At 45.0% G+C, this 142752-nt stretch overlaps 4 protein-coding genes and 1 long non-coding RNA gene across 6 annotated transcripts; 1 reads left to right on the top strand and 4 right to left on the bottom strand.

The window, feature by feature from the left end:
* Window positions 1–781: 781 nt before the first annotated feature.
* On the bottom strand, window positions 782–6431 carry LOC142031398 (myosin-M heavy chain-like). The gene is made up of 4 exons (XM_075028778.1): window positions 6065–6431; window positions 5002–5624; window positions 3181–3326; window positions 782–2344 (listed from the first exon to the last, which is right to left on the bottom strand). The coding sequence occupies exons 1-4, from the start codon at window positions 6159–6161 to the stop codon at window positions 1549–1551; spliced, it is 1662 nt and encodes a 553-aa protein (XP_074884879.1). The 5' UTR covers window positions 6162–6431; the 3' UTR covers window positions 782–1548.
* A 360-nt stretch (window positions 6432–6791) lies between these two features.
* Window positions 6792–14413, bottom strand: LOC142030751 (uncharacterized). The gene is made up of 3 exons (XM_075027023.1): window positions 13062–14413; window positions 7050–7224; window positions 6792–6806 (listed from the first exon to the last, which is right to left on the bottom strand). The coding sequence occupies exons 1-3, from the start codon at window positions 14411–14413 to the stop codon at window positions 6792–6794; spliced, it is 1542 nt and encodes a 513-aa protein (XP_074883124.1).
* A 58-nt stretch (window positions 14414–14471) lies between these two features.
* On the bottom strand, window positions 14472–48226 carry LOC142031668 (uncharacterized). Its single transcript, XR_012650588.1, has 3 exons — window positions 48097–48226; window positions 16461–16579; window positions 14472–14801 (listed from the first exon to the last, which is right to left on the bottom strand). It is a non-coding gene; the product is annotated as an uncharacterized LOC142031668 (long non-coding RNA).
* Window positions 48227–53255: 5029 nt separating this feature from the next.
* IQCB1 (IQ motif containing B1) lies at window positions 53256–73167 on the bottom strand. Of its 2 annotated transcripts, XM_075028781.1 has the most exons (14): window positions 73021–73167; window positions 72326–72613; window positions 71340–71502; window positions 69545–69674; window positions 67226–67319; window positions 66074–66173; window positions 65531–65703; window positions 62738–62850; window positions 61536–61645; window positions 56553–56695; window positions 55977–56125; window positions 55381–55509; window positions 54848–55004; window positions 53256–53757 (listed from the first exon to the last, which is right to left on the bottom strand). In XM_075028781.1, the coding sequence occupies exons 2-14, from the start codon at window positions 72441–72443 to the stop codon at window positions 53528–53530; spliced, it is 1809 nt and encodes a 602-aa protein (XP_074884882.1). In that variant the 5' UTR covers window positions 72444–72613; window positions 73021–73167; the 3' UTR covers window positions 53256–53527. The 2 variants fall into 2 exon arrangements, with proteins under 2 accessions (XP_074884882.1, XP_074884883.1); XM_075028782.1 differs by lacking the exon at window positions 73021–73167 and having other exon boundaries at window positions 72326–72973.
* A 237-nt stretch (window positions 73168–73404) lies between these two features.
* On the top strand, window positions 73405–87398 carry EAF2 (ELL associated factor 2). The gene is made up of 6 exons (XM_075028784.1): window positions 73405–73593; window positions 76356–76450; window positions 77129–77265; window positions 78015–78160; window positions 81788–82054; window positions 86544–87398. Exons 1-6 carry the CDS (start codon window positions 73491–73493, stop codon window positions 86588–86590), a joined length of 795 nt encoding a protein of 264 aa, XP_074884885.1. The 5' UTR covers window positions 73405–73490; the 3' UTR covers window positions 86591–87398.
* The last annotated feature ends 55354 nt before the right edge of the window (window positions 87399–142752 follow it).

The raw sequence follows: 142752 nt of genomic DNA on the forward strand, positions 1-142752 counted from the left end.
GTAAAATAAATACCTGTAACAGAAATATTTTGTTGGTAGTGAATAATACTGATTGGCTTTGTCTTTACCCTGGGGGGCTGAAAGAACATTTACAGGCTGTCCTCCAAGATCCACCGACCAAAATTCAGGCTTCTTTAATTTAGCCTCTAGGGCTGTAATCTGGCCTTTGCTGTGTAAGTCACAGTGTGACATTTTGCTGATCTTGTAATCGCAAGGCCGCAGTCAGTGGTAATGTCAAGCTGAAAAGGTTAAAGCCTGTGTGCCTTTTTACCATTGTTCAGCTTCAAGTCATTTCCCTGCTGAGGAACTGAGAGAGGCTGGACCTTATGGGGGAGCGCTTTGTGGCCTCAGTTTTGGCTCTCACGTCTGGTCTGCTGGGGCCTGACCTGCCCAGGCAGGACTGCGGCCAGAGCTTAAGATTTTGTGCCAGTCTGTTGTTGTCTAGTGAGAATTAGGGTAGCAGGCTTGTACTGTTCTTCCAGTCTCATTAGGAGTAGCCCCTGAATTCTGTTCAGGAGATCCAAAGAACAGATGTAAGCACATTGTTCACCTGAATGCCACCCAGGCTAAATGAAATATCTACTCCAGAATACAAATATTTAAAAAAATACCCACCTAAAGTCATTGAAACATAATTATTAAAACCTTTTATGTTACTCTACAGTACAATGTAAATTGTTCCTTTCAATTAAATTCTGAAATACACTAGATTACATCATTTAAATAAACGCAAACTTTTAAGTTCACTATTAGTGGTAGCAGAGCTATATTTACATATACTTCTGAGATATTTCAGATGCGGCATTATGTTCTAGTCCCTAAGTCAGTTAAATAACAGACTTTCAGTGGGGGTATACTGCTCTTCCACAGGTTCTACGCATATTTGGGGTGTATGTGTCAGACAGCAAGAACTCCTTTTATTCTTGTTTGCTTTTTTTCTTTTGCTGTGTGCATGCAGCTGAATCTGAGCAAATTGATACCTACTTGATTTGGATTAAAGATGAAAGACCTTTCTTTTTAAACAAGTATTTTGACTGAATATACAGAGGTGAATAATGAAATACAGTCCTTAGGAGTAGCGGTGGAAAACGTAATTGTCTCCAACTTTCATCCTCTGTTGCATAATACTGCACCTAATTTTGACCCTGACTTTACCTAATGCTGATGAAATACCGTCAGTGGTGGAAACCTCTCCCATGTTGTCAAGACTGGCTTTCAACACGATCCATGCAATGGCAAGCATCATACATCATTCTCCTGCAGTGCAATATTAACAAGTTAAACTCAGTATTTTCCTCCAGAGATCTGCTCCTCGAGGGAAGCCCATCTCTGTATGTACATCAGCCACAAACAGGTTGTGAGTCCTGAGCCTGGAGACCAGAATTAGGCTGTGATGCTTGCTTCCAGTGCTGCTAAGAGTCTTTGTGGGCCAGGCTCCTCCCTGTGTTGTCCATGGAGCAGAGCAAGTTCAAGCCACCAAGGCTCTAGATGGTCCTTGCACATGGCACTGGTCAAGCCAAGTCTCCCTGTGTGTTGCCCATGCAGGACTTAGGGCCTGGTGTGAGGGGTGCTGATCATGATGTTGGGCAGCGCGTTGCGCCGCTTCTTCCAGGAGCCCAGCTCCCTCGAGTACCGCCTGATCTGCCTGAACCAGTGGTGAGTCCGTGCCCGGTCACTGTCCCGGAACACAAATGCCTCCCGCCTGATCTCAATGAGTTCAAAAGTGTCGTCACAGTCGGGATCAGTGGAGACAATGCAATTACTCAGCCTCAAGGGCTCCCTGAGCAAATGGAACTTCCCGTTATTTTTGTCCCTGATGAGTACCAGCACGGCGTCCTTCACAGGCCCTGGCTCGGCTGATTCCAGGCTGGACTCGGACACACGCTTCATGTTCACCAGGAGGAGGACCTGCATGTTCTGGAACTTCAGGGTCTTGCTGCCTTTTTTCACCCACTGGCCATCGGGGGGCTGGGCCAGCTGCAGAGACCCCTCCATCACAAATCGTGTTTCCTCCCGCAGCCAGCCTACAGTTTTGAGGGCGGTTTCTCTCATCTCGATGTTGATGACTTCCCTCTTCTTCTTGCTGTCCTGGCGAAAGGATCGGAGGGTCCACGTGTTCCCCTCCTGCTTGGTTTTCATGTTGATGTGCTCCAGGTGGGACTCGATGCGGCTCTTGGCCTCCCGCAGGCTGCCATGATCTGGGTGGTACTCAGTGGTGGCCTTGATGATTCTGCTGAGCAGCAGTGGGTACTTAGTGACTCTTTGCAAAGGGGCCATCAGGAAGGATCTCAAGTTCATCCGCCGCAGTGCTGTGTTGTCATTCTGGGAGACATTGAGGAATATTCTGCAGGGATTTAAGAAGAGAGAATGAAGTGGTGGCTGTTCTGCCAGCAGATGCTGTAATCCTAAATGCAAATGGACAATGTGGTGCTGACAGCTGCTGATAGCACCGGAGCCCCCCCTTTGGTTTTAACAGCCTTGTGAATTCTGTCTTCTCAAAAACTAACAACAATTTCTGCAGCTGTGTTCAGCTGCAGAACAGCAATGAGGTGCCTGGGACACTAGCATGTAACATCCTAGCAGTTTTCTATTAAATCGTTGTAAAACAACAAGGGTGTGATCTTTCTCTGGTACACACTGACATAGGCCTGAGGCAGATACATCAGCTTATATCAGATTACATTCATTCATAGCTCCTTTCATCATTAGATTACAAAGCACTCCAAACAAGAATTTGGTACTATCATTTTAAGCTGTTGCAGTGGAAAGAGAAGTGACTCGCCTGATGCCCAATAGGCCTACAAATGGGAAATAAATTCAAATCATGCATGCTTCACACAGTGGCTTTCCCCAGTGGAAATCCAAATCATGCTCTGGTGCAGCAACGGAGAGCTGTTCTCAGCTGGGTTACTTGGTGATAGTTCAGCACAGTGGTCAGTGGGCAAACACTGCTATCACAAAATACAGTACACCACTGGGGACCAACTGGCTGCCTCAGTGGAGATAACAAGTATTGAATATCTTTTGGAGAAACTCTCCTCACTCCAGGAGAGAGCAGCTCATCACTGAAGAACATTATCATCAAAACTTTGATCTAGTTGAGCTGCCAAAGGCTTCAGCCTCAGCCCGGTGCCTTCCTGTCCCCAAAACCTGGAAGAATACGGTCAGCCCTTTTCTCACCTGAGCAACTCTTTCTCCTTCTCCAGTGCGTTGAGCATATTCACGGAGGAGGACTGCTGAAGACAGTAGGTCTGAAAGGCTGGCAACATGTTGACGAACTCTAGAAACACTTCGCCAATGCACACGGTCATCAGGTCGTCATCACCCTACAAGCATGCAATACAGCCCCTGCTGGGTTAGTTCAGGAGAGGCACAAACACAGAGCCTGCATTCAGTCCTATCAGCATGCACCTACTGCAGGATCTGGTGAACACCAGACCAAAGGTGGAACTGGGCTCAGCCCTCCTGGTGGAAAGGCAGTCCCTGCAGGTCTGGAGGGAAGCAGTGCATGGGGAGGGGAAGGAAAGCTGGTCTAACTGCATCTACACATACAGAGATATCTTTTCTGCTTCTGTGGGCTCAGCCAGCTCACTGGAGCAGGGGCTTAAAAGCCAGAGGCCAGAGTGAGCCCGCTAGTCAGGAGGGTGTAGTGGGGCCCTTCTGTAGAGCTGGCAGCTCTGCCGTATAAATTAACAGCAAGTGTTTAAGAGCAAATGGGCAGAAGAGGCAGGTAACTCAAGTAACAGACATAGCACATAACTTCTGCAGCTGATCCCAGCAACTGGCCTGGCCAGGAAACAGTCTCCTTCAGTTATGCTCTTACTGGCTACTTTGATGCCTAAATTTCATGGTAAATTGTTTTCTGATTTCTGGATGTGTAATAAAATAAGGGCAAAGTAAGAATCTGGTGCCACATGATGCTCTTAGCTTTGTCTAGGTGTATGCTGACATGCTCTGCAATCCCTAATCATTTGAGCAGTGAGAGAAGGAGCAGTTCTCTGGCTGCTGCAGCTTTTTGGTGCAGTACTGAGCTCTGACTCCAAAGGGCAACATGGAGGAGGAGATACAGAAACCCATGGCTGTTTGTAGAAGACATTTTCTCAATAAATTAAGCACAGGGGACATCACACCCACAGTGCGCATCTGTCTTCACCGTGTCAGGTGCATGAGAGTGGTTGTCAAAGTTGCCAGTTTTTGAGACGTGTCGCTCAGTCTGACGTGCAGGGTTTCAGAGAGGGAAAGGAGGGATGTGTTTCCTAGAGAGCAAAACATCCTGGTGAAACTGATAAAGCAACAAGTGGGTTTTAGGTTTCTTGAAAAAAGGAGGCTGTGGAGCTGTTTATATGTCCTTTGGAGTGATTGTCTGCTGCTCTAGAGTCTTATTTCCATGTCTCTGCCATCTGACCACCATGCTGGTGGGGCAGGGAAGTTCCTTGTGCAAGGCAGGGTGCATCAGTAGAAACAACTGGTACACAGAGCTGTAAAGGCCAATTGTCACCAGGGCAGGGGGCAGCACGTGCTGCCTGGCACCGCAGCCAGCCTAGGGGCAAGCTGTGATAAACTGCAACCCAAGGCAAATACACCCAAGCCAGCCTGAAGCAAGCCAGCTCAGAGTTGCCAGAGCGTGGCCTGTGAGCCAGATCAAGCTGAGCTCTGTGCCCCCATGGTCACACTCTTATCAGTGTCCAAGCTAACTGGCTTAAAGCTAACTTTGGTAATGGGACAGCTAGGTCCTGTTAATGGGATAAATGAACTAGACTGCTGATGGCCTGCTAATGTCAGTGGCATTACCACAGCAGAGAGTGAGGCCAGCAGCTGTGACCTGGCACAGGCCTACTGAGATCACTGGTTTACAGTAGCTGAGGAAGCAAGGGACTAGGTAGATGACCAGAACGCAGGAGTCCTACCCCCTGATCCTCTGCTCCACCTATGCTGCCTCACTAATATAAAACCTATTCCTGTCTGCCCAGTCTGGCCCCTTTAGAGCATACAGTGTCATACCTGGTCAAAGGCCTGATCGATCTCTTCCTGGAGTATCTCCAGGAAGTTCTCGTTGAGATCAATGAGCTCCTGGATGTTGCTGAAGATGCCCAGGAGCTGCTCCTGGCTCAGCAGCCCAGCCGCCTGCATGGGGAGATAGAACTCCTCTTTGATGATGCGCAGGTCCTCTCCATAGCTGGCCTCTGTGTTGACAAACTCCAGCACAGACTCCTTGCGCTCCGTCCTGCGCTTGCGGCACTTCTCACAGAGGTCAGCCCGCCTCTGATTGCAGTTCTGGACATCCGTCTCCCCCGGGAGGTCCCTTTCTCCACAGTCAGTGCAGGGACGGTGGGCTTCCCAGGCCTGCAGTGAGCTCAGCGTTTCAGATGCCCTGTTCCTCCACTTTCTGGCTGGCATCTGGCCAATGCCACTATCTGCCCTTGCCACATCCGTTGACTTGGTCCGTGTGGCCTCGCTGGGATCCAGGTCATCCCGGACATCGTTCACACCAACAATCCCACTGTCCGTGCTCAGGCTGCTGACATTGCTCCAATGATGTCTGGAGCGGAGGGAGCCACGTGGGGCACGGTGGGTCTCATCGAAGCTGCCACCATGGCCAAGGTTGGCTTTTGCTACCACTGGACCTGAGAACAGATACAAATCATTACAGGCATTGCCAGCTGTACAGAGCTTACCCGGGAAACTCAAGCTGGCACAGCCACGAGTGGTAGGAACTCTGTAGGAGGGGGAGATCTGGTGAAAGCAGGGCTGTTAGCCCTTCCTCCCCGCCTGTTCTGCTGCTGGGAAGGGCAGGGGTCAGAAGTAAATGGCTCCAGGGTAAAGCCTGGGGCCTGTCATCCCTGCACTGCCCATACCTGTGAACTCATTTGGGCTCTCTCTTCCCCTGCCATCTGCCAGTCAGGGACAGACACAGCAGAGTAGATCCTGATTTCTTGCACGCCTGGGTTAAACCCAGAATGCTTCCCTCCCCCAGGTCAGTAGAGCTACTCCATATTTATGCCAGCATAGCAGGGCTCAGCATCTGGCCCATCAACCCCCTCTGAGTGTGCAGAAATGCGGATACCGTAGTCTCGCTCCTGCCGGCGCTTCTGTGCGTGCTGCCGTGCTGCAGCTGCAATCTTCAGCTCCAGCTGCTTCCTCTTCACCGAGTCAGTCGGCATAGGGTCACTGAAGTGTGGCCGCAGCCGGCACTCCCGCTGAGCCTTGGCACCATCCGTGCTCTCATGAACGATGTCAGAGCTGGATCGACGGCAGCCAGGACTGGGGGTCTGCAAGAAAAGCAAGTGAGTTTGGAGCAAGGAGGTGCTCAAAGCAGTGCCTGGTTTGCAGCCACTGGACTTCAGTTGCCAAAGGAGTGAAAAGGCAACTCATCAGCTGTGGAATTGTAAATGCAGCTCTGCTACATGAGCATTAGGAAATCTGTCACCCCAGGTCCCTCTGTCTTGCTTAGTCCTAACAGCAAGGACCCCTCTCCCTCTGCTGTTGTGTAGCTCCGAGTACCGTGGCTTCGTGGTGGCTGGATCACAGCTGTCAAATAACCATGAATTAGTCAACAGCATAGTCCTGGCTAAAGGCCTAAAGGGGTGCCTAAGCCTGTCCTCCAAGGATCTGAGCTAGCTTGCCTCTGTTCTGTGAACATTTCAGTGCTGCAGGGTCAGGAACTCCAGCCTCTATGCCTTACCTACATTAGCGGTTTGACCAAGTGGGATCTAGGAGGGAGTCTGTGATCTCCTGGGCAGTCCAGCAATGAGGGGCTGGTGGCACAGTGAAAGCCATATGCCGTAAAGGAGTTACTGCTGAACTCCCTGCAGGAGATGCAGCGGCAGACAGGTAGGGGCACAAAACTGACTCCTGTTTCATTAACTGTAATAAAAAAGGCACTAGAAATGCTTCTAACAGAGTTTAATCACTCGTGGGAGTTGGTGTGATTTCAGATCCCAGGCTCCCAGTCTGCCCAGTTCCTACAATGAAGGGATCCTTTAGAGCTTCTGAGAAGAAAAAAATCCTTAACACATGCTCAAGATGAGAGGGGAATTCCTCTCCCTTACATTCCCTGCAGGTGGAGTGTCGCTGGATGTCTCATTGCTTGGCTTGTCCTCCCAGGTCTCCGTTGCCATGGACATCGCTGTGGGCTGCTGGCTGTCCTCCGGAGGTGGGAGATCAGCTTCCCTCAGATCACACTGTCCCTTGGAGGGGGATTTGGCAGCAGTCTCAGCATTGCAGCTGCAGGGGAAGAAGCAGACTCTGATGAACGTCATGCATGCAGTTCACCTGCCATTCCTGACACAGATGAGACTGAGCAGCAAAGCCCAGGTTCAAAGAACCAGCTGCACCAGTTCAGGAAAAGTGCAGGCAGGAATCTAGACTGGTCAGCATGGATGGCCGTACATGTGTTTCAGGGGCTCTAAACATAGCTCAATTACAGCATTGCAAATTGGGTAATTGCACTCATGGCAGCATCAGTCTGGGATATCAAAACTCAGGTGTTCACAGGGCATTTTTGTGTCCATAAAACATGAGGTTCTCCCATAGGGACTAGAAAAACCTTTCAAAGTAGGCCATATCCATATTTGCTGCTATTTAAAGAGATGTTGTCAACACAGAAACCATATTGCTCATCTGGAAGAAAATCACCTGCTAAAAACTGTAATACTCTGAAGAGATTAGAAGATTAAAGGAGCTTTCCCTCTGTTCTTCATCTCATATGATCCCAAGCCCGCTGAAACCACTGGAAAGATTCCCTCTGCTTTCAGTGAACTCAGGATCAGCCCTTTTGGTGCACTTAAGAGTCCCCAAAAGATTGGCAGAGTCTGTTGTTCTCACTTGGCAGTTCTGGGATGCTCTTATTCACAGCTGTCTGGTGCTAACAAGGGCCTGGCCTAGCTGATACAGGCAGCCTGTTCCAACCCCATGTTCCCCTCTCTGTAGACAACACCACCTCTCCAGACAGACGCAGTCTGGTACAAAACCACTGACTTGACAGAGTAGTTGGCAGGCTGTAGTTTGTGATATTACTTGTGATGATACATTTTTTTTTAACAGACTTTCTAAGACACCTTATTTCCATGCATAATGAAGCCTGCTTGGAAGAATATTATTTTTTTCATTTTGGGTTTACTTAATTTTTATGGGCTTGGATTCCTTTAAAAAGAAAGGTTGTGAGGACTGGATATGGATGCTTGTACATACAGGAAGCCAGTGTTTGGAACATATTTCAGGTTATGCATGTATTTTATGCTTAACAAAAGTCTCCTATGATGAAAGTCTGCTTCTTCTTAAAGGCTTCATTTGTGAACTTATGCTGGTAGGTCATACTGCTAATGTGCAATTCTAACACTGTCAGTTACAAGCAAACACATGAGACAGATGGGTATTTTCCTTACAATGAATGACAGTTGGCTCCAATAACAAACCATCAGCCAATAGTGAAATCGCTGAAGAGGCAACAAATCTCCCAGAACACAAACTGGCTCTGTTGTCAAGCCAGAAAAGTTGGTTTCAACTTTCCAGCTGATGCTTTTTCATCTTCATTTATGCTTTCAAGTCCCAGCTGACGCTACCAGAGAATTTACCAACTTTAAAAGAGTGTAGCCATGGCTGTGCAGCAATGACACAGTGCTAACAGCAGGCTCCTGGCTTTTACTTTTTGCTGTGCTAACTCCCTGCCACGTGGATTTGGAAGCATCGCTTCATCCCCTCAGGGCTCTGCTCCCCAGCCTGTACAAAGGGGATACCAGCATCAGTGCTGTCATGGAGCAGTCTGCAGCACAGACTGCATTAGCCCCCTTACAGGCTTGCAGTAAGAGCAGCGCAGGCACACAGCAAGGCTGTGGTCCCACCATGGTACTGTCCTGGCCTGGTCCGGCTTAAGAGGTTCCTGTCTCCTTCCTCCCTTCCGTCCCCAGCTACATTTGGAGTACCACACCTTCAGCCAGTCCAGTGTAACTGTCTGTGTGGCCATGATCTAAAATCAGTCTTGAAATCATCTGGGTTAAAAAAAAATACCCTCCTTCATGTACTGCCAGCCAGATAATTTCACTGATGTTTCATTGAGTTGGGTAAAGTATGAACAGTTCAGCTGGGCAAACCTGTGGGAGGGACAGCAGAGGTTAGGGAGCAAGAAAGCTCTTGAAGAGGATCTGCCATTGCCAGAAAACCACCATTTCCAAAAGCTGCTCCTACTCAAACAGTTTCTGGTTGAAATGTGCAGAAAGAAGGGACCATGCTGAGGCACAGAGAGGCAACAGGATGTGTCCAAGGTCAGTAGCAGAGCTCAGAACTGGAATATTATCTTCTCCTCTTGATCACCATCATACGGACCATAGTCTCAGAGGGAAGCTGAGCTTTCATTTGTCATTTTTACAGTGCTTCAAGATCATCCACTTAAACATGGAAAGTACTCCAGAGTATATTACTGCTCCTCTAAGTGAAGCTGACAGCAGCTCTCTGCTGATAAGGTCTGCGGACCAGATGCCATTGCTTATTGTGGTTTCCATAACCCAACAGGGATATTTTTTAAAAATCTCCAGACATGACCTGCAGTGGGAATAAGAGCCAATACTACCCAGAGAGCTGAGCTAAGGAAGTGTGACTGGAGACTGAGAAATTCAACCCACTCCATGGCTGGTCAGCTAGAGGTACAAAAGGCAATGATGCAGAGCCCACATCATGTGAAAGGAGATCTCCTCATCCCTGGTTTGACTGCTCTACTTCTAGTTGTGATTAGATCCTTCCTGCATGATGTACTGGCCATGCCATGTTGGGGTAAGTGCTGCTCCACAGAGCAGTCGCTGTGCACTGCACCATTGTCAGAGGGATGTTGACAAAACAGGGAGGATATAAGCAGTTTTGTAGAACCAAAACATAGGGCTGCTCCTTTAACCTTTGCCCCTGGGTTAGGAGGAAGAGGAGACATTGCCAAGAAAACGGGATATTGTCCCTTCTTCCAGATCCTCTCTCCCTGGCAGAGATCTGGGCTGCCAGTGTGACCAACCCAACACCTGCTCAAGCCATCCCCTCTGCTCTCATGCAGAACTGCAGAAGTGGGCAGTCTGGCATGTTTCCTTCTGTGGGATCAAATCACTTATTGGGATAGGATTTTTCTGCCTGTTTTCCCTGTTCTCTCCAAGATGGACGGTGCGCTTGGGCCAGCACAGGGACAACAGGTTCTTTCCGAATGTCCTTTTAAACCTCTGGGCCATCATCTCTGAATCTCATGGAAGCAAAGGCAGTGGGTGTGTGGTGTACAACTGGAAATGCACCTGCTTTGCTTCATGGTCTCTATGGGCCTCTTCATGGTTGTTTCATTGTCCACGCCAGCAGTTCTCAGCCCTGTCCACATGTTCCTGGCTCTTTCTGACCAATGGAAACATTTTTGACCATTGCTGGCACCTGCCTTCGAGACTTGGAGTCCTCTGCTATGAGAAGGTGTTATTGTACCCACCATCCTGGTGTCATCCCAAATACACCCCATCACTCTTTTCAGGAAGCCTTCTTTCTTAGTCATGTCCTTGGCTTCCTCGTGCAGGTTTTTATTGTCACCTTGTCCCCCTTTTCATAGACAGGAACCCCAGGTCCTTGCATGTCCTTATCCTGAGCAATTAGCTGCTTAAACAATTTCAGAAATTGGACTATTGAAATGCCTACAGGATTTCCACCTAGATCTCAACACCCCTTCCCACCCAGGACTACAACCTAAGTTAAAGGCATCCAGTGACCTATGAGGGGCCTAAAGGCCACCATAATTATGAAGCTGAAAATCAAATCTTCACTGATGAAATATTAAGCCATTTGAATGAGTCTTAAGTAATTAACCATGAATCACTAGGGAGGCAATTAACTTATCAGACAAAACTGCTTTGTAAAACTGTAATACTTACACAGAACCACTAGAAAGAGAAGACAATTTCAGCTAACTTATTCTGTGATGCTCCATCACAACATCTCTATCAAAGGCTTGCTGAGCTCAGTATCTAGAAATGGGACCAAATCCCCAGCTTTCAGCTCATTTCATTGGAGACTTGGAGAAAAAACATGGCCTGGATGTCAGTGATCATAATTTAGGACCCAAAAACATCCAGACAAAAAGTCTCCCACCTCCGCAGTGAGAATCAGCTTGAGTTATAAATATTATTCAGGCACATTACAGTCTCAGGTGAAAACCATGGAAAATAATTGAGAAATTTCCAGACAAAGGAAACTAGAGTTTCCCACTAAACAGTACTCTGGCACTGCCAACAGATTTGTTTTCCTCCTGCTGTCCTGAAGAAATTACAATCTTTATCATTAATTGTTATTACTATGGAAAATATACAGGCCAGGGTGGTTCCTTCACATGAAACAACTTCTCTAATACTGGAACCACTGTCATTCTCATTTCTAGATCAATTACCATTTTGGTGTTAATAAAATCACCTCATATATTTTAACAAATCCAACTAGGGAGACTGCACACATTCACAGAAACAAAAACCACCGCGGATATTAAAAGCACAGAAACCACACTGAAACCATAAAGGCCCTGGGCAGAAAGTGTTTGGAGGCTTGGAAAGTAGTGGGAAGAAAGATCATATGCACCACCCATTTCCTGTATACTTTGCTATGCATGCACCTTGGGCTCCAGATACTAGTCAAACCTTTCACCTGCCCGGAGACAGCTGTTCTTATGCTCTTACTGATGGCTTGTGCCATTCTGTGTACTTCATTTCACATCAATGATGAAAATAGCCTACTCAATGAAAATGGTTGTATACCGTAACTTTCTCATCTGTTTCTTCTTTGGGTTTTCATACTCTAGAATAAAAGCACAAACGCTGGGCTGGACAGCTGAAGGAGGCATTTAGGGCTCTGACACCACCTACTTCCCTTTGGATTGTAAAGTTGCAGAAGTACTTCTGCTTGTCTCTCTGGCTCTGTCTACACGGGGAGCTTCAGCTCCACAGAAGTTCTTTCAGATGACTCATTCCTGTGCAGAAGTCACTATCATCTCCTCTAAAACCCGAGTCCAGTCTCAGAGCTCCAGCATTCCAGAAATACCAAACCAGCGTACAAGGTTGATGCCCTGGCATTTCACACACCGCATCTGTGGATGTCAGAAGCAGCCAGGAACCAAGTCAAATATAATTCTTTGCAAAGCCAGTCCTGAAAGCCAAGCATATGGAAACAAACCACTCCACCAACACTTACTCCTCCTTTTCCCATCAGCCTTATCTAGTGATAAGACAGTGATAACAGTCCCAAATTCCTAGCTTCCAGAACTTTGCTGATTCCTGTTGAGCCACCTGCCTGCATAGAAAGGGATCCCCATTTCTTTGGCAGGAGGGAGGTAACAAGGACTGCAGTGACCAAAACAAGGATGGAGAAAGCAGTCCTTGTGAACATCTTATCCAGAGAAGGGGAAAACACTGGTAGGAGAAGAGGGAGGAAGGCTTTATGCAAGTATTTTCTTTCACGGCTTACACTGTCTGAGTTGGCAGAAGGACAGTATTTGCAAGTACTTTCACTTGCTGCCTGTGCTGGTCTCCAGAGGATGGTTAAAGACTTGTAGCAGCCATCTTGCTCTTATTTGCTAGTTCACTACATACAAGCAGCAAGTAAAAGCACTTGTTACTGCATGTCACGCTACCTAAATTCATGTCCTGCAGGGGTGGGACAGACTCTACATCTTTTTTCAAAGGAATCTTATTAGTACTTTGCACCTCTCGGCTGTCCTCTACTTTTAACAGGTGTTAAAAAAAGAAAAAAGACATTTCAACAATTTATTACAGAAATAAAATGGGTGGGAAATTGGCTGTCAGGACTACTAATGGCTGCTGTCTTGACAGGATTTAGGTGTACAAAAAGGCAAAGTCTAGATGAAAATGCTTTTTGATGTTTAATCCCACACAAAGATGGAGTTTAAGCTCAACAGCCTAAAGACACGTCCATGTGGCTATCAGAGACCCCAAGATGAAAGGCTCTGCCAACAATATATTTATACAGGAGTTAAATGTACATATCAGGAGAGAGACCAGATTGTTAACAAGGGAACTGCTTTCAGGTGACCCCACAGAGCATGTTACCTTTTCTTAATAAGTTCCAGGGCTGAGCCTATGAATTCATCCTTCATTTTTTGTAGCTTAGCTCCATAGCTGGATAAGTCTGTGGCTTCTAACAGCAGCGATGAACAGCAAGAGGACTGGGCTTCAGAAGCCACCGACTGCCCTGCAAGGTGGAGAACATCATTTAATTGTCTTGTCTCTCCTTTCTGCTGCTCATCACTGAAGATCTCCTGTCCAGCTCTGTGTATTGCTACTGCCTGTAAAGGTGATCGTGGAATAGGGCTAGAGCAAATGGGGACTGGCGATCTATCCAGGCTGGAGATCTGGAAGGTTCTGTCCTTCACCTCAGGGCTGCTCATTCTGAAACCATCCCATGTGGCTGGATACTGGGAAAAGCCAGCAGAGGTGTGGTTTTCATGGAACACATCATCGTCATCCTCTGCTGTGGCAGCAGCTTCATTCACAGCTTTGGTCTCCTGAGCTTCTGGACGGATATTCTTATTGCTCTCCTCCTCCAGGGTCTGGTTTGCAGGCAGACCCTTATTCAAGCAATCTGTTGGCCCACTGCTGCTGGCAGATGAATTTGCCTCCTTACTTCTCATTTGCTTGAATTCCTCAAAGGTGGGTATGTAGAGCCTCCCTTTGCAGCGGCCTTTCTTGCTCTGTCCCAGTGTGGCTTTGACATCTGTTTCCCCACTACATTGTTCCAGGGTTTCTGCTGTTCTGGATTTGGCCATCTCATGGCTTTCCCCGGCATGCTGAAGGGGCAAATTGGGGGAGCTATTCTGCCTTCGGAGCTGAAGCCTCCTCTGAGCCTCCTGCTTGATGTCTTCTGGACTGATGATCCTGTGTGCAAAACACAGTCTCTGCCTCCCTGTGAGGCTGTGCCTGAAAGCAGTGTGTTCCACCAAAACCGTGCAGCAGTTGACAGCACAACCGTTCTTGTACTGCCGGCACATCTGGCATTCAAAAAACTCCTGGGCCATCAGGTCAGGCAGGGCAACCTGTGGACGCACTGGCTTACAGGGCTCTGCCACCTTACTGCTCTGCAGTCTCAGCTTCTCCTTCAGCTCTTTTTTGGCATGTCCATGTAGGGCCTTCTCCTCTGCAGAAGGGAAGAGCCACTGAGGCACTTTGGCAAAGGGAGGGAGGAGCACATTCTGTGCCGATTGAGATGTCTGTTTAGCACGGAGAGAAAGGTTTCTCAGAGAGTCTGATGGGCTCTGTACTGGGGCCACATCCACACAGCCTTCTGTCCACTGACTGCTGCCTCTATAGCGAAAGATGATCTCGTTATCCAGGCTCCGGCAGTGAGAATACAGCCCAGAGTCAGCAACTGTTGTCCAGTGAAGGTTCTCCACGCTCCGATACATCCGGTTTTCCACAGGACTGGCCAAAGGTGCCTTGCCTGTGTGGCAGTAGTCTAGAGTGTGGAAGTCCCCAGAAAAAATATGAGTGTCTAGGTTCTTTAGTGGATGCATGCTGCTAACTGAAAAATCCTTTAAGCCATGTTGCGCATAGAGCTGATTATTTTGGCAGCTCAAGATCACCCGGCAGTGTTCCTGTCTCTCATCAACACTGATGTATGTCATAGCAAATGCACATGGAGGCTCTAAGACAGTGGCGTCTAGGGGGAGAGGAGGGAGCTGGGGTGTCGCTTAGATGCCAGTCAATGTCCACAGACCACAGACAGCAAAGTGTGCTGCTGGGTACTCACATAAGAGAGCTCTCACATGGGTTGAGTCGCCATGCGTAGAAGACCTGTGAATGGAAGGAAAGATGAGTTACTGAAGCAGCCTGGTGATGACTCGCAGGATGCAACAGCAGGTCTGCTTCCAGGGAATGCAGAAGCCAAACACCAACAGCTTGAGTAGAAACAGAGCAGTATATCTAGGAGATGAGCTGTGGAGCTTGGGGCACTGAATCTTTTCCATCTCTAGTCAAGCCAAGAGTGGCCTTACGCTGCCCATCTGAATTTGGAGAAGTTTATCCTACCTACCCTCAGCAATTCCCTCACAATAACACCGCTTAACTGTAGCGACAAATGCTCAGAAGTGCTTGCTGCAGGGTCAGCTTACTCACACAGCAGTGCTAAGGAGATGGGAGGTTTACAAGAGATAGTGAGGTTCTTTCCCTTAAATGGGGTGCAGACAACAGTGTGTGGGTTAAGGAGGAGGCTGGGGGTGGGAAAGGATGACATGACAGTGTGGTGTCCTGGAAGGCTCAAACAGCAAGGAGGAAGAAGAAGCCTGACTGGTGCTGGTTTTGTCCCTGAGAGTCACACTGCAGGCCTTTAACAGTCTGATTTACCCTTCACAGGGAAGATGCATATGCTTTAGTGACTGGTAGCCAAGCATTTCCACGGCCTTTCCAGTGCAGAGACAAAGGTATCTCACAGACCTTCACAAATGTGCCATTGTGACCCCTTAGCAATAGGCGCAAAAGAACACCACCCCCCCCCCCCCACGACAGTTCAGCGGAGGCCCAGAAAGAGAAGGTGTGGTTTCCAAGGCTGTTTCTATGATCTGTGTTCAACATTGTAAAGCCCAGTGAATCTAAGTGACTAAATCACGTGTTCAGAGCAATGCAGAGAATACAATACCGAAACTTCAGTTTGGGCCAGCAGGATGAAGGCTAAGTGTCTAAGTCATCCTTGGAAGTGGAAGGAGCCTCCTTACATTGAATGGAGAGACTCCAAATTTCTCTTAAGGATTTAGGCCTCAGGGACTTGCCAGCAGTCACATAAGACATCAGTGTCTGCTACAGCCCTGTCCACTCCCTCCCTTGGCAACCAGAGCAAAGGGAACGAGTGAGTGCCATAGGTAAAGGAGACTAAGACTGGGCAGGGCATATGGGGTTAGCCTGAGATTTGTAAGGGAAATGTAGAGCTGGGATGGTGGGACATCAGTCTCTAATAATAAGACAGGCAAGAACCAGTCAGGTTGAACACCCAGGAAGAGGTCTTGGTAAAGCAAGACAGCACCACGTAAGTTACAGACCAGACTGTTTGCTTTGTAGTGCAGCTGGGTTCTCCACACACTGCCAACCATTCAGGGGGGTAATGAAGACGCTTGTTACTCCCTGAAGGTTAAGACACCTCAGGTACCTAACCATGTGAGGCACCAACAGACATCTTCCACCTGAGGAGAAGTCTGAGGCAGTGTATTGCCTGGAAGCCAATCTTGGTAACTCGCTGGTAGCTTGATTCACCCCTTGCTTAGAGTGGTTCAAATCAGCATACTTTCCCTGCATTAATGGAACTCTCTCTTATCTAATCCCAGAGCGGGAAGGCAGAGCTGCTCCTGTGGATAACTGCTGAATGGAGAACATTATTTCTGTCCTTCATAATTGCTAAAAATAAAAATTAAAACTAGCTCTCAAAGTGTGGCTGTTCCCCAAGATGTCACAGGCACTTCTCACCCAGTCTTCTCATGGTGGGGATGGAGTTCCCCCTTCTTCACGGCTCTGGAGGAGCCCACAGGTGACAGCAGAGAATCGTGAGGATCAGGACTTTCTGTGATCATAGGTTATAACATGATCTGTCAAGAAAGAGAGAATGAGATGATGTGAGAGCCAGTCACTGAGTAGGGAACAGGGCTCCTGGTAGTGCTGAAGGGCTCCTGTGAGAAAGTGCTGTTAATGAGAGATGCCATGGCCTGTCAGGTTGTTCTGTGATCAGGTCACAGCCACGGGACTAAAAGCCACCGTGTATTTTCTGCACTCTGCTTTCAGACCAAGTAGAAAGAGAAAACAACCCTTGCTGTAGTGAGAGCTGAGAGTAAAGCTGTCCTTGCCCAAGGCAGGGAGCTACATACAGTAAGGCCTGAAGAGAAACCAAGGCCCCTGTGAGGCAGGCTCTTGGGCTACACGCTTGCTCGGCAAGCTCTGCCTGTATGCATGTGAGAGCAAGGGAGCCGGAGAAGAAAGCGCACGGGCAGGGGGAGAAGCAGTCACGAGAACAGCAAGGAAGCAGAGGCACAGAAACAGCGGGGTGGGATCTGTCTATGGCTGCTCCCTTCACCAATAGACGGGGAAGCACTGAAAATACAATTGACTTGTGTCCTCATGGTCTCTCTTCACGTGGAAGGTCACTGCTGGGGCCCGCAGCGCTGACCCCTCTTTGGGCTGCAGGACAGCTGCAGTGACACCAGGCATGGGTGGCCACGGGCCACTCTGCCCCTGCCTGCTCAGGTTCGTGGCACAGACCACGCAAGGGGGCTTTGCATCCCTCCGTTACATGGGGGAATGCCTCAAACCCTCCAGCAGGAGAGGGTACCGCTTTGCCCCGCAGGAGAGCAGAGGCCCATGTCCTCAGCGGGTGTGGAAGGTGCCAGTGCTGATGAGCACTGCCAGGCAGCAGGGACTTGCTGCTGCTCTGCCAGGGCAGGATTTTCCAGAAAATGTGCGTGGGGCAGCAGAAGTTGTTTTCAGGGAAGGAGCAGCTGGGAGAAACCTCCTGTGGGCAGAGTGGGGCAGGCAGAGAGTGAGGGACGGAGACAGGGAGCCAGAGGCAGGTTTGCAGAGTGGAGGACCCAGAGAAGACAGAGAACGGCCAGAGCCGGCTGTGAGAGACAGCAGGAGACAGAGACTTTCCAGAGGAGGCTGTGCAGAGTTTGCTGACACGTAGGCAGGCACTAAAAATTACTGGATTAAGTGAAGGAAAAGGGGAATTTTCTTTCCAAATGATTTATTTTAATCTTTGTCACCCATCAGAGGTTAGTTTTCTTTCTCTAAAAAGTGAATTTTTGCTCTAAGAAAACACTTCAGACATGGGAATTCCCTTTGGTACTTTCAGGAGAGCTCAGAGCAAAGGTCTGAGCACGTGGATGGAGCTCACAGATAGGTGTGCAAGGGGGTTTGGTGCCCTGGCTGGAGTGAGAGGGAGCCTCAGAAATTAGTGAGCTCTGTTTCGCCTCATGCCTGCAAGGCAGCTGTGGAGATCTTGTAACAGCCAGCTCAGACAGAAGCACCTTTCTTCCTTGTCACTCCATACTTGAAAGAACCATCTCTTTCCTACTGAACTCTTCTAATCTTGCCCATTCCCCCCATGTCACTACCCTGAGGGCTGTGCACAGCACGTCAGATAGCTAAGTTTAATTTCGCTGAGCACCCAGGCCAACTGCTGCCCAAGTCATGACCTGTGAAGGGGGACCGGCTGTGCTGAGGCACAGCCTGCTTCCCCCACTGCCCATGGATGTTTGGAGCAGGAAGAAAGCAGAGGTCTCTTTACAACACCAGATAATTCTGACCTGGCCTGTAACAGGAAACACTGAGCCCTTCTCCATCCTTCCGCTGTTCTTGTGCTCCATTCCTCGTGGCACACAGCAACAGCATCACAGTTTCAGCTCAGATGCCTGCATTTGTCAGGTCAGTGACACTGCTATAATATAAAGCATGTGTCTACACACTCAGCTCTAAAGTAACATGACCACAAGCATGTTCTAGGCACCCTGCTGGAGGAGAGCACAAGATGGAGACAGAAGAAAACCATCTGAGTTAATATGCTTATGGTTGATATGCTAAAGATGATCTTTCAGCACATCTTTGCAGGCTTACTGTACATACTGAATATTTAGCTGCAGTCTTACACAGTCACCATCAAAGAAACACTGGGAACTACAGCAACATGAAAGAGTCTGCCCTCCCACCACCTCAGAGCTATAACTACGGTCTATAGCTACAGCAGGTGATCCCAGGTATGGAAACTACCAAATATCACAGAAGTGTGAGTCAATGGAGAGAAGTAAATGATGATCTCTCACATGTGACCCAACTCTGGGTCCTAATTCACCCTCTCCTAAAGGTACACAGCAGTCCTAATGCACCCTGTCTCTTCCAGTTAAACCAAGCAGTGACTTGCCAGTTCTTTGTTGCTTCCTGGTGTATGTGAGCACTGTGGGTTGACGATGCACGCTGTTTACCCACCTGGGTACTTCCAGGTAGTCCTGTCCATACTTCCCCAAAGCTAGGGCTTTATTCTAGTTCAGCAGTCCTCCAGGCCAATGCTAATTTATTCCAGGCCAAATAACAAAAAGGAGCTTAGTGTTGGCTGCCGCTGTGGGAACGGCACATCATCGCTCTTTGATCACGTTGTCTGTGCAACATTTGCCTGTTCCCTGGCTCAGGGATTGAAAAGCTCCTGGTGGTTATGAGCCTCATGCCTTAAACAAGCATAAGACTAAAGGCATCGTGTGCTCAGCTTATTTTCTACCATGTGATTCTGTTTAATCAACTTCTCCACTACTCTGATAAGTGCTTGCTTGGAGACTTGCCACTAACCTTCATTTTCCTGCAAAATCCCCCCAAAGAACTTATTTCTCAAGGATTAAAGCTTGAAGGATAAATTATTTCTTCCCATACACATAAGAACCATTCTGCCTGGCTGACCTTCCCAGCAAAGCACCAGACAAAGTGTCAGGAGGATGAAGCAGGCAAGCACAAGAGAAGTTGTTAAGTGCTGGTGAAAAGCACTGTGGAGAGGACCAGTCATGTCCAATGACTCCAGGGACATCAGGACAGGGGACCACAGAGCCTCACAAGGCCTCAGGAAAAGAGGCCACCAAATCTGGCAGGGCTGACTAGGTTTGCCAGTGCTGCTCCACAGAGCTCACTGCAGCAAGATTTGCTCGATAGACTTGTCAAACAGGGAAGCTTGTTCCATGAGACAGTGGAGAGCAGCTTGCTACTGTCTGGCCTCTCCTGCCTTGATCAGAGAGATCAAGTGAGTCTTGAAAATTTTTCACTTTCCACATTTACAACATCTCAGTCACAAGCAAATTAGCTTCTGAGTCATGCCGTTGCACCAAACTCGTTTCCAGGGGAGGGGAGTAACCGGAGTCACTTTACTCCATCTTGAAATAAGAGATCAAACTAACCTTCAGGTCTTATTCTAATTTCTCTGCATCGGGTTTTGCAATTGCACCACGGAACAGAGCTTGGTTTATTCTGGAGTACAGTCTCCCTTTTATTTCAGAGATCTAACCAGCTAGAGGGATGTGAAAGGCACATTTCAAAGAGTTGTACAAAGGATTTTAGCAAGCTATGATACTGCTGTGAGTTTTCTGCTATCTGATACAGCAAACCTCATGGACACAGCATGATCTGTCTACTGCCATGTCATGCACATCACTTCAGCTGCTTAGCAGAACACCAGCAATCTCAAGGGAAAGAACGCCAGATACATCTATTTTTTCAAGTTAAAGGTTAACAAGAAAAATAAAGGAGCCTTGGCTGTATTTGCTTTCTTAGCTGTTCACTTAACCAGAGCTGTGCTGCAGGAACAAGTTGATGCAGTAGGATGATGAGGTGTATTTCTTGGGTTTTTTAGTCTGTTCTAGCAGCTGAAACAGGAACAGGGCTTATATAGTGTCTATTAATTGCAGCAGGAGAGGTACAGCTACAGTAGTTATCTAAACCAGTGCAATTTCCTGGGTTTCCTTTCCTTCCTAGGGTAAACAGCTGAGCATAACTTTCCTTGACTTTACAGTATTATCACTGCTTTCATTGTCTGCTCTATGGCACAAATCAGGATTGCTAACAAGAGGAACAACTGCCATCTTGGTTTCAAAACTAGGTAATATAGAGAAAACTATAACCTCTATAGTCTGCTCACTGTATTTATAGTCCTTGTGTTCTCAGCTTAATCATAAGCATGGACCATGTCATCTCAGACACAGCTTGGCACGGGGAACAAAGTCTCTCTTGAACCTCTGAAGATCCAGTGCAGCCCATGGTCTAGAGGGTTGCTGAGAGCACAGGCAATAGCATTAAATTTCTGCTGTGCAATGAGCTGCTTGTTCCATCACATGATATTGTCCAACCATTTTCGTCCTTTCACATCTCCTCATTCTTTCAGGTTTTTTTTTCCTGCTTCCCCCACTCTTCCTCCATCCCACTGCCTTCAACACAAGTTTACACAGTTCATCTGTTGCTGCTGCTTAACAGGTTCCACTTCTAAAGCATCACCACCATTACCATTGCCTCCAGAAAAAGAACTGATCTTGGCCATGGTTAGGGCTGGCTGACCAGAGCAGCCCAAAGGTATACACCTGCCAACCAGATGTGCCAGAGAAGAATATGTCCACATTATCTGTTGATCATCATGGGAACATCCTGCTACGGTACACACAGCTCCACCAGGGAGAGTATAGGAATCACCATAATTTCATGTGAATTTCTATTTTGGTCAGATTGGCTCCTATATAGTCTCAAGGCAGTGGAAAAGCTAATCTCAAAATTTTATGGAATCACGTAAGGTATTAAGCATTCTTGGCTCCCTTTCTGTGGGATTTTTAAGCTGTTTGGGAACTTTGCTTTATTGACATGAGAGGTTTCACCTGAGAAGCCCTACTGCTCCACACATCTGTGCATTTGGCAGCAGTGCCTTTGATGAATTTCTCTGGCTGCTCTCTAAGTCTGAGCAGCTTCTCCTTCTTGTGACACAGCATGGTTTTCTCCTTGTGTTCCTCCTTCAGAAAGGCTGTGATGACATAATACTTCCAGCCTACCTCTAAGGGCAGGCATTCCAGATTTCAGGCAGCATACTTTCAAGGTGACCTGCATTCCCTCTTGATTCCTTGCTTTGGGAAAAGGAACCCTCTTCTGTTTCACCAATGCGCCATTCAACCTCTTGGACAATACCACTCCAACAGGCCTGCTGACAATGCAGCAGAGGGAATGGAGCTTGAGAGGATTAGCATTCACCTTGCAGCAATGGAAGGCTGAGTATGTTGGTTATTGTAACAAATGCTCCTGGATACACCAATGTGACACCCCCATCATGTGTCCTAGCTAGAGCTGCTTGGCAGCATTGGCTGTGAAGCGCCCCAGGAGATGGCATCACCCATCATCTGCCAAACTTTCAGTGAGTCAACGCTCTGGTTGGCCACAAAGCTCTTTTGGATGACTCCTTCTCAGGAGGAAGAAAGTCCTATTTGCAATAAAGTCCTCTCCTGGGACAGATCACCCACAGCACCTATGAACCTGCAGGGTGCCTCTGATCAATAGATTCTGCACTTGTCTGTAACATCATGAGCCACTCTGCTCCCCTCTTATAGCGGGAGAAAGAGCCCATCGGGGTTATAACCAAGCAGAGCCAATGCTTAGGCTTGAGTTAGCTGATGTTTAGGATCCAGGTTGTTTCCACTGTCCTGTGTACACACCATGAACCAAGCATTCCCATGCCTTTGGGTCATGCAGAGCAGATCTTGTCCACCAGCCACCTTGGTCTTGGCATACACACACTATTAGCCTCACGAAGAAGAGATGTGAGCTGAGCACAGCCTCCAACCCTGCTCTATACCTGGCTCCAAGCTCCCTGGCTCAGACACATGCAGTTCTCAGAGGCAAACCTGAGCCAGGAAAACCTATCCACCCCCTTGTGAGATCTGGGAAGTATAAAGCCATATGTGAGCCCACTTTACAGCCTGGCACCTCCACTCCTCCTTCAAATTCCTACTTTGCACAGATATAACATCAGCCCTGACTGCAGAAAATGGTTGCAATATGGCTACAAGTGAATTTATTTTTACTCAGGGGGTGAGGGGGCAGAAAAGGTCAAGGCTGTGACTTGAAGCTCAGCTCCAGCAAAGGGTCCAACATCAATCATAAATTCCCAGTGCCAGCTCTAGATGGTTCTCCTCTGGCTTCCAGCTGACAGAGGTGCACCCCCAGCACAACACCGCCAACACTCAGTCCATTGCTAGACATGCCTTTGTGAGTCAGCCCAGTACTCCCAGCCTAGAGGCCTGTCTCCAGCAGTGATCAGCGGCAGATAATTTTGGAAAGAGCAGACACAGAGCACATCTGCAGCACGTAGCTGATGAGGTGGAGAACTACATCTCAGATCATCTAAAGCCATCTTGATCCCCTGCATGTTTTACGAAGGCAGAGGGGAGAGTGCAAAAAATGCAAGGGGGATGTTGGGTTAGGTGAACATGAGAATTAAGAGAGAGAAGTAAATCAAGCCAGTAGCAGGAAAGAGCTGGCCACTCCCTTCCGCTTGCAGCATTTGATGAGTATCAACAGAGCCTTCACCTAAGCACTCAGCTGAACATTTTCTTCTTCTGTGCACTGAAGACCGGCTTTTCAACCACAATTTTCACTCACTCTCTGGCAAGAAAGAGTTAAAAACCAAGTCACACTAAATGGGAAAAAACAAACCCCAGTCTTTTTTTTAACACCATCATTTAACCCATGATTTAATCTCATGATTTGCAGGGCCTGAGTCATGATGCTGGATTTTTTCAAGGTGGAAATACTCCTGGCTGGACTAGCAATACATGACCAACAGGGAACACAGAAACACAGCTTTTCCCATGCCCTGTTACATTGACTCCACCAGTCCCAGGAAGGCAACAGAAAACCAGTCCTATACAGTTGGATCCATCAGGGTTGCTGAAGGGATTCCTAATTCCTTGTTCTAAGATTGCCCCAAAAGTCTCAACCCAATCCTTCAAATGCATAGGGCAGAAGAAAGAAATCATACATTAATTCTAAGAATAAGCTGTACATCAAAAGTTTGTGCTCCCTTCCTTGCATCAGGAAGATGTGTTTTGCAGCACAGCCATAAACCTCAAACTTTGAGTGCACTAGTGGCTTGCTGCATTGGTCTTCCCAAAAAGGCAGCATGAACCCTGACTCTCATCTCACTAGTGGAGAAAAAAATCCCCCAACCTAACTCTGTTCACCTCAGTTCATTAACTTTGCACTGGAACCTAGTCCAGCACCCCCCAAAGCCAATGGAAGGTGGATGAGCAGAGTCCTTCCAAGCCGGCAACGCACACCTCATCGGTGAGCTCAGAGAGAGGCCTGGGGGAGGAGGAGGTGTTCAGGAGGGTGAGGGAGATGGATGATCTCATCCTACACCTTGTCTGGTCACATCCCAAAGCTGTCAGGCACTTTGGCAGATTGCTGGTGGAGGCAGGTTTGGCGTGAGGAAATGTGGATGGCAGTAGCGTCAGCAGCCCTGGCTGGGGTGTGGATAACCACGAGCAGTCACACTTCCCGTTCCTCCGAGTGTGGAGGTACTTAGCAATGCTTCTACAGAAAACCTGGGAGGACTGTACCCGTCAGCTGGCTCAGTTGAGGGATTTGTCCTCAGAAGGTCCAGAGCCACATGTTGCCTTCTACCAGGCAGTGAGAGTCCGGACAGGCAACCGGTGCAGCTGGCCAGGCTCAGCCTCTGCATCAGCCCCAGGGAACATCACAAGCTTTTCCCTACCTACCTAGGAGAACTCCTCAATCCCTAACTCCTCCCACGGGCCTCTCTAAACAACCCCCTCCCTTTCAGATGCTGATGCTTTTCAGCTGATTAGACTGTGGGACAGACCATGAGCTGGGTGTAAATCAGTATAGCTTGTCAATGCTAATTTACACCCACTGAGAATTTCCCTTCCTTCACCATTTAGCAGAATTATATGACATGTCTTTTATCTCTCCTCGCAGTTTAGCCTGCTGTTCCCCTTTCCTGGCCCCCGAGCCTCCTGCTTTGCTCTGAACTCCCTGTAGGTTTGCAGGATAAGTTGCTTATTTGCAATGTAAAGTGTCTCCGAGTGCCACAGCCCCGTGCAAACAAACAGAAGAGAGGCACATTTATCCTTACTTGTGCAGCAAATCCAGCCCTATCTTTTCCTGGCAGCAGTTCCCTACAACACACACTGCACATGACTTGCTAAGGGAAGAAATATGTCCCTTATTGCCACTACGCAATGCAGGACCTCTCCGGGGAGATGTAGGGGAGGGAGAACAAGAGGACTGATCCCAGAGAGACCCCGAGCTCTCGCCTTTCTCCTTGAAGCTGATGGCAATGGCTCATCACCCAGCTCAGCGCTGTGTAGGCTCTGACTGTCAATAGGCAGGATACCATTAATGACTTCTTGTTGCTATGGTGATATTGATAGATAGTCCCTGGGGTTGGTGGGAATTCACAGAAAGCTAGCAAAAAAAAAAAAAGTGGGTCAAAAAAATCCCCCAGGAAAATGTGAGTTTGCCTACAAATGGGCAGTTGTGTGACATCCTAGACGAATTCAGTGGCACTTCACGCTTCCTGACTCATCCTCCCTCTTACAGGAACGACAGGGTGTTCTTCAGAGCCAGCGCAAACACTCCTGCTCGCAGCAGGGCTCTGGCGCATAGGCGCACTGCTGCAAGTGGATTTCATTACCAGACGTTATTTTTGCAGCTTCACCCTGGCAATTCATTTCACATACAGAATAAAAATCTTGGCTCCAGTGAAATCACTTGGACCTGCGCCAGTGGGCACAGAGCCAGGATTTTCCCCAGCTCTCAGGATGCCTTATCACAAGTGACAATTTCATTCAACTGCCACGATAGCCACTGGAAACCCCCTGCCTCTCCAGAGCTGTTTCAAGCGTGGAAAAGCTGCTGTTGCAGAGTTTTTTGCTCTATTTTCCTGAGGTTCAGCACTGTGCACTCTCCCAAGGTGGTGGTGTGGGGTCTCTCACAGCTTCCTACTCTGCAATATGCAGTTTCGAGTAATCTTTTACCTTTCATTCTAGCCGAGTAATGACCGCTGGCAAGGACAGGCTGTGCTCCAGTCACAATTGGGCCCTCTCACCTTTCACAAGTGTTCTAGGGATTTGGGGATGAAGGAACCACCTTCCTAAAATACCATTTCTCTCTTTGGCCTTGCTCTCTCTGGGAAAAACATTCCTAATTCAGGTTGGTGACATATTAATGAAGAAGAGATAAAGTCCCAGCGGAACTCCCTCTCCCTCTGCACATGCTGTTTATCTAAGCCCACCAAGGGGTGTACAAACTGCAAGATGCCTTGTTTTAGGGGGGATTTTAGTATGATTAGTAAATTTCAGAGTATACTTTTTGTCCTAGCAAAGACTCATCTTTCCTGCTGTGTTTTATGTCCAGGAGTTGTCCTACATACACACAAACTTACTAGGGAACTTTTTACTCCAAACAGTGGTACCACTCCAGGCATGTACCGCTCCATCACCTGATGGGCACTCTTACTCCAGAAAATTGTTACTGGTTTGGATCTGTTATTACAGAAGAAGTATATCCACAGGGGAGCAGTATCTATAGCACTATCATTACACAGACAGTTTTGCTAGTAAATGCCCTGGTGTAGATCAGATCCAATTGATATGCCAGCTTTTCCATCTACCTGTGTGTCCAGACCCTTTGCCTCCATGTGAACTCAGGAACTGGAGACAAAATTACCCTGCCCCTCTCTTTTGCATCTTTTGATAAACGTAGTTTTAATGGACTACGGAGTCTGAAAGCACTTTACATCAGGAACAGATCCCAAGAGCAAAATTCAGTTAGTTTCTCATACATTACATGTAGCTGTTCATCAAATTTATTGGGCAAGGTTCCTAAGAACATGGAGGCTGGACCAGCACTGACAGAGGCTCTCTCTTATATAGCAACCCTTTGATCAGACTGTCAGCATCATTTATTTGCTTGTGTTTCATATTCTTCAATGCTCCAGTAAGTTATTTTTCCCAGTTGACTATCAGAGGCAAAGGCTGCTCTTTCAAGTTGGATTTGCACCTCCTCCCTTCCCCTCCATTTCAATTAGCTATGGAAATGATTTGTTTGTTTGTTTTTTTCCCTAGCTCCTTTTGCCTGCCTGTCTGTATTAGAAGCTTTAGGAACACCACTGGAGAAGACTCCAGTTGGCGTCTTCCCTATAGGAAATGTTGTGGCTTGCAATTAGTACGCCTAATTGCTCTGCTTGACCTGCTGCTGGCCAGGGTGGAGAGCACAGAACCAGCTGCAGTGTCCTACCTTTCCCCCAGCTAGGAGCGAGGGGATGTGGGGGCTGTGAGTGCTGTGGGTGGAAGAAAGGAGGTATCACCACAAGCAGGTGGGGCCAGACAGGGGCAGGAACTGGTTTATTGCACTGAGAGACAGAGAAGGCTATAGGACATAATAGCTTCTTGAAATTGGATCTCTGCCTGTGGGGAACTGTCGTTCTACAGCGTATGCAGCTATTATTTTTTCTGCTAACAACTCCGTGACTGCAGAGACATGGCAGATAGTGAACTGCCCAGAGCAGCTCAGGGCTGAGCAGAAGTGGCCAGTTTGGACTGGGCTAGAGCTCCTGGGTTCCTCCACTTGCACCAGGGTAAATGCCTTTAGGCACAAATCCCAGCACACTGGGAAGAGCACATATTCCAGAGGGCAGCTTTCCAAGTGTGGTCTGCCCTAAACAGCTGGTCACCAAAGGTTTCTCAGAATAGATCCCTTATATCAAGATATTTAATTTAGAATGATATCAGATGCATTCAAGATAGGAGAATCTCTCTGGGCTGTCTTTGACCCCAGCTGGGCATTAACTCCCAGGTGACCTGACAGGAATGGGATTTGGAGAGATCAAACTGGAGGCGATACACATCCATGGGATTTCCCACCATGCACAAACATGGCTTCACCTGCTCCCACACGCATCACGTCATGCATGGTTTACTGGCAGTGTTTTTAAAGTTGCCATTAAGAAACAAATTCTAAGACTGATTAATACCAGAGCATATGCTCTTGGGATGCTCCTAACCACATCTATATAACTTACCAATATTGCCAAGGGACTCCTTCTTTTTGGTGCTCCACCAGTTCCTACTCTATAGTGAAAGGTGGAGGAGGCAGGATATGCCCCTTTGTTTAGAGCCAGCTGTAAAAGAATGGTTTTGTTTCCTCAAATGCACTGGATACTTTGTGCAAGTAAGCTGCATCTCTTTGCAGTGGAGGTTAGCCATTGCACATGTAAGATTGGGAAGAAAAGTAAGAATAAAAGAAGCACTTCTGCCGCTCTTTCTAAACGAGTGAGGGAGAAGGACGGTAAACCAGATCCCTTCTCTCTGTGCTGTGATCTCAGATATTAGCTACATCACATATTCTCCATGAATATTAAGTGTGAAGAAGACCCGCCCTGGATCCAGAGTCACAAGATACCCCATGCCCCTTCCTATGCCACTAACTTGCTGCAGGGTCTGAAGCTGGCTGCTCCCAACCAGCTCTGGGCTCTGTATTTCCCTCTCAATCAGAGTCAGGTATCTTTATGTTCATGCCATTTTGCAAAACATTCCAAGTGCCTCACGGAGGTTGCTACATTCTTGTTAACCTTTTTTTTTTTTTTCTAATTGAGAAAAAATATGACACAGATCATAGTAGCTGATGAGAGGCCTTGCATGCACATTTATATTACCAAGGCAGTACTAAGAGCTGAACTAAGAGCATCCCAGCTGAGCTGCAGGCAAACAACCAGCTTTCTTCTAATAACGTGGCTCCTGCACAGCACTGAAAGTCAGCAGCCTTTGTGGGTGTCTCAAAGTACCCACACATACCCAAAGCTGAACACTCTACAGCAAGGAGAGACAAAACCACTCTATAGATACAACCTGGTAATATCAATCAAAAGAGAGGAAATATTGTCTATGCAGACACACAATCACTCATGGGAAACAGATATGAATCCTCCATAAACACCTTTTTTAAGGAGTACTCCGAGAAGATAATGGTGGGGATGCTGCAACCAACGCGATGGTAAGAGTCTCATGCAACACAGCATCTCAGAAAAGGATTTAACCTCAACTTCATAAATACTGCCCATCAACAATTCCTGCATGTAGCTATAACACCTCAGAAAGTTTAATTACCACTTAAGAAATGGAAGACAAAATGAGCTACGTGACCTTTCCCACCCCAGATCCTGTAGGTCAGCATTATTTAAGACAACTGGGAGCCTGAAAAGCTAAACATTAGTGTTGGCAGATGAACAGATGGATGGATCACTGCCAGCATAATCCATCTTCCCACTTGCCTCTGTAGGTCTGGGTGACATTAAAAACTAACTACTTCCCTATGCAAAGAGAAATGCATGCAATGCAATGAGCAGGCTTTAAAATGGACTCATCAGCCGGCAGGACCAGTGGTAAAATGCTTTATGGCTGCTATTTAATGTTGCAGGCGAGGCTGTAAACAAGAGGCATCAGGCTGTGACAGAAGTGGGGAACGTAGTGACCGCAGTGGATTTGCTGTAAGCCAACCCCTGAGCAAGTTATAAAAATGTCAGGATGCTGTCATGTTCCCTTTGTGTATAAATGCTCTAAATCTAATTAACCTTTTACTCAGAGCAGATAAAATTATGGTGTTATCATCAAAGGGGATGCTCTATCTACAGTTTCATGAAAAATTTCTATCTCTGCTCAACTTGGATTTTTTTTTTCCTTGAGGCTCTATGAGTAAATTCCCCAAACACTGAAAAGTAGAAAAGAATAAAGTCCATTTCGTAGGAGATTTCTTAATACAGCCAGTTACTGTGAAGACATCAGCCTGCCTGATGCCAGATGGGACTCAGTCCAGAGCTTTCAGATCCAGCTCAAATACCTGTTGCCTGAGCACAGAGAACGCTCCCACTTCCTGACCGTGGCAGGCACAACAGCAGCTGTGACGCACTGCACCAGTGTGAATCACATTACCCTCCCTGACAGAGAGGGCACTGAAGTCCACAGACTCCTACATATCCCACGACTTTCTGGTGATCAGCAAGGATTCAAAAGTAAAATAATTTCCTTCATCTACTAGCTATAGCAGACCGTTCTGTCAGCTACTAGACTACAATGTGACTTTTCTAAAGTGAACAAATAACTCTTAACGTGTACCTTTGTACCTATAGTACTCCAAAGGGCAGTGATCTCTGACTGGTCTACAATATCATCCAGATCAGGCTGTATGTTGTGGGGTTTTATTTCAACATCTGTCGTCTTCAGGATTTTCTACATCTGCTGGCAAACATCAGTACTGCTGACCAAGTCAGCCAGCACAGCCAAGTGCTGAAATAACCCCAATCAAGACCTGAACCTGGAACTCCAGGTGAATGAAACTTCCTGCCTAACCCGTTGCAGCATCTGGCTTCACTGAACTTGCCTGTGTAATCTGAACCAAAAAAAACACTCATCTCCATTTACCATTGCCCTTATGCCACCTTTAAATATACTTAACATATTAGCATTTATGCAACATTCAGTACAAAATCCATATGGCTCCTTTCAGCAAGCAGCAACAGCAAGAAGGGCTAGTTGCAAAGAGAGCCTGGAGATGGAGCTTGATTTTTTTCTAAGCACCATATAACATTCATTGCAGATGGACAGTGATGGAAGAGTTGTTACGACCTGCTCCAGATGGGCTGTGTTTTCTTTTTTGCATGAAGCTAAAATGGATTTCTTTTATATGAGGTGTCTGCTAGCAATCCCTCTGGAACAGAAGTTGGGTAGCAGAGCAGATCCAGGCCTAGGTTAAGGAGTGTCAGAGCCTGTAGTACAAAAGCCTCTAATTACCTTGACCAGCCTCATCTGGAACCTCCACCCTTGCTCCTGCCACCCACTGGCCTGGGAGCTGCGTTGAAGTCCTTACCCTGGTCCTTGCGTGAGCTAGGCTGCATGTATACCGATTCTGGTCTCACCAGCTTGACTTCTTGGGTGACATCAGAGCTGTGCTGGGACTATGGCTTTCTCTGGGGCTTGTTGGACTGTTGGCTGAACCAAGATATAGTCATGGGGCCCACTCTGGTCTTCCCATTTAGATGCAGTGGGACTGTACACCTTGTCCAAGAGGGCTGTCTCAACCTGCCCTGCTGCCTGGCTTCCACCACACATCCCTTTCCAGATATGTCCATCCTTACTTGCTCCCTAACAAGGGGTTTTCTGAGCTCTTGAGTTTGTTGAGTATTACTTCCCCAGGTTAAATAGAAGAAAGAAATGTTCACATGGAACAAGAGAGTAGAAAATCAAGAGTTTTCAGATGTGCCATGCAGAAACCACTGCCTGGAGACCTTTCAGGATGTAGGAGCAAAGCAACTCAAGCCTGTCACAAGTGGCCTTCTGAATGGCAAACCACCCAAATGAGAGCCTTTGAATGTTAATGATTTGCTTTAACAGATAAAGGGTAAAAATGTGGTTGCTGTCATTGCCTAAATCACAGAAAAAAATGTGGCAGCCAATTAACTCCTTCTGGATAATGCTTACCTTAACCATCAAGACTACAAGACCATTAAACTTTCACATCCACTGAAAGAGAAAAAGGCTACATGCCTGTAAGAGACTGCAGTCAGAGTGGTAAGTCAGGAGCCTCATGCTGCTATTACTCCCAATCTTATAGATGATGGGTTCTTAATTCCAAAAATTGTTGTATCCCTTGTGAGCACACACTGTGTTAGACTTAATCTTGACAGATAGCAAGGAATTGATCACAGAATTAAAAACATAACTGGTTGCTTAGTTACCAATGATCACTACACAGTTATATTTGCTGTGTGCAAACAGAGCCCAGTGCAAACCAATTATCCATCATTACGACTCTAAAAATGTCAGTTTCAGAGAGCTGAAAACAACCATGAGCCAGGTAATAAAGGAAATTTGAGTAGAAAAATACAAATGATAATCGGGGGCCTATTTTTTTGCTAAATGTTCAAATAGCCACAATCTTGTGGCTGAGGAAAGTAAATACATTGGTTTGGAAAAAAATAGGATTCTTGTTTACTGGGAAAGTGAAAGCAAGCATGTTATGTGTATAAACACTGGGAAAATAGAAAGTAGTAAATAAAAATGACAAGCTAAGAATTGCATAAAACTGATAAAGGAAAAAAGACACAGGGAGAATTAAAGACCTTCAGGATTAATGATGGCATGAAGGAGCTGAAATACATTGGGTCCTGAAAACAGCATAGTGTCATTCCAAAAATGAAGTGGAACTACAGTCAGTAGCAGTGCCATGAATGTAGAGTAAGTAGAAAGCTACCTCTGTCAGCTGCTCAGCAATAACTGTCTTGAGAGCTCTGCAACATTAATCTCAGACGATTCATATCATTTTTTCTTTGAATACCAAAACATGAGATAAGAGTGGCCTTAGATTTAGGTCAGTTTGGAAAATATATTTCATAAGAGCAGCACATTCCTGTTGGTTGGGAACAGAAGCTAAACTAAAGCAGACTACAGAAAGGTGCATGATTTCATAGTGAAGACATTTAACCTCTAGAACACTTTTCTGGGGGCTGTGATGATTAGTAGGAATGGCTCGGGCACAGGAAACAGCCCTATGTCTGTGTGAGGCAGACTAGGAGACCGAACAGGTGCAATGGTTGCAGGGATCTGCGCATGTCCCTCCTGCTTCTTGAAACACAGATATATGGATACTGCTATTCAATACACTGTGAGGAGCCACACTCTTTATTTCTCACAATTAAGTGCTATTCTTTCATGTTCCAACCCCAAAGATCAAATCATTAAATCCCCCATAACTCTGACCTTCCTTTAGCAAGGTCTGTCTTTCATCTATCAACCAAACTGAGCTTTGGTGCCAGATCTGTGAATAAGCTGCTGTACTTGGGATGCCTTACCAATAGCACATTCACAGGAGTATGCACCACACAGATGCTGGCAGGTTGGATACTCATGGGCTAACCCACGCACTGAATTTATCATCACAGCTATAAACAATTCATGCTCAGCATTGCTGGTGTCCAGCTTCTCTTCCCCTCAGCAGTTCATCTTCCCTCTCCTAAAATACGTAAGAAAGCAGCTACAGAGATCTTTATCTTCCTTGCACGTGCTGTAAAGTGCAGCTATGCTATATCCAATCATGCCCTCATGACAATTTAAGCTCTCTAAAGATAGGAATAGTCAGGGCTGGATGCAGCCGCAGTAGAAATGGGTTTGGGCTGAACGCTGTGCTTCTCTCCAGTAAAAACTGCATGTCCTGTGTACAGGAAGGATAAGGGCCGTAAGTGCTACACCCTCTACATGACCTGGGTTGGAAAAATCCCCTGCCCTGAGTAACCTGCAGTTTACAGAGGAGGAAAGAAAGGAGGAACTAGGTCAATCTGACTTCTTTAATGCAACACAGCACAATATGGTAAAAATAAATTCTATAAGCAACATAGAGCATCTTTCTGCCTTTGACTCCATTATGAGATTGGTTCTTACTTGGCCAGGAGAGCAGAAGCAAAGAACAGACTGAACAATTTTGAGGTTAATAGCAAACGAACAGACAAGTGTGTTCCTGCCTATTGAAGAGATGTACAGAAAGTGCTAATAGTGCTTCAGTGTCAGAAAGTATTTTCTGTTGTTGAGTTCGACCAGAAGCTGAGGGAAAGACAGGTTACAAGAGTCACCACATCAACGTTGCATTTGCTGTGGCAGCTACTGCACTGTGAAGTTTATCAGCAGCCTGGACAGGATGTACACAGTGTTCTGAGAGATGCTGCTTGCATATGTAGTAACAGTTGTGCATGGCAATGCATGCATGTGTTACATATAAGATCGATCCACGTAGACACTAAATGGGACTGGTTCGTAAACACCACAATCTGCCTGCTCTGGAGAAATACTAGAGACCTAGGAACCATTTCATGAGAGAGCCTGTGTGAAAGATGGGAAGTGCCTCTCTCAGCTGCTGTGGCCTCCAGGCCATCTGTCTGAAGGGTTATACTCTGCCCTGGAGGTCAGCGTGTAGCAGCTGAGTCCGATTCTGTACATGCAAAGCCATCTTCCCCATGTAAAGATAGGGCTTTGCCACCTCCTGAGAGATGGGGGAGTTCTGTTGCCTTTTCTGCTCACTGTAGATCTACCCCAAATTAGCGCTGTCTGCTACTAATCTCTTGTTAACTGTAAAGGCCCTCAGGTATGTAAACCTGGACCAAATGAAAAAGGCCCCAGGAAATAATGGGCTTACCTCATCATATACCAGCTGGCAGCACTGCCTAGAACATGGTGGAAAACTTGATTTATTAAAATTAATGAAGGAACTGGCTAGTCTTGAATAATTCATTACATATCAGCTGCTGCTGAGGTAACAGGAGCTCAGCAAGATCCTCTTTAGCACCGCACAGTGCCTAAAATCTTTAAATAAAATTAAGTCAAAGATTGGCTAGTTAAAGATTGAAGGGCTTTCTCCATGTGAAGTGGGAGGCCTTGATTCCTGCCACTGAGGTCATCCAGCTGCCAGCTGCGAAAATTGACGAGGTCTCTCAGATGGAAGCCAGCCAGCTAACATCACCAATTTTTGACAGGGCACAAAGAATTCTGCCTCAGCCATCAACTTCTGCAGAATATAATGGCTCCACTTTTCACTATTCTTACTGAAATCAAGTTTAGATTTCAATATTTACCATAAGCTAGGGATGTCTGAGAGTGTTGGCTTGCTTTTCTGATCATTACGTATGAAAATAAATCAACTGGACATGCAAAGAAGTAGGCACTACCATCTGCATATGCAGATCTTAAGGTGCAATCTCTGCTGCTGCTGCTCAGGGTTTTCATCAGCGCCAGCAGAATCAAATTACCCACAGCCTGGGCAGCATCAGGGCTGGATTTTGGAAGCATGTTGGAAGGCCTGGAACAGAATCCCGCTAACTTAATCTGGTGCCACTTGATGAAACAAGGGCTCTTTTTCAACTCTGCTGAAGTCAATGGTAAAACCTTTGATAAATGTGTAAAAGCAGCAGCAAAATCAGGCACTGTAATTAGATGGCTGATACTCCTCTTCCTGTATGTCCTCCTTCTGCAGAGGTCAGCGGAATTGTAGTTAATAAAGAGGAAAAACAGATAATGCAATGAACACCCTCCTGCCTCCCAGCTGCTGCTACGGGGTCTCCTAATGCAATCACAAAACTCTCCACTAGCCACAGCTAAAGACCCTCCCTGAAGTCCATGACTTTCTCTCCTTCCTACTGGTGATGATGGGAACTGGCCCCACAGGCCAGCACCGTGTCCAGTGATGGTACTGTTCTCAGCTCCAGCTCTGGTTTGCCTTGCCTGTCTTTCTCCCCCACTGGGCACCTAGGAATTTGTGATGCCCTGATGGTACAGCAGCTCTAGATCATATTAAGACAGTTGGACAAGACAGCCTTTGACTCCAGACCCTGATGAATAGGGAGAGATCCTGATGCCTTGTTCATTGCCTCAAGTCAGATTTTATTTCCAGATGCCATTCCCGCTTCAGCCAGAACAGATGATTTTGGCGAGGCCTCAGTGTCTAAAGTATTTTGGTAGAAGTACTCTGATGTAGACAATTGGCATCATGAGACATTTGACCTAGCCCCCAGGAGACTGCCAGTTTCCTCTCCTCTCCAAAAATACTGCTTCATCAATAACTTGTGAAAGTGTTTTAAAAATTAAAGCCAACTCCCCTTGCCTTGAAATGAAGGCAGCATTTTTTCCTCTTGCTGACTGTTAATAACCTCTCTGCGGGAGGTCACAGGACATTGATTTACGTTCCTGAGCTTTTTGTGGACACAGGTTAAGATCATCTGGAGAAGCCACAAACTGACGTTGTGACTTCTCACCCTTAAGTGTATGAATGAAGCAAACATTGTAACTCCCACAGCTGCAGAGTGGGAGATGCTGTGAACAGGTTGTAACCTGGTAACATGCGAGACTGATGTCTGGTCCCTGACCTCCTGGCGTCCTCCCAGACAAGACACTCCAATTCCTGTATTTCAGCTCCGATATCTGTAAAAGGAGATAATAAAACTACCTTCCAGCATCTGTGAGAACTAGACCCTTCCTTTCCTTGCAGTCTTTGAGCACCAAGGAAAGTTGGGTAAGGTTTCCTAAAACTGAAGTGTAATTATATGGAACTAACTGAACTCTAGGACCTGTGTTCAAGTGTAACAGCTCCAAGCCACTGTCTGAGCACAAGCTGGCATAGCTCTAGCTACCTCGAAGGACACAGGTGCCTTCCCCTCTTGAGCTGTAAGGAAATGCAGGTACGTGAGCAAGGGCAGCACTGTGGTATCAGAGGACCAGTTCATGAAGCATACATGCCTCTCTTCACACACCACCAGTGTAACTGTGTGTGTGGTTGTGTCTTTGCAGCTGCTTTTGGCCTTTCACCATTGTTTTCTTCTCCTTTTCTTTCTTTCTCTCTCTTTTTTTTTTTTTTTTTTTTTTGAAACAGTCATCTGTTATCTTCTGGAAAGGGCACCTGACTAGTGATGATGCACAGTCACTCTGGGAGCTGGTTTAGGAGGCATGGTGCCCTGCTGACTTGCCAGACAACAGCAGTTGCTATGTGGCTTCCTTGCTTTGTTCCTTCAGGAACCAGGTGGTATTTACAGCATTTTCTCTAAGCAAAGCATCATCCCTGAGATATGCTCATGTGAGAGGGCTTCAGGGAATTCCAGCTGGGAGGTGAGAGTAAAGGATTTCATCACTAAAAAAACAAAACAAAACACCACACCACAAAAAAAACCCACAAAACCCCAAAGAAATCCTAGAGGAAATGCTGTTTCCTTCCAAGTGATTTTGTGAGGTAGGGTCTGTAAGAGAAGTAGGGAAGCAAGAGTTTTACCAGTTCCAATACAATCCCCTTTTTTTCAGGAAGATATTAAAAGTCCATTTCAATGCAAACCATTTTGGGGAAGGGTGGAAGCTGGAGACTGTTCAAACATTCACCTGGTTTCCACTTTCCCAGCTTAAACAGTGAAAAAAAAGTTAGAAGGGCACAAAGCAGCCTAGTTCTTACTCCAGGCAGAAAGGAAGGCAAACTTTGGAGTAAATCAAGAGTAACACAATTTAGATGCTTCTGTTAAGTTTGTTTGTTGGGGGATTTTAACCTGAAAGATAGAAAATGGATGTAACTGAGCTTGCTAGGACTTCGGGGACACTGGTATGGCTGGGCTGGGATCACAAAACGGTCTGAAAGTTGCTTGAAGACACACATTTGTTTTCCTGGAGTGAGGCAGTGAGGGAACAGAAGTGCCCTTCTCCCCGTTCTCCCAGTTCTGCCCTCAGTGGTGGTGTGCTGAAGGCAACTCAGTGGCACTACAACAGGTAAGCCCAGCTAAGTGTTAAACTTAGCTTAGTCTAAGCAGAAAAAAAAAAAAAGTTAAATGCTTTTTTTAATTTTCTCTAAGGATATGGTGGAACTAAGCCGAAAGTGTGTATTTGTACTGCTTTGCCTAAGGCAGCATAAGCACCTTCTCTGGTGACTCACTAGTTCCCCAAAGCTTTTGCTCCTCCTAAATGAATGCCAAGTAGCCTGGGGAAATGCTGCCAGGTACAAGGACGCTGTGACACCACTGGGCTAAGGCATGATGGGTGTCAGTGGCTGAGGCTCTGCAGGATTCTGCTCCAAACTCCCTAGGATGATGACGTTTGGGATCTAATCCCCAGTATATGACTTTTCACTGTGCCCCAATTTACCTCAGTTTTTCTGCCTAGTGCTATTTTCTAATTTTCCAACAGTATTTTTCCAATCTGTTCCCCAGTATCTCTCAGGAAGCTGGTGACAGCAGTCCCTCACTGTTCAGGGGTCAGCATGAGCAGGATGTTGGCAGGTAGCTGCACAGGAAAGCTTTGGAGGTGAAGGAACACAAGAGATGGACAGAAGATTCCTGCCACCATGATGCTATGGACAAGTCACACACAGCAAGGTTTGGAAACAAAACTTCTGTGAGATGGAGATAAGGGGGGTGGGGCAAACCCACTCAGATAAATCTGAGGCTTCTTCGCAGCTACAGCAGCCATGCTAACATGCACTAGATGAAGACCAGGCTCTACTGTTTTGATGTTAATTGCTTGGCTGCTTTAATTGGATATAGGCTTCTAAGTCCTAAAGTCAGCTGTGTGACAAGACAAACTGATATTTACCTCTCATATCCTATATCTTGGCTTGCCCAGTTCTGCATGGTCAGTACATATGTTCCCATGCATAAGAATTGTCCACAGAGCTGATGGATTTTTTTGCAAGAGGAAAAGTAACGTTTTACATCTGAAGTGACTGTCTGGACTCTGAGTTGAGGCAAAGCTACTCTGGCCTGAGTTCAGTTTCGGCTCCAGGGAAAGCCTCCAAGGCACCCATAACCATCATCAGCAACCAGATCATAATCACTGAGCTGCAGGGCTACTCATCCGCAGTGCACTGACTGCACTTGGATACTCGATGGCCTCTGACAATGTGACACTTGCACCACTCAGGCAATGCAGTCAGTGTCCCTCTGGACTTGCTAAGGGACACACCAGTCTCATGCTGTAACTACACACGGAGCCAGAGGATCCGTTATCACAAAGCAGTGTTTTGAGCTGGGAGGTTATGAGTATGGCTGAGGGCGAGGCAGCTTTCTAAGATGGGTCCTGGCACACTGGGCTTCCTGCTGCAGTCTGTGCCAAGGGGCTGGCATGTGAAGGCATGCAGGGCTGCTGAGTCCAACTTCTGCCTTTCTCCTCCCTTTCTCCTTTGGCTCTTTGCTATCCAAGATGACATAGGATAGGAACACCATGGGGGACAGAAAACACCCCCACTGCTTCTGAGCACCGCACTGCCCTGTGAGCTAATTTGATGAGGTGGAGCACCAGGTTTGCAGCCAGGCCCAGCAAGCCACCAGCCGCAAGCTGTGTGGTTCAGAGCCAGCATGTGCTTCCAGACTAGGGCTGGCTGTGCACTTGCACCAGTATACTGATGGACCCAGCCTGACTCCACTGGGGTGCCTCTGAGCCTGTGGAGCAAATTCCTGCTAATGTGGCTGCAGGTTATCTTATAGTCATGCCTGTTACAACCAGCAAGACATTGTCAGACTCCTTTTCTCAACCTCTGGTTGGGCTTTGTATTGAGAGAACTCAAGCTCTGTCCCCCACCCCCATTACAGCTTCAGTGATGTAAAAACAGAGGAAAAAAGACATGAATTACTCTGCATCAAGGAGTGCAGAGCCTTTCACTAAAGAAAATAGGGGAGGATCCCTCAGTAGGGTGTAGTCTCACACCACAAGCTTTGCTGTCAGGTTCCCTCACTGAGAGGGAGGCCCTGAGGCTAAGAGTCTCCCTGCTGCTCCACGACCCCATGGACAACTGGGCAGTGGTGCAGTCTACCATTTGCCCATCAGCCAAGATCGGCACATGGGGACAGGGGCAAGAGGCTGGCCAGTGCCTTGGAAGGGGCTTCCTGGACAGGCGTGTGCTTGCAGGAGCAATTCCAGAAGACACCTCTGTCTGCAGCTCTCCTCCCTCCTTGCAGGACCAATTCCCCTCAGTGAGGGCTACCCCTGTGTGCTGGGCCTAGAAGCAGGTCTATCTCCATCAAATGACCACAAACCGGTCCTCACACTCAGTACATTTGAACAAAAAGGAAGCTGGGAGACCTGGACTATTGCATATGAAAAAGCAGTACCATAGGCTTGAGTTTATTCTCAGTTACATAGATGTAAATAACTTGATCAGATGCAAGCAAAGGTACTTGATCTTGGCTACTGCCAGAGCAAGGAGGACACTGCATGGGGTACAGAGCTACCAAGGGAAGCTGCAGTGAAATCGGCCATCTCTTCGAGCCATTTACCACATCACGAGGCAGGATGAATCAATAATATGTATTGAGCTGGGAAAGTTAATCTGCATCCAGAGCATCATAACAAATTAAAAGGAAATAAAATCAGTACAATTCCACTGGCTCTCATTACTATCACAGTGGAGAGTAATTAAAATCCATGGGCCAAATTCAACGCTGGAAGAACTCTCCTGAAGCCAGAGGCACCATACAAGGGCATTGCTTTTTCCAGATGCCGTGTGTTTCAAACAGCAGCAGGAATGGCAAAATGGGCAGAGAGGATAGGGCAGGGTAAGGGGGGAACTTGTTTAGGAGCCAGGCATTCTGCTTCTCGCTCTTTCTCACCTGGAGTCATGCTGCCCGTCTGCTGCTTTGGTGCTTGATGGGGCTGAACCTCAAAAGCTCCAGGCATTTGTATGTGGGGCTACTGCTCTCTTTACAAGGCCTTCCCAAGCCAATACACAACTGCCATTCATCAGCCCTGGCTAACACCCCTGTGCTGCCTCTTCCCCACTCCACTGCCTTGCCCTGCTTCCTCTGAGCTCCTTTCTCCTCCCCACTTCTCAGCACAGCCACCCCTGCTACACCCTCTCTTCCTTGCTACAGAAATTCCTTTCTTTACCACAAAGCACCCTCTACTATCCTGTTGCTTGATGAGGCTCTCAACCCATCTTTCTGTTCTTTCCTATAAACTCCTTGTCCTTTGGCCCTACTATGTCCCTGAAGAACAAGCTGAAGGAGGCCATAGCCACTTGCACTCCTACTACAGCTTTGGTCCTGCCCTGCATGAATTACGAGCTGAAGCTGTGCTATGAAGCAGGAATTCAACTTGAAGCAGCATCTGCTGCCCACACCTTGGTACCCTGCCCCTCTGTGAGGCCCTACTGCCCCACATCACTCTGTCTCAGCTCAGTCCAGCAGCTGATTCCCATTGAGCGGAAGGAGATTTTGTGATGCACAGAAAGCACATCCTTCATCACCGCACACAGCACTGTGTCCACCTAATCAGCACTGCAGCACAAGGTGAGACCGCAGCCACCACACAGTGATACCAGTTGCTGGCAGCCAGCAGGACTGGTGATGCGAATGCCAAAGTTTGGTTCACAAGGCTCTGGGGTTGGAAACAACCATTAAAGGAGAGAGGCACTGGACAGAAGCAAGCAGTTTGGGGAAGGCCTATATCCATGTCTAGCAAACCATTAGATCTCAGGATTCTTGTCCAGCCTTCAAGTTTATGAACCTCTTATCTCCTGTTACCACACCCTGTGCATGGCTTCCACCTATGGACGCTACGCTGACATCAGCGGGATTAGGCAGCTACTAATTACCGTGTGTGGCAAGCTTCAGTCTGCACATATACATTACTGCTGAGGACTTTTACACATGGACATATTTACTATGCAATAATTATGATAATCTACAGCAATAATCCAAAGTGGATTCTTAATGCTATTTCACAGATTCAGGTAGTATGGTCCTGCAGGTGTAACCATGGACGGAGAGTTGTATTTCCAGAAATACCATGCTCTTGTTCACTGTCTGGAAAGGTGGACATCTCACTTGACCTAGCTTTGCCTCAGTATGCCTTTCAAAAGTTCAGTCACTCTACTAACACATACCCACCTCTATAACCATGTTCAGATCCACCAATGAACAGCACAAAAGCCTCATTCTTGAAAGTGTTCAGCGCCAATATTCATAGCCATATTATCACAGAACATGCTACATCATTTCACCAAAAGTAAGTGCTCGCACCTTTCAAAACAATTCAGCAGGAACTGCAGAGACCCTCTGGAAATCTGCCCCTTAAATAAGTACCTATCTAGGGGCCAACCTCCCTCATTTCTCTAATTTCCATCTGAAAATAGCAGACCATCTCTCCCAGTACAGAAAGCCAGGACTTCTCTGCTAGGACACCTTTTTGGCTAGCTCACTGAAAATGAGCAGCATGAGCTTCTGCTGTCTTATGCAAGCAGGAGCACTCACCTTGGCTACTGTGGGAGGGAAAGGCTGGGTCTTGTTCTGGGAGGAAAGCAAAAGGCATGACCAGGTAAGGGGAAGTGTTTCTTCCACAGATCCTAAGAAGGGAAAGTATACCTAAATTTTTCTCTTTCTGGTGGGCTAGGAACATTATTTTTAATGATGTACTACTTAGCATATATCTGCCTTTGTTATTACAACAACTTGAGTTGTTTTGTGTACCATTTAGACACTCTCAAAGGGATTACTTTTATAGTAGCGTTAGTTTGAGGCATAACTGGAGTTTTGTCCTGGATATGACTTTACTCAAAAAGGACTGCGTTTTGACACGGTCTTTATATGAGGTGAGATACAGGTAAAAGCATGGCTTCTAATGGAAAGAGGAAATAAAGTTGCTGACTCTCATCCCTCTGGACAGGCCAAAAAGCCTGTCCTGTCACAAAAGCCATCCTGCACAAAAAAATCCAAGCTATGCACTGTCATAAGCATGGAGGGGATGGCTGACATGACTGTGGGCTATGCTAGTGCCTGCAGTTGCTTCTGGGCTGCACTAGCTCTGTTTTATGGATTTACTTCATGCTACTGCTGAAATGAAGAAAAGCCTGAGGAGTGTACTGAGAGCCAGAATAAAAAGTATTGCAAAGTTATTGCTCTACTGTTTGCATGTGACCAGAAATAATGCAGCACTGTGTACATAAGCAATGACTGTGTCCCTTGGGGATGTCGCTGTGTGGCAACCAGGTAGGACAGAACCCGAAATAAAGGGCAGAAGATCCTCCCTGAAAGACATGACTGGCTGTGAAGGCACTTTTGTATTAGCAGACCTGATTCTCAGAGCCAGGAATGGGATGTCAGCTCTTCCCATACCTGCTGGAAGGTGTCCTAAGACTCAAGTGGTAGATCAAACAAGCAAGCTATGCACCTTAATCTTAAAATGCTGATCAGCTCAGGGGCTGCTTATCAGTAAGGAAGGCTTCCATGGCCTTCTCCTTACTCTTTCAAAAACAGATTTCCTACTTTTTTCTCCTGTGACTTTGGCTGATGTTTGTTCTCAATGATACTGAGCTTTCAGAGAAGCTGAATGACTGACTTGTGAAGTCTCCCCACTGCAAGTATGGCTTCTGTAAGCATAAAGCACCAATTTCCAAAACCATGTCTGGCCCTTAAACTGGGAAGAGGGCTGCCGCATTGGGGCTCGCAGAGAGGTTATCCTGTGTTGTGGAAACCTGAACCCTGATTGTCCACAGAGAACAGAGCTGTTGCAACAGCTGTGGTAAAAAATGGGGCACATCAGTGCAAAACAGTTAAGTACCACAAACCAGAACTCCTGAGGGAGTGTTCTCAGATCTTGTAATTGAGAGGTCTCATTTCGGGCCTGAGGTTTTTCCAGGTTAAACTACCACAGCACAGATTAACAGTGAAACTGTATTGATCCTTCACAAGAAGCATTTACCTCCCTAGCTCTTGAAAGGTATTTTCTTGAACATAGTCTTTCAAGAGGGACCTCCTCTTGAAACGGGTTGCTTCTGTCTACTCCTAGAAGCAGGCTGGAAGGGTCAGCCACATGTCACACCACCATGAGTGACAGGAGTACTTCAGCACAGAGCTGATTGATATCCCCAGGCACTGACGTCCTGTTAGTCCAGAGGGCTCAGCTTCAATCCAGTACCAGCCATGGCTGGTGCTAATTCTGCTCCAGTCAAACTCTGAACCACTGCTTTGCCTCTAGACCGCTCTGCAGGGTGGGTTTATCGACCAAGGTGCCTGAGATGCAAAGGTCTTTAAGGTGAGCAAAGACTTGATTAGAGGGAATGGTAGGCGAGTTGTCCTTGAGACAAGCTACAATGCCAGCAGATAAATCTGTCACAGCAGCTCTGACTGGCTGTGACACTAGCAACTAATATGCGTCACTTCTGTGCTAGGTCTGAATGGACCTGTCTCACCTCAGTGTCTGAGGGTCTTTAATTGCCTTCTTCCTGGGGGAAGAACCTTGCATGAACCTTGCATGAAGAGTTCAGCTGTGTGAACTCCAAGTCTTGTGAATCACTCACTTGTGGTCAAAGCCACTGTCATCTTTCAGTCACTAACTGGCTTCCTAAACATGCCTGCAGAAACAGTCAGATTGCTGTGTTGCAAACAAATGAGTTTTGACAGGACACTGCCGGCACTGCTCCCAGACACCAGGGAAGCCACAAGATGGGCTGCACAGCGTTTGACTGGAGCAGCTCTAGCACTGGATCCACAGCTAGTGCAGTGTCTGGCTGTTTCTGCAAGCACTGACAAAGAACCGAGCCTGTAAACTCCACCTAGCATCTGCTGAAGCTTCATATTCCAAAGGAAAAATGGATTTTTGCTTACATGTATCTTTAAGCATTTCAGCAGCAGAGAAGGCATGGGCGTAGACACTCTCTATAGCTAAAAAAACAAAGCCATGTTTTTTCTTTATACAAAAAAATTTACTGCTGCTCCTTGACTCCTGTCTAGGACAGGAGATGGAAAAGGATTTCAAAAGCTTTAGTTCCTTTAGCTCCTTCCTGGAAGGACGTCTTTAGGACAGGTACTATTTAATTCCCAATCAGGTTGTTTCTAGAAGGTGAGGGGACTGTCTCAAACCCAGATTCCAAAAGGTCTGCAGAAGGCCCTGAGTTGTTCCAGGGCCTGAGCTGTTACATGGCAAAATGAATATCAGCAGACAGTGGAGATTTTTTTTTTTCCCCCCCTTCTGCTTCACCTTGAAGCAGCTGTTAGCAAAGCCAGAAAACTCCTCTGCCCCTCAGTGTATTTAATACAGCCTTGGCAAAAGAACTGCAGTCTATCATCTCATGAATATGGGAATTGCCTAATTCTCCTGCTATTCTTATTACCTCAGCCTGAGGGTCCCAGCTTTCCATAACTAATTCCTGAAATCACAGACTTTCCACTGTCCTTGCTGTCCTTGAGCAGCAAATCGCTGTTCCTCATATAACTGATGCGGTGTCTGCTGTGGTGACACAGGTTTTCCCAGGGCCCTCCCTGCGCAGGGATGGCACTGTGGACAAGGCTACTGACCCCAGGACTCCTGTGCAGTTCCCGGAGCTACTCACCCTTTGATGCTGTAACTTACAGCAGGGTGTTTTGAAAATAACAAATGCTGCATGGCACTCCGCAGTGGCTCAGGGCTGGCTGAACAGCTCTGAAGCTTGGGCAGTGGACTGGCAGCAGTAACACAATCCATCCCTGGCAGCACAGGAGATCCCTTGCCCTGTTCCTACAAGCCACAGAGCTCTGTGCCTCCTTCCACATCCTACCTCATCTGTGGCTCCTACAAAGTCTAGGGATTTGCAGTGCCTTCCACCTGTTGCTTCATTTTCCCCTCACTGTCACGTATGTTCTCAGTCTACCTTCCCTCCCTGTGCACATGCACCTGTTTTCTGCTCCTTCATTATTTTTCCTAATATGACTGATCCTGCCAGCCCTGTCCATCCTCCCAAAGACTCAGAGCTAAAGCTATTCCCGTGCTGGAAGGTGATAATGGCTGCCAGGAACCAGCTGTTAAGGCTCCTGTGAACTCCAAAGCAGCTGGAAGCTGAGGCTGAGCTAATTATGAAGCAGGGACTGCAAAACTTGTGGAGATTCTGGCCAGAGGTGCCTAGTTTATTCCCACAGACAAATAGGCACATCCTTTGAATGCTGGCAGGTGACATGTGAGCAGGAAAGTCACCGAGCCACGGACAGCTTTACAATCCTGGCTATGGAGTGCTGCATGTGATGCCTCCTCATCTCACAAACACCCACGACTGCTGCTGCCAAGCTGCTCTGGACAAGGAGAACGTGCTCATGCGCTGCAGTGGCAGCTGAGGAAATCTTAATGCTGGTTTCAAGGGCTAGATTCCTACAGAGCATAGGCAGGTAAGAGCTTTTCTCAGAAGCCAAGAAGTAGCTACCGTAGCACAGGTTACTGAGTCAGGGACATGGCAAGGTAGAAAAAACACTTAAGTTCTTTCTGTTTCTTTTGTGATACGGGATTTTTTCCCTAGAGTTTGCCAAAAGGGTAACTGCATCAATGGTAAGTAAAAACTGGATTGTGTCTTCTAGTAGTTAATTTCTTCTTCATGGTTCAAAACTGGCCCATACAGAAGCTGCAGAAGGAATCACCTTGGAAGCCCATGGCTTTGTAATCAGAACCTCCCTTTCAATTAGTCATATTATAGGGCTGTAAATACAATAATTCCATCAATACTATGGAACAGTCATGCTGCATTTGTATTAACATAAACAAGTGCTAATGTGCCATAGAGCTAATCTGATATGACAGTAATTGGCTGATGCCCAGCCATGGAGGCCCTGGAGCTACGCTTGCTCTCTCTTCTCTAAAAGAACTGTCCTCTGAAACACTGGAAAGGAAACAAAGTGTGATACCATATCTTGCCTGCCAGCAATGAATGATGCTTCTTGCAACTGCAGCACCAAGGTGTTTGGGGTTGGGGAAGGATTGTTTGTTTGGGGGGGACTGTATTTAAAGTGGAACTTGACCTCCTACAAACTTACATATTAAGAAATCAGGATTTCCAGAACATCTTGTAAGACTAGACCAGACTCAGCAAGCACCCGATGGATATTAAACCCAGAAAAGCCATAAAAGCATTCCATCTCCTCCTTTACCTTCCCTCTGAGACTACTGGGAGCTGTACATCATCACCTAGTCTGCAATAGGCTTTTCTTACACAGATGAAGCTTAAGAAGCTTAAAATTTTGTAAATGCTTTGAGGCTACCGTTGTTGCCTTGTGCAATGCTCTACGGACAGGGCAGCAAGACTTAAATCTGAGACCGCAGCTGGGGTTCTCTGGTTAAAGGCCTTAAAGGAGATCAACATAAGCAATGCTTAAGGATGGGAACCAGATCTCAAACGCAGCCCATCTCCTGTCTGGGCCATGAAAAGAAGCAGACAGACTCAAAACCAGGCTAGTTCAGGAGTCTTCTGGGTTACAGTCACAATAGGAACCACTTATTTTGCTTTTGGAAATAGGCCCTTCAAAGAGAGTCTTAGTGAGGAGAGACCTGTCTCTTTTGTGAGGGACACTGTCAAAGAAGTCATAGCAGATATCTAGGCTTTCTGTATTTGGCTCACCAGCTCTGCGCATGCTTTGCTGTCTGGCTGTACAATGCCTTGCCTAATGCACTCTCATTCGTGATGGAGCTCTTGGGTTCTACCCCAGTACAAACCAAAGAACAATCAGAGACTTGTTTTAATCAGAAACCATTCTTATCAACAGTATGGCACTAAAGGCACATAATTTTTGGCAATATGCAAGAGCAATGTCGCAAAATCCCAAAGCATACATGTCCTGTCAGTGCCCAAAACAGCTCCTGGAGCAGCCAGTAAAATTAAGGGAGAATTTCATTAGAGGAGGTGGGGAAGAACACCCTAAACAGAGGATTTAGTATCTGTGAGATGATAGCTTAGGTTCTGGATGTGACTTAAATCTTTCTAGGTCTCCGATCTGCTCCTCCATCTGTAAAATGGGATCAATAAAACCTCCCCGACTTGCAGCAGGGCTCCCAGTCTTAATTGATGTCTATGAAGCATTCTGAGAGCCATGAATGAAAGAAACCGTTACCAAGCCCTCAGGCTTTACTATAATACCAACAAACAATGCAGAGTTGTTTATAATGCTTTTCAGTGCCACAATGACTATGAAATGAGGGAAGGCAAAAGTGTAGATGCACCCAGCGCTGTTTTGCTGCAGCATAAATAAAAATGGTAGGAGCAGGTTTTATAGATCTCCCTCTGGGGAATTCTGTCATAGCTACTAATTTCAACAATGCAGTAAAACTTCTACCTCTGTGGATTCAAACAGATGCCCTTGCTAACAGCTCAGGTATTGCAACCTACTATGAATTTGGGAAAATGCATCCTGGAGTTGAAAACGTTACGAATCACATGGAAACAAATTAAGAAATGACTCACTTGCACCCCGCAGATTTAAAGAGCTAGGTGCTGCTCAACTACCCCTTAAACAATTAAACTCGGGCTAATACCGTACCAGCACACAATATTCCACCTTGCATAGGACGAAAGCCCCCAGGCATCTAAAAGGCTCTAACCTGCCAATTTGCAAAGTTGCCTCTGCGGTTGCTGTTTTAGGACCCGGAGAGAAAAAGCCAGGGGGCTCACCCGAAGCTCTGCGCAGCGAGAGCAGCAGCCGCCTGCAGCCCGGGCGAACAATTTGCCCAGAGCAGAGCGGTTCAGCCCGCTCTTCTGCGCCAACGGGAGCCATCGCTAAGGGCTGCGAGTGAGGAGCTAGAAAATGCAAGGGGGTAGGGGGCATGCGGGAAACGAGCAGGTGTCAGCCGGGAAAGGCGTGGAAGGGTCTGGGAAGCGTGTGTGTGTGTGTCCCCTCCGCTCCCGCAGCGCTCCCCGGGCTGGGCGCGGAGCTAGCGGTTGTAACCCGAAGAGCCCCGCCGGGGCAGGCAGGAGGACCTGGGGAACGGAGACCCAAGGACCAAATAAATTCATGAAAGGCTGCGCCCGGTTCCGCTCCGTGTGCCGCCCCGAGAGAGGGGCAGAAGCCCGGCAGCGGCAGGGAGGCCACCGCCAGCCCCGCAGCCTTCCCCGCCGCGCAGCCATTTGCCTTTGTTGCGGCCCCGCGCCCGCAAGGTGCGGCGCCGGGACCGGGGCCGGAGCCCGCGCGGGCCCCGGGTCGCTCTCCCCTGAGGAGAACGGCCCCCGCAGCGCGGCGGAGGGGAGCCGTCCTGCGGGAGCGGCTGCCGAGAGGGACCGCCCGCCGCCCGCACCTACCTACCTGCGGAGCCCTCCCGGGACGCGTCGCCTCCCGCCTTTGTTGTGCATGCCCCGGCAGCGCCGAGCCGCCGGCCCGCCGCCGCCCGCCCGTCCGTCTGTCTGTCCGCCCCCTCTGCGCCCGCCGAGCCGCAGCCAGGCCCCGGCTTAGCCCGTCGCCACGGCAACGGCGGGCGCGCGGCGGCGCGGGTGGGGCAACGGTAACGGCCGCGGGGCCCCGCCCGCCGCGCGCCCGGGCTTGGAGGGAGGGGAAGGGGGGGGGGGGGGCGGTGGCTGAGGGGACAGAGCTGGGTGTCCCCCCGGGGCGTGAGGCGGGCGAGGGCCGGGAGGAGGCGGCCCCTCGGCCTCGGCTTTATGGGCACTTGACTTCGGGGAGGGCCGGGCGAGGGCTTACGCTGATGGAAGGGGAGAGGGTGGCAGCCCCGCCAGCCCCTCGCCGGAGCCGGCGGCACCCGCCGCGGCCAGGACGGAGAGGAGGAGGAGGAGGAGGAGGAGGAGGAGGCGGCGGGTCGGCTCGGCAGCCACCCGCCCCGCTGCCCAGCCCTGCTCCCCTCCTTGCCTAGCGTGCCTGGCAGTTTCCGAGCTGGGCTGGGGTTAGCTCTCGCCTTCCTCTTACGCTGCTTGGGATCCTTCATTTTCCATATCGCGTAGCTTTTCTTTAGATTGACCGCCTCGGAAGTCCCTAATGTCTGGTCGGATCGGACGTCCTTTTGTCCTAAAGCAAGCGTGGCTCTGGTGACTTTCGTGACCATCTTCCTGTATCAGCCTTCACAGGCTTCTGCACGTGACAGGCTGTCTCGCTGTAACTGTAGTAATAAAGAGAATAAAGCCAAGGCGAGGGTAATGCCTCTGTTTTTCCCTGTTCCTGAGCATAGCAATGAGTTCTATCCTGCATTTGCAACTATTTCATTTTAATTCGCCATTCGTTTTAGGGGTAGCAGTGCCAGCTTGAACGCCTCTTTGCTTTCAGTCAGTCAGGACTTGGCAAACTTAATGGTTGCTTTGATTGTTTCTAGGATTAAGTGTTGCAGTTCACTGGCTCTATCATGTAATGCTGGGTTGAGCTGGGTCTTGCTATCCATTTTGTATGTGTGTATGTTCATCTTGTTCCAAACAGGCAGGTGCTGGATTGGTGAGATGTGTTAAATGAAGTTTCCCTGATCAGAATTGCTCGCTTTCATAGGTTTTATTAAGTGATCAAGCATAGGTAAAGACATTGTTCCTGTTTGAGGATGTAATTAAATAAAGAACTAAATTCTGCAAAGAAAAGCTGAATTTGGAGAGAAATAAATAGCATGGCAACCCTGAGCTCTTTCTGCATGTTCAACATTTGATTATACAAATGTTTTTTCTTCCTGGGGCCTGTCAAACTCCCATTCCACCTTAGTAGAAAGCAATTTCAGTGGCACTGGGCTTACACAGCATCCTCCACTGAAGGCTCTCAAATTACAAATGCAACATACGAAACCTCCTCAGTAAGCCTCATCTGAGAGAGGAAAAGACAGAGGCAGAGACAGAATGTGTTCAAGGTCACAGAGGAGTTCTCCGGCACAGCTGGGAAAATTTGCCAGAGCTGCGGTGTCCTGACCTTGGTCCTCACTTGCCAGACTTTGCCTTCCTGTCCTAAGACGACAGCTGGAGTGAGCCCAGCCCTGCCTTCAGGGGATGGCAGGCACCTGTCCTTTAGTTCCCCTTGGTAAATCTGGGCCCATACATCACTCATTTGGTAAACAATCTCTTTATCACAGAGTTTTTTGCTGTACGCAAAGATGTCAGGAGGATGACTGGGTGTTACTGTGCTATCAAGAAGGATGGTAAGGAGAACATGGAGACCTATTGCGATGATCTTCCCGCTGCAAAGAGCTGCCTCCTTTTCTGATGCATGCTAATTTATAAATAGCCCCAATCCCGCTACTTGGAGAAAGCTTTCATTTCTCCTTGTACTTGAGGTATGTGATACTCTGCAGTGGAGAGCAGATGTTTATACCAGATTCTGCTCCCATGGAAATCAGCAGTAGAAGACTTGGAGGCGAGAGGTGAAATAGCATCAGGGTTATCTACTGCCCTCAGCTCAAAGCTCCTGTTACAGCCTGTCTGAAAGGCCAGGAGACGCCCTTGGACTTAGCAGCATAGTCTCAAGCGCATGCCAGTGTCTCTGCTGGAGATCAGCATCCTGTTGTTTGCAGAGTCCAGTTACAGCTAAAGCTCAAAAAGAAGTCTATCTGTCTGCATAAAGAGGAATTTTCCTCAATTGCAGGAGCCAGCAGAGGACACTGCTTTGTCTCTGGCTTTGAAAGGGCTGAGCAATCCTTTTTTTTTGTTCCTTTTGCTGCCTTCTTCCTGTTCCATGACTCTGGTGGCACCTTCAGCAGAAGAACAGTCGCTGTCCCTTCCTTTTTATCCATATCCATCAAAGGATTTTCTTTTCCAGGTTGTTTGCTGCTGCCGAAGCTGTATCAATAATGCTCCTGTATAGCTTTACTTAAGAGAGGGAAGAAACAAAACCACATGACAAATTGGTCCAATTTATCACAGCAACAGAAACCTGCAATTCAGCTAAATCGCCCCCACAGGCCAGCTTAGACAGCATCAATATTTAATGACCTGAGCACCGCTGCCTTCGCAGCTCCAGCTTCACCTCTGCCCCTCCTCACATCACAGTGTGCCCCCCCAGGTTTGTCACTCCCCCGGTGGGGGAGGGCACCCCTGCACTTCCTCCAGGGCAAGCAGGGTCTCTCTCCAGGCTGCCAGGGCAGGCCTGCTTGCTATCTGAAGTGGCACAGCCCAGACCTGCTGGCTATGACCAAATTCTGATCTTTTTCCTACCTGGCTGGACTACCTGTGCAGCACCTTTATGCCCGAGTAACAGCTCCCAGCTTTCTGGGTGTGCCTGTGGTCTGTGACAAGCAGACAAGCGGGAGCAGGACTGGACCCATCTCAGCTCACAGCCTCTCCTACAGTCTTTTTTTGGGTGATCGTATAACCCAGACAGGACTGTTCACCTGGTAGCAGGCTGGAGGCAGCTTCCGTTCAGCTGTCTACATCTGTTCCCATTGTTCAGGCAGGAATATTTTATCCCAGAAGGAGCTGCAGTGAAATAAATTGCCAGCAACATGTCCTGCATGTGGCGCAGGAGGACCTGAAAAGAGGATGAACCAAGCTATGCCAAATCCCTCCCACCCGTGAGCAAAGGGGGGCAAGCAGGGGAGCACGGGGATCTCTTTTGCTGGGCCCAGACTCCAAGCTGGCCACAGCAACTGGCATCCAAGAGCATCTCCCAGCTCTGCCCTGGCATACTGCAGTGGCTCCTTTCTGGCTTGCTCTGCCTGGGACAGTAACAGGAACAAGTGACAGGTTAGATGGTTATATATGGCCATAGGCATGTTCCCTCACAGCTCTCTTGCCTCGGTTTCCTTGGTCTGTAAAACTGAGATGACTGAGATCTCCTGGTGACAAGCACAAAGTAAGAAGAGGCATTTTTATTTATCAGGGCAGTAGTGGGGCAGGGGAATTTGCACTGCCGAGCTGGTAATAAACCACCCAGCAACTTGAATTCCTCCAGCAAGACTGCACCTTCCACCAGGCTCTCTGTTCACTTCAAAACCCCCATTATTCAGCAAATTGCATATTCCAAAGGGGAAGTTCATTATCCACTCCAATGGCAGTGAGTGGCAGACGCCATTACAATAAATGGCTTTTTGGTAAGATGGCTCTATAATGCCCTTGGTATTTAACACCGGCCAGGGGTGCTCATCTCTTTACATAAAATACATTAAGCAAAGCACCTTTGTGAACATCCCTCTGCGCTAAAGAGCTGTTATAATGAGGGTGATTGGGAATAAACATAACAGCAGAGGCTGCTGTCTCAAAATAGTTGGGTCAGTGGCTGCACAGCAGAGGGGACTACGATGTGCACAGAGGACTCACGTATTTGCGAGGAAACAGCTGGCTTGCTGCAGTTCATCCAGAGACACTGAGCCTTTTCCAGCACCAGAGCTTGGCAGCTGCTGGGGGGTAGCTTCTATCCCCTGGAGCGCTTGGTGACTGCCCCCCAGCCCCTCCACTCTGGTGGTTTTAGGGCGCCTGTGTTGTTACGGGCATGACCTAAAACTAATAGCAGGGCTGTGCAGAACAATATGTAACTCAACAGACACATCCAAGTGCCCTGGCCAATAGTTAATGGATTGTTCCACCAGTTAACTCTCCAAGAAAGGAGCTGAGAGCCAATTCAGTGCCTTCCAAATCACAGTTCTGCTAAAAAAATTAACATAGAGCACAGCTCTTCCTCTTGGCAGCTGTCCAGTTATTAATTTCAATGTATCAGCTGCATCTGAATGGGCTTGGGCTTCTGCCCACTATTTCTATTTATTTGTTTTCCATTCATCTCCACTAAAATTAAAAATCAAAACCTTCTAGAAAGAATGGAAAACAAACACGCTGAACCAGTACTGCTGCCCACATAAAACTAGCAGAATTCACTGCACTTTCTTCTTGTCTGCAGTGAGGTAAGATCCAATTCTTAAGACTCTCTGGGCCTTTCACCTAAAAACAAGTGCAGGCACTTACAGCACTAGCTGCAGCCTTGAGTTCTCCTCGCTTTCTAAGCACATCGGTAAAGCAGCAGCCTTCGGCCCTTGACTGTAGGTTTTTACTGTGTACTGGGTCACAGTGACTGCAGAGGCCCTGTGCTAGAGACCTTTCTGGATTAAACAGCATCTGCACGGTTTAAGAAGACAGAGCTGATGGTCCAGATGGTCACACTGAGGCTACAATCCCATGTAACAGTTTGGACTGTGCCCATGTTACAATGCACTGAATTGGCTGTGGAAAGAACTGCATGCTTTTAAAGGAAAACACGTATAATCCAAGAACATTGGCATTTTTTTCCTCCCCTTGCTTTTTCCCTCGTTGCTATCAAGCAGCTGGTGTAGGTTCCTCAGGCCAAGCTTTGCCTGTGCTAACAGGAGTTAGCTGTTCTACCCTGCTGTAAGCACACAGCCTGCCTAGTGCTTGCTTGACTTATTGGTGTCTTGGTTTGTTCTGGACCCATCTTTATCTCAAAGTACATCATCTGATAAAATGTTTTGCTATAAAATCCCAGGCTTTTACAATAGCATGATTCTTTACGCATCCGAGTGTGAATAAGAACTGAAAAGCCAAAGGTTATGAACTTACTTTTAAAGTGATACAAATTACAAAATATCCTCATTTACAATTACAGTATTTAAATCTTACTTGCAACAGCACAATCAATAGGATCTAACTGTTGATGTACAGAAGAGTTTCTTAATAAGTAAAATGCACTAAAATAAGGCTTTGGTCTTTTTCAGTACTTTGTCTTACAATTCCAGTGTTTTCCTTCCTTAAAAACACATGCAAGTGAGTGCATAGTGCGAGGTAAGTCTAGTTGAGTAAGCAATTCTTCTGCCTGTTACCTAAAAGGATTTCCTTCCACCAATAAATATAGTTCCCAGTTCTGCATTTAGGGCATCATCAGGAACGACATCATCCTCCATAAACTCATCTCCAAGCTTCTTCCACCATGGCCAGCGAGTGTATTTCAGCATAGTGTTGTGGGATTGCCTTGCCTTGGTAGCTACAGGGATTGATCGACTCATAAAGACATCAAGATCTTTTTCTGTAGTCCTTGCTAACCCTGGAGCACCTGTAAGAAAAAGGAGAAGAGTTTTCTGTATTTTGTTTGCAGTTTTATGAGTATTTCAAACAAAAAAAGAAGGAGCACTACCCTCCCACTTCCCACTGTCCTAGGTCACTCCTTTCCCCATGCTGGCATTACAATTTTATGGCTGCATGATAAACCTGATTGGAGAAGCAATCCAAATCAAGGCTAATCTGAAAAAATACATAATGTGGGAGGGAGAAGAAGAGGGGAAAGCAGGACTACATCATTCAGGTGCAGTGGTGGCACCCACCAAAATGACTTCTTGTGAAACTATGACCTAAGAGAAAGAAGAGCTCCTGGTCGCTACTGCTGGATCAGCGCTCCTGACGCAGGGTGACATCAGCATAGCGTTTCCACCGCTCTGGCAGAGCAGCACTGTGTATTCCCTGCCTGGGGGACCCAGCACAGTGTAAGAATGTGCTACTGATCTGCCTGTTCAGGGAGCAATGAGCTGCAATGACACAGCACGTGACAGACTAAATAATGGAATTCAGTAACTTGCTGAATTTTGTCTGGATTGGGTGCTCTCTGGTGGCTGCAGTTTGCTATTCTCACTCTTTCACTCCGGGCTACTTGTCTGGAATTAAGATAGCATAATAGTGAATTCCGTTTCAAATAAAGCCAGGCCAGAGAAGATGAAAACATGACTCGGAATTCATAGCTCAAAGATTTCTCTCTTTATCTGAAAGAGGTGAGAGCGCTTCAACCAGTGGGTTACTTACAACACAAGAAAACAGAACAAAGCAAAACAAGTGCATAGGAAGAGATTGTGTGAGATCCTCTTCTTAGAAATTTTAATGCCTTTTACAGGGCGATTGCTTTTCTTGTCAATGTATCAGAGTGAGACTTTTAGTAGAATAAGATGCTCCTTGAAAAGCAGGTGTGTATACTTAACCTATAGCAATACTCAGATAATCTCTAACAAAGCCTGAATCTCAAGATAAGGCATATGGCAAAAGAAGAAAGATATTTCAGATTTGAAATGAGGCTTTACCACTGTTCCCTCTAATTTTGTCTCTAAATTAGTTTAATCCAAATGGTAATCAAAACTATGACCAGAGCAGACACATACTCATTAGCAGCTCCACATCAGTGTTGACCTGAGCCAGTAAGGCCTCTCTTCGCTGCGCTGCTCTCTGATCCAGTCTGCTCCTCAGCAGGAACTGTGCCAGCTTTTCCTGGGCTTGCATATGTAATTCTTTACTCATTTCTTCTGACATTTGGGAAGCCTGGAGGAAAATAACAGTTTATTACCATTAGGAGCTAGTTATTTTAAATCTTTTGGGGGCAGAATAATCTCTAAACAAGGAATGCAAATGCTGTTCTTGTTAACTTAATAATTTTGCTTCCTCTGCAGCCCTCTCCAAAGCTATCCATCATCAAGTATATAAATTTTCCAATTACAGTTTGCTTTGACCCTTTTTATTAGATTAATGGTTAAAATCCCCAATTTCCTAGTGCCTTGCTGTCAAACAAGCAGGGTTAATATATGCATACCTCACATGGATTATCTTGATCAGAATTTATGAAGCTGAATGTATTTCATCCCTACAGTATTTTATGTTGCATCATTAATGCAAATTATGAAATGACTAAGAAACAGACCGGATGCAATTTGATGTAGTCATCCACCTTCTGCTGCAAAGCTAGTCTCTGCTCATCAGTCAGTCCCTTGGGATCTTTCCAAGGAGAGAGAAGTCTCCTCCTTCTTCGTTTTTCCAAGAATTTACAAGCCTTTGTAAAGAACATACGAGAATATGACAATCACAGGCAGGAAGTTTGACTTCTTGCTTTGTTTGTAATCAATCAGTGAAAGAAGAATGTTTCAGTACTGCATCTGTTAAAGTGTAAATTTAGCTATAATGCTGAAAAGGCAACATACAACGGTCAGCATGAATACTAAATAGTAAGTAAGAACTCTCATAATACATTACTGACTCATCTGTAGTATTGTGAAATTCCAACCTTAGGTGTCAAAGAAGTAGCTCTTGTAGTTTAGTTACAGGACTGTATTAGGCTTTGTAACCTATGCAAGGTTTAACCTGTCTAAGCACCTTGTGGCTCTAGACTATCATCCTCTGAATAATTTTTTAATAAATTATGGCTACATCGACAGTAAGAGAATAAACAGAGGTTTTTGAGGGATCGCAATAATCCACTCAGTCCTGTCTAATGTTAAAATAAAGTATATATACACTTACTGCTCTCTGAATGACAACAGCTGCTTTATACTCCTTAAGAGATTGTTTCTGTTGATGAAAATTTCTTCTTGCTCTATACCCTCGCCAGAATCTCTGGATAGTTAATGCTGATTTCCCTTCCATTTCCTCCATGTACTTATTTACCTGACCTACAAATGTTACAAAAATCCAGTTATAAGACTGTGGGTTTGGATCTCTTAACAATTTACATTTTTAATCCTCAAACTAGGTAGTACCAAAAAAGCTTGGGTGCCATCAGTTAAAACCCCCCCTTCCTCCAAGGTCCGCTAGCTGTGGGCCACATCTCAGAAACTTGTAGCTGCAAGACAGCTTTGTAACACAAGAAAACTTGGTTTCCCTTTCTCCTGCACCATTTTGAAGGCAGCAGATCTTGATCAGTCGTTACTGAGCCCTTGTAGAACTAGCATGTTCTCTGTCAGATAATTGGGTCAGGAGAAGAGGCAGTAAGACTACAGTGCAAACAGATATGCAAGATTAGGAAATATATTTGGGGAAACTATTCTTAAGGAGACCCAGACACTTTAATCTTCTGATATAGTTTAATATAAATCATACTGGCATGGATTATTTCCAGTAAGGCCAGCTGTCGCTCATGGAAGAGTCTCATGGCCCTCTGTCTCTGAAGTTGCATTTGCAGTTTTAGAGCCTCATCTTCCTTCTGTTTTTTTAAATGCTGCAGCTCCTGTTGCCGTTTAGCTCTGCAATACACAAATACATTAACAATTAGCTTAAGTTGTACATTTCTTAAAAACAACTCTCTCCTTCTGTTAAATGGCCCAGCATCAAGGGAGGAAATCCACAAAACAATCTGCCATCCCAGCTGCTGGCTGCAGGACCACACCAAGCAATGAGGTATCACCTGCAAGCTAACAAATTACCACACTATCTATCACCATGAAAAATTTTGAGCCAGTCATTCAATCTGGTATCAAATCAAAGGATATATTTTTACTTAGGATAAAGTTCTAAGGACCCTGAAGGGAACAATGTTCCATGTGGGACATTCACAGCCAGCATGAACTAGAACATCTGGGGAAGAGGTAAAGCAACATTAGCCGTCTGCTCCAGTACTCACCTTTTCCAGTGCATCCATCAGCATGTATGGCACCTGCTTTCCAGAATACATTCTATTATTTTTGTACCGACTGCAAGAGTAGATCAGAATGTTGGCTGTTAAGGCTCACTTCCTAAATTTGGAGGGATTTTTTTTCTCCAGGAAATCCAGCAGGAAATCCAGACCATCACATTTCCTCCATCAATTTTGTTAACAGAACACTAGGAAAGAATTTTCTTGTAAATTCTTCCTGATCTGTACTAGCTGTTGTAATTTGACGTTAGGATGTTGCCTCACTGTACTTGGCATTGGAAAAGTCCCAGCAGATGTTTCACAGATAAGACAAATGAAAACTCTGTAACTGGCCCTGGAGTGTTTAACCTAATAATAGCCTGTATATCAATTATATATAGACACTAACATTAACATGGAGACTAATATATTAATACTAAATATACTGATGTATTGATACTAATAATTACTGAGATCACTTTCACATGGTTTCAGTGAAGCATGAGATGCTGTGAGCTAGGACTCCCCCTCCCTTCACTACCCCTTCTCATCCCAATGGCCCTAACCTCATTAGCAGCTTAACGCTTGAGACTTTACGAGTTTACCCTACAATGAGGTAATGATGTGACTCCTCCTCTTCTCCTATTGCAGCAAAATCACTTCCCTGCTCAGGACCTGAGTACCCCCACTGGGCCCAGAGCCCTGAGTTCTGCTCTCCTTTAGCACTTTTCCAGAGACAATGAAAGGAGCACCTTAAGCACTAGGGAAGAGAAAAAATTGACAGGGCACAGGCATAAGGGGTGTCAGAAAGGCGGCGGGGGGGAAGCCATAGACTAGAACTAATGTCCAGCAATTTTGGTATTGCTGCATGTCACATACCTTTAGACTCACAGTACTATTGAGTTATTTGTGTGTTTCCCATCGCTAGTATAAATTGAGTTGTAATTTTTCCACCAACCATACTTTCTCCTCAGTCTCCATAACTGGGTGGGGAAAGGTGGGATGGAAGCTATTTTGTGGAAAAGATGCTCTGGATTTAAAGATCTGGCCTTAACTGATAAAACAGCCTCCACCACAATCTGAGAGACCATAATCCTTTTATGACAGTAATGCAGACTTGAAGCGTGCCCACACATCTACTTACACAGACAGATGATGATATATATGATTACATCAGAATGGTCTCAAGGAAACTAGAGGTTTTCCGCCCACACATTTCTGAGAATTAGAGCTGTAAATCTTTGCATTTTTAATCCAGGCAGGCACATATTATACTTCTAGGTGGAATGATGTCATAGGATCAAACAGGACTTTTGATGACGTTTTCTTGATAAAACTATTAATAATTTTCCCTAGAAATTTTTATCAGCTCCACTAGGTGGAAAACTACAAGAATGTTTCGTGAACTTCTCAGATGTGCATCCATGAAACTACCAATAGTATCTGTCAGGTATTTAAATGTTTCGTTTGATACCGATTCTTTCCTGTATAGTCTGCAAAACACATGCTCTTCTTCATTCGCTGTTCCTCCTAATGATAAGACATATTTACTTGCACAAAACCACATTGTGAGAGGGAAATACCTCTGAACACAAGCAAAACACACACAGAGTAAGATCCAAGCTTCCTTCAGCAGTTCATGGTACTGATCAGCCTTCCTCTGATCATCGCTTTATAAGTATAAAATGGTTTGATTTTTGATGCATGAGTAATACAAATTATTGCTATTTTAACAGTTCTACAATTAGCTATGTAACAGTGAACTAACTTCAAGGAGAGATTACAGGCTTTAATATTCACCAAGGAGACATTTCTGAAACCACAGAGTTTCAGAAGTTTGTAACTTGCAGAGTTTAAGATCTTCCACTGCAGCTGCAGGTGAGCCAAATTTGGAGTTTCAGCCTCAGCAGTATTTAACCACACTTGTTCTAAAATAAATCTGTGAATATAACCAAAACCTGACTGTTAAAAATTAAAAAGTCCTCTTGCAAGCTTTTCTAAAGTCATGCTTACAGTATTCCAAACACTATTTTTCAGCGTAACACTAACTGCAGCTTTGACCTAGATGGAAAAAAAACCCAACACTGGAGCTGTACAGTTACTGTATTTACTCAGTGCATTGGGACTGAATGAGCCATGAACACACAACTGTAAGGATATTAATAGATTTCCATTCCTCTCAATATAAAGCAAACACATTCAAAAGTCCATTTAAATTACTCAAGAACTTCTTAAGAGGCATGCGCTAACACTCACAATACTGAAAATATGACACAAGAAAGTCAATTATCTTGTTGATTGCCAATTGCTTTGCCATCCTTTCCCTTCTGCTTTACCATGTTATGTCTTAGCCCATTATCCAAGTTTTCTGGATTTTGGCTTGCAACCTTGCAAGGTGCCTTATGAGGGCAGGAATATTGGTTCAAAGTGTATAGTGGAGTAAAAAGGAGTGACAAGGATGTCATTCTCTGTCTTTCAGCACAAATGCTGGAGTGGCTGGTGGCCCTCAACAGACACACTGCTTGTCCCTGCAAATCTTCCAGAATTTAAAGATTACACCCTAGATAGTCCAATATCTTCTTAACACCAGTCTAGCCGACAAATCATAACTGTCTGCTTCCTAACACCTTGATCATAATGCAATGTGATTTGACTAATTGATTTCTAAGATCTAGTTTTGATACAGTAATGCTCAACATGTGCAAAAAAAGGTTGAAAAAACCTGCTGTGGAGTCTGAACTTGATCTAGATCCCTTAACCTATGTTAAATTTACACTAAATTTCTCAAAAGAGTTAGCCTAACATGTGCTAACATTACTGCTCAAATCCTACTTCAAGTAAGACAAGCATTATTTATGTAGCTTCATTCTTCTGTGGTGCTCCAAGTCAGAGGATACTATTTTTAGGTCACTGAAGTGACTCCACTTCCAAGAGACAAAGATTTCAAATATTAATGAAGAACAACATCTTGCAAGGACTATGGCATGGCAGATTGGAAACTCCAGGACAGCTCCACATTCAATTTATGGTGGAATTTTGTGTCAAGTTAACTGTGAGCCAGTGAACTGTTCTACCACCAGTACCTCATCCTCTAGTGCTATTTAGTGCAATCCCATGCTACAGCATGACACGCTTTTTTCTATATGCTGTAGATTTTACACAGAAAACATATAAAAGCATCACAGAAGTAAAGTTTTTTCATGGAGAAGTCTGGCAGCTGGGAAAAGGACAGGTACTGCTGGAAAAGCACATTGTTTGGATGTCTCTGCTAAAAGAATCTGTAGTGAAACAGCTCATATTGGCATTACGTTACCTTTATGCCTCAGAAATAACAGCTGACTGGAAAAAGGCATCTTCAAGATGAAGGAACTCTTGGTCAGCCCAAACTTATGCCCTGGGACATGGGAGCAAATCCTCAGGGAAGCTATTTCCAGGAAGGACAGGAAGGTGAAATGGAATAGCCAGCATAGATTTATCACAGGCAAATCATCTTTGACGAGCCTGATTGCCTTCTGTGATGAGATGACTGGCTCTGTGGATGAGGGGAGAGCAGTGGATGTCATTTTCCTTGACTTTATCAAGGCTGTCATCACAGTCTCCCATGCAGGGCAGGGCTGACACTCAGAGGAACCTCCACAAACACAGAAAATGGGTCAACAGAAACCACATGGAGTTCAAATGGGAAGTTCTACACGTGGTACAAAATAACCTCATGAATGAGTACAGGTTGGGCACTGACTACCCGGACAGCAGCTCCAATGAAAAGGACCTGGGGTTCCTGGTGGGTGACAAGTTGAACACGAGCCAGTAGCATGTCCTTGCAGTAACAAAGGCTAGCTGTGTAGTGGGCTGCACTAGGAAAAGCAGAGGCAGCAGGTCAAAGAAGATTATTATTTTGCTTTACTCGGCACTCTTGAGGGCACACCTGGAATATTGGCCACACTCTACTGGGCCCCCCAGTAGAAGACAAATATTAACAAACTGGAAGGATAGAGACTGTCCAGAGACAATTAGGGCTATGGAACATATGATATACAAGGACAGGTGACAAGATGGGTTTGTTTAGCCTAAAGGAAGGGAAATCTAATTTCTGTCTTCCACTACTTAAAAGAAGCATTACAGAAAAGACAAAGACTTTTAGAGGTGCACAGAAAAAGGACAAGGGGCAGTGGTGAAGAGCTGCAACAAGGAAATTCCCACTGGCTGTAATGGAAAAATTCTTCACAAGGCAAGTCATTCAGCACCAGGACAAGGACCAAGTGAGATAGTGGGATCTCCATCCTTGGAGACCTCCAGAGCTGGATACAGCCCTGAGCAGCCAGATCCTGTTTTGAGGCTGGCCTTACTTCAAATGGGATATTGGATTAGATGACCTAAATTTTTCCTGTCACTCTGTGACCTGAGAAAAAACAAACCAAACCTTCTTACTAGATTCTTCTCTTTAGTGCTTTTTACAAAGCCATACGGTTTACCTGAAGCTCCTCTGTAAAGTGGTCACTGCTTGGGGTAGTTTTTTCAGCCTTTTCCTTGTCTGAAATCCCCTCCACATAGCCTGGATTATACAAGCTGCTTGATGCTGCCTCTGAAATTAATAAAGCAGTTGGTAGAATATTTTCTCTGCATATAAAAACACTTTATTACTGCTTGCATATTTGGAACAATCTTAACATTTGGCCAAAACCCATCAGTTTTCAAATGCATCAAAATTCAGTATTTGTAACAGCTTGGGGAACTTAAGGTCTTATAAGACAGTTACTATCATGAACCCTGTACTTGCTCCAAGGCAGCTAATCTGATCATCTGGATTGATGCTCTCTGTGGTAAACAAATGAATCTACATCACAAATATAAAATATATGTTAGCTGCATTAATCAATTTTAGAAATTTGTATTTAAAACACCTGAAGCACTTGATATTTCAAACAGTGATTCAATCAGAATACCTACACTAGAGATAACAGAAAGACAAGTTTGGAGAACTAGCGCCAGGAAAATGTTACATTTGCAGTATGATCAGAAGTCACTGAAATGCAAGAAACATAAAATAAAAATCAATGCTACTCTTAAATGGAATTTAAAAAACAAACAAACCACAAAACACCTTGCTCTGTTGAAGATGAAATCAGGTCTCTAGAAACACAACCCCGATTTCCTTTAAAGTATTGTCTCTGAGAAACCTGCATGTAAAATTCTGTTAAGAAGTTCATAAAACACACATTGCCTCTTTTATTGGGAACACAGCCCAGAAGACATTCTTACTGAACTTTTCTCTATATGACTTAATTCTACGTGAACGCTGCCTAGAATTCAGAGATCTAAATTTGTAATACTGATGTGAGAAAAGCAGATACAGTTATTTTTGGTTTATAGTTAGCAAAACAAAATTATATTTTTTCCCCCACAGTTGTATAGAAATCTATGCTGAATCCGCAACAGAAAGTCAATCTCTCAAGTCACAGTCCCATACCTTAATCATGGACAATTTCTTTATATCTTCAAAGATGATGGAGGGAAAAAAATTAATAAATAGGAAATTTAAAATCCATTAATATAGTGAAAAAATAACACAGGCTTTGAAAAGCGTCAACAAAGTGATAAAGTAAATCCATTCTAAACACAATAAATCACATGGAACTAGGATTTCACATGCAAAAGTCTTATTAAACTTCAGCACCTGCATTTCTCCTTTTCCACTGGATTGTTCCAAGTACAGCAGGTCCAAGAGTTGACTGAGATCCCTGTCAAATCCTTTGCCAGTCCATTGTTTACTTAAAAGCCCTTTTAATCCTAAGAGAGAGAGAAGCAGCATGTGATACCACTAAGGTGACTTTTTCTTTTCAGGATTTAAAACTAACAATTTTCAAGTCAAAAAATCAAATCTGATTCTATGTGCAAAGGAACACTAGAGCTGAACATCATCAGTCATCTTTGACTTTCAATGCAGAATATTATCAAGTAATATCTGGTGCTCTAACTATCACAGATAAGTATTATACAGTGATTTTAATTTTGTATGTCCAAGCCACTATCTATTTTGTCTACATAACTGGCAGTTAAATTATCAATGTACATTCAGTGTCTTATCAGTAAGTCATTGTAAAGTACTAAAAGGATGTAAAGCACCACGCAAGTGCTAGGTTTTATTGCTACTGCTTTTATATTTTTCGTAATAAAATGTATTTATTTATAACTGGAATTCTTTGATGTCTTATCTGTATAGCATAGTGTAACTGTGAGTACATGTGCATCCAATCACTGAGACAAAATAGCTTTTTAGGTTCGCAGTAGCTAAAAAGCACACTTGTGCTCACCCCACAACACACACACGCACACACACACTCCCTGTGCTGCACACAGGACACAAGTAAACACTAAACATGCTTTTTAGCTTTGTATCAGACAAATCCCAGAGCTTGAGAGTTATGCAGGGAGTTGGAGGGAAAAGAAAGGAGGGCAGGAAGTAGACACATGTTTGGATAGCCTCCTGAAGAACTGCAGATTCAAGTAAGTCTTCCATCTTCATATCATTGTCCATAAGCAAATTTATACACTGGGCAACTCCAACTCTCATATATACTTATAGGATCTGAATAGGGAGCACAAAGTCCTTCATGCAAACAGAAATGGCACCTCTGTTCTATCACATGTGCACCATTTTGGAAAGACAATGACGGTTAAACACTTCAGGAGAGAGACAGGTGAGACTCCAAATGGAGTCAGTGTGTCCCCTAAGGCTGCCTGAGCTCTGCAAAAGCACGTAGCCTGGCTACACAAGGTAGTTCCCTCACAGAATTCCTGTGGGTCTGATGCAACCATTTGCCAGTTTCTGTATGGACTACACAGCCATATGCACCTTTCAGCTACTGACAGGGAGTAGTACCTCAAGTGTGCTTCTCAAGATGTGTCAACCCAGGCAGACAAAAAGACCAGAACCTCCTGGAAACCTGATGTAAAGACTGTGCTAGTCTTGGAGATGTGAGGTTCAGGTGATGTCCTCACCTCCAGCAGGCTGCCTTTACTGACAGAAAGCTTACACTGAAGTACCTCATACTGGCAATGGCTCTGAGTCACTGTGAAGCCAAGTTACTTCAATGAGATGGCCAGATGGTGGAAATGCTGTAATGCTTTCTTTGTTGCTGCTGTTCCTCAAACTACCTAAAGGATTCCAAAGCCTGAGTGAAAACTAACATAAGGATTCTAACTTAAAAAAAAAAAAAGCTGAGAAAGTGGTTTTTTTTTTTTAGTGGAAGCAGGAAACGTGTACAGAAGAGAGATGAAGATCCTCTAAATGACTGTGGCATATTGTGATTCCAGAGCAAAATAAAGCATAATCCTTTGATGGAGACTTGCACCTCTTCAGATAAGCCAGCATTCTACAGCTGGGATGATCAGACCATCACAGCAGCTTCACAAGAATCCATAACATGGTATCAGCCTTAGGCATGTAACGCTTAATTTCGTACCAAAAGGAAACCCTCCTCTCTCAATTCTGTAGGCAAAAGGGTGGCAAAGCTGCCCCTCTGGTCCAGAAATTTATCTGGCTGGTACTGCCTAATAAGTAGTCAGCACAAGAGTAAAAAAAGGGAATTGGACATTTTTGTCTAGCATACCCACTTCTTACTGTCCTTGTCCCCAAAGGACTGAGGCTGCTTATAAGTAGTTTTGACCATTGATAACATCCAGAACACAAGAGACCTGGCAAACATCAAAGCCTCTGTCTTAGTTTCCATGGGCATGAGAGAGGACTAAAGGGTTTCCTGGAGCTCCCTGTGAGGCTAGAGACAGAAACATTAAATGGGACACCTCATTAAATAATGAATAACATAAGGCAAATTATATGCCTACTTGGCCTCCTCACCTAAAGGCATCAAGACAAAACAATAAACTCATTTCATGAATTTTTTGAAAGAGTTCGTTCCAATCACTTGGATATCAAAAGACAGTCAGCTCCTCAGTAACAGAACAGCACCTATCAGGTAAGCAGACATGTAACAGCCAGGGTCACAAGTTGGTTTTAAGTAAAACTTTCATGCTTCTGGACTAGTGAGCCTTAGCACACTGGCAGATGTCTGACACACGGCTCTTACCGTGGCAGTACAGGCACCCTGCTACTAGGATCTCTCAATATCCAACCTGCACAGGAAAAACAGAGGCAGAACATCACACAGAAAGAAGTAAAGCCAAACAGGTTGGAAGCAACAAACAACAGCGTTAAGAGACAAGTTGCCACATGCAGAGTCCTCAATACACAGAAGATAATAAATCCAGGAAACAGAAAGAGGCATGGCACCTTAAAGAAAAGTACAATGAAAATGAACAGAAGAGAAGGAAAAAAACCCCAACAAAGCACTGCAGTTTCCTTCTGTATTGGATAGTTATTGAACCGAGATGGGAAACCTCCATCTTTGTATTTTTACAGTGAATGTAAGAGGAGGCAGAGTGATTGGTCCCATTCATGTTTACAAACCTTTGTAGCGAGCTGTGAGTAACTTCACAAGCTGCTTGCAAAATTTTGCCACCAATAATAGCAGTTTTGTAGCAGCATTCCCTATGACAGGATTGGTGGTAGATGAAAGCTTATAAACAAGTTCATCCAAAACAGAGTGAAGGGTCTCTTCATCAACCTGAAGCAAGACAGAACTTTCAAAAGAATAAAAAAGAAAAGGCAGGGAGGGGGACAGAATTGAAGTGTTAATTACAGACTATGAGCTTTTTAACAGTGACTTATTTTTAGGTATGTCAGGCATTCAGCAAGCCAACATACCCAGCTAGCTGGACCAGCAATCTGATCCAGGCAGTACTACTGTTTCAATCAACTGATTCCCATTCCCTCAATTTAACAACATGATAAAGAAAATAGCTATTTTTTCTATTTCTACAACAAATATTAGGAAAACAAAAAAAACCCACAACAATTCTTGTATATAAAAAAGTTCTGTTTTACCAAGCAGTAATGAACTGAGTTTTAAATTTAAAATTCAGAAAAATCAATGATATGAAAACAACTAACCTATTGACCCTCAAAATATTGTGTAAAACAGACATCATTGTAATTGCTGTTTCAACATCATCTGTTATTAACAACTGCAGGAAGTGATCATTTTGCAGTACTGCAAAAAAACCAAAAACAAGCAAATAAGAAAACACGCAATCAGAACCAGACTTGAAAATACCATAAACCAAATAAACTTCATTATGGAACATAAGCCATAGCAAGTAAAACCAGATACTGTTTCTGGAACAATCTCCCTCTTTTATAATTTTTACACTGAAATTTACTGGAATAAGTAAACTACTTCAACATCCAAAAAACATGTTGAGCCCTGTTTTTTCTGCCTTTGGATATCCCTCTGGTGTTGCAATGGAATAAAAGCTTTAAAAACCTTTTATGTTACACTAGTACCAGTTTCTTATTACAACAGTGGAATTATCACTGGGGCAACAATATCTGGAAAAGATAAGGACTTCAACCGTGACAGTTTGTTATACCAGGTTTAATGCAAGTCCACTGATGTCATTAAAGCACCATCTTTTTTATTCCAGTGTATCACTGTCTACATATTCAGTAATTTTTATGGCCGTGTGTGTTTTTAGTTACACTTCTTATGATCCTTAGGGGTTTGTTCTGTAATAGAAACAAAACCAAATTATGCTTTTTAAAATCAGTGTGATTAACATCAATTTACTTGAAAGGTTATTTTGGTCAGAAGTGTATAGTGAAGTTTGTCAGGTATTTGTAAAATTTCCTGGCATGACAACAACTTCAGAAATCTGTTTTCAAGTCTATCCACTTTTCAGGGCTGAAAATGTACTCTGGTCAAATTTCTGCATATGTTAATCACACACAGGTAAAAAGATCAACTGTATCTTATTGGTAAAAAAATCCTATTTTTTTAAGGTATAGAATTACAAAGGGAAATTACAGGAAAACTCTTTTAATGTTTGTCTCCAAAAGACTAGAAGGGGAACTCTAGTTTCCATTTGGTGGCTCTTTTCCATTTTAGATATTGCTGTTTCTGTTGAGTGGACTACTTTAAGAGATTGATTTAACATCGTCTCCAATTTAGAAAACTAGGTGGAGATTAGCTTAAAAGTGATTCTTGATACCTGTAATTTCCATAAATAAATTTTAAGATGTTTTATGGGTTTACTTTTTCCTTACCGCATGCTGCTAGTTGAATATGCCCACCGAACAGCCAGCAGATGGCATCAGTTACTGTTTGGAACCAGTGTAAAAAATCTTGTTTTTCTTCATCCTAAACAAAAGAGAGGTAGGTAAAAGCATGTGTATGTATCTTCACTGAGGACTTCAGCTTGATGTAGTAGGAAAGTTCGTATGCTTCAGGGATTTGGAGACCAAAACTCCATCTAATTCCTGAATGAGGTTGGTGAAACTGTAGCAATCAGTCAAAAAAGTAACTTACAAGTTCTTCCAAGGCTAGAGATCAATCAACAAACTCTAAACATACTAAAAAAAGCATCTATTCCTGAAAAAATCGTAACAGTGAGAGAGACGCCTTGTTTGCTCCTTAAAAAATATTTGATAGCATAGGAGGACTAATAAGACAAATAATAGCTCAGTACAACTGCATCATAGATTTAATCCACAAAGTGGGAATTATATTATTTAAGGTTAAAGCACAGGAAAAAAAGGGTACAAAGTGGGCAAGGACACAGTTAAAATGGAAAAGGTTCCTAAAAACTGGCATGGTGAGGCTTCAGAAGCACCTCTTCGGTGGAGGTCTGGGAGCAAACACCAAACCACTGTTAAGCTGAAGTTTGACCAGTTTGCCAAACAGACTATGCTATGTGCTTGCCTGTGATAACACTGGACTGGAAAAAGTGACCAGGAAGAATCCAGGTTTGAACACGTGAACACACATAGAGACACACAGCCTAGAGTCTATGTTCCAGGTGTGAGCTATAGGCCACTGGAAATCTAAAATCTTGGTGTGTGGGACAGCTAAGGGGCTTTTGATAGTACTACATTGCTGAAAAATGTTATAAAGCACTTGGCCTGATATCTCCCATACTAATTGAGCCCCCACAAATGAAACTCTGGAAAGACTATTCCTAGATCCGTGCTGTAAGTTCCAGCCATCAGTCATGGCTTAACTTTGTATTTGGTTCTTACTGACAATGAGAGAGAGAAAATCACAGTAACAAGTTAAGCTGTAATACTATCTGTTCTGTGTTTTGGCAATACGTCAGCTTCTGAAAGCTATTTCAGTACTTCCCTTGACTTCAAAGACTTGTACAAAAGGCAAATGAGGGCAGAATAAACTACAAATCTCCACTGGTAGAGTGGGACTTCCAAAGTTCCACTGAGCAAGCATCAAGTCTGGGTGCCCAGTCACCTCTGAGACCACAAGGTTTAAAAGCCAAAGTACTAATTATAACGTTGACTGCATTTGCATTCAAAAGAAATCTTTGCCCACAAGCATGACTCAAGTAGCATGTAGGCTGAGACATAATAAGAAAGTGTGGGGGAAATTACATATTGCGGATAAGACTCAAGTCTCCTGGGATGTCATTCAGGAAGCTTCCTTCTTAAGCACTAAATGCACTTCTGAAGTACTGAACTAACAGAAAGTATGTTAGTCTACTGATACTTTCTGAGAATTGACTGTGATTGTGGTGCCCATCACAATACTCCACAGGAAAACTCTGACTAAGTACAAGAAGCCAGTGAGCCAAAAAATGAGATACTACGGGGAAATGGGGATATTAAAAGAAACTATTGGAATCCATGAGGTTGGTTATTTAAATTATTTGTGGGTTTCATTTGTTGTTTTTTCTCCTTCTGCTTCTGGGACTCAGAATGCTTCAAAAGCATGAGGGAACCTAGCTGGGCAAAACCCTTCTTCTCTGCAAAGAGGGAGAAGTGAGAAAGTGTTCAAATCTACAAATTCACACAGTCTGCTTCTGAGGTTCCCAACATGCAGGTTCAGCAGCAGTGAGCATTTTTGGAATTTTTTGCCAATTTCATGGCAGAAATTGTATGGCAAAACAAACTTCAACAACTCTGATTTAAATCTTAAGACTTCCTAAACCTTTTTTTGTAAAACTGAATAAAGCAGTGGGAACACAGCCGTTACAAAGACTGAACTAATTATATGCAAAGTTAAAAAGACACTACCGTGACTGGGATGCTGTCTATCATACAGCTCTAATTCTACCATCCTACTTCCACTGCATTTCTTCCCCCTACCTTTAAAACTTGTGAAAGGTAGTAGCCAAACTCTGTACACAAACCTATGGTAATCAACTACAAACTAGCTTTCCACATGTAATGGACCGAATGCTCCACAGTAAGAGATTTCAGTTTCAAAGCTCCAAGGCATAAGAAAAACTACTGTAATTTCTGGAAAATAAATTTTCATAATACAAGTGTCCCTAGAATAATTTCCTACTTATAGAATACATAACCTTGGAAAGTTGACAGAGGTTCTCTGCTCTTTTAACTATGAAATTTAAATACCTTGAGTGCTCGGATAAATCGTGCTTGCAAGCGTCTTCCCAAAACCAGCAGGTTGTCTATAGCTGAAGGAAGAAATTTCTTGTAGAATTCCTCAGGATCTCCTTTCACCTCTAGACCTACACAACAATGACTGAAATGGGGGGGGGGGGGGGCGGGGAGAGAAAAAAAATCAACCTGAATAGTTGAGGGCCTGTTTGAACAGCTTTGAATGAATGTCACGTCATCAGAGAAGAAATGCTTCACTGGCATGGGACAATGCAACACTGAACAACAGTTAACTGCTGTGACTGGCTCCAAGGTAGCTGCCTCAAAAGGAGGAGGAATCACTGGCAGGCTGGAGACAGCAAGTATATTACTACTTATTATAGCACGTCTCAGTTTAAAACATATCAAGGCACTTTCTCCTTTAGCTTCATAGGATCTGTTCAGGCTTGCTCCACATGCTAGGGAAGGGCTCTGATGGTCAAAAAGGCAAAATAGAAACGTAGACAAAAAAACTGATACAGGAAGCCTGAAGATGAAGGGGGTGCAGATCAGGCAACAAAAATACGTATAAAAAAAATATTACCACAAAATCTTCAGCAAGTCTGTCTACAACTTTCCTCCAGCTGAGGAATACATGTGGGCTAGAAATCAGGTCTTCAGATCTCAGTTTTCTTATTTTACTCACTGCAAACATGTTGGTCATTTCTGGAAGACTTTTTACAAGAAACTGCATGTTTTACAACTGGGAAGTTTTTCAATTCTGTACTCCGCACTGATACTAGTTCAACAAAAGAGCCTTCCTAACTTTTTATGAATTTTACTTTCTGACATCTTGTCTAGGCTTTGTTAGCTTTTTGTGAATGCACACACGTAAAGCTTTGCCTACCAAAGCCCTTGGAAAGCAAATTCTAGGCATGAAGCCGAGATTCATCTAGTTACAAAAGGACATTTTTATAGCTAAAATAAATTTCAGTTTTCTCTGCAAAGTGAAATAGCTTATAGGGGATGATTTAAGTATCACACAACTCTGGTGATAAATCTTGCGTCTCTTAGTGAAATTCCTGGCATTAAAAATTCATACTGCAGATATGGCATAAATAAGAGATGGTTGCCTAATTGCTTCATGCCTCAGAATTCTGCTCCCTAGTTAAGCCAAAATCAAGTACAACTTGGGGAAGATTTAAAACTTAGTATTTGTCCTGACATTGAAAATTGAGATTGGATCACTGGGGATTTGAGTTTAAAGTTGTCTTATTTACTAGCTATGAATTAAACTTAATAATGCCATTCTTACAAAATCACTACATCAAGCTATCTAGTCTGTATGAACCGTGTCCTTTATTATGTCTAAAATGTAAAAAGATATTTAAAATAGGTGTATTAAATAGATATTTAAACAGAGTCAAGCCATGATGTGAGTCAATCAGGCTAGAAGATTTTTGCAAGATGAAATCTCAGTAAACAAACTTTTTTAAATAACTGCAGTTCAAAATCAGCAATTACTGGGTAAGAACTGTGACACTGATGAGTACTGTTCAGAAAAATAGGTAAAGCCAACACGAAAACCGTTCCCACCAAGCAGTCTACCTAGCTCCATGAAACACAATGTGAATGAATTAAACAGGATCAATTAGGCTATGCCTGACCCCTCTGCTCTTGACTGCTCCCTGCACTTTAACCCCGGCCTTTCCTGAACAACAAGCCTTGTTCTGGATGGGAGCCAACATATTACAGCTTGAAAAGAAAAAGAGCAAGATGAAAGGCCAGAAAGAAAACAAGAAGAAAACTTCTTAGCAATTTTTTTTTTTACCTTAGTATCTCTGCTAGCTGGGCAGCGATAGCCCAGCCCCCACGCAGTCGAGAGTGGTCTTGTCTAAGGACCAGCATGCAGTACTGTGTAAGATCATAATCATATATATCTTGCTTAATTTTTTTGGATTCTTCACATCCCAAGGAAGCACTATTTAAAATTCCTGTGGGAAGAAAGCAGGAGAGACACAAAGAGGAGTGTAAGATTCTGATGTGCAAGATTTATTTTGTCTTTTTCCAAAACGTAAGAGAAATATGTGTAGACAGAGCCAGGATTAAGGTAATTCTAAAAGTGCTGACAACAGCATAAAATATTTTGTCAGCATTTTTCACTCCTACAGCTACAATCCATTTGTTAGATTTGGGAAGGACAGCTAAACTTAGGTTTCCATTTTCTCATTACACATTTAGTAGTAAAACATACATTACCTGGGATATAGCCCATTCGTATGAACTTCCTAGGCCAGATAAAACCACAACCACTGTGAAACATATAGCTTCCTTATAATTACATCCCAATTTAGAACAGGACCTAACTTGTTTCTACCGTTTCTATGAGCAGTGGCTATGTGGCAAAAAGAAAGACAGGGGGAGTCACACAGGAGCTCGCAATTGCGTTTCTATGTTAAGACTTAAAACCTGAATACTGACGACCACTCTGGCTCTCTGCCCAAAAGCACTGGGAGAAATGGTTTGACCGAGTGTAAGATCCTTGCCCACATCAGCAGGGGTCTCACAAACACGGTGACAGCTGAGAGGGAGAAAAGACTTCCCCTCCATTTGCTGCCCAGCTCCTCCTCCTTATTGTTGCCAAGCCAAACGCCACTCAATACCACTCTCAGGAAAAGCCATATTATCAACCTTCCAGAGTTTCCAGCCCTGCCAGAAATATTCAGAAAAACCTTCTGTATATAAGGAGGCAGAAGGAGGATGAGCTGTCCAGACTTTACTACCTCATCCTTTTATTTTAGAAACAGTATTAATTACCCTTTAACTTCAGAAGTAGCAGGGGGATGTCCTGTTCTGGGCTCTCAGCGACCTGAGCAGCTAAGGCCAGTACCCGGGGGTCTGCAGCTGCCAGCCCCGCGCTGGGCGCGTTGGCCATAGGAAACGGAGGGAGGCCCGCAATACCATCGATTCAAGCCTCTTTCCCTTTTTAATTGTTTCGATGCGGGCGCGGGGTCCTTAAGCCACTACTTCCATCAAACCTCCAGCTCCTGCACCACCAGCTGGAAGCTGACGCTCCGCTCCGCGCCTCGGCCTGCAGGTCTCCCCCTGAGGAAGGAAACAAACATGGAGGAAGCCCCATCCACGCTCCTTCGCGTCGCCTCTCGAGGCCGCGGGCAGCGGGACTGGCTCTGCCAGCAGCGCAGGGCTCCAGCAGGGCAGCCCGAGAGAGGCCCCACGGGGCGGGCAGCCGGGGAGGCCTCCCTGAGGGCTGCCAGCATCACCTCAGACACGGGGGAGGGGGAAGGGGCCGCGGAAGGGCGCTGCAGGGCGGCGAGGGGCAGATGCCCTCTCCCACCAGAGTCACCTCGGTGCCCCCCTCCCCCCCAGCCTCCGCTAGTGGCGGTCCCGGTGCCACGGAGCCCCCCGGGAGCAGAGTCCCCCACGACCCGGGCCGTCAGGGACGCTCTGAGGGAAGCCCCTTCCCCTCCCCCCCCCCCCCCGACCCCTCTCACCGCCGTGCGGGGGCTCCCCCACTTCGCGGGGGGAGGGGGGTATTGGAAGACCGAACCCCGCCGGCTCTAACCCGGCCGCTCCCCCACACCCCCCTCCCCTCACAGCTGTGTGGTCGCGGCCGCGCTCCGCCAACCAGAGCTCTCCCCTGAAGGAGGAGGGTGTCATTTGCATATCCGCGTGCGGGCTAGCACCTCCCACGGTTCCACTCGTGGAAATCTACAGAGGGCCGCCTCGCCGCCCAATCCAAGCCCACGCTGCCCGTGACGCGCCGCTTGAAGGGGAGGGGGTCCGCCGGCGACTGCCTGTGGCAGCCCGGGTGGGCAGGGCCTAATGCCGGTGGGGGGGGGGGGGGGGAGGCGTGCCCGCCGCCCGTGGGGGCGGGTGGGCGTGCCCGGGCGGTGCGAGGGATGTTCGGCGACGGCGGCAGCGACGGGGGTCGCCCGGGTTCGCCATGGTCTGAGGCGCCGCGATGAACGGAACGGTCCCGTCGCTTTTCGACCCCAAGGAGCGGGTGTTGAAGCTGGGCGAGAGCTTCGAGAAGCAGCCGCGCTGCGCTTTCCACACCGTTCGCTGTGAGCGTGGGGATGGGGCAAACCCTCAGGGGACCGGAGGCGGCGGCGGGGGGGGGGCGGGGGAACCGGGTGCCGCCGTTCGGCGGCACCCGGTTCCCCGCCCCCCCCCGCCGCCGCCTCCGGTCCCCTGAGGGACGGGGAGGTTGGCCGGGCAGGTACTGCGGCCCGGCTTGGCCTTGCTCGCAGGCCCGGTAGCGGAGGGTGGGTCGAAGCAGGCCCGGGCGGGCATCGGTGTGAGGGGAGGGAGGACACGGCGCGCTGGGTTCGCCCCCCCCCTCCCCTCCACCCGCGCCTTGGGCAGGTATCGAAGCGCTGCCTGTGGAGAAGCTTATCCCTTCGGTAGGCAGGTCGTACCGGGAGCTGATAGATCAGTCGGTTGCTGAGGCAGGGCCCGGGAAGCCGGAGCGAGTTGGCCGCCTTCGTCCCGCGGTTTTGGGGCACACCTGGGGACCGGGTCCCTACGGCTGGGGTGCTGGGCCGGGGTCTCGGCAGCAAGGCGGTGCAGATCAGGTTTCCAATGGCTCCGGGAGCGCGTTGGTGGTGAGGTGTACGGCCATTGTATCCCACTGCTGCCCCTCGCTTACTTTCTGGGCGCAAACTTCGGTTTTTTACAGCTTTTGCATCCAGCGTTCTGTCTCGATGCAGTTCTGCTGAAAAGCGAACCGGGCTGAGCCTCCGGCTTTGCCCTCTTTCCTGATGCTTAGTTTTGGGAAGTTAAGTACAATTCAGCAACCAAAGGTTAAAGGCAGTATTAATCACAAAGCTAGTATACCCTCCCTGAGTACATAATTACTATCTAGAGAGGTGTGTGCTCAAAGATTCTGAGGGTAGCTAGGAAACAAATGCTCTCAGGATTATAGTTCTGGTAATTTAGGACTGCTGCTTCTGGTTTTGATGTCTCATTATTTATAGACTGATCCCCAAGATTCAGTCTCACGTACGTTCTCTGGAGAATGTCCCGTATGCTTTCACGCAGTGCAGTGAGATGGGTAATGTGCTTTCTGTGAGCAAATGGAATGGCACTTGGTAGGATTGTCTGCAACTGTGGGAGGGGAAGAGAGAGGAGGGAGCGGGCAAAAGCTATAAATGGATTTAAACAAATGCTGTAACTTGAAATTTACCCTAATTTTAAAGAGGACTAAAAACCACGTCTGGTACCTCCTACCCTTACGATTTCTTGCTGACTCCTGTAATTTGATGATTTATTCTGAAATCTGTTTTGAAATCTCTCTTCCTTTCCAACAAATGAGACATAGAAACTGGCAAGTTCATCGGTTCCATGAAATGCACATGCAAAAATATCCTTCCCTGACACCTGAAGTTTTTGTTAACAAATGAGTAAAGGGGAAGACATCTGCTGGTTAAAAGCTAAGATCAGAAGTCTGTTTATGGACACTGGAATCAGTATCTTAATTTTCTAAAGTATTAACCACCCAGTGACCGTGTATTAAAGCAAACATTCTCTAATTTGATGAGAAACTTTGGAACTATTGAACACTTATCCCTGTAAGAGGACATGTGGGGTTTTGCCGTAAACGAGGTTAGCAGGGGCTGTTACCTGTGTCTTAGCTCAAAGCCTTCTGCTGCGTGCGCAGTCCTGCCCACCCGCTCTCGTGGCTTGGTTTTCTTGCCCGGTTGGTGTGCAAGCTGGAGCCACGGTTCCCAGCTGTGGTCTGTGCCGCCTGGCCCGTGGGTTGCAGGCAGCGTTACAGAACTGGGAAGCTCCCCAGCCATAACAGAGCGCTGCCGCCTGTGACAGCAGTGGGTGACGTGACAGGTTGCGCGGCAAGGCGCGCGTGCCGTGCTGTGCCCAGGGAGCGTGCCGCCTAATGGGTCCCCTTTAGGCGCCCGGTCCCTCTGTGCCTCCCTTCAGCGGCAACTGGGCGCTGCTCCGCAGCGTGCGAGGCAGGGCGCCGGACACCCCTGGGTGCATTTGCTGGAGCCACAGGTTCAAACCCACATATGTTACCACGTGCCTTGCAGAGCCTCTTGATGCCGTCCGATCTCCCTAGATCTGTGCGGGCAGGCCTTTTAAGCTGTAGCCCTTCCTCATTCATTTGTGAATGAATGGGAATCAATAGATTTGGTGGAAGTTATATGTAATGGTAGCATGTTACATAGCTGCAGTGCTGATACCTAAACACGTGCTCATTTTCAGTGTCTCAGACTTTTGGAAAAGGACCAGAAATTTGTATCTTCTTTTGTTTAAAGCTTATTTTAATCAATACTTTAGATGTTGAAAAAGACAAAAAGGAAATGAATATTTAATTGGGAAATAATTTCACTTTTGATAAATATATGGAAACTCAAGTTTTGGTCAGCTTCTGACGTGCATGTTATAGTAAAATGAGAAATTGATATTGAGGATTGATGTTGTTCTTTGCATTTTCAGTCATTTGTCTACATCTCCCATGTTTGGGATCCACCTTTTCAAGAACTATTTATTGATTTTTCTGAAAGTAATTACGTGAGGATTTATCTTTTGAAATATAACACAGCTCATGCAGCCTCTTTATGCATTAAAATCTAAAAGCATTTTTCTAATTTTAACCGAAAGGTTTTAACACTCGTACTGATTCTTGAGAAAACCATCTTGACTTTGAATTCTACTGCCTTATGGAACTACCTGCTCAGGGGAATGCTAGATGATACGCTAGCAAAAAAGGCTTTAACTTAATAGTTTCCAACTGCAATGAAAAGGTGTCTACATTTATAAGATTCCTGAAAAGCCTGAAAATAATCCAGTTTGTTTTTATATTTAGATGACTTTAAGCCTGCATCTATTGATATGTCCTGTGAAGGAGACCTTAAAGTTGGCAAAGGTGAACAGGTGACAATAACACTGCCAAATATTGAGGTGAGTGGGGTGGCTGAAGAGTGGCGAGCCTAAGGGAATGATTTGTTTTGTTGTCATAAGTATATACTGAATATAGAAGGATATGAAGTTTCAGTGCTGTTTCAGAGCTGCTTGTGTGATTTTTACAGTAGGAAAACGATTGGTCTAAGAATGTAGAATTACAAAAGACCTAAAGGTTAAACAGCTGCACTGTAACTTTAAGTGTGTTCACTGCATTGGAAATATGCTGTAGGATGACCCAGAAGTGTTGCGTACACAGAAAAGCTTCATGTGGATGTTGGCAGTGCAAGTTTCCCCTTGGTATTTATTGCTCTAGTGCAGTTCTACAGCAGGAAAGACTGGAAAGGGAAAATTTACTACCTGCCATGCTTTACTGCTCTGCTGATATGGTAACTGAAACCCCTTTTGGTAAAAGGAGTCCTACAGTGAGCATGCTCTCATTGGGAAATAAGCATTTAATCAGTTGCAAACTAAGCTAAGCTGGGTGAAATCCCATTCCAGTCAAACACCAGCTGCTTTTGGTCCTGGCTACTGTGAATCTAATTTGAATTAACCGATAACATTTTTAAAGGCTAGAAATGATTACTTACAGTGAACTTGTCATCACTGTGATGGGTTGCTGTTTCTAAGAAAAGAAAGATTGCAGGAGTAATGCTTACTGAACTTCTGATTTAATAGGGCTCAACTCCACCAGTGACTGTGTTCAAGGGCTCAAAGAAGCCTTATCTAAAAGAATGTATCTTAATTATCAACCACGACACTGGAGAATGTCGCCTAGAGAAACTTAGTAGCAACATCACTGTGAAAAAAACCAGGTGGGTGATTTACAGGAGAAACAACTGTGCTTTACTCATTGTGAAAATCGATTTGTTAATGAGCCTAAATTGAGATACATAACTACCCATTCCTATTTTTAGCAAAACATCATTTTTTGAAAGTACCTGGCCCTGTTTAATAGAGTGAAAAGCCTGCTTTCTCAGCACACTGACTTCACAGCTTTCGAGTCTTAAGTGGCAAAAGAAATGGGAATTTTTAAAAATTTTATTTATTTATTTACTAAAAAATGTCACACTGTTGAAAGAGATGGTAGTTATTTTCTGATGAGTTGGGGGGAGGTACTCTTTGGAAAGTAGCTTGCGTACTCTATTCTGACTTCTAAATGAGGAAATAGATAAATTCTGTGACATATTTCAGTAATATTAATGGCTTGTTTTTCTCATACCAAGTTTTTGCTTTTTTTTTTTTTCTTTTTTTGCTGCTGCTGCTGAGTCCATATAAGTAATTTCCAGCAGAATTATTATTAAGTGATTCTGGGTAGCCAGGTATAAAAACAAATCAACTGACAGAGGGTTAAAAAGTTATTAGCACTGTATTAAAAAGCAATTTTTAATACAGCTATATATAATTATATGCCAGTATAATAACGTACCTAGAAATCTAATGATGCTGTTTAGAAAGGCATGACAAATAATTCCATAACTTAGATACTGTATCCCCTGTATTCTTGCCTTTTTCCTTGCATTTTGTCTTCTAGTAATTAAAAATCTTTTGCTTTTACACACAGAGCTGAAGGAAGCAGTAAAGTCCAGTCTCGCATAGAGCAGCAACAGCAGCAAATGCGAAATGCAACTAAGGTTCCAAACAATGTTAAAAATTCTCCACCAAAAGAAAAGATGTTTCCGTCTTCTCCTATGGATGATATTGAACGAGGTAAGCTCCACTGGCACATAAGTTTCAGAAACTTTGCTCTTAACTAACAATTAGTTTCTAAGAGCCAGGGTTTTTTCATTGGGTGGGGTTTGGTGTTTTTGTTTTTGTTTTTTTTTTTTTTAATTTGAGATTCACACAAGCAGCTGATCATGTAAGTAAGTACTTTAACCTGATATGGAAATGACCACTCTGGCTCAAGTGGTAACAAAGCAGTATTTTAAAGTTGCTAAGGTAAAAAATAAGATGAACCATTAGGCTTAATAATACCAAGGGTCCTACTGCTTGCTCTCCTTGATTGTCTTCTGCTGCTACTTTAATCAAGTATATAGTTGGTTATATTGTGGCACTGGAACCAACTGAGTCACTTCCATTTGACATCACTCCTCATTCTTTCTCTGTACTCAGCAAACGTATAGGTTACAGTGCTTTACAGCTCAAAACACATTTTAAATTACTGGATAAGACCTTGTGAAAGATGAGGTTCCAGTGAAAAAGACGGCTAAAAACCTGCATAAATCAACCCTTGAACAGCGCTATGTACTGTATTCTTGAGAGACTCTGGTTTGGTGCAACACTCATATTTCATGAGTATTTCCTTTTGGAGGACAAGGAAGATAGCAGGTGGTAATTACTTACTACAGAAGTGTTGACAGGTGGCAGTTTCATTGACTGGAATTGACATCTGCCTCCCAAGATGTTCTGAATTCCTTTAAACAGATTTTTTTTTTCGATGTGTCATTATGAAGGGTTTGGTGGTTTTTTTTCCAGTTTCATCTTAAACTCTGACCAGAAATCTATACTACAGAACAGTACTAGAATATATCTAAGATTGCAAAGAGGAAGGAGTACTTGAGCACATGGAATAAGATGATGCTTTTTCTTGGTGGTCTGTTGTTTTGGGAGTAGTGGTGGTGTCAAACACATTGCAAGTCACCAAAGGGGCTGCTAGCATGTGTCAGACTCTTGTGTAGTGTCAGTCCAATTTTGAGTAGTACTAAAGATGTGGAATAATTGACAAACAGGGATAGTAGGGACCTTTTGAAGTCATCTAGTCCATCCTTCTGTCCTAAAGTCAGATTTCTGACATAATTTTTTAACCTGTTCTTAAAGCCTTCCAGTGACAGATCCTGTGTTCCCTCTGGCAACCCATTCCAGAGCTGTGCTCTCCTTACTGTTCAGGTTCTTCCTAATAAATAATCTGGCAGTAAGCCCATACTACTTTCATATTTATCATGCAAGTATAGACCAGATTGCTGCTTTTGAGCAGTCCTTTTTGTACTTAGAAGCTGCTATGTCTTTCCCATTCTTTATGCAAAATGATGCCAGCTGGTTCAATATTTCCTTAGAAGTTAAGTTTTCTAGATCCCTGATTCATTGTCACTGTATCTTACAATGACGCCAAAAACTTTCTGAAGTATAGTGCTTAAATGCATTTACTGTTTCAGCTAAGGTTTTAGCAGTGCTGAGTTGAGCAGGAAGACTGTCTTACAGACACTATTCATCTTTATAAACAAAAACCCAATAGTATCACATCCCAGTGTAATGCTTGTCATTTCTGCAACAGCATGGCGTGGTAGAACTGTGTGTAGTGACCCACTGTAACTCACAGACTCTTCAGAAGTGTTGCCTGATTAATAGTTCTTCATTCCATGGTTGTGTAACTGACTATTCCTGCTTAAGTACGCTACCTTGAACTTGTTACTCACTTTTTCTTGGGTGGGGGAAAGATCATTCTACCTTTGTCCTCTATTATACACTGCAGCCCTTCCTTCACTGTTTGAAAATACTTAATTTAAATTCTGTCAGATTAAATTATGTCAGAATTCAAGGCAGAGATCTTATTCCTCAGTTTTTGGTATTAACTTAGCCTTTCACTTAAAATTTTTCTCTTAGACATTGGTGAGAGCAGGGAGGAAGTCGAATTAAATGCATAGGACTTGAGTTGTATCTTTTAGTTAGCTTACAGCTCCAGATGTGTGGTAGATCAGTTGTTTCTTTGAACTTTCTTCTCTAGAATTAATTTTGAAATGACTTCTTGATTGTTCTACTAGCTGCACCCAAATTTTTGCCTTAGCTTTTTTGTCTTCTTTTCTGTCCTTAAGCTGTTCTCCTCTACATGCCCTTAGTAACAGAAGGATGCCTCCTCTTGCACCGCCCCCCCCCCACTCCCCTTCTCTTTCTGTATGTTTGAGTCAGCCAGTATGGTCTTTTATTGTACTTTCTGTTCTTCCTAGGCATTGGGTTAGTTTGTCCTTGTAGCCATAGCTGCACTATTTCAGGTGCCATTTTTCTGGAACACCATTTTCCTTTAGACTGGCCTTTGATAAGGCTGACTGGCCTAAGTACCTTTCCTTCAGAGTGGCCTTTGATAACTCAGAATTGGAAGGCTTGATGGAAGTTTGTGTTGAAGGTTATTCTTTTGTTCTCCCTTCTTCTCTTGGTTAACCTCTGAGCCGACTTGCATCGTGGTGACTTTCATCTTCAGATTTACCCAATACAAAAGAACATGTTGAAGTGAAATGAGCCACTCTCCTACTTGCTTTTTATGTCTGCTATATTAAAGCTCTTCCTGAAGTATTCCAAGTGCTTGTAAGACCATCTTAAGAAATGTCTGGGTAGTTACAATCTTTTATAATTATGAACTTCTGCACTCTGGGTAACTCCTCAGGTTGCTGTATAAAATCTCCATCCACCATGATTCAGTGGTCTGTTTCAGACTTCTCACTTTAGCAGCACCCCTATTTTTCACAATCATTAAGTGTACTCTTTCTGCAAAACTTTCTTTTTTTTTTTTTTTAACTTTCTGCAAAACTCCACCGTATGTTGGAGCTTGGCTAGTATATATCAAAAATGCATACTGTGCAGCCTGATCTATCCAGTCATACTCTCCTAAATATTATGGTAGTCAGGTGAGTTATTTCATCAAGAATGCAAGTTGGTTGAGTCAGTTTGATCTGCTAATTTCCAGTATTTCTTGTCTACCTCATGTTGCTCTAGCTTCCCCCACTTCTGAAACCTATAAAGAGAACAAGGATTTGGTGAAATCTTCCTAACAGTAAACTGTGGATGGTTACTTTGGGTATTCTTCATGCTTAACTTGGTGTTGAGTGAAATCTCACATGGTCCAAACAAGTGTATTGATTGTCATGCCGAACTGCTGGGAGGCATTGTGGGTGCAGCTGCAGACATCTTAGAGCTAACTCATCTGTGATTGTAACTGCAGTTTTTAGTCAGTAAAAGGCATCTTTGGGGGTGCTAAGAAAATACAGAAGACTTGCTAGTTGCAGAAATTAAAGGCTATGTAGGATGTGCTACCTTGTGGAATGTGAGCTCAGCATTTAGGTTCGCAGTCACCCTTGTTCTAACGCTTGGCTTGAAAGGGAGGAAGTGCCCAAGCTACGAGAGAAGAAAACCACATGACAGGCTGGATGCTTGCTTGTGCCCTTTTCTTTGTTCTGAAGAGTTTTGGTCATTTTTGGTTTGGTTTTGTTTGGTTTTTTTTTAGTTCCTATAATGTGTGTACCTGATTTCTGTTGTCGATTTTTCTTTTTTATTATTTTTTTCCCCTCCTTCTTATATTTCAATTATGATGAATGTTAACTGAGAAACAAATCATACTGTTTGCAGAGCTAAAAGCAGAAGCCAGTATCATGGACCAGCTGAGTAGCTCTGACAGTTCATCTGACTCTAAAAGTTCTTCATCCTCTTCATCAAGTAGTGAAAATAGTTCTAGTGATTCTGAAGATGAAGAAACGAAGCCCTCTCTTCCTATGTCCATGCCGTATTTGCAGCCGCAGCCTACTGTGTCTGCCATACCACAACAGGCTATCCCTGACAAAGACGCCAGTCATAACAGATCCCAAGAGAGCAGTGGTCATATGATGAATACACTACGTAAGTACAAAGGCTGTTCTTTTCTTAGTGCACAATTCCAGACATCAAGATTCTGAAAGGAAACCATATTGTTTTTAAGTATGTCTCTGTTATAATTAAAACTGTGGGAAGTGATGCTAGGGTTTGATTGTTCAGCAGCGGTCTGAATTAGACACTGGGCTAGAAGGTTCTTGGTCCCCAGAGATATTAAATTAAAGCTGATGGAGTTGAAAATATTTCCTAAGCTCTTCTGGCTTCCTACCAGTTATATACATTGGGACTGGAGAACAGTAATTTTGTATTGAAAATACTTGAACTAACAGGGCACTCCCAAAACATATGCTTATAATTTCTTGGGTAGAACTATGGGAAAGATACTGTACTCGCAATACTCTGAATTACAGAAGAGGCGGCGTATTCTTAGCTACTTCAGTTACTATTATTCATGGCACTGTTCCACTGGACAGCATGGCCAAACTGCCCTTTGCATATAAGGAAGGAGGCGATGTGCTTTCAGGTGATACTATCTTATTCCACTCAGTCAGGCAACTAAAAATGTAATTTGAAGAGCAGCTGCGGTGTTCTTCAAGAAGTGGTTGGTGCGCAGCCTGGAATTGAATGCTCAGTGTATTCAAAAACAGTAGAGGTAGGACAGAAAAAAAATCCCACCAGGTAGAGAATCTTAAGTTCACTACCTAAATAGCAGTATTCAGACATGGAAGTGAGTATTCAGCTATGGTGAGTCTTCAAAGATTATTACATTTTTAATTAGGTGCTTCGCTGCAGGCTCCCATTTTGAAGAGATTGCCATCGACCCTGGTTTGCAGCCTGAGTTCTTTAAGGTTTATCATTTATATGTAAACTTGTTATATTGAAATCTTAGACTCTGGCAGATCTACTTTTATTTCAGTACTTAATGGATAACATGAACAGGTTTTTTTTGTAGCTAGTATTTAAATACTTAATGAAATATCTGTGCTGGTTATTATGTACTGCATTAACAGATAAGATCAGACTGAAAAGTCCTGTGACTTCGTGTGCAAACGACTAAATGCTGCTTTCATTTTACTGTCACTGTAGAGAACAATGTCTTCATGTTTATAATTTGCGTAACTTTAAATGTGTCATTTATTTCAACTCTTACTCACAAATGGGATTTCCCTTTCTTCATGCTTTAAATAAAACTGTTATGAAAACGAGATTAAGCTCTATCCCTAGTGACAGAATCCCAGCTGGCACAGCTTGCACTGAGAGATACACTTACAAGTACAGGTGGCCAAGTCCACCAGTTCCAACAGTCATAGTGAGAAAATGCTGCTTAAAACATGACAACATCAAAACTCCTACAGGTGAAGTTGGTGGCTTGATGGTGCTCAAGGACCATGTTGACAGGTAGAACCTCTGTCTGTAGCATCAAAAGCCTTGGGCTTGACTATCTGATCTTGCCTAGATCTTTAGCTTGATCCCATTTACTTCTGTTATGGTTACAGATCTATTTACTGCTTAAAATTATTCTGTCCTGACCTTCCGGTACAGTTAACACTTAAAATACACTTCAACTAGACAAAGATCAAAACAGTTACTTTCAAGGAGAATGTGTTTCTCTAGCTCTCTTGCTGAGACAGTTTGGCAGGAAAGTGAAACCTGGAGAAACTAAATGGGTAGCACATGGTTCTAGTTTGAATGGCAAGAGTTCTCGGTTGGGGTCCTGTACAGTAATTTTTCCATCTCAAATAATGTTTTACAAAAATACAATATTGAATCAACAAATGTCAGCACAACCTGTTTGCTCATCTAATCCTGTTTTGAGGTTTGACTGCTTATGTGTGTGACTAGTTTTGTGCACCTCTGTAGAATCGGGGCCATACTGGGTAATTAGTGAAGCTTTTCTTTGCCTTGCTGTGTGCAGGCAGAAGACTGGGGGAAGGCTTAGAGAGCAGAGTTTCATCTGGCATGTAGAAATCATACAGCTGAGGTTTGTGGAACTTGGAAAACACAGGAGGTGGTGTCTAGAGCATGGTAACCACATACTTCTATCAGATATACATAATCTACCTCTTCAGGAACTTGGGGCTCAAGACTGCCCCTCACCCTCAAAATACTGCTTCTTCCCCTTGCTACCTTCAGAAGCTGATTATATAGGCTTACAACATGCCTTACAACAAAGTTTGTAAATGGTGGCACTAAATGAATCTGTTCCTCGCAAGTATTTTATAATATGTTGCTTTACATCTACTTTTTGTTTAAACAAGAGTTATGTTAAATAAAGTAATTTTCCAAAGAAAAACCAGCATAGATTGGCTATTCTGGGGCCTTTTGCCATGTACATAGTATTCAGCATAACTTCACTTCTTTTGATACATAGTGCTGGTTCAAGCAGCTAGTGATGAAATAATTTTCCCTTGTATTAGTTTGGTGTTGGTGTGACCCCTAAGATCTGTGAAACGCAGGTCATGCCTATGAGTTTTCCCATTCCCTATAACTCACAATTCAATTGAATATATTGTAGTCACTGATTTAAAAGTTTAGGAAATGTCATAACTTGCAGTGCAATATGTTTCCCCAATTAATATTACTAATAAGCAATTGGCACTGCGAAAACTGAATTCAACAGTTTTCCCTGCTTTATTGCTGCTTAAGTACAATAGAGTCTAGATGTTTCTTCAGAGTCCTAGTTAACTGAACTTTCCATTCTTGCACCAAACCCATCTGAAAACTACCAACTCTAGTCTGTGTTATTTTGCCATCTCTCTGAAGGTGTTTTCTGGATGTAGGGTTATAAAATGGGACAGAAAGTTTTCCCTGAAGTAAATCCTAATGCATTATTTCTGACTCTGGAACTTGGAGTTCTTGCTTTTCCCATCTGCTGGTTTTCACAAGCATTGGTATTTTTGGCTGGTGTTATAGGGTTTGTGTAATTTCTATAAACTATGTTGAAATAACTTTTGAAGGCTGTAGAATCACTATTTGGAAGGTTATCTTGTTTGTACTCCCAGTCCTCTCCTAAAGTAGGTAGTGCATAACAGGACTGGGATTTCTAAGAATTCACTGTAAGTTTTCCTTTGAGTGATAAATGCATGAGTTTAATTTACTAATGCTATTCTCTGCCTTGAAATATTATTTCTTAGGATAATATATTGTCCTGAGTAATTATTGACAAATTACTTGATTTTGTTCTTTCAAAATTGCTTTTTAAATTTATATTAAAATAATAGGGCTGTAAATGCTGTCTCTATAAAGGATTGGAAAAAATTTGGCTACAGTAGTACTTTTTTAAAGATTGCTGGAAACAGCCATCTTCACTATTTTTGTCTTACATAAAATGTTTTCTGTTTTGTTGCAGACAATCATGTACCACTTTCTAAGCTTTAGTGATGACAGTGGAAAACAAAGGACGGCTAAATGCAGCCATGTTAGACTTCAGTGTTCTGGCAAAATTGATATGCCTGATAACAAAAGATACAATCTGAGTGTCTTGTTGGGTTTACCCTCTTGAGGTTACTTTTTTTTACCCTTCTGTAAAAAATGATCTGTGAAGGGTGCTGCAGCTGAGGCAGGGGCATGTGAAAATTGTGTGCCTACTCGGTTTCAGTGATTTTTTTTTTTTTTTTCCTTCGCTTTTTAGGCTATTTCAGCACAACCTGAGATGCATTTCCCCCCCCCCCCCTTTTTTTTTTTTTAATGGCTCTTTGGCAAGGGAGGTGTGAATGAAAGCATACTAGTTGGAACAAATTCTTAAAAATGTGTGGGAAGTTGCTAGATAAGATGTAGATTCTGTATAGCATGCTGCTATGTTTTTTTGTTAGTTACCTGTCATCCTGGAAAGATTCCCTCCCTCCTATCCCCTAAGCTTATGGACATCCATTGCAAGCACAATATAGTCTTTCTTACTTCCTCATTTTGAAATACATATAGCCACCAAATTAAAGTGCTGTGTAAAATTTCTTTTGATGTTTTGTTTGTTCACTTGTTTCAAAACCTGTTTGAAATAGTAGGTCACTGATACATCTTTAAATGGTACATCAAAGAGCTGCTCTTCTTGATTGAGACACCACTGTTTTCAAGCACAGCTGAGTAGCATTCAGATGTGTGTTTAAAAAAAAATCAAAACTCATTTTTCACAAAACTGCATTCACCAGCAGTTTTCCCACTTATGAAGCATGAAAATGTGGGTGGCAAAGATAGCTAGGTGTTGTCTTTTGTGATCTGGTGATACTAAAGAAATGCACTTGTAGCTAATAAGCTAATGGCTTCCTTGCCAAGATTTTGAAATTGTAGAAAAGTGATCTTTCTAAGGTTCTGTCACTGGGCAGTTTGGTTGTACACCTATTTATTTTCTTATCATAGAATAGTTTGGGTTAGAAGGGACCTTTTAAAGACTATCTAGTCCAACCCCTCCCAACCTGTTTGGTATTAGTTCTTGTAAGCCTTTAATTGGGAAAGGGAATATCTTGAAAGAAGGAAAGTATTTCTGTGAAAATGACTAATACGATGACTCTCTTTCTTCTAGGAAATGACTTGCAGCTGAGTGAATCTGGAAGCGATAGTGATGACTGAACAAATTTTTGGCCTTAAATGTATCACCTTTTTTGCTAAATATGTCTTAGCATCTGTTTTGCACTAAGATTAGATTACCAGAGACTGGAATGAATGTCCTCGATTTTGATAATAGACATCCTAATTTTCTACTGACACATCATGTCTATAATACAGCAGCATTGATACCCTGTCAGTGCTATGGTTATGTGTTTATCTTTCAAATTACTGTATTTACAGTAAAATTGTGTATGATCCGATTTTGATTATTTTTGCCTCAGCCACCTGTTTTACTTGAAACTGATTTGTAACAGCTAGTTACTTTATATAAATAGTTACAGAATGGAGAAATTTCTGATATTTATGGAGGCAAGTTTCCTTTCTGTCATTTAAATGCTGAATGCTGATCTCACAACTTTTACTTGGAGGGAGTGAAAGGGAGAACAACTAAATGAGGTCTGCTCTGTCAGCTACACTTTTTGTTCAGTTCACAGTTCATACCTTTAAGGAAACTGCTGAATAATGTGGTCCACTAGTGCAGTTACAGTTTACAATTGTTCAACACATTGCTGAATTCTTAATTTCATTGTATTATAGGACTTTATATTTCTGAGCCTCAAGATTCCTAAGGGAACTTGTCTATTCTCTGCCTTTTTTTTTGTAACTTGAATAGACTGGTCTTTTTACAACCTTTTTGTATCTAAATTTAGATAACTGCAAGTGACAGCAATGAATTTCCTTCATTTAATTCTGTAATGGAAATCAGGAAATTTCTTTGTAGGAGTATAAAAGTAATTTAATAAAGCAATATTTATCATTTTCATGCATCTGACTGTTTTTACTGGTTAAGAATTCCACTTTCTACATGTAGTAGTCCTGCCAGTGAAAGGGTCATGCAAGGAAATAAAGTAGTGAAATGGTAGCAATATGGAGTCCCCACCCCGTCTGCAAGACTTAAGTGCTTGTTGCTTTTGCCTACATTGATACAAGCCCTAGTAAGAGCTCGCGAGAAGTTTATGGTGGTGCTAGTGTAATGATGAATGTTTATTACAGATTATATCCAAATGCCATTGGTAAGTGATACTGTGTTAGACAAGAAAAGGTGTTTGCCTAGTCTTATTTTTTCCTAATTTGAAATTATACTTCAAGACCTGAAGAGCTGCAGGTAGGAGTCCAAATTTCATCCTGTAGTTTACTGCTGAAGAGTTTTGTAACTAATTGTAGCGAATGTCTGTAGGATGAATTCTGATGAGATAAATCTGCTCAGTCTCACACAGAAGTCTCCTTTGCTGGATTGCAGTGATTGAATTGCAGCTCTGTGTCTGAACTGTGAGGATTGAATCCTATATGTCTGCACGTTCAGGCTTACATGAAAAAATGCACACTCAGGAAATTTATACAATAGATGGTATTAGACTAGCTTATTGTCTCAACTGTGCTGCAAGTATCAGTCTGTGCTTACCTCTAGACAGATGAAGATGCCAAAACAATGTCCACCTCTCGTAGGTGAACGTCTTTTGGTACCACCAGACAGAAATTGAATACTGGAAATGCTGTGTTCTGATGCTTCCCCACCTTGCACTCTGTACCCCAAACTACGGCACTGGTCCATGCTCTGCACCAGGTAACAGCTTGCTAGTTTTCCAGCTTCCTAAAGTTGGTATCATAAGAAGTGAAACACTTTCTTGTTTTTGCTTGAAGGGAAAAGCTCAAGTTAGTAACCATGGGTGAACAGGTCTTTGAAAAGAAAAGAACTAATGAGCAACCTTGAGGAAGGATGCTATGTAATAACCACCATAAGATACTTGGAACTTTCTCAAGGGAGAGGGTATTGAGTTCTCTGATGGATCATGGCTGTTGGTATGGGAACTCTAGCAGAGTACATGGTCCTTGGCATCTGCTGCTAAAAAAGTCTGCTAGGGTGATGTGAGGAGCTGAGAAGTTGCAGGCAACCTTAGGACAAAAGAGCAACCCTATGTGCTGAATAGAAGGCGATGCATCACAATGCAGTGTCCTGAGCTGAAATGTCCTCTTTTTGCTTTTCCCCTGTCCCCAGTGGTTTATTTGCATCAAAGCCTTCCTTTAGGCCTACGCTAAATTCTAATTCTAGCCAGAATGCTGCTGTTTTTTCTGAGTAACGGTGCATTTGGGGTGTATGGGAGTGAGCAGATGTGTGGAAGCACTGACCAGGCTAGGGTCTAAATCATGGAGAGTGTGTGTTCTCATGGGTTATAATCACTCTTCTAGCGATCAAACGGGTGAGTACCATCTATCTGCCTGTATCTGAATATAATTCCACTCACATGTATACAGGTGCTTAAATATAGCTCTGGGAGTAAAGGAGATTTCCAGGTTCCTGAGTGTCAGGACTGTAACAGCCTGTTCTACCTTTAGAATTTGATCTTTGGGTTGAAAGCTTTCTAGGACGGGAAGAGTCTCTGTTAAGCTTTTGTATAGCGTGTAGTACAGAGTGATTAGTGGCCAGTCAGGCACTACCCAGTATAAATAAGTATGTGATCTAGATGGATATATTCTGTGAAATGCACAGTTGTGATAATTCAAGAAAGGTTCCCTTTAAATATCAAGACAGGAGATAAGATTCTGGAAGAGTTCTAGAAATAAGGGGAAAAAGATGACACGCCTTAAATATGTGAAGGAAAAAAGCTCTGTATGCCATATCCAGCCCAAATGTACATGAGCTGACTCCCCTTCTCGATGTAGGTGTCAAATATAGGCAAGTGAGCTAAAGAGCTTGCTTGGGTCTGTTGCTGTACAGAGGGGATTGGCTTGGATCTCATTTGACTTGCTGGGGGTCTTTCCTCCCCTAAGGCTTAGTTTGTGTGCCCTGAGCAGTGCTCAGCCACCATATCTCCTTCTGCAGGGTGTTCTCAAATGGCAGGAATGAGAAGGTGGTTGCATTGAGATTTAGAAGCATGAATAAGGGTGGTATTCTAGCAACAGAAAAACAAATCATGTTGTCTTTTTTGATGTTGGAATTATTTTTCGGACTCTGATTAGAAAATTCTTTTCTTCTCCTTTAAAAACAGTTTTATTCCTGTGATGTCAACTTAACTAGAAATTAATAAAATCAATAATTGCTATAGGTTCCTATGACCACTTTCCCTACGACCTCTGGGTGCCTCTTTCAAAATAATCTTCTGAAATATATCTGGTTCTATCTTGTTCCTTTCAGCTATTTTGTCTTTACATCCAGAAATTTAAAGTTTATGTGTGTGTATGTATCTCTAAGCAGTAGATATATTTGAAGAATATTTTATTGTGACATTATAATTAAGCTATTGTGTATGTTTTGGATTTGAGGAACATCTTTGTATCACTTGGATTGATAAATCAAAAATGTCTTCCAAATGCACTGGAAACTTCAAAATTTTTTTGTCTTCTGACTACTGCAGTGCTGAGGACCACTGCAGCCACAGCTCACCTGAGCCCTTCTCTCTACATGGCACCTGGTACGTGCACAATTTGTCTAGTAACTCTCTCTCTTCAGGGTTGTAGGATTCAACCCCCATTAAGTCCTGAAATGGTGATTATGTATGCTTACCAATTGTAACTACCTTGCCTAGCAGCTTCCATTTTTTCTAAGATCTCTGTCCTACCCTTGTTTTTCATGAACCCTGCCTTGGGGCATGTGGAGAGGCTGAGGTGATCTCTTCAGGGCAGCCCTGGCACCACGACTAACACTGGGATTGCCATTTACTTGGGGTTTTCTGTCTATCTCTAATTCCCTCTTGAGAACCTTGCCCCTAATGCTGTAACGGGCCTGTAGGAAGTTCTAGCTTATAAGCATCAAACTCAATATAATGTCTATGCATTTTGTAGTCATTTGGTAAGTAATAATCTTATTTCCCATGTAATCTCTGAAAATTATTTTGACGCTTAGGCATGGATTGCTGAAAACAGCTGCTCATCAAAATCATGGTATCAGCATCAGCTGGAGCACAGCTCCTTGCAGAATTTATTGTCAAGGCACCTGATATGATCAGCTTCATTGCATCAGCTTTGGTTTTTATTTTGGAGGAAGGTGAGAGAGAACCATTTTTCACAGTAAAGGACTTCAGTAAGTTAATTCTGTGCTAACAGACACTGAATCACCTTGAGAACAGAGTAACAGTATTTCTAAGACGAATTATTTGTTGGGTCTTTCTTGACTGATTTCTGAGGAACCAAATATGAACAGATCATCTCAGATTACAGTTTGCTTTGGTTCTCAAGATTTTGGCCCACAAAAATTGTATCATTTCTGGCCAACACTTTTTATTTTCTTTAGAATTTCTACAGGAAGGTTTCTGAGAACAGCCAAGCAGACTGTTGAATTCTGCTTAAACAGAAGAGATGAGGATGCCTAGGCTGGACAGAAACAAAGAAGCCCAGAGGAAGAAAGAGAAGATGACTTTGCTTATGATGGTTCCTAGGCTGAATGCTTGCAGTACATGTGAATTCCTCCTCTCACCACTTTTTGAGGTCATCTAGCTAACCACATAAGGTGCTGAGGACAGACTAAGTAGATATGGAGTTCAGACCAGCTTTTTGAGATGTAAAAAGAATGAGGAAAAGAGAAGTTTTGAATAAGGCTGTTTGCATTTTGTTAAAATATATATTCCTGCTGCTTTTGGGGGAGGTAGGGGAAATGTAAAAACAAGGTGAAGATGTACTGAAATGAGGAGAAAAAAACATGAAATGGTAATCTCTTTCACAGTTTAAGACCTAAAACTTGATAGGAGTAGTAATGCATATCGCGGGGGCGGGGGGGAGAGGGCATTGGAAGACCTCTGTGTCTCATTACACTGCCCAGTTGAATGAAACTGTGGTGACAGCTTCTCCCAGTTGTTAACTGGTTAGCGGTTCCATCCCAAGTGATCTTGGTCCCCCTGCATAAGAATAATTCATGATGGCTTAGGTATTTGCAGACAGCAGCTCCTTGCTTACCAGCTATATGCACAGGAATGGGCTGAATTAGTGGAAGGCTCTAAAGAATCTGTTACTGTGGCTTGTATTTCACCGCTTGCAGATTCTCATCTTGGAGAAAAGCTCCCAAAGGGCAGACTTGGAGCCCAGGGTTTGTGTCAGCAGGAAGAACTATTCAGCTCCTAAGCAGAGATACCAGCTTCATACAGGGTTTTCATAAAACCCATGCTATGTCTGCTGTAGTGAAGGGTATGGCCTGCTGGGCAACAGCAAGGGCTTGGGCTCTAGTTGTTTCTGTGGTTTTCTGAATCCATAGAAGAAATGAGTGCCTTCTCAGATTTTCCTTCTCTCAAAAGCAAATCCCTCTGCTGTGGTGAGGAAGGAATGGAGGTTAGAGGCAAAGATGAAGGAGCCTTTCATTCAACAGAGAAGGCTTTGTTGATGTACAACACATACCCGGTGAGTTAGCTGCTGAGACCTCTCTTGACTTGCTTTGAACAGGGCCCTTGTTACAGAACCTGTTCTCCGTCTCTCATCTCCCATATGCCATCTTTTCTGTGCAGCTTGGTTTGTCTCCTGAAAATGCATACCTGGCTTGTTCTCCTAAGTGTGCTTACACATGGCAGAGGATTATTTGCTCCCTCTAAGAGATGAGGCCTTCTCCATGCTGTTATTTAAAGTTTAAAGAAAAGTGGAGTGTCTTAAAAAGGTAATTAAAGAAGACCCAACAACAACCCAAACTGTTCTTTAATCTCTTTAGTTGCACTTCCACATGCTGTGTATCTTGTTCTACCAGTTTCAATGCTCTTGCAAAACAGTTGCACAATGACTTCCTCTTAGCAACCAGCAGAATTAAACTTGAGCTCACCTAATTGGCTGTACCTTTTCTAAGATCCTCAATGTATTGAGTTTCCAATAAAATCTGCAACCCCCGCTTTTTCCTGCCCCTTTTCATTGCCACAACTTTTGGAATAAATACTCATGGATATCCTCACATAGAGCTCCTATAGAGACATGGGAGCTGGTTGCAGCCTGAAACACCAACTCATCCCTTAACCAATTTCCTTTTTACACCTGACTCTCTGCACATTGACAATTTATGAAAAGATCTAGGCTATTACCAGAGTTTTGATGCAAGTGTTTACAGTAGTATTAAAAAATCTCCCACTATGAAGTGTTCTTAAACGCTCAGGCTGTTTTAAAGGCCAATGTCTGATTGAGATTCCCCCTTCAAATAAAATCAAGTTTTGTACTAGTTTCTGATTTTGCTGGAACAGTGAGGGCACAACAGAGGCAGCACAAGGTAATGGGCCACTCAGTGCATCATTGTCAGACAACTATTTTGGAATTAGCTGTCCTTCAGCAACTCTTCTGGAAAGGTTTGTGTGCTTTATGATCCTCTCCCCCCACAGTGTGGAACAACTTCCACTCCCATGCTAGATGATAACCCCGGGTTGAGGTTTTTTGCCCTGTGTGAAAGTTACCAATAGAAACATTCAGTTAACATCTCACAAATGCTTTTTTTATAAATACTGGTCATCAAAAATGTTTGCCAAATGTGACCTGAATGTAGGTGGTGAAAACTCCATGCAGATTAGCAGCTACACTTGTGTTGCTCCCTTATTTGAGCTCCTTTCCCCCTTACAAGCCAGACTTTGTCTAGTAACCTTCACCAGGATATAGTATTTGTCAAGGATATTGATGATCAGTGGCTGTGGCTATGTTTAACCAAGGATGCAAGACCGTTAAGCTATTTAAGAAGTTCTTGCCACAATGAGTACATTTTAGAAAGTAGCACCTGGAAGGAGTGTACTGAGCTTAGTGGGGACTTTTTATCCCCGTTAATTTGTAAAACAAAATGACTGCTAAAAGCTTAGAACCCATCCCTGCTTTTGTACTTTCCATTTGACTCCCTCCTAGTGACGAGAACAACAGCTACTCACAGGTGAATAACTGAGGTCCCCAAGAGAGAAACTTGTTAAAATTTTAATAATGTCTCAGCTATATTTATAATTCTGTAGAGAGGCTCTGAGCTGAGCAAGCCAAAGAATCTGCCATGTTACATCAGAGCCTTTGATCCAAATGACCTCTGTTCTGGAAACAAGAAGTGCTTATGCTGCACAAATCTCTCTAAACCTAACAAAAACATGCGTGAGATTGTGCTGTACTGGAGAACGATCACTGTCAGGTTAACAACGGCCGCTGTTAAATGGGAGCGGCTCTGTGATGGGAGGTTGGTAAACAGCCAGTGTCCATGGGATGTGTACGAGGGTGTTGGTGGATTGATCTGACGCTTCCTGGTACCTTGAGAGCAACCCCCAGGCAGGTGCATTTGTTGCTGGAAGTGCAGAGACTGCAAACTGCTCCCTACTGTGTGGTAGCTTGTGAAGCTCCTGGGTCTTATCAGCAGCTCACACCACACAGAGACCTCCTGCCTGATATAGATGCTCAGCTGTGACAGGCTGCCTTGCAGCTGTGTTTTCTTCACCTTGTACTTCTTTGACAAGGAGGAGGGGCTGTACGAATGGTAAATTTGTTTTCCAAGCTAAATGAAAACTGTAATTTCAAGCTTGCTTGCCTTGGCGCTTCTTACACCTTTCCAGTTTACAGGGATAGTGGCAGGGTGCTTGGCAGGGAGGGAAATATTTTGGTCATCCCACAATAAGGTGAGATGACTGTTCAAGGTAGCACAGTGGCTCAGCAGCAGGACTCCTCACTGCTGGACTCCGCTCAAATGACAAAGCTGCGCAATTTAACACCCAGCCAGCTTGCTGCTCTACTACAGCCTTCCTAGACTGCCCCACAACGCAGTTCCAGTGAAATCAGGCCACTTGGTCTCACAGGTTTCTTTCCCTCCATGCTAGCATGGGCTTCCCTCCTGTCTTCTGATGGGAGAAGGTATTTAGGATTGTGTTAACTGCATCTGGTATCAGGAACTGATAATATACCCCTGCTCCTTCCCGGCTTTGCTGAGGCCTCCTTAGCCTGGTCTCATGCAGTAAACCACTGAAGTTCCTTCCCTCCGCCTTCCCACTGCATCTGGGGAAGAAATTAAAAGCACCTTTGCAATGCACACAGCTGCTCCACTCCCTCCGACTGGGGGAGGTGGAGACAACTCTTGTGTCTCTCAGCCTCAGTGGCAAGGACCACATCAGGTACCTTCTCTGAAGGCTGAAGCATGACTATGCTGAAGTCAAGCTGGAGCTATAAAGGAACATCTGCGTTACTTTGTGTGGTAGCATGTGGTTAGGTGGCCCATAAAGTGAAAAGAGAAATGGGGCATCTGTGTACCATCTCCTGGTCTCCCCTATCTCCTTGACTTGGCCTGGGGCAGCTCTGTAGCAGTGCTGCACTGCTTCCTTGCAGACATACAGCTGCGATGGGTGGCAGGTCCTGTGTCCATAACCAGTGAGCATGACTCTCTTACCCTACTCTTCATGTAGCTACTCCACATTGGTCTAGCTGATGCAATAGTATTTTACATCATTGCTGTGTCCCTCCTGACAAAAGGGAATGAGGCCCAGTCTTCCTAAAGGTGCTACTTTCAAAGCATAAAGAAAGAGCATCTCAGAAGGGAGCCAAGCTATGGGAACCACACCAGGTAGTCCTTTTCCCTCTGGGTCTAAGTTAGTCACACGTCCAAGCTCACAGTCCTGTCAGGGCATAACCCACCCAGCTGCGTGGTCTCCCAGCCTCCGGCACTACCATTCATGAGGAAAGAAAAATCATAAAACACAAATGTTTGAGTCACAAACAAAGGGTGGGTGAGTAGGATTAGGCGAGGCTGTGCTGACTAACCCACCCCTGCAACAGACAAGTATTGCTCCCAATTTGTATTGAAGGAAACAGATCTGGATGTGCTGAAGCTCAAGGTGGTGTTGGAAGGTGCTGCTGGTGCAGAAATGTCTTAACTCTGATCCTGGGCCACCCTGCCACTATTGCATACCAGGTCTGGGTCTGGCTGGATTTACACAGAGACATCACAAAATCAATGATAAAAATCAAACCAGCGATATATCGTTGCTACTGTTGCATCTGACAAAGGAGGGTTGAATCCCTTGAGGCAGAAATAATTAATCTGTGGGCCAAAATGACTCATTAGGAGCTGTTTGAAACAATCAGCGTCTTTGTATTGAAAAGGCATGCCCTGATGAATTTGGCAAGGACACAATTTCAGATTATTTTATAGTCTGCTTTGTAAAGCTGTACGCAGGGTTAATGACAGTTTAGTATTAATTGTGTATCTCTGGCAATTTGCAGAGAGACGTTTGTCTGACTAGAATCTTGTTCCTGCTTTTGAGATTTCTAGTTCTTGAATAACAAAACAACTGGAAATTAGAGCACTGCTTTCTCAAATGGCTTTACCTGAGGCTTTCAGGGTATGATACCATTAAGCATTTAATTGTAAGGCCCTGTACGGACAGCATAAAATTTACTCATCCCCAGCCACAGTGCAGCCTCCCCCAGACAAGAGTGTGACAGCTGTTTGGTAGTGACTGGCACTGGCAAAATAACTCTTTGGAGAGGCAGGCTTACAGCTGGCTGATGCTGGGCTGGGAGGAAATGAGATGGTCAAGACATATTTAGCAGTAAACCAGCTTACCTGTTCAGTCACACTAACAAACAGATGCATAAATACAAAAGTGTGGGTTCTTATCACAAGCAACACGTGTAAGCATGGTCTGAGACCTGGCTGCTTTGAACTTCCAGGAATTAGCTGGTAATCTATTAGCTGTGTAAAGATAAAATGGTGTGTCTGCAAGGCCTGCTGTTAACTCTCCTTTGTGTGTGTGTGTGCTGAGATACAGACAGCTCTGAAGAAAGAACATTTGGTGTTGTAGATTCTGGTCTCAACTTCAACAGGATGAAGACAACTGTTACATGGCAATTGTTCAGTGAAGGGCACTTGTTCAGTGCAAGGGAGAAATGGTTGATAAATTTCATTTTTCATTTACAACGACTTTAAATGCCTCAGGGTAGTAACATGGATTTTAAATTCTGACCATTATTTAAATTAATTGCAAAATTCTAACTGACTTCCATGTGACCAAAATGACAACTTGAATTTACCAATATCCAAGGCGTTCTTTAGGGCATGGAAAAGTAATTTCCACAGGGGTTATATACATGCACAACAACATCCACAGTCCCCTTTCTCAGCTTATTTGTAATGACTGCTGTGGTTTGGTTGGTCTTTCTGCACTTCATTCTTCTAATGATCATCCCTATGCACTAGCACAGCTGGGCTGTCGGTGGGAAGAGTGTAAAGGCCCTGAGAGCATCTCCTCTCCTGCAGGTTTTGGTGCCTGGCCATGGGCTGAGCTAGAGCTAGAGCTGATCTCCAGCAAAGAGGAAGTTTAAATGCAAGCAAGATTTTTTTTTTTTTTAACTGCAATTAAAAGACACCCCAACTGGTGAAAGTACTTGCATTTCATGTGCTTGCGGGTTTCCAAAAGCCTAAACTTGGCATCCCAAATAGTTCAACCTATTTGACCAGATTGACCGCAAGTCTAGTTTGTACCCTCTCTAGGCAAACCTTTACTTAAGTTTCAGTTCCTGCAGATACACACCTTTTTCCAGGAGCTTGTGTTTCCCCAAAGAGCTACATTCACATGCTGGTGGAGCGCATAAATAACTTCCCTTAAAACTGGTGCTTCAGCACACGGCACTGGGGGATTTGCGTGCGAGACAGGAGGTGGTGCTGGTTTCAGGAATAGTTTGAATCCCTGGACTCTTCGTTTGCAAGGAAATCTGAAGCAATTTGGTTTGGGGCCTCTTCCCACAATGTTCTTAAACTTGTTATTTTTGCATGCTGTGTGCTTTTCTTCTTGTGCAACCACAGTTTGTCAAGGAAGGCAGACCATTTTTCCACAACCTCAGATTGAAAGTGGAGAGATCCTCTGAGGCTTGGGACAGGAATCAGCCCCATGAGAGCTGGTGTCGCTATCGATTAGGACTCAGACAACTCAGAGGGCTTCGCAAGGTTATTCCACAGAGCCGTCTGGAGCAGGCCCTTTTACTAACGGATTTCTTAATGATAGCCTGGGTCCTACCAGATCCTCTAATGAAGACACCAAGAACTGGGCACCTAGAAGATGAAGCTGATTACTAGCAGGTATAGAAAGAAGAAAAGAGAAGAGAGACAAACAGAATGGAGCTTTTTGAAACATCTCCCACAGAAGGTGCTTCCCTTGAGGGAACTCTGACAACAGTTGTACAAACACCCAGATAACAGCTGTGTGTGCCCTGTATCTGGTGGGCTCAGTTCCCTATTGGGTCCCAGACAGCCATGCCCATGGGCTTTGCTACCCTGCTTCTCCCCAGCTCCTACTCAATGACATTCTCCTGCCTTGGTACTCCAGCAGGGATAACGTGCCTGGGCACTCAGGCCAGGTGCCATGCTGGGCAGTTGTCCAGAGTTTTGCTGTCTTTGAAGAATGCTGGTGTTGGGGATCTCTGACTCCCTTTTTAAAAGTGCTCTTGATGTTTCAGTTTGTCTCGTGACACTGTTTAGCACTGCTGAAAAATCAGGCTTTGCTGTTGATTTATGCGTATGTCTCCATATGGGTGAGATGAGAGTAACTCGTGAAGGGAAATATTTCCTTTCTTGGTTCCACCAACTGCCATGTGTCCCAAGGACCGCCTTCCGAACAGCAGCCGTGAAAGAAAAAACATTTCCAAAGAACCAGCCATGTAAAAAAAAAAAACACCACAACTTTATGCTGCGTGTAAGTGGTCATTTTCTCCTGCATTTCCTGAGGTCTGTCACAAGCACGTAGTCCCAGCTGTCACGTCAAACTTTCCTTGACAGAATTCTTGCCGCAGCCTGAAAGCACCAGGCTGGCACCGAAGCTGTTTAGCAATCACTCAGCGGCGATCTAAAGATTTAAAGGTAGTGAGGAGAGCACCAGGGAGAGCATGTTACTCCTCTGCAGCCCGATCTAAAGGAAAGATAAATACTCTCCTGGCTGCAGGTCCAGGCCTAGGTGTCCACAGGCCACCTCACCCACTGGTTCCCTGGACTGCTCCGTCTGGTGCCTGAAAACTTGTTCTGTAGGCAGCAAACGTCCTGGTCTCCGCAGGTCGCGGTTTAATCCTGCCTGCTGAAGGCTGCCATAACAAGAAATGATGTTTTCCCTCCCAGGGGTGACCCCCTACGTTCCCGTTTCCCCTAATCCTGTGTCAGCGACCTGCAGTTAAAAGGCTTCGTGGGCGATGGCTCCTGTTCCCCTGTGGGCATGGCAAGGGGCTGTTTTATTTTAATCGCTGCCCCGGGGAGGTTTCCTCCGTCGTATTTTAACTCTGCGCCCCGCGGGTGCCCGCCTGCCCCACCGGCCCCCGCGGCTTCCCCGGCACGGAAGGCGGCGATGGCTGAGGGGCCGGCGCCATCTTCTGGGCTCCTTCGCATGGCGGAGGGGGCAGAAGGCGGACTGGGGAGCGGCCGCTGAAGGAGCACTGAGGATGGGGAGCAAAGGGGAGCTCAGAGGGGCCTGGAGGGCAGCGGGTCCCGGGGGCTGGGGGCGCAGCGAGCGCCTGGGAGGAGCTGCAAGAGCTGTTGGGGCTTTCACGCCTCTTCCCGCCCTACGGCCGCTGCCTCCATGAGGAGAACCCCATCCCTGCAGCCACCCCGGAGCACTCTCAGGCCTGGCCTTGGCATTGGGATGAAACACCTGCACCAGGGCTGGGAGGGAAAATTCAAAGTACAGCTGGTGGTATGGGTAGAGCCCTGGTGAAAAATGGGGCTCAGGAGCAGCCTGAGCAATCATGTCTCCTCTGCCCAGGAACCCCTCCTCACTGCCAGCAAGCAGCTGCTGTCAGAAATAGGGCGGACGGCCAAAAAAGCACTCAATATGTTGCGGTTTGGATTTGTGCTCCCCTCCCTTTCCTCGCTTGGTGACACGGGCTTTTATCCTTTATAGGATGTGTCTCTCGAACATGTCGGTTCAGGGGCAGAGAAACCAGTGTGGTACCTCATGCTCGCCAGCTACTGAAAAATGCGCTGCCTGCTGATGGCCGAGTGCTTGTGTGGTGAGGCTTCGCACTGTGCAGCATGATACCGCACCGTCCCTGTGTCCCTGGGACTCCTTGAGCTTGCTCCACCCAAGCAGAATGCTAATTACAAGCATGCAGGAAAGAAAATGTACAAATCTTATTTGTGGGAAGAAGCCACAGGAAGGGCGCTTTGCCTGGGTGAAGGTGGTGGGACATGTGCTGTGCTCGTGTACCGTCCCGTCAGAAACACCTTCTGAGGACGGGGTAGGTACCTCGACACTGCCCTGAGCCTGAGCAAGAGCAGGCAGTGCTGCACTAACTGTGCTATGTATTTCCAGGCAGGATTTGGCTTGCACCAAGCAGGTCTGAGCTTGGGACTGGTGGACCTGTGCCTGTCTGTGCAGGCATGCCCACAGAGTCTGGGGTGATGTTAAATACAGGTCTTCTTATATGCACTTAAGAGCCTCCTGAATTCGGTGCCCCCTGAGGAGGAGGGCATAACACTCAGTCATTGCTAAGCATTGAGTGATGCTGGGATTCTGGGGAACAGAATTTAGCAATCGTGCTGAGATTTCACAGAGCTGTAGGAGTTAGAAATAGGCAAGGTGCACTGCATCCTTGTTCCCTCAGTTCATGCAGGGCCAGCCTTGAGAGCTTTCCCTTGTTTTTATTCGATGGAGCAAAAAGGAATCTTGTTGGCACGTCTTCGCCCTGATGGCAGCCACTCTGTATGGAAGGAGGCAGTCGGCGTTGAGTGAGGCAATGAAGAAAGTCTCAGTAGTAACCAGTGAGAAATGGGAGATTTGCACAAATCAGTTGTGGTTTCTTGGTTAATATACATTAAGGAAGAAAGTCTGGCCTAGATAAGCTGCCAGTCTGCTGCTGTGGGAATGCAGAATGAATACTGTGGAGTCACTGCCTCTCTCTGCATTTGAAAGGGACTAACACTTCCCATCGCATCCTTCAGCTGTCTTCGCAGACTGCAAGCCCTCTGCTCCAAGGCCTGTCTCTCACTAGGTGTGGGGATGACATCTCACACAATGCAATTGTTGTCCTATCTGGTGCTTTTAGGCACCACTCTGATATTTCTGCTAATGATTATAACTTGCAATAACCCCTGTGGTGGTACTTCTGTTGCAAATCAGGAAACTGTAGAAGTAAATCTTTTCCTTTCAAGGGTGTTTTGTGGTTCAAGCAGAGTTGCAACGCAAGAGATCTCTTTTGCCTTGCCATTGGCTCAGCGTGACTGTAGATAAGTCATTTCCTCTCTGGAGGAACTTCATGTCTCTGAAAGTCTGAGGAGCCTGTATCATGAAAAAGTGGTCAGGTGTGGAATCGCTTGTGTAGTGGTAAAGGAGTGTTTTGTCCTGGCTTAGTCGTCTTTTATTACTTACTACATCAAAGAAGAAAATGGTAGAGGTCATCACCATAGGGGGGAATGCCTCTTGAGGAATACTTAATTCACTGAAAAATACAGTTTTGCAGGATGAAATTATTTAGGAATCTGGGCTGAGTTCAGTGAATTTTTTGGGCCATAAATGAAGAGAGAGAACTTTTCCAAAGAAGGTTTTGTTTCTGACAGCCTCAATAAAATGTGACACATTTTGTCAAAAGGGATGTTTATTTAAATCACTACAATTTCTGGGGAGGAAAATGAGACATTTAGTGTGACCTGGAGGAGGGAAGGACTCAGAGTTGACTGAAAAAGCCTGAAAAAAGCCTCAAACTGTCTGAGGTCAGCCTGTTTTGTGGGTTATGATCATTTTTTTGGCTCATCCATCATCCAAAGCTGTAGGTCCTCATCATGATAAACCTGGGCTGATGAGAGGACTCCCTGACACTTTTCTTATCTCAGTGTTACAGTTTGCTGCTGCTCTCACCTGCAGGAAGAATTTGACTTGCACCTCAGTGAGGAATGCAGAGGAAGGGTACCCATTTCCAGCCAAAGAACCACTTGAAACTGGTGACTGTATTCTACAGCTCTGCAGCTGGCTGGGCTGTAATATACTGAGCGATCCCCCAGAAGGGCTGCCTGCCTTGCTTTCATCCTCGAGTAGCAAGTGCTCAGCATCATCCTCTACGTAACTATCATGACACAGAGCTTTGTGTAACTCAAATGACCGTGGGAGGGAGACCCACTTTCTAAGACAAATAGTGCCGGATTGAAGTTGTTTTCAGTTAAGATAAATTGTGTTGCATTCATGCTGTGTTCTAAACTGTTTGAATTGCAGATAGATTGTCTTACGAAAGAACTCCTGATAGGCAAACCCTGTCTATCTGTTAGTTCAGTAATGAGTCCTAAAGCCCTGGAGGAAGAGGGAGAAACTGCTGCAGGTCTTTCCTAAGATCCGGTGGTGACTGTGAAGTCTTTATGTCAGGAAATGCTGCTTTTTTTTTTCTTGAACCTGAGGGAGAGTGCTTGGTGACTATAGTTATTTATGTTTGAGTGTGCTGATGGGGAAATTGAGGTATCCTTCTGTAAGGACTTGATTAGTAAGGGTCAAGAGTGATAAAATGTCTGGAAAACATGTATAACAACATCTTCAAAGCCTGGCTTATCCATCAAATTGTGGACGTTCATGAAGAAGGAGTCTTTCCTGTGTGCTGGATTGCACTCCTGTATGTCCCTGATGCAGCAGTGACTCACAATGAGCTCTGCAAGTTGGACAGCACATCTGTAACACCACTGCTGTAATGGGTAGATGCAAGGTTAGTGGAGCACATGCCAGTCCCTGGGCTGGCCATGCAGTGGCACTGAAAGCAAAGCTAAATCCCAGACATCAACTCTGGCAAGGTGTATGCTGGCTACAAGGGAGGTACTGGGCAGGCTCTCTTGTGCTGGGAGGATGGAGGGGGGATGTGGAAGGAATTAATCAGCTGCAGTTTGCAGAGCAGAGGGGAACATGCTCAGTCCCATGCCATTTGGGAGTTTGCTCTGTTAGCCCAATTGCTCACAATATGCTTCTGCGCTCCTGGCTGACTTTCTGGGGCTGGATTTCACTGAGGCTGTTACCAAAGGAAAGTGAGGGTCTTTGGTGCCTGCCTGGTTTGTCCTGCAGAATGACAGAGACTTCAGCTTTCCCTTCTGCAAGAGATGTGTAATGTCAGCCCTCTTTTTGTTCTGCGTTGTCTGTCCCATGAATGAGATGCTGACTTTGCTCCTGAGTGTATCTGCAAAGTGCATGGAAGCAAAGAGAAGCTGGAGGCAGAAGTGTTGTTAAAAGCACACGGAAAGAAGGGAGTGTCTGCAGCAGCAAAGGTTCTTACTGTAGCTAGCGACAAAGGCAAAGATTGCCTATTGATCTGCTAAATTGCAGAGTATGCACAATGCAACAAATGGATTTGAGCTGTTGTACTTGAAATGGCTGAAAATATTTTGATGAAATACTTTTGCTCAGAAAATACTTCTGAAAAGGGAAGTGGTTTTGATTAAACTGCTTGGATCAAGGACATACAGAGAAACGTTTGCATGCTCTGTTACAGTGCATAGCATGGGAGTTGCAGCACTCATCTGGGCAGCAGGAGCTGTAAGAGACTGCTGAATGTGAGCTTGGGTGATTGTATCCCAACTTCATGTACCAGATTCATGGGTATTTTGGGGCAGGTTTTTATCAAATTGTTCTACTGAAACAGTTTCACTTTTTAGAAGAGAAATATTCATTATCCCTGAGAAAGCTGGGTTCAAGTCACTGTTTAGTTGAAGCAGTCATATTTATGGAGTGCAAAGAAGCTCCAGCAACAGAGGTGGTGGCATGCCCAGTAGCCGGCTTGCAGGAGACCCGCTGAGCAGTTGATAGCCCCTAGCCACTGGGGTACACATGCATTTCTTTTCAGAAGGGATTGGAGAAGCCTTGGTTTTATTCTAAAATGGGATGTTTCAAAGTTGCAAAAATCTCTGTGGGTTGGGAACCCATTTCCTACCCAATACTTTTTTCAGCAGAGCAGCCACAGCAGTGAAACGCAGGATTTATTGTACAGTGTGTTCACATGCATGCAGTAGCTAATGGAATAGGACAATTAAACTCCAACTCAATAGGTTTCCAAATAAGTTCTAAACTGGGAGCATTGCCCAGAAGACTTGCTGGAAATCTTTGAAAATACATGAGCCTAAGTTTCCTTTCAAACTGTATTAGGTATTATCTGTTAAATAACTATGTGAGCACAGAGCAAGCTAAACCCCTGACCTGCTCAAATTAAACAGTTCTCTGGGTGAATCTGAATTAAAATAATCCCACTGGATTGCAAGGCTCCCTTTCTGCTTTGGCTCTGCAGATCAAACACTGTGTAAACAACCTCTCCAACCTTGTGCTCTTTTCAGAGCATCACCTGCCTTGTTCTTGTACAGTATCTCCTGCACTGGTATTACAGCTATTCCCCTCCCACGTGTAGGGACAGAAAGGGTGGTGGACCAAGGCAGTCGTACTGTGGATTGCCAGTTGACTCTCTTGGCAGACAACCTAGTGCCCCAGACTGTCTGAGTTCATATGCAATATTGTTCAGGATGTGCTTACTGCAACACAGGATTATCAGCTGCTCGCCTATCTTTGGTTGCCTCAAAGTGCTGTTCCTTTCTCAAGGTGTCTTTAAAGAATGCAGCTATTGCAACTCCCTCTGTTTTTCCAACCTCTGAACAAGAAAACAGATCAATTTTGCCTGGTGTGTTTGGCCTTTAAATTGGTGGAGGAATCATAGGGCTTTCAGTTAGCAATGATCTGCACACTGCATCTACCACCTCTGCAGCAGTGAGGGGCTGTGGGGTGCAAACAGACTTGGAAGAAGCCTCTTATTTGGCCTATGAGGTTCTGCAGTTTTATGTAAGCAGTAGGTAGAGAGTCCCTGAGAAAGGAAGGGATGGAACCAAAGGGGCTTATTCTGTGCTACAATACAAGCCAAACATGCTTGGGATGCGGAATGCAGTTTTTCTTTCATATTTACTGCTAGCTACCATGCCTATTGCTAGGTGGGAAGGTACAGGCACAAACCTCAGCTCCTGCCAGTCACAGCCCCTGCTGCCTGTGTCTTACATCAGCATTCCCCTCACCTAGCAGGTATATTGCTTTCCTCCTCTGCTGTCTGGCTCTGATTGATGCTGTCATTTGTGTATTGAGACAACCAGAGCCTATAAATCCTTCCAGATACCCTATTATTAAAAAGGGATCTCACCTTCAACTTTGGGGTGGTGAGAAGGGCTCATTATGCTTCTGTTTGTTAGCTGTGCTTATGCAGGCAGTGTCTCTTGGGGCCAGAGATAACGCTCAGATGTGTGGTATAATGCGGTCAGTGAGTAGGTTGCATGCGTCAAAAGGTATCTTGAGGGCAGGCAGGGATTTCAAAGGCAGCAGCCTGCAGAAAATGGGATTTTTACAGCTGCACTGTGAGGGCTGGTGATATGGGGATGGGCATTTGTGAATGCCGGGTGACATCTCTCTCCTGAGTGGTTCAGAGTGGTGGCACCAGCCCAAGGACCCTTTGTTGCTTCCCTACCTATGGCTGAGGGTAAAGATGGGTATAAAACCTTAGCCTAGCAAGTGCCAAACCTGACTCATAGACCCTGTTACAGTGCTGTTTTGGGGGAACAGAAACAGCCAGTATGAGCAAGGCATGTGCTGTCTTGAACTGATGAGAGGCTTCTCAGCCTGCTCCCTCCTGTGTCCTGGGGGCCCCACTTCGACATGGGAGGGCAGGCATGGACTGGCCATGCACCAAGCCTCACCTACATGCTAGACTACAAAGACATCTATGGGAAGAGTTATCCATGTACAGATTTGGCAGTATTGACTGTCTGCTCCACGTCACCTCCGAAAAAAATAATGCTGAGGTAAATGTCTATTTCTGTGCCCAATTGGATTGAGTTTTCCTGTGTTCTGGAGATTTCTTCCCCATTTTTTATTATTTTGCCTCAGGCTGAAGGGTCTGTTTTAGGGCCAGCGTAATAACTATCATAACTTTGTCAGGCTGACACATCAGTATGGTGCCAATCACAGTTATAGAGACCCTGGGACCACTTCATCACAGCAGCTTCACTCCAAGGCTCCTTTTAATCTTTCCTAATAAAATTTAAATGACAGTAGCTGTTCCAGTCATGAACCAAGAAAAGCCTCTCATATTATTTCCTCCCTTTTTTTTTTCTAGTGTTGGGTTCTCCATTTTAGAGTGACTAATTTATATGAGAGCTGACATCTTCCAGAGCCGGCTATGTGTGTTTGAAACAAGTGGCACTTCTGTTTAGTGACTCTCTTCTCAGCAGATAAGGTGTTTCCAGGGTGATATGGAAAATTGTATAGTCAGGCCATTGCTACCCTCATAAGAATCCAGGCTGTATTTCCTGATGCTTATGGGTGGTTTTGACCAGGAGCTGTTATTGAGCTTGGATAGAGATTTGCTGCAGGATCTTCTAACCAGCCACTAGAGATCTGACCCATTGACGGTGCTGAGGTGCCTGTCTGCCTTCAGTCCCACATTAAATGAGGAGAGCCAACAGCTCCTCACACACTTCCACTTCTCTCCTCTCCCCAGCAGAAGACAACAGAAGGAGAACTTTAAAAAATCTGCACAACGCTTTCACTTTAAGCATGAGTGGCATTAAATGGCCTGCCCTGCTGTGAAACGGGCCTCGCACTTGGAACGAGAGGTAGGGCAGTTTGTAGTGCATTTTAGGTCCTGTAGGCTGCACAGCCCACAGACTTGGACCAGCTGCTGAGAAAAAAGTCTTTGGCAGTAAGAGTCAAGCCACAAAAGCCAGTCTCAGCCTTCATGAAGTGTGAGGGGTCAGGGAGCTGTTTGGAAATCCTGTGGCTTGAACCTCAGTCTGAGCTATTTCTAGCACTGAACACACTGAGACTGGAGCAATAATTTGGATTATGCCCATGTCTTTTGCTTATTTTTCATTTAACCTGCTGCTGGCTGCTGTCTTGCATTGCTTTTCAGATCTACTGAGAGCAACTCAACTGCTCATGACTGCATTAGTGGGAATGGACATTTATGACTGATCCCTTGGTGGCTGCAAAGCCCATCATGCTCCATCAAAACATCACACTCAGCTTGGTTCAAACAGTTGTTTTTTTCTGGGCTGTTCCTCAGTCTTCTTCTAGCAGAAAGATGGAGAAAGCCCAGAATCACTGAGGCTCTCAGAGTATTTGTGGGAAAGAGGAAGGATGCTGGCATGGGCAGGGTGGTCAGTCTGGTGGGGTGGATGCTGCCCCAGTCCGAACACCCTGCGGGCAATAAGCTTGTGTGCTGGGGTTGTGTGCTATGGGTGGTTAATTGCAGGATTGCTGACCCAGACTCCAGACATTGCTAGGTTCCCTCCATGTCACTCGTAAGTCATGAAGCTGGAGGAAAAGCAGGAGACTGTGCTGGTAACGTGTGAAATCCAAGTGCTGTGGCAAGGATGTGAGAGATGGGGACTGACGCCCTTTCTTATCTCAGTTAACCTCTTCATCCAGTGAATTTGCACTGATCTAGTATGGGGAAGACCTGCTCCAGCTACTGCACCAGCACAGACCTCCCCTTTGACCTCAGAACTTCTTCTTCCTTTCTTTTAGCAATTGGCCAAGTCACACGTGTAAGGGAAAGGGCAGTGAATTATAATCAAGGCATCTTCCATCTACTTTCAGAATACATGTCAGGGAAGGTGATATCTGGGGCCTTATTAATACCGCAGCGGTGAAATGTCACCGACTCTGTGGCAGAAGCAAGCCTTGATTTACATGAGTATAATAGAGATCAGACTGAGATCCTCAGACTTCAGTGTCAAAGGCCTGCAGGGTTGTATTACATTTTCTTCCCTGCTGATGAAAATGACGTCCTGGGGGAAATGAATGGTTTGGTCCCATCTGAATTCTTCCTGGAGTACTGTTGCCTTCAGAAACTCTGACTGGCAGCCAGTGCCTCTCTTCTTGGCAGTCTCAGCTGGAAAAACAAGGAATGAGTTGTCTGGGAACAACATTTTTGGCATCTCTCAGCCATCTGTGTTATCTCATTTAGCTAGAAGAGGGGTTGTTACCAGGAACATCTGTTTGTCGTGTCTAGGTGGAGAATGAGGTAACATTTAGAAGACACGCTATGCATCTGAATCTCTGTCACTTTCTAGAGCCAATCCCAAACAGACCATATTTGAAGGAGTTGACATCTTTGGTTACATTTCCTGTCTTTACTCAATATCTAGTGTCCTTCCATCAGCCTACATCTTTCTGCACGACTGTTTGGCCCATACCCACTGGCATCATTGCCCTGTTGTGCTGATACCTTTCCAGCATGCCTTGTTGGAGATCTGGCCCTTTAGCAAGACTGCATGTTCTTGGGAGACTTGACCTTGGAAGACTTCTGGCCAAAATGTACATATCTCAAGAGCTTGGATGTTACAGGGCATCATCAGCTCTTTCTATCCTAAGTTCCTTGCAGTTGGATCATTCAGAAAACACTGCCTAGATTGTCATTTGCTTTGCTGCCTGTTTTCAGTACTTACTACTTCTCAAGTTTTAGAAGGTGTGGGGGACAGTGAACTAAGCTCAGATCTATAATAGATCCTAATGTGAAGTTAGGTATCCTGATCCTTTGGCCTGTAAAAGTTGTTTTTGTTTTGGTAGTAAGAAGAGAGTTCTGGCTTGCTGCTGCTGCAGGAGATGAGTGGAAAGACCCTGTACATGGGTGCCTGGTGGCTGGACAGGCCTGGGCTGCTTGTATCCCTGTGTATCAGTGGTTCTCACCTATTTCTTATTACAATGATCTTCTTGGGTCCCATTTATCTCTACTTTTCTTCCGTAAGACTTTGTTACAAATTACAGCAGAAACTAAGAAGTTATGGAAAAGTTGGGGCTGTTTCTATTTTTTTTCTTTCCAGGTATATGTCCTCCCAAGGTATATGTACTTGCCCCATTCTAAATTGCAAATACCCCCTAAGGGTTGTCTCCCCAGGGACAACCTTGTTACCACTGAGGCAGAAACAAAGCCACAAGTCATATTGATTTCTGGCAGCAGACAGGCTGAGTAGTTCAGGGGTGGTTTTCAGAGTGGATCAGGACCTTGCTTCTCATTTTCAAGGGACCAAATCCTTTTCAGCTCAATCTAACCCATGTAAAGATTTTACAAGATGCCTAGAGCTTGCTACAGACTAATGCCATCCAGAGACACTTTCTCCAGTCTATTGCTTTTTGGTGGATCTGTGAAGAACATCATAAACCATCAGTTTTGCAGCCTAATAGACACCTAGGGGGTAACTGAGGCTCAGAGTTACAGTAACTCCGACAACATCTTTTTAAACTCTTTTCTTTTCTCTTACAACAATTTAAATCCTGTGCCCCTGTGCCATTTTTTAGCATGTACCAATTTGTGCAGCTTCTAGTAGAGAGCACCCAAAGTTCTGTTTATGGGGGACTTGTGTATGAATTATTACCTGCAAAGCTTGCAGTCAAGTAGCGGGTTATAGTACTAATTAAGGCAAATGTCATAGCAAGAGCATGCTGACGTTGTTGGAATTAATGGCCCAGAGCATTACTACTTAGCACACCTTTTGAAGTTAATGGAATCATATTAATTGGGATCTTGGAGGGACTGAGGGACACAGAGTACATCACTCCTGAGCAGCACCTCTGTTATTACATTAGGACTGGAATAACATCCAAGTTCCTCCTGCCTTTTGTGCCCCTTTTGCACAGCCATTTCACAAATGGATGGCTCTGACAAGGCCTGGGGGAAGGTTGTTTGGTCCTAGGGTAAAAGGTGAAAAAGTCTGTTCCAGCTGTGGTTGCAGAGAATCACTCTGCCTCCAGAAACCAGTGCTGAGAACTGCCAAACTCCCTCTGGCATAATCTTGAAGGAACAAGGAGGTGTGTTAAAAATACTGTGTACGCTTGTCCCTGGGTCCGATTCTGCAAATTCATCTCCCCTCAATGGAGCTTGTTCTGATGAGCACAACCCAGGGTATTGGTGCAAGGCACAGCGTCAAAGCATTAAAAAAAAGTGTCTGTCAGCAATACTGAGTCCTTTTGGATATTAGCCAGCTGCGGTAGCAGTGAGACTGGTGCTGTGCGTGGTTAGACCTAATGCCAAGAAAATTTTAGTTTTGACATAGCAAAAAGCAGCTCATGGAGGGTATCTGCTTTCTTTGAAAAAAACTGAGACACCTGATATTTTCCCACAGAAAACCAAAACTCAAAACTTTTAATACTGTGCTTTGTGTAGTTGAGGAAAAAGAAAAAAAAAACCAACAGTTTTCTACTGAGAATTTTGATTCCAAACCAGAATGTTCTCATTTTCATCCAAGTTTTCCACATGGGAGAAATAATTTTCAAGCATCTCTCATATAAAGTAATTAACCATAAATGAGGAATGGATGACTTCAGAAGAATAGGAACACATATTATCTCTAGATAATGATATTAAATTCATTGTGCACTGGGAATGGAAGTTTTTATGATACCGTAGATTTGCTGTGCCATTTTATCCTTGTTGAGTTCAGATTTTAAAAAAAATACTTAGCTATGATACAGCATTTTCTCTGTATTAAGAGGAGTACAATTATTAATTGTCCTTTGCAACATTGCTGGGATGTAGGTTCATGATTACCATTGACTAAATTTCTAGACTTTAACATAATCTCTTGGGTTAGCATAGGGGAAACGTTCATATTTGCTTGAAACGATGATGATTTGATGTCAGCTCAATCTCCCACCGCATGGAAGCTGAAACAACAGCATGGTCAAGCTGGTGCCGCCTGCGTGGGAAGTCCCCTCTCAGCTCCATGCTGGCCTCTCCTCCTGCCTCGGACACCTTGGGAGCCTGACTGCAATATCCAGAGCTCATCATGTATGGCGTTGGCATGTGAGCCCTAATGCTGCTACAAACTTACTGCATGGTGTTGGACACATCTCAGCCTTACTGCTGGGTCTGCTGTGCAGCCACTTGTAACTGGCTGCAAGGGACAGGCAGGGGTTGCCTGCAGAAAGTCCTTCTGTTCGGGGCAGTTTCTCTCAGGGCTTGTTACCCTGACCTTAGCCTGCAGAACCGCTTCGCGCCCAAGCAAGTGTGAAGTGCTCCTGGCTGTTTAAATCTATCACAGTTCTGTTTGAATTGAAAGATTCCTCTGTTCCTCTGTGGAGTGTGTTGTAAAACAATCAGTGACATTTGTTAAATGGAGAACACGTAGGGCAAGGACTCCATCAGCTCCGAGAAGACAGTGAGTAATGGTCTCTTAATGTCTGAGAGCTTTAAAGCTACTATAATATTCTTCAAAGTCAAGATAGTGCGGTGGGGCTCCACATTGCTATCCCGTGTTCAGGGGCAGGCCATCGCTGAGCACGTAGCCAGCCACCATACTTGAGCAGCATCTATGCGGAGGGGAAGGAATTAGTTGCTGTGCAACATGCATCACAGACGAGACAGATTTATTATTTACTTGCAAGCGTTCCTGTAGCACCCATCACTCAGCTGGTTACCCGCGCCTGCTAGACGCTGCTTTGCACTTCTAGCGGTGTCTGCTCTGCCCTCTTCCCGACACAAATCAATACGCTAAGCCTCAGTGCATTTGGGAAGGAGGTAAAAGTTGCACAGCTGTCACTGCAAAACGGGGTGTGGAGGGGAAGTGCCTGTCTGTGATCAGATGGAAACTTGCGCTACAGCTGGATGCTGGTCTACTTGTTTTGGATCCCTCCGACCTGTAGTGCCAGTGATCTCTGTCCAAGGGCTCTCTGTCTTGCCCTTCAGGCAAGGTCCTGTCTCTGGAGGGCTCAGAATAAAAGGCAGGACAATACCTTCATTATGAGTCCTGTACTGGGTTTGGCTTAAACTGAGTGTCTCCTCCCCTCATGTGCAGAGCTCTTGAGCTGCGGGGAGCGGCTTAGCAGAAGAAGCTGTCCTGAGCACATGCAGGACCTGCGAAGGGTCTCTATCAGCCAGCATTACTGCTCCTGCCATACACAGTACAGGGCTGAACTGATCAACCTCGTCTGTCACCAATACATGAAGATGCATATTAATGCTATTTGCAACTTGGCTGAGTAACAGCTACGTGGTAATGAGCTGTGCATTTCTAGCTTCAGAGTCTCTGGGACAGACGGATGGAAGCAGAGGGATGATTTATATCCTCAAACCTGTTATTTACAAGCAGTCATGTTCCTCATCTTCCTGTAGACAAATTGAAAGAGTTGTAAATTTGCCATATACAGTCCCCTGAGCTAATGCTTATGGGAGGTGTAATTTAAAACATTCATTTGTCCTGGAGAACTGAGCTTGAACAGCATTGCCATGGAAATAGGTACAAAACCTGAAAATAGGTGGACACATTCCACACAGTCCTTACTATAAAGAATTTACTGTCCATATAGACACAACAGAAGAACCTGGAGGGAAATTAGGTCTCCTGAATGGCAATTCACCTTATTAATCACTGCCACTAGTGACCAGTTAAGGACTAATTAAGGGCTAACTGTGGATCATGAGAACTGAACCAGCTACCAAATAGGCATGACAGCGTTGGGCATTTATTCCCTAACTGATCATATAGACCTGAAAGTGCACCCTCTGCTTTTAGTAAGCATAGGACTACTGACTATTTATAATTGATCTGGAAAACAATTCTGCCTTGTTTCTAAGGAAAAATCTTGTGTGTATTTATGTGGGAATACAGCCATTATGTGAGATAAGGTACACAGTGTGTGTGTGTGTGTGTGCATCAGGCCTTAGAAATATTTGCACTTCTTCCTTTCTGGACACTTTTATGAAGACAGCATTGTTCAGTAGGAGTCACTGCATGCAGAGGCACTTGTAAGAGCAGGGGTGGTGAGGGACTGTTCTTTTCCTTTGCAAGTAGTCCAGTGTTCTAGTATCATCATTCCCCAGTGCCTGTTGCTTACCGCCCAGCATCCTGAGTTTAAGGAAGAGGTGAAATATAGCTATTTTCTGTACTTTGTGTTTGCTGCAAATCTGCTTTCAGCCTGGAATATGGATTTTTGAGGGCGAATGTGGAAGTCAATAGATCTAGTTAAATGCATCGGATTCCCTTTTAATTCCAGTAATTGCAGTGGCGTGACTGGAGTTGTTACTGATCTACAAGATGGAATTGCCACTTGCGCCATGGACTTCTTATGTGAAGGAAGAGGCCAAGCCACTGTAATATTTTGTGCCTCAGTTTCTCCTCTCCCACCTTCACAGTCTTGTTTCTTGCTATGAGTGGAAAACACCAAGTACAGGGAATCCCCGGTGTCTGCTCTGGCTCATGGGCAGAGGTAATGGCAGATCCTCAGAGTCCTGACCAGAGGCTCTGGCATGAGCCTTCTTGCTGGCCTACTATAAGGCTGCCACACATATCTAAAGCACATATTTTTTTCCTACTTGGATATTATAATGAAATAGGGAGAGAAGACTTTACCTATTTGTCCAGGGGTACCTCAAGGTAATGTTATAAGCAGATTGCCAAATTCCTCCGTGCTCTGGATCTGCCTTTCTTCCCGTGCGTGCATGGATCAACCGTACTTAGGAGCTCTGCAGTGCCTGATGAAATGGGACTTCACGGAGTAGCTGCACCAGCCTTATAGCCCTGGGGCTGTCAGGGCATGTGCTTGCCTGCCTGTTCCCCCGATCCTCCTTGGGTATCTCAGTGCTGTGCTAATACAGTAGCAATATTCCAATACTGATCAAAATACATCTATTGTGTTCGTTTGCTAGCACTGCCGGATGTTCTTCCTTAGATCTGATGCTCTGTGGCTGCTATCCTCATTTCCCACACAGCTGTTAGGTGTGTTTTCTCTTTTAACCGGGTGTTTCATCTATCTGGTCATGGTGAATGCTCTGTGTTTTCCAGAACCACTTTTGCTGTGATCTGCACATTATCTATCCTTCTCCCTTCCAGAGATATAGTCCCTGTCACGGCATTAGGTCCTCCCTTCCCTGCAAAGAGGCAGAAGGAAAAAAAATCATTTCATAAATTCCCCCATTTCATCACCTGCTGACTCCAGTTCACCCCTATCATTTTTACTGGAGTAATCATCTTGTTTACTTTCTGTCTGGTACAGACTTGTCCACAGTGCGTTAGGCTTCCTGGGAACCTCTCTGTAAGTCTGATACTCAATATCTCTTTCTGGTTTCTTAATAATCCTCCTAACTCACTTTGCTGTGTTTTTATAGGTCTTCTAGTCCCCTTGCTAGGTAGTTCATATCTTTAATACAATTCTCTTTATTGCTTGTACTCCTCTTTACCTTCTGGCATAAACACATTGGCCTCTAATGCCTTGGGTTTTGCTCCTAGTCTAGACTCCTGTAATTAGCACTGAGCTCACAGCAGGTGAAACAGTAGTTTTACAGAGTCACCCATGGACCTGTGCGTGTGAGAGAGTATCCAGGGGCAGAGCCCAGGTTTCTCTGCTCCCCAAACTGTCTCTGCCCCTGATGCTCCAAAGGCCTCTCTTAGACAGTGCTGTTCCCTCCCTTTTCTATGGCCTGTTGTTATTTCAGGGACTAACTTTGCCTCTTAATAGGCCTGTTTGGCATTTACCACAGTGGAGTTGGGCATGCAGGTGTCTCCCACTTGCAGGTAAGAAAGATGTCCCACTGGTAGTACTAGTAGGTCCATTATCTCTCATTTTTGGGCTTATATCTGTGGAGAGTTCAATGCCAGCTCAGTGGAAGGAGAGGGGTGGATGTGACTGCGTGCTCTAAGGCATGTGGAAATTCACACTGATCTCTCTACATGGGCACTTTTCAAACCTTAAATGTGTAATTTAGAAAAAAATCTGAGGATATCCCAGCATTGCACTAAAGCTGGGAAGAACTCAGGAAATTCATGACTGATGGAAATGGATAGTGGAGGATACTAGGGTGTTCTGTAGATGAGGCTCTCTCAAAGCAAGCGTGAATCCTCATGATAGTCTGTTCTGCTTCATGGATCTCTTTTAGATTTGATGTAATAGATTATATGTGCAAGGTTGGTGTTAGCTATCTGTAACTAGTCCCCAGTTGGGTAGGCATGTGAAGCAAGGTAATGTACGTGCACAGCTTCTTTTGCTCCAGTATCAGAAACAAATCCAAGCAAGGTTTCATCCCATATCCCAGTCTTCAGCCTGTACCCATGTCAGAACTGATTCAGTGCCTCCCTATGAACCACAGCCCTGCTTCACCAGCATGCAGGCTGGGGGCCTGCTCCATGCAGTGTGGCCTGGGGACACTAACAGTGGGTAAATGACAAGAAGACCCTCATCCAGTTCAGTATCATTCCCACTGCTGTCTTCAGGCTCTTCACAGCAAGCTGTGCTAAAAAGAGTATAAAGACCACAGATGAATTTTCTTCTAATCCCAGATAGAGGACTTTTCCTCTGATCAATATGTTGGCTTATCTCCATATGTAATGCAGAAATTCTTCAGATGGACACAGGACTCCTAACAGGAAGGGAACGTCTCTACAGGCAACATGTTAACAGAGTGAAAATAAAAATCCTTTCTCCTTCACGTTGCCGAGATAAAATGCACTCCATGTCCCTGACCTGTCACCTGAGTTCCTGTCTTGCCTTTTTGTCTGTGGCAATAATGATGATAAGTGACTCAGCAGGATGGCTTTCCATTGAAGACCCAAGAAATGCCAGATAGCTGAAATACTGTGAGGTTATTCAGAGAAGCAAAGATCTTGAGGAACAATTACATCTTTTTATAATGACAAAAAAGCTGTGCCAGTATGATTCCATCTTCCTGGTGTGCAGAAGCTACAGATGTACTTTAAAGGCCCTACAAGCATTGGCATGGGCATAACATGTCTTGTGTCTAGTATTGCTCTGCTTTGTTGCTGGAATTTTGAAACACCGAAGATTGCATTAAAGTAGAGGAGACCAAGACCAAGTGAGACATAAAGGCATCATAGTAGAGTAGTTATGATTCTGGCATAACAACAAGAGGCAGTGAGGACTTCTGCTTTGAAGAGGACAATGGTGCTGAGTACTCCTAGATTCTTTTGTTTTCAGAACCAAAGTGTGCCGAGCAAACCTGCTTGCCTTTTTTCCTGGATACCATTACAAAAATTAATAGATGTTGGTAAGAACACAGTGTGTGGAATAAAGTATTAGAGACACTATTTCATGAGATGTTAAAAGCAAAATTAATTTCAGTTGGCTGGGAGGTAAATGCTACCCCAAGACTTCAGGGACACATTTTGGATGGCTAGAATATGAAATGCATACTCCTGTCTCAGAGAGGGGTGTGTGTATATTGCTTTGTCTTGCTGGAAGAGACAAAACCAGAGTGTTCTGAGTAGTTCCCCAAGCCTCTGTTCCAGCAAGACTTTGGCACACAGCCTCCTGAATCTTCTGGGGCAGGGGATTCAGGGGTCCTCTCCCCTGCCTGCAGGCCTTCTAAAAGTAGGCTTCATGTCCTCCTAAGGAAAGGGTTGGAAATGGGCACATGAATTGCCTGCCAGAAGAGTTGGTCTCCCTCCAGGGACTAGAGGGACCATCTCAATGAGTAGCTTAGACTACAGGTGTCACTTCTGGATAGCTGAAGATGGGTGAGAAGTGTCCCACACCTGTGATCACACTTGCAGAGATATTTAGTGGGAGTTACCTGACTGCCTCTATACTAAAAGACTCTGGGAATACTTGTATTCTGTAGACAACACCTCGAGGGCAGCTGGGAATAGATGTGAATGATACCCATTGAAAATATATGCTCCTGAGTACTGGAGAAAAAAACACTTTCCAATTTGAGCATTTGGGGAACAAAATGGTAAGATAAAATCCCATCATTCTGATTTCCCTGTTGGTTTCTGTCTTCTGATTTCTGTCTGTTCTGCCATCAGTCATGAGAGTGCTGGCTGTGGAGTTAATGCTGCACAGTGCCTTGGAGCAGAGAACACCAGTGTTCCTGTACCGCCTCTGTTTTGAGGATTCGTAGGAATATTAGTTGGATCTGAGGTGCGATCTGGGAGGGAAAGCAAGACAGGCATCACAAGGAGATGATCCTTTTTGAAACGATTAGTTTCTTTATTTCATTCTCTTTTTCAAAATCATCCACATTGTCTTCCATTCCCAATTCCTCAGCAGTTTCAGAACACTTAATTAAAAGGTCATATTCATCTATGCCTGGCGCCCTAGATAGCTTCTGCTTCCACTTTCAAGAGAAGCTAAAATTCCCTAGTGAGGATAAATGGGGAAAGTATTAGACCAAATTGGCTAGCTACAGTTTCTGTGGAACACAGGGAAAAGGAAAGCATATGTAGAAATCACATCTCCTGACAAGACTGCTCAGGCAAGACATTAGTCACAGGCTGGGAGTCAAATGGCTTCCTGAATAACACCAGGAAACAGCAGCTATCATCAAATGACACATCGCAATATGATACTTTGGGGCAAATTGCTTAATGCATATGCATTTCAGCTTAACTCGCTGTGAAATAAGAACACAGTGTTCACTCATCCCTAAAAGTAAATACGTAGGGAAGGTAGTAAGTTCGCTAGATATTCGTGTCATGGAATGATACATCAGAGTGTACTGTGCGCTGAAGCTTAAACACTGCTGCCTGCTCTTGACAAACATGCAATTTCATATGGGGATATCTGGAAGCATCTACTTAATCATCCTGGATTGGAGAGGTTTCACCAGTGTTCTGAGTGAGAGGTACCGCCCCATTCATGAGAAGTGCTCCTACCCTCTGACACATGTCAATTAAATTTCTGTACTTGAGCACTCTCAATGTCATATGCACATCTTTCCATGCATGCCCTCATGCGTATACATGGTGGAAAACTAAATAGACTACATTCTCTTACCCCTTAAGCAGAAGGTTATTGAAATGTGAACTCCATAGTTAAAGTTGTAAAGCCAATTTCATAACTCATGTAGTAATGTTCCCTCTATTTAATAAGGCAATCCGTTGATCTGCAGCAGCAAATTATACTTTTTGAGCATTTAAGTAATACTTCCACTTGGCTTCCAGTTTACGAGGCAATTTAATATTTCCCTGGGCTCACTAGTGCTGACTGTACAGAACTTCTGATGTTGGGCATTTATTCAGCATAGAAACTTGAACAAAGTTATTGCTATTTTATGCACAATATGGGAACACTTCCTTTTAGAAGTCTCTCCTTTGCCCAGCTACCACCAGTGCCATTGGAGTACGCCCAATTCTGGCAAACAAATCCAAAAGGAATAGATTAATCCAAGCGAGCTGCATAGGCAACCAACATCAGGAACACCTGGCCCAAACAGTATATGCTGTCAGATTTCTAAAGCTGGCCTGACTTGGTCACCATCTCTTCAAAAGCACCAAAGGACTCGGTGTCTCCCCTGAATAATGGGGAGAATTCAAATGTAGGAATCAGGTGCCTTGAAGAAAACAATTTCAGAGGGAGTCATTGAACAAGAACTAGTGGTATTTGTGTTGAGCCCTAAATGATTTGAAGGAGAAATTTTTATGACCCTAAAGCTGATTTTGGTTTTCTATTTAGGTCGGCTCATGTAATGAAAGATACTGCTCCTGTCTACAAACCTTTTCTCATCTGTAGCCTTAGACCATCACCATCAAGATGGTCACAACTGAAGTCCTCGCAGTGCTGACAGCCGAAGTCCCCTGACCCCATCCATTTGCAATCATGGTTGTACCTGGAAATCTGCTAGACACTGGAGCTGATTCCTGGAGACAGAAGTATGCTGCTTGTAATATTCCTTTTTCCAAATGGATCCTTCTTCAGCTAAAAGCTCACCCTAGCCTGGAAATATAAACATGTTTATTCCAGGATATTTCAGAACATTTTTGAGAAATTTCCTTTAGGTGGCAGCAGGAGTACAAGAATATTCAGCCTCTTCAATACTCTGGGCTGCTGCGGTGGCGTGGCTTCATGCTGAACATAAACCCAGTTTTACAACCTTTTCACAGCCATGTGAAAAACACACATGAGTTTTTATTTTCATTATTAGACCAACTTGCTGATGTGCTGAAGTCATGAGTCAAGACCCCATCACCTGTCTGGCCAGTCCTTTGGGTATGTAACTGCTATGACAGTCTGGACACTTAACAATATGGCAATGATGCAGTCCCTGCCTACGGGAACTCAGCCAGGACTCGGTATCGCCTACACATAACATTGCGATGGAGTGTGAAAGGCAAGGAGATGGGGAGGAGAATGCTCAAGATTACTGTGTTGTTTGTTCACCTGTTTTATGAGTCGCGGCAAAACTATCAATAGTCTAACCACAATTGCAGTAGAGCTGCTAAACTTTGCAGAATTCCCCATCTCTGGAATGGCCCTACTGCTTGTTTATCTGCTGGGAAGCCAAAAGATATTTCTCTATTCCTCCACTCATTTTCAGACTCTTTCTTCCTTCAGGTCTTGTTTGCTTTGGAAGGAAATTCCCATCTGATGTGTCCATCACATTGCCTGGGAAATGCTTTGAAGCTTATAGTCTGCTTGTGAGACAAGGAAGCCTGCAAAACCCTTTCCGTGTGGACACCAGTATGCCTAGGGGTCTCTTGGGAAGAGGAACAGGGATCTGGAAGTGTCAGCTCTCTGAACTCCATAGGATGCCATTCAGGCACTTCCATCCAGCTGGAAATGAGCCAGTAGCTCTCAGTACTGCTGAGGGGGGCCTGCCTCAGGCCAGGCTGGCCTTGGGCTTGTAGAAGCAAGGTAGAGTCTGAACTATAGCTGTTTTCCCTCACTCACCATTAAGTGACTGGTGTGGGATCTAGCTGGGCACCCATGGTTGGGGGCTTCAAGTGATTACTCATATGATGCTGTAAAAGAGCCTGCTCTGCTTCAGACACTTCTACTTTCTAGACTTGCTGGCCTCAGACGCCTCAGTTATCAGTGCTGCTCCAGAGGAAAAATCATGTTTTTCCTGTGTGTTGGGCTCCTGCCTTTTCAAGAGGGCCTTGAAGTGGTATCACCTTTTTGAAGAGCAAGCAGATACACCTGATCTATACATTGCAGTGACTTGTGGAAGCTGCTGGCTGGGTGGTATAGGTCCCAGTATCCTGGTGGTCTCTGTCATGCTCAAACCTCCTTCCATTCATCTGTCAGTGAACAACTACAGTTGCCTCACACCCTCCTGGAGCCTGGCCATTTATCCAGCTTTTATGGTGAGTAAATAATATGCTCAGTTATATGTCTGGAAATAAGGTTCTGTACAAATTCCTCGGGCAATCAATATACAGAGTCATTTTATGTTAGAAATAGCTTGTTCCAAATGGCCATATATATCTTTATTATACTGTAAATTCTCACACTGTCACTGGAAGCCACATATGCCTTATTACCCAGCTTTGGTTGCAGAACAAACTCCTTCCCTCCTTCCCTTTCCAAGCCTCTTTCTCTCTCCTCCCGTCCCCTTGGCTCAAGGCTTAGCAATTAACTAACCTCTCCAATGCACTGCAAAATCTCCTTCTCTTCCTGATCCAAAAGTGTCCTCTTGGGATTTTTTTTCTCCCCTTGAAGATCCCACTGCAGCCTTCTTCCAAAAAAACAAATCAGGCTTCAAATGTCCATGCCCTATAGCCTTACTATTTTAGCTGTGTTTTCTCTGTCAAAATTATTTCTATGGCAAAAGCTTGGAGAGCTCCCAACCAGTGCTGAGCCCTGTTCTGTCAGGCACTGTACCCAGTGCACAAGATGCCTTTCGCCATCTTCAACCAACAATTTTATCAGAGGACATCTGCATCCTCTCGTTAAGGTCTCTCTAGATCTGGGGACTAGTCTGAAAGGTTTGTGAAAGATAAAGTTGTGAGACCTGGGTGGTCAGATAAAGTGAGGACAGTTCTGGCCACATCATGGAATGCAAACTGCATTGGCACCGCAGGCAGGGATGGAGGAGGTGGGTGGTTACTGCCCCTCAGCTGCTGGAGGGATGCTTCACAGTCCTGTGCTTTAGCTAGAGAATCACTGGCAGTGGTATAGGAGGAGTTTTTTTGGTAACTGGGAGGCTTCTCTGTGGGGAAAATGTAAAAAAATTGTGTGAGAGGCAGAGCGTGGTGATATTTGCAGATGGAGAATGAGAGTCCTCGAATACAGGCACAGCTGACCCCCTAGAAGCACTCCCATTCTCCTTCCTGAGATGGTGAAATGAAAGCTATTTGCAGGGTTAAAGTTACAGGCATTGGAGACAGCAAAATAAACAATAATGGCTTGAAGAGAAGACAGGGAGATGAAGCATGGCTGTGCCTTGGGAACAGTGACTGCTTGCTCAGCATGTCTTGCTGCTGCACACCAGCTCAGAGTAGGTCCCACCTTCAGACTTTTAATAACTTTAGGGGAGGTATCTGTTTTTACTGTTCTTAGCACTGTTGAGCTCGGAGACAGCAAGCAGGGATGTCTTGCTCCGGCGCAACTGTTAGCAAAGCTCTGGCTAAGTGACAGCCAGGGACTGCTGTGGAAGAGAGGTGTGATGCTCATGGGGGTGAGGAGCATGCGTTGTAGCTTACTGTGGGTCCCAGCTAAGCTCAAAAGAAAGAAATTTCTTTTAAAATCCAGCATATTTGAGCAGAAGTCCTGAGGAGGCAACTAAAGTGCCTCTCTGGGAAACCATTTTTTGTTTTTCAGGATGAGGGTGGATAATCAGGTATATCCATGTTGCAGGGCTGGGCCTGGGTGGAGGGGCTGAGACATGGCCCACAGGTCTGGGACCGAGAAGTTTCTCCCCACCCGGTAAGAGCTTCCCTTGGAATAAGAGTATTTCTCTATGCCAGGGGCTGGTGCTCTGCTTAGCACAGAGGTGCCCACGCCTTCAGCTGTGGAGATAATGGCTGTGGCTGAGCCATGACCTTGTGCCAGGGCTCCCAGTGGACACTTGCTGCCAGCTCTGCAGTCTGACAGAGAGGGGATAAGTGAAGTTGCTCAGTGTGGTTACGTGACATGTTTGGGAAGGCTGTTAGTAAAACACAGCCAGGAGGACTGGCTCCAGCCCCCTGGGACAAGGCCGGCATCTCAGTGAGCATCACCTCCCTGCGCTAGAGAAGGAGTGAAACCCCACCACAGCCCCCTGTGGTAGGGGGGGGCCAGCACCGCTTGTGTGGGGAGGCAGACCTCTGCTGGAAAAGCCAATGTAATCCTGCAAAATGAAGTCACAGCTGGAGGCAACAAGCACATTCTTTGCTGGTGTAAATCACTGTGACCTGATTGATTTTAGGGCCAGCCTTGGTATTGAAGATGTCACAAAAAGTTTCTTCGAAGGAATCTTTAGAGAAATGTTTCCCCCTTGGTCTCCTGTTAACTTGCCTGTGATAATACATCTGCAGCATGCTATCAGTGTGTAACTTGCTCACGAGAAAAAGAAAGAAGGAGAAAGACTGCTGTTCATCTTATTGACTACTTATTCACTTCTTTAAAAGTAATTAGGAGTTTAATCAGAGTTTCTATGGATTTTTGGGGGAATCTGTAATTAAAATCTGCACAGTCCCCTTGCATTATATACTTAACTTTGTCCCAGAGCTGCTCAAATATCTTTAATATTCTCACTTCCTCTAATGGAAACTGTCAAGTACCCCAACATAAAAATGAACAGCTAACGATACCACTGCAACAGGCCGCCAAACCGCAGCCCCCAACAGCTTTTTGTTGTTAGGAAAGGTCTGATCTGTGATAACAGCCCAGGCTGTAGGTTAACAGGCCTGATCGACTCCAAGCTGCTTTTTCTCTAATGAATAGAGATGTTTCTTTTCATCAGTGTAAAGAGTGCAGCGTATGGAGAGGGGGAAGGGAAGGAGAAGAAAAAAAAAAACCATCTCACTGCGTAGGGATGGAGCCAGTCTCTTGATAAGCTTTCAATTAAGAGCAGATTAAAATTAGGTTTATCTTTTCCTCAAAATGGCAATGACGTTAATATAATAATACAATGTAATAACTTAATAACCCAGTTGGAAGTGACTCATCCACATTGGAAAGATTACAGTTTGGTGCCTAGTTCTGGGGAGGTTAAATGTGCCAGTCTCTCATTCCTGTGGGTGTGCAGGCACCCGTGGGGAGAGGCAAAGCTGGACAGTAATTCACGGCCTGACTGCTTCTCCTCCCTTGCTGGTCCCCAGGATGGTTGGGTCATCTACCTTTAGGGCTGCTGGGAGGTGAGAGTTGGGTTGAGTGTGGCTGGGGAGATGATTAAAGGCTCTGATTTCCCCTGAAACGCAAATCTCGTGAATATTAGTGTATTCCTGGAGGAAGATCTTCACCTGCTGGCAGGCGTTGCATTTGGAGGGTAGCCAGGGTTAGTCCAGCTTGCTTTCTCAGCGACAGACCCACAGTGCTCGCTTCTTCATCAGCCCTGGTCTGGCGGGAGGGCCCTGTGTGCTTGGCCTATGCAACCAGGAAGGGACCAGTGGAATCCGCTGGCCCCAAGGGATGGTGAGACCCTAGTCTGAGCCACAGACAGTAAGCACGTTTGCCTCCCTGTGAGACCCGGTGTTTGGAGCGGCTGGTGCCTGTGTGCAGCCAAGCGTCACCACCACTCCCTGACACACGGCCCAACACATGGGCATAGCCCTGGCAAGCGACTTTGTTCAGGTTGCCTCGGGTCTTGCCTGAGAAAACCAGTGTGATCTGGTCTCCTTTGTCTTTCCTCCTGCTCTAATGTTGGTTGAACTGCTCTTTGTGCATCACTTTGAGTTCCTTGGTGCTGTCCTTCAGTTTAAGGCCACAAGGAGCTGGTTTGGCCCTTGTGTCTGAGTTTGCATTCAGACATTCAACTGCATTCAGATCTCCCTTGTAAGTGAAGAAAGTCTCTTTTCTTGATCACAGCAGCTGAGCAATGTGCTCCTGAGCACAGTCAGTCTGGCAGGCTGGCAGCTATGAGAGAGGATTATCTTCTCTGTGAACTGCCCCAAGCTACCTGTCCCCTCACCCCTATGGGGCCCAAGGCTTCCAGCAGCATCAAGAAAGTTGGTGCCCAGCCAGCTGGTTTGGAGGTGTATGTTGAAGCTATGCTGACTCGGGCCACCGCTGCAGATCTGCTCCACACCAATTCCTCCTTGGCTCCTCTCTGTGTGCCACTGGCTTTTCCTAGTTTCTGAACCCAACCTGGTCCGGGAGGAGTACCCTGTTGGCATTTCTCTTGTATGGTGCAGAGAGGCATGCAGTTCTAGGTACTCTTATTAGCATGTGGTGCCTACCCCCAAGCAGTTTGGTGTGACTGAGATTTGAAGTGTAGAGGCGTGTGATGGGGCTGTGTGTAGAAACAACTGTTGAGGCTCAGCAGAGTCCTCCAACACCTAGACCTTGCCATACCCAATCCCATTGCTCCACCAGGGAAAGGACAAAGTCCTAGAGCTTTGAGATGTAGCAGCCAGTGTGTGGCTTTGCTAGGAGAAGATCCAGGAGTCAAACACTCACAGCTGGTTTTTCCCTACAGTCCAGCCCATCACATGCATTAAGGACTATGAAATCTGCTGGCCTTAGTGGGAGTTTATCTCCTCTGTTCAGGTGAATGAAATAGATTTCCTCTGCCACAGGAGAGTGTTCGTGAAAGCTGCCCTGTGCAGTGTTTGCTGCCTGGAGCTCAGGTGCTGACCCCTGCAATTAACCCAGATTGTCACCTGGGAAGAGCCTGATTGAACTGGTGTCATGGGAGAGTGCAGCTGCTCATTCAGCTCATGTCTAGATGATCTCAGGCATGCCCTTTGGTTTCAGGGACAAAGCTGGTAAATCCGTTCCTACAATCCAGACAAGGTAGCATTTTCCTGCTCTTCCTGGACAGAGACTACACTGATTTATTTATGTCTGGGAAAAACACAGTCAGAAATACCTCTTAACTTTTTTTTAATGAACCCCTGCTTAAGATCATGGAAGTCCACTTTCCTTCTAATGTCTGTGGTGCTTTGAATGCAGGATGCACGTCTGGTTTACAGCTGCTGGAACCTGTAATTCCACTGCAGATTCAGGCCTGCTCCTGCAATGAACTCCAAGTCCTCTGCTTATAAAACTGTGTGGCTTTGTATTAAATCCCTGTGAGGGCCAGAAATCAGCCTCCCAAGGGCCTGATTGCCAGAGCAAAATCTTTGTAGGCTCTTCTTCTACAAGGGCCCACTAGCTGGAATTAACCTTGATGCTTACCAGCTGTTTGATATCACTGCATTGCTGGTCATTCTGCCCAGAGAGTTTTACTGTTAACATCAATCCACTACATCTCCTGCTGATCAGTGCTCTGTTGTCAGACATGAGAGAATGCCTACTGCCCCCTTGGAGGGCTGCTCATGTTTGGTGTCCTCAGCACACCCTGCGGAGTGGATGTGATATGGCCAATTTCGCACCGTGCCGTGGCAGAGGTAACTGGTGCAAGATGCTAACATCATACCTGGTGCTTAGCCCCTCCAAGAAGCTGAGATGGTCAGCCTCAGAGGGAGAGGCAGGAAGGAGCTTCCAATGCAAGGTAATCTCTGGTGTCTTTAGCTACCTCTTGATTGGGCTCTGCCAGTTGCCCTCTGGATTGAGGAGATCTGATTTGGCTGGGGATGATTCGCTTATCTCATTTCATGGGTCAATCAACACTGTAGCCTGTAACTTGTGTGTCAGGGAAAAGCATTTGTCTCTGTGCCCTATGTGGTGTTTTATGGAGGAGGGTATAAAACGCTTCTCTTCCCTTGTCACAAAGGCTGTCGTCTTGGTCCAGAAATGGAGCATTGAGCTTTACCCATGAGAAGTGATCAGATTAAATGGATTGTCTTCACAGACAGAGCACTCAAAATCTCTAAATAATAAAGTGTAATGATATAGTAATTTTCAGCTGACAATGTCTAAGCATTTGAATGAGTTACCATACTTTTGTGTGCTGGCCACTCTATTATGACTGGAGATTTCCTGCACTTCAGCATATCAGTAGCTTGTTTGTGCCCTTGAGTTTATTTAGCTGAAAACAATTAATTAAAGCAGCTTTCTGGTAAGACAAACACTTACCTGTGCCCAAATGCAAACCCCTTCAGAGCAGTATTTACTCATGTCTGACCTCTAATGTGGGCCTAACACTTCACCTTTTGAGTTGAGTGACTCACAGTGATTGACTGCATGATGGGCCTGCTCAGTCCAGTGCAGGTGCAGGGTGGACAAGTTCAGTGGTAAAGAAAGTGAAAAACAACAATAAGCAACTGAAGTAACAGGGAAATATCAGCCTGGAGAAAACAGACCACATTTCTTTCCCTTTGCTTTATAGGCTGTGGTTTTTCCATCCATAAAATGGACTGTGTAGGACTCTTATGGTCTTAAAACTCTAGCTTTAATGTGGAAATGACTCTAATGCACTGGAAAGTCATCCCATGGAGAGTGACAGCACAGCAATGATGTGGCCACAACTAACCCAGTTCCCTGTGGTTTTCCCTTTCCCACTCCTAATTGTGCAGCTGGGGATATTAGAGTGGGAAAAGAAATGGCTTGAAAGCAATTAAACTGGGAAGTAGTTAGATCTTCTGTGATAGCCATAGAAAACAAGAGAAAATGGGGAAAGGAAAACAAGGGCTTTCTCAGGTGTAAAAAGAACATTGCATGAACTGCATGAGATGTGGCATGAACACTGGCAGCAGGAATCCATCTGTCCATCCTGGTCATGGGTCTCATTTCCTTTACCCTGCTCTAGTTTGATTTTGAAGGTCACTCAGGACCCATCTGGGATCAGGAAAAAGTGTCCCCCATTCCTGTGTTTTGTTTGAGGTGATGCTCATCAGGTTGCTTTTCACCATTCACTGTATTGGTGACCTGGTTTCTCTGTGCAGGAACTTCTGATTGCAAAAGGGGCAGAGAGTCCTGGGACCCCAGTTGTCCCCAGGTTTGTGTCTGACCTAATGTGTCTCTTTACACCAGAGTCTGTCACTTCACTGCTTACTTGCACATCTGTTAGAGGAGCTGCCTGTGTTGGAAGGGGATGAGATAGGCTTTGTTGCTGATATTCAAGGCTAAACTTTGCAGCCTCTGCAGTACTGCTTGAATGCTCTTCTCTCTCAATTGTTTGAGGTAATGAAGGCAACAGTTTCTTGTTTGGATTTACGCTGCTTTAGAAGGTTAAGCTGTGGACTGCTTTCGGGTACTTCTGTGTCCCATCACCCATGTCCCATGACAGCAGATTTGGTAAGTGCCTGCTTAGCTGTATTTCCCTCCAGATACTTACCAGTAGGACAACTGCATAGATTTGTTAACACTGTCAGGGGAAAAGAAAAAACACAGGATATTTTGCAATGGGAGTCTGATTTTTATTGTAGCAATGATATAGGCTGTTTTCTTGAGTTTTGACCTGTATTATTTTGGCCTGATTTTGAAGCGCTTGTTTTATAGTAGTTTTCCATTGACTGATACAGGAGGCTACTTGTAAAATTGTAACAGAGAAATTCAAATGTTGGACTCTATAGAAAAATAAGACATTCATGTTGTGCATCATAAACAGGGAAATTTCGCCTTTGACAGCAAGAACAAGCTCAGCTGATTGTGGATGTTTCTGTGGATGCTTTCTAGCTTTGTCCCCCCTCAACAGCATAGTCAGGACCGGTCCTCTTACATGGGTGTGTGAAAGGTCCTTGTCTTTATTCCTGCATGGCCAGGGCTAGCCAACATTGATAACAGTGTTCAGTGTTCAATAAACTGTGTTTATTGTTGTTGGAAAAGAGTAATTCCCCTTCTGGCAGTGAAGAAGGTGTGATTTGTAAATAGAAGTCTGGGAGCGGTGCTGTGGCTACAGATACAGCGAGGGTTTGACAGAAACGCAGCAGAGCTGGATTACATATGTGTTGGTGTGTGGGAGCAGAACAGCCCTGTCAAAACGCAGACCCTGCCTGCCGAGCCACTGCCCCGGACGAGACCCTGCAGAAAGCAGATACTGTGCAGAATGGTTCATGTACTGTAATTTCCGGCCATGCTTACTAAGGGGGAATTCTCCAAATTATATGGGACTAGAAAAACATGCCTAACAGCTTCATTTGACATAATTTCAAAGGTGAAATATCTTAAGAAAAGCATCTTACATTGGCCACATTGTAGATACTGAGATGCCTACTAAGGCTTGTTACACAGGTCATGGCTGTTTTCCTTTGAACAGATGATATTGCTTGTATATAGAACACGATGTTATTTCAAAGGATCTCCACTCATCTGGCATGCTTTTGTGGGTTTTCAGCTCTCAGGAGACTTTTCTTTGCTCTGATCTCTCACCTGGGGTTCTCTTTGTCATTAAATTTCCTCTGGAACGGAAGCACCTGAGCTGCAAACTCAGATGCTGGAGGAGCATTTGGGAATGTGCCATTTGCCCTGTTCCTGCACTTTTACCTGAGCATCTTTGGACGCAGTCAGAGGCAGGCTCCTGACCAAGGTGGGTGCATGTCTATCCTGGCAATGCTGTTCTTTTTTACTCCCACCATTTTGCCACCCCATCTCTGTGCTGAGAAGTTGATTGAGGACATACCTTGGCCTCTTCCTTAACTTGAGCCTGGCATCATCTACAGGCTGGCTGTAGAGAGGGCAATGACCAATTTGGGTACTGATCCCTGGCTGCCAGTTTATCTAGCAACTCTGCAGGAGAAGCCTCCCTTTCTTAAATATAGGATTCTTGCATTAACTGCAGATATGCTGGATTGTCCCTCACAGCAGTTACCTCCCTGATGTGTGCAGCTGGCTCCCTGCTCTGGGCCTGGCCACTATGTAATCAGATATAGATATTTAGTCTGTTTTAATTTGTTCCTCACAAATCAATCCCAGAAGCCTCCCAGCCATTTCTGCTGCCTTTCTCCCAATGCTGTGCAGTTTATTGATACCCAGCCTGCTGCTGGGGTTTTAAAAATTTGTATGTGTATTTTAAAGCAAGCAGCTCTCTGCACTGAGATCTTGGAGAGCAGCAACTGAAGGCTGTGTGCATGGAGGTGTACAGGGAGGGGAAGCTGGAAAAGGGAGGAAGATCCACCAGGATGCTTGCTGTCTCTCCCTGACCCCATTGAGGACCTGCTCGGAGCCCATGCCTCATTTTGAGTCTGTCACCTCAGTCATCGGGGAGCTGCTGGAACAGGCTGGGAACAGACTGTGCTGGTGCCAATGGCGCTACACAAAAAGGCATTCACAAATAACGAAGCTCTGAAACACCCTCAGCAAAAGTGTCAGCAGCTTGAATTGGGGTCAGTTGTGCCGTGGAGAGAAGCAGGCTGGGCTGGGGGAGCAGGGAAGAGACCTCCCCCGCTTCTGCCTGGCTGGGGGAAGGGGCCTCCAAAGCAATGGAGAGCGATTCTGCTCCCGCTGACTGTTCCTGGGAGCGCCGGGCTCTGGCAGGGGTCCTTAACCCTGCTGCAGATCAGGGTCTGCACACCTGGTCTTCTTCAGGCCTCACGTAGATACCCAAAAAAGCATGCTCCCAGCCACAGAGCTTGGCTTTCTGAGGCTGCTGTAGGCAACCAGACGCTGCCCACACGCCAGCAGATCACGCAGCGTCCTGACTGTGATGCCCTGAGCAAACATGGACAAGTTGCCACCTTGCTCTGTGCCTCAGTTTCCACTTTTTTATAACAGAATAATAATGCTGATCTAACAAGGGGAGGGAAGAGGTGAGGAGGGATGTTTGTGTCGTTATGGCTGTCCCTGCCTGAGGGGCTGCTGCTCCCAGAGAGTGAAAGGAGGTTGGTTTTGAGACTAAGGCAGAAGTATACTTGCCTTTGCCATTAAACTAGTGGCTGGCTCTGGCCACGTGATGACACCTCTTCATGCTGTTTCCTTAAACAGGAAGGCAGATCCCACCAGGTCCAAGCAGCACCAAGGGCTTTTTAAGCTTAGCTCCATACCAGCCAGTCTGTGGTCCCCATTTGAAGGTGTCATGCCTCTGGCTAAAGGAAGCTCTTCAAGTTGAGTCATAAGGACCCACCGCAGCAGGGAATGTAAACCATTGGCCTTCCACAGGCTATACTTGCTTCATGAATCAGCTTTGAGGCAAGAAGATAAGATTTTTAAGGGTGTACTGAGTGGGAGCAAAGCCTGCCGCTACCTCCTAGGTATTTGATAGCAACTAAGCTGCTAAAGGACTTTGCCAGCAAAATTTCCCTGCAGCGCAGTACCTAGGGTTGAGCCACCAGTGCTACCTGCTCTGAAGACATGAGATGCAGACCTGAGGACATGTGGGATGTTCCTTATACTGGAATGGTTAGTGAGTGTGCAGATACCAGCTGGACGTGTGTTCAGGGCTATTACAAGTGCAGTCACCAAACGCTGTCTCCTGAAACCCTGGGGCTGCTTTGCAATGAATTAAAGAAGAGAGCAGAAGCCCATATGCTACTTCACTGGTCAAAGTGGGGAGAACAAATTAAACTGCCTATTTTAGCACAGTGAGACAGCTGTGCTCTTCTCAAGGCAGTTCCTGAGAAGCCACCTATCCATGCTTGATGGAGGGGAAAGCATCTGGCCTAGCAACAGCCAGTTAGCCAGAAGCAGAGGGGCTGGCTAATGCTTGCTGTTGAGGAAGTCTCTGGATGACAGCTCGGCAAAGATCGAGGGGCAGATGTGAGCCCCAAACACTCCCCACTAAGCAGTGACAGGTGCCTTTCATGGGACTGTCACATGCCAGATGAGAAGGGGCTGTGACCTACGCAATGGGACTTTTTAGGGCTCAGTGGCAGTGGTGTCAGGTGTTCAGTGAGATTTGCTCACTGTTGGTTGTGACTCTGAGTTACCATCAGCAGAGTGAACCTGGGGAACTGGGTTGCAGGAACATTCTTCAGCTGCTTCCCTGCAAAGGCAGGCAGCTACTTAAAGAGCCTGTAGTGGTTTTAAAGCAGTACAGATGTATTATGTATATCATGTTACTGTTAAGCCTTGGTGCACTCTGGAAATGTCTGGCATTCGTATTCTTCTGTTAGCAAAATGAGGTTTAGGAAGTTTAAGTGACCGGAATCCCAATAGATTTCTGCATGAGGAGAAAATGGAAAGGTGGGGGTGTTGTCACGCCTTACCACAGGCATTAGAAGTGATGATTGGATGTTCTTAACTGTGCTTGTTCTTTATTTCTAACATAGTTTTCATAGTAGAAACAAAATTGGAAATTAGAGAAAATGTCACTTCAGTGTTAATAGATCACAAGAACCAAGTTGCTGAGAGGATGTAATCCCTTCTAGTACATGTACATAGGTGCTGGGTGTGCTTAACTGTTTCAGCACCTGAAATACTGTAGGGAGATTCTCGGTGCTTTCTTTTAACCCCTTGCTTATAGTGTTTTATATTTCATATGAGATGACTGAATTAATTTAAACCACACCAAATCTAGGCTGAAGTTTCCCTTACTTGGTGTTTAGGAGCTTACACTTTGGAATAAGTTCAGCCTGTGATATGCATGTTTTTGTGTGCTCCTGGGCTATTCCTATGTTGTCCAGAGCTGAGAAAAGTTGCTCTGTTATCAGGAGGTTTTAGTTTGCCAAGCAGTGTCTATCTGTCTTCTGAAGAAGTTCTTATGGATCCACAGTCAATAAAAGGTTGCAAATGATTGTTATAAAGGCCTGACTGCTTTAAGACAAAAGAATAGTTCCTTTCCTTTTCCAGGTGAAAACTTGTCCCAAAGATGAAATGATTTTCTGAAGGTCCCTCAGAAAATGTAAAGCAGAGACAGGAGATGAACCCCAAGTCACATGAAATCCCATTTGATACTCACTTAACCAAACTGCCTGCCTGCATTGTGGGAAACTTAGCAAGAAACATGGGTAATGAAGCTGCCCAGCTGCCTGGAAAGATGACTGCTGCTATACAGCAGGTAATCCTTTAGATTTAAGAAATGGCATAACTTGTAAGGAGGAAGTTTACAAAATATGTCATCTGAAGACACTGCCATGTTTAATGCATTTGGTGCCAATGATTTGCTTTCCCTTGCTATACTGTTTACAGAGCAGCTGGTGCAGAGCTGTTGAGCTTGCTATTGAAGATGAAAGGCTGGTTGTTTTTCAAAGCCCTTTGTGCCTCTTTGCTCCTAACTGGAGCTGTCAGTGCAGATGCTTTTTATTTCCTTTATTACTGGAGGTCTGAAGTCCCTTCTCTAAAGATTTCCTCAATTCAAAGGAAGATTTCTTTTGCTCTTAGTCCCCAAAGAGCTGGAGGGTCTTTGCTCTTTTGTTTGGGCTGAAGACTCCACAGGCAACACCAGTGCCTTCGAAGGACTGCTGAAAACCTTTAACCCCCAGACAGCCAATGTCCCATCTGAAGTCCTTTGATGAAGGCATGAGGAATTCAGTCTGTCCTGCTCATTTCTGTGGCCTGGGAATGAGAACACCCTTCTTGAACTATATAGATGCAGTGAAAAATTTCCAGTGATTATTAATTAGTGGTGTTTACAATGCTACATAAAGGATGGAGCTTCCCCCCTCAAAACAGCCATAGAGAGCATGTGTTAGGTACTGTACAAACCCCCACAAAGAGATGCTCACTGAAGTTGTTTAAAAGCCAAGTAATCAAGGCAGCAGAATCTTCCCCATTTCAAAGCTGAGGCACTGAAGCTATGGAAGGTCAAGTAATTTGCCCAAGATCATGACAGGAAGATGAGACGCAGCTGAGAACCGAAACCAAGGTGCTGCTTTGGTACCTTAACAACCTGATTTTCCTCTTGTGTGCTCTCATGCACTGAAATAGGCTGAATTACAGGATTTTCTCTCTTTCATACAGTCAGCTGGTGGTTGTGTTACTTTGGTGGGGGAGCTATCTTAGAAATGTCTCTGATCAGTCATTAAATCTGCATGATCTCACTGTTTTTGAAATGTTCTAGCCAATGAGTTTCTCTCAGACCCAATCTAATTGGTCCGTAATGGCAGTCTGAAGGGCAGTCCCTGCGATGCCCATTCGAAGCACACAGCCTTCCCACCCAGCCTGCACCAGCAGGGTTGTCTGTCAGTCAAACTGATGCTCCTAAATTGCTACATTCCCCACCTGGAAAGCAGTCCATGCAAATCTCATAACAAAGCTGTACTGAAAAGAACTGGATCCTGAGTGTTCTCCAAAGCTCTCCCCATCAGTGTATTCAAGTGACTTCTGACTGATGAAATGCTCTTCAGCTAAATGTGCTTTTCATCTGTAAATGTGTTTTCTGTAAATGATTCATAAAAGTGATTCCAACTGGTATTTTGCAGGTTGCCCTGTAGCCCTGCTGCCAACACACACCCCTTGCTGACCACACGGTACAGTCCTGGAGAGGAGCTGCAGCTGAGCTGCCTGTGAGTTGTGTGGGGCTGAAAAGCCCATAGGCCAGCCACTCTCGTCTTAGCTGAATGAGAGAGAAACAGTCCCAAAGTCACAGTGTTCGCAATGGCCACAGTGGATCTTGCTCTCCTTGCTGAGCAGTGTGAACACTGAGCAAAGGGTGAATTGATACTGAGTGTGCTGAAACCAAAGGAGGAACGCTTCTAGATACACTTCCAGTTTTAATGTTCTCCACTTACCAGAAAATTATGGCACCTGGACACTGGGAAATCCAAGCAACTATCTGCTTGTTTGCATAAAATGTTCCCTTCCTGTTTTATTTCTTGGGATATTGTTTATACAGCAAACCACATTCAAAATGCACATGAACTTCTTCCTCCTGTGCATCCACATGTAAGCTACTTCTCTGCTGTTAGGGATTACCCATTACAGAATTGAGATTAGGAATGCATGATGAGTGTGAGGAGGAGGACATCGCTGCCAAAGAAAACTTGTGTCCTGCATCTCAAATGTCAGGTCACCAGCAAAATGTGTAAAGAGTAATCAAAATGCGTATGGCTACCACTGAAGGTGACTGCCTCTTAGTAGGGAATATAGTTCTTTCTCACTCTGTTGTATTTGGCCAAATTGCAAAATATCTGTGCAAAAAACATTCCCCGAACCCAGAAGACCAGCTTCAGTCACACCAGAAGTCTGTACAAAACTGGAAAGTTAATGTGAATCTTTTAAATCCTAGAGCATTACCCTCACTTTGCTTTCTCAAACAGCCTGATCCAAGAATGGCACAAATTCTTTACCTGATTCTGTTACCAACTTTGATGATTTCTATTTTAAAAAGGTTTTTAAAGGTTGATTTTTATTTTGTAAATTTTAACCTCTTCAAAAAAAATCCCAAGTGCACTAAATATGTTATCTCCTGCCACAGAACCCGTTTGGCTTAATTATTAAGAGATTGATCACCACTGGCAACAGACATAAAAGTTTAAACTGTACATAACTGTTCTCTGTACTAATGCAATAAAAGTGGGTTTACTTTTACAGTGGTAATTTTAGCAGCAATCTAAATCAACACCCTGTTGATGATCAGACAAATCTTCCTTTAAAGAGAAATGCAGTGCAAGTGAGCTAGTTAGTATTATGGGCACATTATTGTCTTTACTTTCTGCAATCAGCTTTTATTCATGCTTTTACAATAGGTGTAAATTTTTATATTTCCTTAGGCAAGCAGAAGAATGAACTGAACTTCTAGAAAATTACTTAAAATAGGCTATGGTGATAAGAAATAGACAATCCCATACAATGTGTAAAAGGTCAGTGGATTAGAGTGCTGAGTTCTGCAAATGGACATCCTGGCTATGCTGGGGCTGGCAGTCAGGCAGCCAAAAAAGAAAAGCTTGACCGGGGCGGGGGGGTGTTCAAAGTGTGGCTGGGTGTTTTCTGTATGGATGTGTTAGGCAATCTGGGAGGGGAGAGGGAGAATGGTAGGAAAAAACTGTTGTGTGAGGCACAGCCAGTGGGTGAATGGTGTCTGAAAGAGTGTCATGGTTTAACCCCAGCCAGCAACTAAGCACCATGCACCCGCTCGCTCACCCCCCCCGCCCCACCCCGCAGTGGGATGGGGCAGACAATCGGAAAAAAACCCTAAAACTCATGGGTTGAGATAAAAACAGTTTAATAGGACAGAAATGAAGAAAATAACAATGATAATAGTACTACTACTACAAAAATGACAATAATAATAATAATAAAAGAATTGGAATATACAAAACAAGTGATGCACAATGCAATTGCTCACCACTTGCTGACTGATGCCCAGTTAGTTCCCAAGCAGCTATCTGCCCCCCACCAGGCCAACTCCCCCCAGTTTATATACTGGGCATGACGTCACATGGTCTGGAAAACCCCTTTGGCCAGTTTGGGTCAGCTGTCCTGGTTGTGTCCCCCCCCAGCTTCTTGTGCCCCTCCAGCCTTCTTGCTGGCTGGGCATGAGAAGCTTAAAAATCCTTGACTTAGTCTAAACACTACTTAGCAACAACTGAAAACATCAGTGTGTTACCAGCATTCTTCTCATACTAAATCCAATTAGAAAATTAACTCTATCCCAGCCGAAACCAGGACAAAGAGAAATCATCTTGTGTGAAGTTGGGGGACTTGCTCCTGTGACAGACGTGGGCTCCCTCAACTGTGATTTGTCCTCAGCTGTGATTTGTCCTCATCCCTCAACCATGACCAGGCATGGGAGAAGTGAGGGATATCAGGGAAGCGGCTTCGTACCTTTGCGTGATAGAGTGACAAACACTGTGCAGAGAAAAGAGCAACTCTGGAAAGCTCTGGGTTTGATGCTTTCAAGTGGTACAAAAACGTGGGACAGCCAGTTTTATTTTCCCATTGTCTTGACAATGTTGCTTTTAAAAGTTGAAAGAAATCACTGAGATGTTGCTGGGCTAAAGTTTCATGAGTGCTCATGACATGAAAATGCTTGTTGCTCCATATGACTGTATTCCCAAGCTGCACTGGCTCAAACAAGCAACTTGGTGGCAGCTCGCACTTAGATCGCTTCCAAGGGTGGAGCTTTTGTTTTTCCTGTTTTCGAGGTCCAGCCAAAGGAGCCTGGGGTAGTAACAGGATGCCCGTCGTGCTTCTCTCTGGAAACTCGAGGTAGGTTTAGGTTTGCGGTTGATTTGAGGATCACTGCTTTACTTACATCAGGAGTGCAATTCCCGTTGGCTCCAGGGAGAATCTGTTCAGCTGAACATCTAGACAGACGTGTTAATTATTATCCTGTCTGCTCCTTTAATGTCTGGATAGTCCCTTGCCATCCTTTTCCAAAACAAGACCACCCTTGAATCAGTTTGAATGCTACATGCAAGGTGTTGCTCCCACCTGACTAGGGACAGCTGTTCACTGTGCATGGCTGCGTGGCGGAGAATGCTGAGGTCCTGAGACTGACCTGTCTCAAATAGGAGTTGCTGCCCTGTGTTTTCCGTTCTGTAATGTTTCAAACCACCATCCTGTCTGACTGCTGTTATGTGAACTCTCATGAAGGTTGGTTGCAAAGTGCTATCATTGCAATTTTCAAGCAAAAGGGGAAAAATGGTGGTGGTAGATTTGGGGCAGTATAACTGAAGGTAGTGACATGGATTACATTATAGTTGGCCTTTTTATCTCTGGTCCTTTCTTCTTTTTATGAGTAGCAAGATGACAGTAAGTCAGCTTAGGTTGACTGCTCCTTGCCTGAAGGGCCATGCCAGTGTATCAAGAGATGGCTATATGATGGCCTCCCAATTTGAATGTTAAGCCTTGTATGTTTGCCAGTCTGAAAGATTCCTCATTAAAGCAGTTCTTAAAAGTGCAAGTTCAGATCCTATGGTAGAAACAGCCTCCTTTGCAACCAACAGGGATGGGCTGAGCCATGGCCTGGTTCCTCTGGCCTGATCAAGTTTGCAGAATAACATGTTTCCCTGGGCAGGAGTAGGCTGCACCTTCTTGAGTTGCTCAGTAAATTTGGTTCATTTAGCAATGGTAGGATGGGTATAGCAGCCTGGCTTTCTTTGTCCTGGAGAGCTGTGTCTCCAAGGACTCTTAAGTCATCTTTTCTGTAGTCAAGGACAGATGGGGCTGGCTTTGATATCTGCTTGCTTTTTCCCTGGGGACTCAAATGGAATCAGTATCTCATTTTAGGTGGGCTGCCAGAGAGCTGCTGAATGGCAGTGCAATTTTATTTTGATACCAGTGGGGAAATCCATCAGGGCTAGAATGAGCATGGGGAATTCCACAGCTAATGGAAAGGGAAAAGACCAGGGATGGAGAGTCTATGGATCAATGGCCTTCCACATATTGAAGACCAGATAGGTAAATCCATCTGTCAGCTGATAGTGATAGCCCATCACCATGATTCTGGAGTGACTTGGAGGACAAACACTCTCCAGCTGCATGCTGGAAGCAGAAGGTTCAATGAAGTGAGCTTCTGTTGTGTGTCCTGAAGCCAAAGAACATTTATTTCAGGAACAACCCAGTGCTAGCAGTGACCTTTCATATCATATCCTTTGGGGCAGGTGCTTGGCTCTGGTGCTCTGTGTAAGCCGATCTTTTGTCTTGTTTTTGGCTTTCCTTTGCATTCCCATTTCTGGCTCATCTTGGTTCATCACATGTCAAATTACTTTCATCCTTGCTGCCTGCCAGGATGGGGCATGAGCCAAAAATACGGTAGAGCAGAAGGTGTCACATGCATAGCCTGCTTTCACTGGCCAGATACAGCTGTGCAGTCCAAGCCAGTGGTCCCAAAGCTCTTTACTTAGCTTGTGAGCAGGCAGGGAGCCTGTTGCCTTCAAAGACTCTTTTGGCTAAGAAAGCACTTTGTGACTTGTCCTACAGCAAGGTGTTAAGTGATGCAGACTTGCCCTTCTCTGGGCCATCCGTCCAGCCTTTGATGGAGAAGAGGAGCTGCTCACTGTGCTGTCTAAGCTGTGTTTGGCCATCCTGCCATTTTGGCAGACCTGCTGCCCTTCGCTGGCTTGCACATCAATACCAACTGCCTCAGGCAACCACCCAATGCATCTGCCACAGCTTTACAAAGCAACCACAGCTTTCGTTGGCACTGCCAGAGTCATCTGTTTTGCATGAATGGGGCTGACCAGCATCTGGCAAATCTCGGCGCCACTGGGATCTGTTGTAAAGAGTGAGGGACTGAGGACTCCAATAGCATGACTATAGAGCTGGATTTAGTCACTGTAGGCAATGGTTCTGATGTGGTTGGCTTTGAGCTTTGAGCTAGAATGAGTCAGGCTCCTTCCCCATTTAAAACCAGCTGGATCCACAGTGTCCAGAAGAGTCACGATATCTGTCACATCATAGACAGTTTTTCTGGGTGCCCATGGCTTCAGTTTCAGTGGTGGGTGCTCTTTCCATGGAGAAGTTTGCTCTGGCAGCCAGCGCATAGCTGAAGTATCTGAGAGTCTGCCCCAGCAAGGGAGGGCTGGATGGGGTGGATAGGTGAGGCAGATCTGGCCCATGCAGGCAGCAAATAGCCATCCTTTTCACTCTGCCCTTCCCTAACAGCAAACACAACCCCAGAGCTTGTTCTCCTTGGCTGGCTGGTAAATGAGCTGTGTTTACTGAAGAGGCAGCTGAGGCACTGTAAACCTGTATTGCTACTCATTGGCAATAACCTGCCTCATTGCATGTGCTTTGTCCGTGCCAGCGCACCATTAGCAAGGTGGAGAAGTGGCAGGAGAGTGCATTGGCAATGCAGTTGTCTCTGGCTCTAGAAGATGTGGGAATGTAATGGTCTTAGAGACTCAGAGATGCACATTTCCACCCCACAAGAATATCTGAGATTGAGAAAATTCTTCCTATCCTGAAGCAGAACAAGCTGCCTGCATTTTGAAATGAACGAAAACATGAAAAAAAGTGGCTTGTATCAGTCAAAATGTTTTTGACATGTCTTATTTCAATTTTGAGCTTTCACTTCGTGTTTGCAGATTTTTTAACTCTAACAACTAAAATCTTTGAAATTACATATTTGAATAATTATGAAACTCTATTCTCTCTCATTTCTTACATAAAGACAGTCTTCTCAATTCCTTTCCCCTGCAAGCCTATACTTTTCACCGGTCTAAGTGAATCCCTACTTCCTGCTTAAAAAAAAAATCAGTTGGTATAATCTAAATCTGCTTGATTCAATTAGAAAGAGCTTTTGCAGAGCTGCAAAGTCAGGAAGTTTATCTCTTGAATGCTAAATGGTGGCAAAGAGGTCACCACTGGACATAAAATTAACCCCAGAACTAGTTTTTCCTAGCTTCTAGCTCAGTTTTAAACATTGGTAATTCTGTCTTTGGTTTGAGTCAGGAAATCACAGTAAGAAGCCTCATAAAGCACCTAGAAATTATTTGGTAGTGAGACACCAAAACAAACAGAAATGTGCATCCACATGTTTCACAGTCCTAAATGCAAGCAAAGACATTAACTACTTATTCACTGGCAGTTGATTCCAAATCCCTATAAAGGGCTTTAAGAAAATGTATATTCTTGAGTTTTACCCTCAGCTAAGTCTCCCCTTGTACTAGGTCTCGTAGCTACTTGACTAATAAGGTGAGGCACAAGGGTATGAGCTATCTAACAGCTTAGCACCACAGTAAATTTATTCACTCCTTGCAGCATGTATTGATTTTTAACTAGACTTTGCTCCAGCTGTGTGTCCCTAGCACAAAGAACTGTCTCATTGGTGACAACCCACTGAAATCAGTGGAGTTACACTCTTATATCTGTGGATCTGGTCCTACAGGTCCCTCTTGGTCTTCTGCAGCCACGTATGCCATGCCACAAGTTCAGCCTGGTGTGTGACCTGCCACTGGGCAGGACAGTGCTTCCTCCAATGCTGGCATATTAAAATGTCTGGATGTATACATATTCATATGTATTTTGATTATATATGATACCTGTAATTGTTTGAACAGTTCAGCCTGAGGAGGGTTGAACTGAGGTGCAAAGGAAGCAACCCTGTCTGGCCAAGATACAGCAGAAGAAATCTCTGCCATAACCAATGATAACAAACCACACCAATTATTCAATTAAAGCTAAACCCATCTTTAATCAAGACAGTCAATTTAAGAGACCCTTGGGATTTTTTAAGAAGGAGGAACTCCTAATCAGTGCAAAGGGAATTGCTCCTGTTTATTCCAGGGTTGAAGTTGCCCCCCAAATTTGCAGATGCTAATTTTGAAAAAAGAGAATCAATCATTAGTTTTTAATAAAGAACTTGCACTTGGGAGGTGGGGGGTGGAACTAAAAGCATTTCCCCATACAGTTTAGAGTTCATTAGCGCACCGATCAGGGAAAGTGTGCAAGAAAAGTGCAGTCAGATGAGTATTCCTTATTTAACCTCCAAACCAGTAATACAGAAAAAAAGCAATTTCTTCTTAATCTGAGTTCCAGGTGACTGCCTTTTATCTGAGCTCCATTAAATTATTCCCCTGCTAAATTCTCATGAAATAGGCTGTTTGCTCCAACAGCCGTTGACTCCCTGAGATAATTTTGTAACCAAAACATTCTGTTTTTATTAGTAATGATCCATCTTCCACCCTGGTGACATGAGGGGCTCGAGGAAGGTGTTTGTGCCTAGGTGTCAACTGCCTGCACTGAATCCCTGTTTCTTCGTTGGTGTGGGGACATGCTGGGTGAGCTGGTTCCTGCTTGTCTCCCTGGCTGTGGGTAGCACTGCAGTACAACAGAAAGTCATGAGAGCATCTGGCAGTGGTGCTATCCCCAACCAAGTCAAGAGGCAGTGTCCTTGGCCTCATGCTCACTGCACAAGCTTGTAGCTAGATCCCTCTCACCCTGATTCCCACCATAGTGTCTCAGCAAGGTCTCCTCTCTTCAGTCTCAGTTATGATAATTATTTCCTTCCTTGGTTGCCCCATGTGATTCATCCCCAGAGTTTATTTCTGTGTGGCAACCACCAGACATAATTCTTCTACAGTCTCCTGTTTATTCTGGACTTATACACTGCAAGTTTCCTACACAGCCCTTTTTAAAAACACAGATTTATTTGGTTTTACTGACTCTGGTCAAAGTAGCTGTTCTGAAATCCCATAGGGATGGAGCATTAGGGGCAGACAGATGTGATGAGCTGGGGCTGCTCCACATACCAAGTGCAGCTGGCTGAAAATAGCCTTGACCTTTTAATAAACTGAAGTATTGTTCATCCCTGTTTTCACTGACCTGACATATTAATGTGCTGAGGGGACTGAGCAGGAGAACTGCCTCAGCATTTCCCAGGTGGTGTTTGCTTGGGGCATTTTTGCCTTGGCAGATTTCTTCCCACCCATGAACTCTGAGGCAGAATGAATATTTTATAAAGGTTTTTATATCTCTGTCTATGATTTTTATGGCAAATTGAGCTCCCCTCATGTTGTATTGCTTCTCTTCCTTCCTCTCCTTGATGGCCTTGCAGTCATCAATGCCTGAATTCCTGCCTTTACATACCTCATTTTCTCTCTCTGCTGTCTCTGAGGAGGGCTCCATGCCCATGACCCAGTGTATGTGGTTTGATGCTAGTCACTGGGGTCTGAAGGGTAGTCGACATGGCTTGAGCAGACTTGGGCCTATCTAGGTGTGGAGAAGACCCCAGAAGTCTGGGATTCCCTGCCAGGAGCAGCAAAAGGAACTGCAAGCTTGTTGTGGGGCTTTCAGGCTCCTGACTCTATGCTGGAAGCCCCCAGACCACAAAGGTTTGCGGGGTCCTTGCTGTGGAAATGATCTGGGTTCCCTTAGCAGCCAGACGGTACTGAGGTCTGGGGACCGAGATGTCCTCACTCAAGTGTGGTCCTGCCAACACCCAAAGAGGAGATTCTTCCTATCAAACCATTTTACTACAGGTTTAGCTCCACAGACAAGGCAGCTCCTCCTGCTTCTCGCCAAAATAGGTGACAGGAGAATCAGGCTCTTAAACTCAAGGGATCCAATGACAACTTACCATGTCCTCTGAATTATTCTGTCACAAGCGTCTTGCATGTTTGATTTATCTCCTCTAAAATGATCAGTACACTGCTCATCAATCAGCCTTATTTAACAACTAACATGCTGCAGGTGGTTTAGCAACCTGAGCATTTGGGCTGAAATAATTGCGTTCTCTGGAGCCTTGTGCCTGAACTGGCAGGGAGCTGCTGGTGCCTTTGAAATGCTTGGGTGCTGTGGAGATGGGGTACAGGGCGCCTGGGTGGATGGCCAGCCAGCCACCTGTACTGGGCTCTGTCCTTCTGCAGCATGCCAACTCTCGGGAGCAGCAAATTTCAGTTTTACAGTGGATTATGAGGGCAAGGCTGAAGAAAGTGAAAACATCTTTTCTCTTTTGGGCAATTAAAGAACCCAGGTTATTTTGCCTTAGGGATACAGCCCTACCTCCTACTTCACTGCAAGCTGCATTTGGTTGCCAAAGTGATTCTTGCATGTATAGAAAGTGGGGGCACCTGAAAAATCTACAGCACTCACAGGAGGACTGGCTTTTTGGAGAAGCTGAGTAGTCAGTACAGCGAGTTTCCCTCCTGCTTGCCATTTACCAAAGCCTAAATCTAATTGTAGGCATTAAGCTGAATATGAACTCTTGAAAACATATGACATTGATTGTAGTTGCTGATCACTTTTGGTAAATTGGCTTGATACGGCCAAATCCTTTGAGTTGCTTTCCATTCCCCAACAGGGAATGAAAAAAGGAGGAAGCTCAAGGGCTGAGAGAGACCGGGTCTGGCCAAGCTAGCTCCAACACGATTCCTGTTTTAGCTGTCTATCCTCCCTGTAGGACCAGCTGTTTCTACAGGAGCCCTGCTCTGGGGCATGTACAAGTCAGAAGACTGCACCAGTAACTCTGCACTTACAAAGGAAAAATACAGAAGTACAGAAAATACAAAAGACTCCCCTGAAATACATGAATAATGAATTAAAGAGTTAATGAATCCTCAAGAAGCCTTAAGTTTGCATACAGAAATCAGAGAAGGGAGATTCACCACTGCATTTCTCTGGCCAAACCCACAGATGAAGATTAACTGAAAGCCTTCAGGGACAACAGACAGAAAGAACAATGTTGCTGTGAGGCCAAGAGCTTTTTTTGCCATATCTTCTCTGTGTATCACCATGATATGCAAGTGCTGCTGTGGGTACAAGAGGAAATAACCTTATATTAATTCCTACATTCATCTCAGACGCATCCTGAAGTTTAAACAGTTCATAGTGCTCTTTTTTTTATATTGGAACGCTTCACTGCTTCCTCCATGGAAATCCCTCCATCTGGGGACACTCCACCGACACGTTTCTTTGAGACTTGCTGCAGATATTTCCGTAAGTAACGTGCTTTGATTGTGTTCCTGTTCTTTCCGTGTTCCCTGGATGGGAGTGCTCGAGCAGACAGACATCGTGTGAGGAATGTTTGTAGGAGTGGGCTGTTTTGAGGCAATAGTCCAAAATATCCATGAAAGAGCTTCAGAATGGGAGTTGCGCAAATCTGCACTGACAACCTGTTTCTAAGATGTATGCTCATCCAGGTGAAAAATTCTGAAGTGTACCATGTAACCAATGAGTCCCATTGTGCCTGCTTATATTGCAGATCACTAATGTTGTTGAAGTACCTGAAACTGTTTGCAGAAACTACTTGACAAATAGTTCTGAAAAAAAAACCCCAAACAACTAAGAAAAGAA

The sequence above is a fragment of the Buteo buteo genome, chromosome 5 (genome assembly GCF_964188355.1).
Source record: "Buteo buteo chromosome 5, bButBut1.hap1.1, whole genome shotgun sequence".
Classification (NCBI taxonomy): domain Eukaryota; kingdom Metazoa; phylum Chordata; class Aves; order Accipitriformes; family Accipitridae; genus Buteo; species Buteo buteo.

Bases quoted from the DNA above. Each gene is read 5' to 3' on its own strand.
- IQCB1 (XM_075028781.1), bottom strand. From the start codon at position 72,443: ATGGCCAACGCGCCCAGCGCGGGGCTGGCAGCTGCAGACCCCCGGGTA. The intron at 55,005-55,380 runs GTCTGTTTCTTA...ATTTTCCTCCAG, and splicing joins ACTACATCAAATTGCATCCG to GCTTCCCAAATGTCAGAAGA. The intron at 53,758-54,847 runs GTATGTGTCTGC...TTTTTCTTACAG, and splicing joins TGATGTGGAGCTGCTAATGA to GTGCTCCAGGGTTAGCAAGG.
- LOC142030751 (XM_075027023.1), bottom strand. From the start codon at position 14,413: ATGTATCGGAGCGTGGAGAACCTTCACTGGACAACAGTTGCTGACTCT. The intron at 7,225-13,061 runs GTAACATGCTCT...CTTCCCCTGCAG, and splicing joins CTGGAACTTATTAAGAAAAG to CTGCAATGCTGAGACTGCTG.
- LOC142031398 (XM_075028778.1), bottom strand. From the start codon at position 6,161: ATGCCGACTGACTCGGTGAAGAGGAAGCAGCTGGAGCTGAAGATTGCA. The intron at 5,625-6,064 runs GTATCCGCATTT...ATCTGTTCTCAG, and splicing joins CCGGCAGGAGCGAGACTACG to GTCCAGTGGTAGCAAAAGCC. The intron at 3,327-5,001 runs GTATGACACTGT...GCATGCTTGTAG, and splicing joins TCGATCAGGCCTTTGACCAG to GGTGATGACGACCTGATGAC.
- EAF2 (XM_075028784.1), top strand. From the start codon at position 73,491: ATGAACGGAACGGTCCCGTCGCTTTTCGACCCCAAGGAGCGGGTGTTG. The intron at 77,266-78,014 runs GTGGGTGATTTA...TTTTACACACAG, and splicing joins ATCACTGTGAAAAAAACCAG to AGCTGAAGGAAGCAGTAAAG. The intron at 82,055-86,543 runs GTAAGTACAAAG...TCTTTCTTCTAG, and splicing joins TCATATGATGAATACACTAC to GAAATGACTTGCAGCTGAGT.